This window comes from Myotis nattereri (assembly GCF_964212035.1).
Source record: "Myotis nattereri genome assembly, chromosome: 11".
NCBI lineage: Eukaryota > Metazoa > Chordata > Mammalia > Chiroptera > Vespertilionidae > Myotis > Myotis nattereri.
The window spans coordinates 78,127,497-78,248,569 of record NC_138086.1 but is presented as its reverse complement, the minus strand read 5'-3'; the positions used below and the strand labels follow the sequence as shown (position 1 = coordinate 78,248,569).

Sequence of the window (121,073 nt, the reverse complement as noted above, 5' to 3'; positions counted from 1 at the left end):
GTGGCCATGCTTGAGGATTCCTAGACAGGAAATTCCGAGCTTCTCCACCTCTGTATCATTTTCATTTTTAACTGCAAATGTATTTTATTCTTATAGCAGGAAAAAAGCAGAAAAGTTGTTTCCGCTCTGGAATGAACTCCCAGCCCACTTCAGTGAGGGCACTGCACACATTTCTGAGCAGAAACTGAGGGTACAGCCCCGTGGACGCCACAGCGGAGATTGCTACGGAATGAGAGCGCAGCAGACACCAAGACCGCCTGGGACAGACCCACCGTTCTGGGGGTGCCAGGCAGAGGCTTTTGCCTCAGGACCCCATGAGTGGCCTTTGGGGAGACGCGGGGAGTGAGAGAGGTCTGGAAGGGAGTGGGGGTGTCCCTAGTTCCCTTAGCCCTGCACTCTGTGCGGCCTTCGAGGGACTCCGGGGACAGCATCCCCAATGAGGGGTGCGGAGCGTGAAAAGGCTAAGAGGGGTAGAGTCCCCCTTACACTGTGCGCAGGAGAGCATGTTAGTGCTGGGAGGTGACGGTAGAGAAAGGCCCTTTTCTCATAGGATCGCCGATAACTGCCTGCCTGCTACTCGGGCTCCATACGGGGATGTATTTGTGCGGGGACGCTGAGCGCTTGCTCTCAGGAAGCCCGGGGAACAGCGCGATAGCTGTTTGTCAAGCTCTGGCAGACACGAACAATTTCCTCGGCTAGACCTGGAAATGCAGATGGCTGGCTCCTTCCCCCGGAACCCGCCACACCCTGGCCCTGCACCCCGTTTCCAGGAGACGGCACAGTCTCCCTGGAAGGCGCTGGGCTCTTCCCCAAGGCCTTCGGAAGAGGAGAGGAAACAGCGCAGCCAGAGCCAGAGCCAGAGCAAGCCACCGATGAGGTGGGTGTGCCCGGCATCAGTTCACAAAGTGCCTGCTGGCAGCCACGTGAAACCCTGCTCTTGCCTCCAATTCTGGTGTCCAGTCCCCTGGACACAAGGGGCTCGCGTCCACCGGAGGCCCTGAGGGAAAGGACGGAGAACAAAGAGCGCGCCGACCGAGTGCCAGGTGTTTTCACCCGGAGCGGCTCCTGGTCTCTGTCCGATGGACGGAGGCCGCAGGCTCACTCCCGGAAGCACGTGTCCGCACAGAGCCCAGCAGCGTGGACACTAACGGCCCCACGTCTGATCACCCTGCTCTCTGCGCCACTCAGGTCTGCCTGACCGAACTGCAGTGAAGGAAGGGAAGAGAGAACCTCCCACCCCTTCTCTACAAATACCCGTGGCCCTCTACGCTTTGAATGATCCAACCGTCTCTAGTCCTGTGCACGGCTCCGGGAGAGGGAGGGCTGGGCACTGTACCCCAGGCGTCCCATCTATACCCTCTTCTTCCTGCCGATACTGCTGACAGCCACAGGGGCTCGTAGTTCCCTGCTCACCGCAGCATTCCCCCCTCCGAGCCTCTGTCTGTGCTGTCCCCTCTGCTGCAATGCCCTTCTGACTTCTTGACTGGTGTTCATCAGGTTCCTTTTCTCTTCTTCCTGGCTACACAAGTAAGACTCCATTTCCCAGACCCCTTGATATTGGTCAGAACCATGTGACTGGGTCCAAACCAATAGAATGTGAGCAAAAGCATATCACTTCCAGTCCTGACCGATTAGAACCTCTTTCCCTTCTACAGAGGAATGCAGAAGACCAGGGCACCAGGAGAGCTGAGTGATAAAGGTGATGGGACCACAAGAAGGACGCAATCCAGGTCCCTTCTCTCCACTCAGAAGACAGCCAGCCACCTGCTGACAACAGGAATACCTGTTTGGAAAGTGAGAAGTGAACGTGTATTATGCTTCCAGGTCGTTTCAGCAGCCGGGTGTTACTGTAACTAACACAACTGACTTCTAATAATACTTTCCCTCTCCCTGAGGATTTTGGCACACTTGTAACCCGCATGTTAACTGCTCAGATGTCCTCTAGACAGCTGGAGACTCTGATACTTGGTATTTAATTTTAAAAGCTGCAATTCCTTCAAACTTAGGGGAAAATTCAGATGTCTTCTCCTCCCACCTTCACGTCCACCAACATCTCCCGGGTCTTCTGAAAGACATTTCTCCAGGTCACATCTTGCTCTGAGATCTCTCAAGTGAAAGAGGGCACGGGAAGGTTCTTTGGGCTTTCGTGTTTCTTAGAGCACCATTGCCTTCCTCCCGTGCTCAAAGTACGTTCTGGTTCGGGTGGAACGTGTGGCTCCATGGGGCTGTCCGTTGTAGGCAGGTTCTCACTTTGAGTCTTGCTGAATTTCCACGCCTGGGGGCAAGGGGGCAGGAATCCTGAGCGGTTGGGGTCCTGCAAATGCTGTGGGTGGGTGGGGAGGCGGGGACTCTGGATGTCCACATGACACCTATCTCTTGACATGAGCTCAAGTGTAATAACCAGATTGTATTCAGTAACTACTGACAGTAGAGGAAAGAGCTGAGTCCCGTTGTCTTTTGTGCAGATGTGACTAAGTGTTTTAAAGGAGGGAGGAAGGAGTAGGGAGGGAGGCAGGTAGCAGCTCAGTAAAGTCAGGGAAGTGGCAGTGACAAAGGGTTGGGCAGTTCAAAGTGTTGGTAATTAACCAAGTTGGGGCTCTGTCCTCCCACAGAGATGGGGACAGAGGCCCAGTCCTTCCCGATCACATTTCAAAACACTGGCTTCCAGGTCCCTGAGAAGGATGCCTGGAGTAGATCCATGGTCACGGTGTGAGGTCTTTGGGGCACATTGTCGGAAAGGTGGTCTCCTGTTGCAGTCTTCCGCGCCTGGGGCCTGGACCGTGTCCTTCCCCAGAGCTAAGGGGCCCGCACACCTGTGCAGAGCTAACCACCCGGGGAGGGCGCATCTTTCTCTTTTTAGGCTCCGTGAAGCTCCTTGGTTCTGCGTAAGCCTCCCTGTGAGATGGCAGCAGGGGGTCCATGGAACAGAAGAGGTTTTCCCTAAATTAGATTCTGGGTTTTTAATAAAAGGATAAAATTATTTTACTCCTGGAAATATTTCAGCCCTTAAAATATGCTCTGTGGCCATCCAAATCGGAGACAGACATTTTAGCATTTCCCAAGCTTATTACCCCACTCAAGAGTTGCTTAAGGAATTCCTGTTATTATATCAAAATGTTCCACACTGCACAGGTTCACCAATGCTGCTCCATAACTTTAATATCAAAAAATCGCTTCTCATCTGGAGCAAATACATCCCCCTCCTGAGTGAAGGCCCTCCACACTCACACCCCCTCCGGGCACAGGGAGTTACTGTGGGCTCCTCAGGCCGCCACCCCTCACTGCAGACACGCTCACTCTCTCACTCCCCATCTGCCGTCTCATTCCCCTTCCCACACACACCTCCCCCTCACGGACACGGGAGACAGGAATTCTCAAGATGTACGTTATAGCCCAGCAGGGGGTCATGAAATCGATTTAGGGGGTCAGTGACCAGCATTTCTTTAAAAAAAATAAAATAAAAGAGAACAAAAAATATGAGTGCTTCCCAGTAGAACTTGGTGAAAGTTTTGTCTGGGCCTGAGTCAAGGCATACCATGTATTTCTTACTTTAGGTCATGGTCAAAAGCGTTAGAAAGCCACGGTGCTGAGGCGCAAACAAAATAAAAGGGCGGCCAAAGCCCGGTAGCTAGCGTGGACTGGCAGCACTGCGGTATGCTAGTAGCTCCCCATTAATTCTTCTCCGTGTTTCCACGCCAGGGGCCCATTTTAAATGGCAAACACCAGGACTTTCTTTTGATCGACCTCTGTGTCTCCTACTCTCACTGACTGCGACCCACTTCCCCACGGAGGCTGCATAAATGTTTGATGTTGATAATGAAACGGGATTAAAAGCTAATAGAATGAGCTCTCCGGTGTCTGCCCTCTCTGCCATGTCCACCTGCGCAAGGCCTTCCTGCTCGCCACCCTGCCTGGGGACCCCGGGCAGGCCCTCTCCTTTCCTCAGCAGAAGATGCAAACACGTGGCTTCAACCCCTGCCCCAGCTGCAGCCCCTTTTTCTTCCTTTTTACTTTTTAAAAATTTAATTTTTCAATTACACATTACATTCAATATTATTTGATACTAGAGGCCCAGTGCACGAATTTGTGGACAGGTGGGGTCCCTTGGCCTGGCCAGCGATAGGGGCCGATTGGGCCTGCCTGTCAGGGGGTTGTGGGGAGGGACCGCAGAAGGTTGGCCGTGGGAGCACACTGACCACTGGGGGCAGCTCCTGCATTGAGCATCTGCCCCCTGGTGGTCAGTGTGTGTCATAGCTACCAGCCGGTCGGCTGGTCATATCACTTAGGCTTTTATAGATACAGATTAGATTCAGGTGTACGGTATAGTGGTTAGACCAGGGGTGGGCAAACTTTTTGACTCGAGGGCCACAATGGGTTCTTAAACTGGACCGGAGGGCCGGAACAAAAGCATGGATGGAGTGTTTGTGTGAACTAATATAAATTCAAAGTAAACATCATTACATAAAAGGGTACGGTCTTTTTTTTTTTAGTTTTATTCATTTCAAACGGGCCGGATCCGGCCCAAGGGCCGTAGTTTGCCCACGGCTGGGTTAGACAGTCACATACTTTACAACGTGCTCCCCCTGATATTTCCAGTACCCACCTGGCAACATGCATAGTTCTTAGAATACTATTACCTACGTTCCCTATGCTGTGCTTTATATCCTCATGACTGACTGTCTTGTAACACACTTTTAATCTACATAGGTCTTCATACTTAAAGTATATTTGTTTTAGACAATCGGTAGTTATTTGAGTGTTAATGTTTTTTTAAATCTTTATTGTTGAAGGTATTACCTATGTCCCGAAGTCAGTGCCTCTGCTCACAGCTCCTCCCTCCACGCTGCCCTCCTGCTGAAATCCCTCTCACCATCAGGTCCCCTGAGCTGCATAGACCTTCTCAGGGGGAAGCCCCAACACTCAGAGTCACTTGCAGCCATTTCCATGGCCCCGGGAGGACTTGGTTGTGCATCTGAACAGCGATAGCACCGAATGGCAAGTTTCCATGTGCCCATCGCCTCTCCCGGACGCTGGCTTCCTCAGAGCAAGGGCTGTGTTTTAGTCACCTCTGAACCGTCCATGCCTGCATGGTATGGCCCCAAGCAGGTGCCCGAGAACGTCTCAAGTGTGAGTGAAGAAGAACAGAGGATGAAATATCAGCGGGATGCAGCTTCCTCAGGGGTGGACCACACTCCCCCTCCCACCTCCAACCCCCTTCAGCGCCAGCACCAGGCTGCTTAGCAGCTGCGGTCTTCGGACCTGTCTCAGGGACAGCTGGATGGAGACAGCTGCACCCTGCACTCCAGGTACCTCAGACATGGACGCAGCTACGCCTCTGCAGGGACCGCCTCCTGGGATGCCCAGGCAGGCCCGTCCAGGCAAGCGAGATGTGTCATCGCTCCTGGAGCTCTGACGGGATCGCAGGGCCAGTCCAGCCCCCAGTGGGTGACGAATGGCTTGTAGAATGAGCCGGACTGTGAGCTTAGTAATAGCTGTGAAGTTTGTGTTCTGAATTTCATGCCAGCTTTTCTGGTCAGATGCCTCCCTCTGACACTCCCCTCTCCTCCCCCCCCCCCCCTTGTTTTCCCGGGAGCTAGAGCACAGCCCCTCTCCGGCGCCTGTGGACTCTGGAGAAGCAGACGGAGATTATTGAATTTGTAGTGAGGCTGCTGGCACCAGCACGAGGTCAAAGGGCACCGAAGACAGAACATCATCCTTGATACCGACTGACAGTGAATTCATTTCAGTGAAACTTGACCGACTGGGCCATCAATCCGCTACGCGCCAGGGCCCGTCCGGCGGTGGGCTCACCCCGTGAGGGCAGCTCCTGCAGAGGCAGCAGCTGATGTTCCTCGGCTTCTCCCAGGAGGGCTTCCTGCAGGCGGCCGCACCAGTTCCGGGCGCCGCTCTCCACCTCTCCGCCTACCCACGCCTGGGCCTTGTCCCTGTCACCTTCGTCACTCTCACTCCCCAGATGCTTTGAAATCCTCCCTCTGTGACAGAACCCCCTGGGCTCTCAGGTGAGCTGGCCAATGCCTGGGGCTCCAGCTTGGCTCTCTCGCACCCTCTTTCTGCTTTGCATCCTGTTTTGGGGGCTCTGCCGCTCGGACTTGCCATGTCCCATCAGAACTGCAACAGGAAACATAAGTGGAACAGGATCTGTAACCTGTAGGAAAGCCCAAGCGTTAATATAGAAACAGGCGTTACAGATCAATAAGAAAAACATGAACAGCCCAAAAAGAAAAAAACCCATGGAGAGAAACAGGCATGTAAAAAGAAAAATATAACACGCAGGGTGGATAAATATCACAAGATAGGGCCCGACTTCAAATAGTAACTGAAGAAATACAAGTTAAAACAACGATGACATATTTTCTGTCTTTGTCAGTGAAGAGGGAGATTCAGATCTCTCCTGGCAGCTGATGAAATACAAACTGGCAAAGAGTTTCTTGTGGGAAATCTTGCTATGTATGAAAAAAGCCTATACAAAATGTGCAGAACATTGACTAAGCAATTCCACAAAACAAATGTATCCTAAGGAAACAATTAGCAGATTGGGATTTTTTTTTTTTCCACTTTGGGGATGTATAATATAAAGTGGTTTTAAAATAGCAAATATATGGAAATAATCCAAAATCCAACAATAGGCTTTTTTTACATTCCATAAAATACACTTGCTATATCTATCTGTTTAAAAGGGAAGTCTGGAAGTATAATTGTTGACATGATTTTTATCTGTTTAAACTTTCCTGTAAGTTTTACGGGAAAACAGTTTATAAAAATGTATAACAGTGTTTTATTTTAAAATTTTATGTGCATAAAAGGCAGGGAGCGTCCATACCAAACTGCAAACGTTGGTTATATCTAGACTAGAGCTACTGATGAGGAACTATGGGGGAAGCCTTTTCACATTCTTCCATCTTTGAACAATAAAAATGATTTACCTCTATAATAAAAAGTGCTTTTAAAATAACTCAAACCAAATTGCCAAACTTGGAGTTATATATTATTGAAGGCAAGGATTTGAGCAACTTAATTTTAAAAATAGAGTTCAAATTTACTTCAATCCATTCGACATGTGAGCGTCTAAGAGCAGGCATGGTTGGCACGCAGTGGCGGGGGCGCTGTATTAAAATGGTAATTCCCACAGCACCTTAAATAAACCTCGTGAAATTCCAAATTATAAAAATTGTTAGATTTATACATCTTGCCTATCGTGCCGGAGCTATCTGAGCGCTCATTAAGTCAGGTAATGCAAGAAACTCCATTTGAAATACTGTGACAGTTACACGCGCATGCACACGTGGCAAGACTAATTGAACATTTAAGATCTGCGCGTTTTGCTGTGTGCAATCAATCACTCCTCCCAAGTGGAAAGGCAGGACAATAAAAACATCCATAAAGATGACACAAAATAGTTTACATTCTTCATCTTGAATTTTTAATGGGTCTCAATATTGAATCAATTAAAAACCAAACACAGGAGTATTTCCACTTCTGACTGGGACGGAGTCGCCGGGACCGAACAACCTCCCGCTGGAAGCATTCGAAGGCGTCAGAGGAAAGCCAGCGAGGCCAGGCGTCCTCGACAAGGCCAAGTTCTCGCGGACACAGAGGAGACCCCGTGGAGGAGGGAAACGTGTCCACGTGAGCTAGAGGTTCTGCACACGGGCACGTCTTGGGGCATCTCGGCCCTAAGGCTGTGCTTGTGCTTGCACTTGCGTGGAGCGAAGTACTGAGAAGCAACTAAGAAGGAAACTCACAGCCTGGCCGGTATGGCTCAGTGGTTGAGTGTCGACCTATGAACCAGGTCACAGTTTGATTTCCAGTCATGCCAGGGTTGCAGGCTCGATCCCCAGTGTGGGGTGATCAGGAAGCAGCCCATCAATGAGTCTCTCTCATCACTGATGTTTATATATCTCTCTCTCCCTCTCCCATACTCTCTGAAATCAATAAAAATATATATTAAAAAAAAAAAAAAACAGAAAGAAACTCATTTTCCCAGCTTCCCAGGCTAGGCCATGAATGTCTTTGGTGGGCCATTATCTGGGCTAACATATTGAAAAATAAATGTCATAAACTAATTCTGAATTGATGTCCCCATTTTACTCCCTGAGATCATACTGTGAAGACTTGGGAAAGGGAGACCTCCCACGCTGGTTTCTCTGAGTGACCGGGGGGTGTGCATCGGATTTTGTGAGAGGCAAAAGGAAGGATACAAACAGAAATAAAGGAGGTCCTTCAAATATGTAAATAGACAAAGGAACGCTGGTTTTATTGCCACAAACTGAGAAGAAGAAATGAAAGCCAATGCAGGGTGACTGGCTTGGGGCCAGCGGGCCAGCCCTTGGCCCGGGGTTCCCCGCACATCCCCTCATGACAACAGCCGGACACAGGACAACGTTCACCCCGATGCTCTTGCTCAACAGAGAGCCTGTATCACGGTGCTAATGTGGAAGTAGGTGAGCCCAAACTTTACACGATTTCTCAATCAAATTCCCTACATTTCAAGAGGAAACCACCAGTTCAGGGGACATCCACACAGATGGAGTACAGCGTAAGAAGTTGAGGATAGTAAGGCCTTCCAGACCTGTGAATAAACAAATGAGTTTCAGGGGACCACGATTTTTTTTTAAAAAATCTTTGGGCATTAAAATTGGCAAATACAAAATCCTTATTCTAGGAAGAAGATACAGAGTCTTCATCAGAATGGCCAAGGGGTCTGCGACTCTATAAAATATATTTTATATAAAGTGATCAATGAGGATCAGATAAAAAAAAAAAACCCAGGTCATCGATTTCCAGGTACAAGCAGTTGTGTCATTATGCCTATGAAATTCGCTTACCCGTCAACACAGGAGCGTTGCCATCACGTGCCGCCAGCCCTAGAGCTCAGCCTCTGCACCCACTCTCAGGGCAACACGGCGCCAAGCGGTGGGCGTGGCGGGTTCAGCACTTACCCAAGGGCGCACTTGTCACACAGCTGCCTGCTCCAATCAGGTGCCTGAAGAAGGAAGGAAGCAGGAGCCCTCTAACCACATTCAAGTAGATTTATCAGCAGGCACAGCCAGTCAGGTGTGACTCCACCGAATATAAACTCGGTGAGGGCAGGAGTCTTAACTTCCATGCCTGCCACAGTGCCTGACTGCACGGTGGTCACCAATCGTAGGTCATCAATAAACTGCATTGAATGAGTGACTTGATAAAAAGTTTTCTAGAACCTTGTGGACGACGGTGGGTCCAATTAAATGAGGCTGATTTTTAAATTTATTTGCTTTTATTTAGAAGCCAAACATTGGCATTGAATAGAAAATTTAATATTGTATTTGTAATTGTGTTCAGTTTGAAAGCTATTCAATGAAACATTTTAATGCTCATCAGTGCAGTATTTCCTTATACATATTTACTCACATTGTCTCTTTAAGCCTCACAATTTTCCTGGACCCACCATCCTACCCCTGCGTGCACACACAGATAGCGAGTTAGGAAGCCATAAAAAGATGGTTTCCAGATCCTAAGCCCAGACTCTTTTTATTTTATGGAGAAGGAGAAGGAGCAGGAGAAGAAGAAGAAAGGGAGAGGTAGAGAGAGAGAGAGAGAGAGAGAGAGAGAGAGAGAGAGAGAGAGAGAGAGAGAGAAACATCTGTGAGAGAGAAACATCAATCAGTTGCCTCTCACATGTGACCTGCCCGGGGATTGAACCTGCACCATTTTTGTATATGGGACAACACTCCAACCAACAGCGCCACCCGGGCCAGGGCAAGTCCAGAACTCTTTTAATAAGCTGACACACGCCCTTGTCATGGAGTAATTTACCGTTTTCCTGGCAGAGAACAGAGAGAGGACTGAGTGAGGGGAATAAATGAACTCTGCCTGGGGAGGAGAGGCAGGTGTGAACTGATGACCGCCGTGGAGCATCCTGGGAAGCCAGGAGCAATGAGTGAGGCTTGGTGTCGGGAATGGGGGAGAGTCAGAGAGAAGAGCGCCCGCGTGTACAACACGTCCTGCCGCCAGGACCTGCGGTTTTTCCTAAGGAACTTGCTGTGGAGGGGATGGCTGAGCCCATGCAGGTGAGAAAGTCATTGGGAAGTATACTCAGACAGAACAAGCCAGGACCTGGGGAACGCCTGGGGATTATAAACCCCAGCCCTCTGCCTGTCGGGGTTCTCTGAGCGAAGCGGGTACCAAGGTGCTTCAAGGAGGAAATCTCATTCTCAGCGCAGGTTGGGGAAAGTAGGCCTGGAGCATCTAGCAGGCAGGGGTCCTCTGGGGACCCGGGACGGGGTCCCACCAGTTTATGCGAGCCTCAGGGAGGTCAGGCCAGGCCTTTCAGCGAGTTGGGCAGAGATCCTAGGTCAGTGATGGCGAACCTATAACTCGCGTGTCCGAGGTGACACGCGAACTCATTTTTTTGGTTGATTTTTCTTTGTTAAACGGCATTTAAATATATAAAATAAATATCAAAAATATAAGTCTTTGTTTTACTATGGTTGCAAATATCAAAAAATTTCTATATGTGACACGGCACCAGAGTTAAGTTAGGGTTTTTCAAAATGCTGACACGCCGAGCTCAAAAGGTTCGCCATCACTCCCCTAGGTCATTGGCACTCAGGGCTCAGTGGGCAGAGACAGCCTGTGGGGAAGATGAGACCAGCCAGGCTGAGGGCCACTTGTGCCAACAGGGGGAGCCCTCCACCCTGGGGACAGGAAGGCGGTTCTGTGGTGTATGGGTACATGCACTGGCTTCAGCTCAGTTAGCAAAACCACTTCCTGATCTCTGGGTCCCTCTCTGACCCTGCAAAGCTAAGGGGAAATGGAAAGCCTTTCGGGGGCGGGGGGGGGGGGGGGGTGGGGGGGGGGGATGTTCTGAGGAGGGAGAGGCACTGGGTCCTCGACCTGAGGGTTTTAGCAGGGAGAGTTTAGAGAGGTCCCGGGGGAAGGTCTCAGTAGAATATTCAGCAGCTTTCCAGGTGTGTCCTTTCAGGGTCCAGGTCTCCACTGATGGACTGGCCGGCACCAGGGCAGGGTTAGTCAGTGCAGCTGGTCCTGAGGCAGCTGGGGCTGGTTTTGCTGCTTTTCTGGGCCTGGAGCTGAAATACAACTGAGGCCCAGATGTTATCTCCAGGGAGGAAAGGTCAGGGGTCCAAACGCCTGAGCAGTGATGTGCTGGGGGAGGAAAGGTCACCCTGGGGCAGGTCCCGCCCTACTATTGTGCTTTGCTAGGCCCTCAGGACTTTCCGCCCTGGTGACCTTCTGTGCCGGGCCCACCCATCGTGGGGGGGGGGGGGGCGCGGGGGGCACACCTCGACCGAGTTGGTAGCTTTCATCATATTTGATGGAGTTTATAATAAGCTTCCTCAGAGCCCACGTGCAGACTGCCAGTGGCATGCGCCAGCTTATCTAGATGGTGGCACTTTGGCCCAGCCCCTTGTCTTGTCTGAGAACGTGTATGACTTACCGTGTCCTGTTTTAGAAAACAAAGCACCTAAGATATGTCTTTTCTCTCTCAATGATCTGGTTCCATTCTGTGTGTTTGTTTTCTCCAGAAAAAAAAAAAACAAAACAAAACAAAACAAAACAAAACAAAAACAAAACAAAACAAAACAAAACAAAACAAAACAAAAACCGCATTCCGTCCTCAACTTCAAAACAGAAAATCAGTCTGTAAAAGGCAGAAATCACCGCCAGGTGGGGATTGCAAACACTGGGAAACGCCGGGAGAAGGCGGCCTGGTGCCCGCCCGCAGCAGCGTGTTGGGCGATGCGGCCCCTGTGTCCTTCTGCGGCTCAGCACCCAGCGCCACCCCTGCCCCTTTGCCTGCCCCTGGAGGCTCAGCACCAGCCGCGCCCCTGCCCCTTTGCCTGGTCCTGGAGGCTCAGCACCCAGTCGCGCCCCTGCCCCTTTGCCTGCCCCTGGAGGCTCAGCACCCAGCCGCGCCCCTGCCCCTTTGCCTGCTCCTGGAGGCTCAGCACCCAGCCGCGCCCCTGCCCCTTTGCGGGCCCCTGGAGGCTCAGCACCCAGCCGTGCCCCTGCCCCTTTGCGGGCCCCTGGAGGCTCAGCACCCAGCCGTGCCCCTGCCCCTTTGCGGGCCCCTGGAGGCTCAGCACCAGCCGCGCCCCTGCCCCTTTGCGGGCCCCTGGAGGCTCAGCACCAGCCGCGCCCCTGCCCCTTTGCGGGCCCCTGGAGGCTCAGCACCCAGCCGCGCCCCTGCCCCTTTGCGGGCCCCTGGAGGCTCAGCACCCAGCCGTGCCCCTGCCCCTTTGCGGGCCCCTGGAGGCTCAGCACCAGCCGCGCCCCTGCCCCTTTGCGGGCCCCTGGAGGCTCAGCACCCAGCCGCGCCCCTGCCCCTTTGCGGGCTCCTGGAGGCTCAGCACCCAGCCGCGCCCCTGCCCCTTTGCGGGCCCCTGGAGGCTCAGCACCCAGCCGCGCCCCTGCCCCTTTGCTGCTCCTGGAGGCTCAGCACCCAGCCGCGCCCCTGCCCCTTTGCTGCTCCTGGAGGCTCAGCACCCAGCCGCGCCCCTGCCCCTTTGCGGGCTCCTGGAGGCTCAGCACCCAGCCGCGCCCCTGCCCCTTTGCGGGCCCCTGGAGGCTCAGCACCCAGCCGCGCCCCTGCCCCTTTGCGGGCCCCTGGAGGCTCAGCACCCAGCCGTGCCCCTGCCCCTTTGCGGGCCCCTGGAGGCTCAGCACCCAGCCGTGCCCCTGCCCCTTTGCGGGCCCCTGGAGGCTCAGCACCAGCCGCGCCCCTGCCCCTTTGCCTGCTCCTGGAGGCTCAGCACCCAGCCGCGCCCCTGCCCCTTTGCCTGCTCCTGGAGGCTCAGCACCCAGCCGCGCCCCTGCCCCTTTGCGGGCCCCTGGAGGCTCAGCACCCAGCCGTGCCCCTGCCCCTTTGCGGGCCCCTGGAGGCTCAGCACCCAGCCGCGCCCCTGCCCCTTTGCCTGCTCCTGGAGGCTCAGCACCAGCCGCGCCCCTGCCCCTTTGCCTGCTCCTGGAGGCTCAGCACCCAGCCGCGCCCCTGCCCCTTTGCCTGCTCCTGGAGGCTCAGCACCCAGCCGCGCCCCTGCCCCTTTGCCTGCTCCTGGAGGCTCAGCACCAGCCGCGCCCCTGCCCCTTTGCCTGCTCCTGGAGGCTCAGCACCAGCCGCGCCCCTGCCCCTTTGCAGGCCCCTGTCCTGCGCACCACGCGGGCGGGCGGCCGGGCCCTTTGAGGACTCATCCACCTTCTTTAGAGGAAATAACTCCAGCCACAGAGTAAGGCGCCCGACCTCCCAGATAAAGCTGTTGGCAGCAAAACTAAAGGACTTCTGGGCGGACAGGCGATCGGTTCTGCAGGCTGTGAGTTTGCGGTTTAGTGGTTTCTTTCTGCAGTTTCAGTTTTCATTTCGTTTCGCAAGAAGGAAAGGGGAAGTGCCTCCTGCGCACCCCCGGGGCCATTCCGCAGTCATGGGGTTCCGGGGGTGTGGGCCCTGACCTCAGGGGAAAACACAGACATGCGTGTTCCTGCCTCGGCTGCAACTTGGGCTTTTCCTCCTGGGGCAGTTTGCAGCGCGGAAGAGCTGCAGGCCGGGCCCTCGCCGGCTCTCCCAGAGCCCGGGGCCTCTGGGGATCTGCAGTAGCGACCACTGACGTGTGAGTGTGCGCGCCTTGATTCGTCTCATATGAGTGAGCAGTGTGTGTGTGAGCGTGGCGTGTGTGTAGTGTGAGTCGGAGGACGGAAGATCAGGGCGAGACTGCTCCTTCCTGCGGCCTCGAGGTCGGCCTCACTCAGCCAGCGGCTCTGCGGCCGGGCTGGCCCCTCTGGTGCGGAGCCCCGACATGAAGTCCCCCCGGAGAGTGCTTCTGGTGCCGCCTCTGCTCCTCCTCCTGCCCTTTCACACCTCGGCCTCTGCAGCTCACGATGACCAGCCCGGCGCCAGGCCCTCCAACGGGCACACCTGTGTGGGTACGTACCTCATTTGCATATTTGTATGTGGGCATGGCACTGTGGTCGAATAACGTGGCTTGCATAGATTATCACCTATTTAATGACATCCATCGCCGTGAGATCCAAGTGAGACACCAAGAGCCTCCCCAGCAGGCAAAAGCGTTGGGTCTGAGCGGGTCGCACTGCACGCACCTGGGCCTGTAGAGGAGCCGTCCTGCGATTGCAGGTTGGTGAGGAAGCCCTCCATCCCCCGAGCTGGTGATCGGCATTGACCCTGGCTTGGCAACAGCAGAGCCGGACGCTCTGAGCCCCTTGCAGAAGGTAGCGTTGCACTTAGAAAGAGGGTTGACCTTGAACTCAGACAGACACAGCTGAGTTTAACGCCGCCCACCCCTCCCTGTCTGTGAGGCCTCGTGCACGCTGCTTAACCCTCCAGGACTCCGTGTTCTTATTGATGAGACGCAGCACCCGCCTCCCAGGGACGCTGCGAGCCTGGGGATCTCGCGTGTAAAGTGAGAGTGTTTGCACACACTGAGGACTCTAGGGTCCCCGTTTCCTCCTTTCTCCCAGGAAGCCCAGAGTTGCCGACCATGGGAGGGCCACCTGGAAACATCGAACTCCGACTGAGATATGGCTCCTTCATCTTGTATGGAAGTATTGTATTTCCACGTTGTTGTTGCGTTGTTGTTTCTGGGGGTGCTTTTGGAGAAGTGCACGTAGGGTGAGACCGTCGATATTCGTATTATCCCTGGAGCTTCCGAACGGGGGCAGGTGTTTTAATGGGTCAGTCCTTAGAGCCAAGGAGACTCGGAACTCCTCGTAGCGAGTATTAAATGAGCGACTCAGAAAAAGAGCCCACGTGCAAGCATGATGGCCACCTCTGACACATGGAGCATCCGGACACACGCTCCGACACTGACACAGTATTTCTGGAGACAGAAAAAAAAATATCGAAATTAGTCCTGTTTCTTGAAAAACCACGACCTTGGGTGGTTAGATGTGAACACACCTCTAATTGTCTCCTTTTAAATTGAAACCTCAGACCCAGGTTCCCTGTGAGTCTACGCTCCGCTCCACAGTCCTGGACGCAGAGGTGTGTCCCCCTGGGGCCATGTCTGGGGGGTCATCCTCACCCCCTATTTGGTTCTGTCAATTATTTACCACCATTTCGTTTCCTCAGAACGAGACCTACAGCCTGGCTAGTGGAAATGCACTGATGAAGGCTCAAGTGAACTACGTTCTACCACTAGGATGGTTGCAAATTAAATGTTTAGATTTAGGCAAGTTGTCTGAGGTATTGGGCCTCCGCCGCTTTCAAGCAGACACGAGCCAAGCATTCCCCTCCCTGCCCCATTCCCAGCGAGGCACTGAGAGTTCAAGGAGGTGTTGAGGGGGCCCAGGGTGGGGTTATCTGGTTGCCTATTGCTACACCACAAATTAAAACAGGACCATGCTGCTGTATCATGATGTGGTGGGTCAAGGATTTCTCTGAGCCTGGCTGGTGATTCTTCTGCTTCGTGTAGGAGTGACCGAGGTCACTAAGAGGGGTTCACATGGAAGATGGGTGGGTTTGGGATGATCCAAGACAGCTTCACTCACATGTTGGGTGCATTGTGGGAGGGAGTGGCTAGAAGGTTGGCTCAGCTGGAGGTGTCCATCAGAGCTTATGTATTTGGCCTCCCCGGCAGGGCAGTCTCAGGGAAGTTAGACTTCTTACGCAGCAGCTCAGGGACCCCAGAGAGAGAGTCCCAAGGACAGGAGCTAGGAGCTGCCAACCTGTCAAGGACTGGGTCTGGGAACTGCCCCAGCCCCACCCACTCCACCTTCTATCAATCAAAACAGCCAAAGGCTCACGGGGAGCAGACACAGACCCCTCCTTTTGATGGTGAGTGTCAAGGAATGTGTGGCCATCTCTGCTAGCCACACAAGTTCACTTTGTCCATAAAAATACTCCGTGGTTGAGCACCGATCTATGAACCAGGAGGTCACAGTTTAATTCCCAGTCAGGGCACAGGCCTGGGTTGTGGGCTGGATCCCCAGTGGGGCGCAGGCAGGAGGCAGTCGATCAATGGTTCTCCCTCATCTTTGATGTTTCTATCTCTCCTGCCCCCTTCTCTGAAATCAATAAAAATATATTTAAAAATATATACTCCATGGCCCAAGAGCTCGGAGAGTCTGTTCCTGATTCGCTTAGATGATGATGTAACACCCATCTCCCCACCAGCTCCCAGCTTCTGGCTAACTGCAGGGATGATTATTCCCCTGTCGTCATCACAACCAGAGAGGTGGGCACAAGAGGAGCCTGCAGTGTGATCAGCATTTATTGAGCTCTGACTGTGGCTGAGCCAGCTGCTGCAGGTGGTCCAAATCGGTGTCTTACTGTCTCAGAGTGGTTCCTCGAGGAACCAGACTCAGAAATTTGAGCCCATGGAGTTGACTGAGGGGTGCTGTTGGGAAAAACTCCTGGAGGGACTGAAGGCAGCGGAGTGGGCAAGAGAAGGCGGGCTGCACTGCAGCCATACAAGATGCTCTGGCCATTACGGCTCAGGTGGTTGAGCATCGTCCCATACACTGAGAAGTCACTGGTTTGATTCCCAGTGAGGGCACATGTCTGGGTTGCACTCGATCCCCAGTGAGGGGTGTGCAGGAGGCAACCAACTGATGTTTGTCTCTCTCCCGCTCCCTTCCTCTTTTCTAAAATCAATAAAAACATTAAAAAAGGGGGGGGGGGGGCGGCCTCGGCCAATCCCATGGAAAGCTCTGGAATTAAAATGGCTTTTTAGAGTTGTCCTGAAGTGGTTCCAGGCCTTGGAAGCCCCACATTGAACCATCCCAGGGTGTGAACTGACCCTAGTGGGAGGGCTCCCTTTGCTGGAGGCGATGCCTGGAGAGGGCTCCCGTGTGAGCCCTCAGCACCCACACTCCCTGCATGGATGCACCCACATTGTTTGTCTGCTCACTGTTGATGGACATTTCTGTTGTTCCCTCTCCCTGGCTATGATGAATGATTCTGCTGTGAGCATTCCTGTGCAAGGTGAGTGTGGAGATATGTTTTTACTGCTGTGGGTCTGCATACCTAGGAATGGAATTTCTGGGCCAAAATGTAACTCCACATCAACATTGTGAACAACTTCCAGACTGTTTTCTAGAGCAGTTAATAGCCATCTATCTTGGTATTATCCGTCTTTTTTATTATAGAATCCCAGGGGGATGGAGTGGTACTTTGTTTCGATTTGCATTTCTCAAAATGTTGGCTATTTGTATAGCTTCTCTGAAAAAAATGTTTATTCAAGTCCGTTGCCCATTTTGAGGTTTTGGGGGACTTTTTGTTTGTTTTTTGTCTTATTGTTGAACTAGAGTCCTGGTGCACCAAATTTATGCACAGGTATGGTCCCTAGATCTGGCCTGCGATCAGGACCATCTTCCCCAGCTGCCCACAGCCGGCCCCGCCCCCCACCACCACCCACCTCTGGTTCCCCATTCGCCATCAGGTGATCGGTGCCTGACAGCCGGGGGAAGGGACCGAAAGGTTGACTGTTCCCGCCTGCTCACTGGCCCCGCACCTGCCGTGGGTGGCCATCAGGCGATTGGAGCCTGCCAGCCCGGGAAAGGGACCAAGAGGTAGTCAGTGCACCTCATAGTGACTGGTCCAGCTGTCATTCTGGTTGTTCTGCGGTTAGGATCAATTTGCATATTACCTTTTTATTATGTAGGATTGTGAAAGTTTCTTATGTAATCTTGAGGTATTCGTGGAAATGCAAAGGTTTTAAAATTTGAAGTCCAATATATCCATTTTTTTCTTTTGTCTTTTGTGTTTTGTGTGTCATATCTAAAGCCAATATTTTAAAAAATCATTGCCTCTGTTATCTTGCTGTTGTCTTATGCCATTCTCTTACCTTGTTCCCCAGACATTGGGGCACTGGCCAATGTTGGTTAGCGAGGGTATAACCCCTAGGATCACAAGTAGCGAGAATAAACATGAGCTAGGCAGAAAAAACACGGAGTGGGAATTGTTGGGGATGGAGATACTCCAAAAGGAGCCACACAGATGTCACTGAAGGATTGGGCCGACCTCCCCATCATAAACAGCCCAGCTCCCGCCCCACAGGGACCTACACAGTACACCTGGAGGCCACGGTCTTGAACATAACCCAGTATCAGAACCAAGCCCCAGTGGGCTCTTTTTCAACTTACCATAGTGCGTGTGCACTGAACTAGACATCCCACTTGCTCACTAAGCCAACATGGCTCTACTGGGCCCCTCTCTGCCACTTATCAAATGTGATAGAATTAATAATGAACCATGTTTATTATTTTTTGCAAAACATCATTTTCTTTACATGGATGATTTAGAGGCAAAGTAATCCTTATGTTCCAAAGTCATTGACATTTAAATTAATTCATCAAGGATTTTTTTTTTTTTAGCACTATTTGGTGCTCAGGAAGTTTTATAAAAGGTCAAAGAAAAACACAGTTTTTTCTCCTCATTCATGTTTACTTAAATATATAACATGTCTTCAGATTCTGTTAAAACCCCCTCTTTCCACCCCCCTCCACACCCCACATAAAATGGTCAGAGAGGACTTCATAGTTTGAATAATTAAAAAAGGTGGTCCTATGGTTTCGAGCCAATGTGAATGGTAATATGACCGTGTGACTGGCAAAAATAAGATTTAGAAACAGCCAGCAGAGGTTGAAAATTTATGATCACAACTTATATATACAAAAAGTTCACTTTCTCTCCTCCTCTGTAGCTGAACACTTGTTCGTAAGCCACCCCTACCACTGAAAGAGAAAACATTTCGTCATCTCGCCACTTAATGTGAAGAGCCTACTTGGCCATTTATATGCCATTTATAGAGGTTTATATGAAGGACATTTTTCATAACTTAATGAACTAATTCTGCAGATCCAGCATTCGACAGAAATACACATGAAGTGTGCATGAAGATAAAAGGTTTTACTTAAAATACTGTACAGGCAAAAGTGCATTGAAAAGAGCAATGGTTCAGCTTGCCCATTTTTTCTGAGTCTGTTAGGTTTTAACAAGGTCTCTCCAAGTGAATAGACATAATTAAAAGACAAGTCTTAGCAAAACATTTCTTATATTTCCCAGAAACCGAGAGAGTGACTAGGTAACAAATGTTCTTGCGAGTCAGGTGGTTTCTCGTTCTTGGCTTTCAGCACAACTGAAGGGGGACTTAATAGAGTTGTCAAGTGACAGATCATTTGGGATAATTTTCTATGATAGATCACTCTACACGTTTTGGCATTTAACTGAGAAGGAGTTAATGCATTGAGTGACATTACTATATCAAAGTCCTTTCATTACCATTTACTTTGTTAAGTGAATGTGTTTTCTTGACACTTACTTTTTAAATGGAAAAGAGGAACAGACGTGATCCTGAACTTTGTCATTTTATATGAGTAAATCATATTTTTATGACTTATTTAGGAGTATCTCCTCTTATTAAGAGATGCAATTTCAATGAAAATTTACCTTTATGTCTGCCTGATGTGGTTCAGTGCTTGACCTATGAACCAAGAGGTCACAGTTTGATTCCCAGTTGGGGCACATGCCCGGGGTTACTGGCTTGATCCCTAATAGGAGGTATGCAGGAGGCAGCCTATCAATGAGTCCCTCTCATCATTGGAGGTTCTGTTTCTCTCTCCCTCTACTTTCCTCTCTGAAATCAATAAAATATATATATATATATATATATATATATATATATATATATTTATATTTATATTTTAAATTTACCTTTACTATTTAGGAATTGTTTATCAAGTTGGCAATATATATTATTTAGATAAGCGAATTTTATTAATAAAGGAAACTATATCCAGAAGAATTTTTAATACTTAGATGTTATATTAACAGGAAGTTAATCTTAAACTTTATACCTGTTTTTGATGTTAAGAAGTATAATAGTGTGCCCAATAAAATACTTTCAGCCATTAAAGTATATTACATTGGGATAAAATTGATAATTGAAGAAAAATGCAAAGAAGTAGACTTTTCATTGAAATATGAATTCAAAGAGAGGAATTATCCACATAAATTTCTCAATGTGAAAGAACAGTTTAATAATATATTTTAAGTGGATAAGAATACGTATAAATCACTATCATATTTAGATTTCTTTGGATATATGTAGAAGATTAATGTATTATTCCTATTGTAATATCTACAATCTGCCTGAAATTATACCCTTTGCAGCTATTTAAATTGATATATATATATATTAATAATATTTAAACATACATTAATGTGTGGAAGGGGCACATCATTTTTCAAGGGGGCACAGAGCAAAATCTCTGAAAACCATTGATCTACGCTCTGGACTCTACAGCAGGAAGCCTTGGCCAGCCCTTCTCTCTCTCACCTACAAGTTCCTTCCTGAAGGCCTTTCCTGCCTTTTTCTGTCAAGTGCGGTCCTCCCATTCTTTACCGCTCAGCTCCGCCAGGAGACCATCACTGTTTCCCAGGGCAGAGTGAAGGTCCTTCCTCCTCTGTGATCCCACAGCTCTCATAGGTCCCTGACCCCAGCACTTATAGGTTGCAATGACCAGATGGCTCTTCTAGTCATCAGTCTTTCCTCCTGGTCTGTGACTTCTCCTATTCGCCTTTGTCTCCTCAAGCTTCTGGGCACATAGTAGGTGCTCATAAGTAGGTGTTGAATGCGTAACAGGATGGAATGGCTCCTGGTGTCCTCACCCTTGTTTCTTTATTATTAATGTTTAATGTATTTCTAAACCAGCCAAGCCAACCATCCTGTACCTCTCAGCACAGCCTGTGCATGATCTCTCCCTGCCCTGGCTTGGGCCCTGCTCTCCTTGGCATGCCCTCAGCCCTGTTCTCACCAGCAACCATCTAATATGGTGCCACCATCATTGCCAGTATTCTTGGGAAAGTTAGCAGTTTGGAACCCAGTGAGCATTTTCTCATAAAAATGATATTTCAGGGGGTGGTTATGAAAGGCCACAGAGCCTAATCTTCCCAAATGTAGTGAAAACACTAAATACCTGCAATTCAAAAAAATAAATAAATAAATAAAAGCAACCATAGGAAAGCTAAAACATTGTTGATATTACAGTGTTTTTTTAAAGATAAGTTCATGAGCTTCTATTTTAAAGGGTTTATGGAGAACATACCTTTGCCCCATGATGGACTCAGCAGGTGAGATAGAAACTAGCAATTGTTAGGCACCTACTCTGCGCCCAGAAGGAAGGACGGAGGTGCAGTGTTCACGCTGGGCTGTGTGCTGCCGTCTCTGGTGCAGTAACCAACATCTCAGGGGGCGAGGCAGGCAGTTGGGTCACTCTCGGTGATGATTTTCATACCTTGCGTTCTTATTTCCTTTTTTCTTCTCACCAACATGAGAAAGGCCTGGGATGACGGTTGTTGATTAAAATTACTAAATATAAAATCATATCCCCTGTTCCCATCCAACCAGGGAAATCTGAGGCGAACAGAATTCAGGTGCTTGTGAAGGAATTGGGGAGGGGACACCCTTGACAAACTCATGTTGGCCCAACAGGGATGCAGGAACCCAAATCCGGGCATGGTGTGGCTCCACTACACCTCCCAGGGCCCAAAGCAGAAGCAAAGAAGTCATTCTGATTGTCACTTGTCTTCACACGTCTTCCCATCAACTCATGGATAAATCCTATCAGGCCAACCTCCACAGTCCATCCCAAGTCTGTCCATTTTCCTCTGTCCCTACCGCCACACATTGCTCTAGCCAACCCACCATCTTTCTCCAGGACCAAAATAGTCTCCTAATTCATCTCTCTGCTCCCACCTCTGCCCCACCCCCACCCCTAAGCTCTTTCCTCCATGATAGCCAGCATGAGATTCCAAAGGCACAGATCAGATCTAGCAGCCCCTCCACCAAACCATCCTTGACTTCCCATTGTTCTCAGGATAAATCCCTACCTCTTTTGCCGTCTCTGACGCCCACGTCCTGACCTCCACCTAGCCCCGCACCTCATCTCCCACCAGTGGTTCTGGCACCAGGTTCATTACTTTGAAGTGGGTACCAACGCTCCCTGCCTACAAGGACAGCCCAGTTCCCACTCTGCTTTCTCCTTTCCATTACATTAGCCACTTTTTTATGTATTCTTCCAAGAAGCGTTCTCTATCGGCTCTACCTAAGAAGGTTCGACCACCTCTTCATCACTCCCCTCTGTTACTCCACCCTGCTCCTTCTCTTCAGAGAACCTAAAATTATCTATAATTGTGTTTGCTTACGTATGATCCCTTTTCCCTCAACATAACCTGAAAGAGGGCAGGAACCATACCAGTGTGTGTTCAGCCTGAGCTCAGAGCCCAGCACAGCGCTGGCACCTGGAAGGGACTCACTCAATACCCACTGGGTTCCAGCCCCTGCTCCCACGCACCTAACCTCGTGGAGCAGTGGTGCCTCCATCTTGGCGGAGCTTGAATGAGATGCTAATGTATGCAGTCCACTTTGGAAGCTGTAAAGTCCACTCTAACCATGTAATGAATCACTCATGCTCTTCCTCGGGGGAACGAGGAAGTGCAGTCACAGGGAGCCAGGCTCTTACAACTGCCAGGTGCTTTCAAGGCTTTTCCGTGAAGTGTGGCCTTCAGACAAACGGGGACTCTAGCAGGCCGCTCTCTGCAGTCGGCTGCCTCTCCAGCCAGCGCAGATATGAGAATAATTAGTGTTCCAAGAGTTCCCTTTCACGTCTAAAGGATGATGCGGTGCAGTCTGCTGCAGTCTCCCTGCACTGCGCCCGGAAGCAGATCTCTGTGGCAGGTGTTTCTATTCAGGCCCCTTCGCTGCTGCTCCTACAATACCCGGCGTGTCGGTTTCCATCAGACTCATTATTTTCAGGTGCCAGGTGAGAAGGGCCTTCCCATCCTGCGATTGCAGCCGGTGACCACGGAGCCAATGCATAGCGCTCACCCGCTGTCATCGCTCCCTTAATGAACAGCCGCTAGGACAAATTCGAGTTAGCAGAGCCAGACCTTTTATTAGCAGCCGGAGAATAGTCTGTAATGGAGCAATCACTCTGCCCATGCCTCTCTCCAAAGGAAAACATTCTTTAACTTGTCAGGGCAGTGCAACCTCTTATTAGAGGCAATAGCAAAGCCAATTTCTCCGTTCTTGCCGCTAAGGGATTCGGGACATGCCTCACTGTAGACCCTAAATGAACAATCCGCTGGGAAGGGGAGCTGAGCCCACAGGAAACGGGCGGAACCGTGCAGGGAGCAGAACTCATATCAAAGCCGGGCCCGACCTGGGCGCTCACATATTTCAAGCCCCATTGCCTGCCTTCCTCCCGGGCACCCGTGATCATCACGCTCTTCGCTAGGCAGAGTGACGATGGTGCCAGGATCCACCGATCTTCAGAGACACCGACTTTTCTTCTCTGGGCTCCTTTTTATTGATCTCATGATTTCCAACTTTAGCCTGTAGTGACAAGGAGTCAGGGGAGTCCTGGGAACCCTTGGTGGCCCCTGGTGGCATGGCTCAGTGGTTGAGTGTGGTCCCATGCTCCAAGAAGTCACGGCTGGATTCCTGGTCAGGGCACATGCCTGGTTGCAGGCTCAATCCCCAGTAGGGGGCGTGCAGGAGGCAGCCAATTAATGTTTCTCTCTCTTCCTCTCCCTTCCACTCTCTCTAAAAACTATATATATATATATAAAAATGAGCCCTTGGAGTGATCCTTCTGAGTATAAGAAAAGCCTAAATCTTTAAGTACAAAGTACAGTTGGTCCTGAGCAGTCCATGCCCATTAGGGGAAGGGAATGGTGTGCAAGGTTAGTGATCACTGGGACTCCCGATTATGGAGCCTCCTGGAGGAAGATGCCAAGAGGAGTCCCCTGATGCTCCCCTTCATCCAATACTCCTGCTCCGCTGAACTCATCAAGTCCACCCATTGTAAGGCATTGTGACTTTAGGTACCAAAGAGAGAGAACACTCCCACTAATTGTGGAAAATACGGAGAAAGAGGCCATGCTCTTGCGGGCCACCTGCCTTGTTTCTCTCCTGGGATGCCCTCCCCCCACTTGCTCTGCCTTAGATTTTCTGAAAGTCCCATCTCTGGTGCCCAGCTCGCAGCTCTGTGATGAGACGCCGTATGAGGCAGTGGCTGTGCAAGATCTCCACCCGCCCCCACCGCGTTCTTCTTCGGTCCTGAGCCGCACGCCGGGATGTTTGCTGTAGAATCTGCTGTTTGACTCAGGCAGGGCACTGGCTGTTTCACACCAGATGAGCGGGGGAGCCACATCCTGTAATGAGACCAGAACAAAGATAAACAACGCGCCGGGGAGATGCCTGAGCCAGAGCAACAGCAGGTGCGCCCATGAGATGACTGAGCCAGGCACAATGGCAGGTGCACCGTGAGCCCCCCCACCCCGTGGCGACCCCCAGCAACCGCCAAGGGCAATGTCGCTCAGGTGGCCGCATCTCCCATTAGCCACATCAAGTCAGCAAACATCTCTAGTCCCCTGGCTGTAAAGCAGGCCCTCCGTCAGGCACTCAGAGCGAGAGGAAGACCGGAGCCCCCATCACGGTGGGTACGGCCTAACTCAGCGCTTACACCTGAATTCCAGGGTAGTAACGCGTTCACAGTCGCTCCATTTGTAAGTGACAGAGCCAGGATTGGAACCCAAGTTCGTTTTTCTTATTTCAAACCCTCCCCCTTTTTCAGCTGTACCCCACTGCCAACTCTTATCACATTGCAACATAATTATTTGTAATTGATTTTCAACTGCTGTTAAAATTCATTTAGCTCCACCTAACTTAACTGGCAGGGCAGAGACAGGTCAGGCTGTAAAAGCGTATTATACGTGGTGAAAATATGAGCATCAATTAAACATATTTTATGCATTTAAAATAAAAGTGAAATTGGTTTATCTCTGGGTGATTTGAGTGACGGTCATCTTTTTTATGCTGTTTTATATATTTTTTAAATTTTCTAAAATGAGATTGCATGGCATCTATCTTTTTAAAAATGTATTTTTAAAGTAAAATAAAATATATAGGAAAGTGCTTCTTGACCATAAAGGGCTAATACGTATCAGCTACTAAGTTCATTGCAAGGTGATATAGCCCTCGGTGCATGGACTAGGTTAAAGCACATCTACTCGACCTTGATAGTTGGCGTGGAGAAAGGCCCCTGCAAGGAGTTGCTCTCTGGGGAGTGAGGCTGTGGCTCTCAAGATCACACTACCTTGGATCTGCTACGCCCAGCTCTGCCCAGCTTCACCTGAGGGCACAGAGCAGTGGATGCCAGCGCCGCGTCCGGTGCTGCGGTGTCTCTGCTGGCAAGCCCTCATCTTACAGGTCTCACTTCTTTCTGTGGAGCATTGCCCAATAGTGCTCTTCATGCCTGTTCCCCGCCACCTTCCTGCAAGGAGTCCTGTGGAAACTGGGCTCTACTGATGCCTTGCAGGTGAATGTGGGCCCAGCTCCTGGAGCAGAGGGTAGCAGTGAGCTTGCTGCTGAGCCAGATCTGGAACTCCATCTCGGGTGGAAGGAAGCTTTCTTTTGTCTCCTTGGAAACAGCTCTGCTAATAAGGGCCGTCCCTCCCATCTCAGGGAGGCCTAGCAGTCTCCTTGCACAGACCTACTGACCTTGGACCCTCCTACCTCTTCCCTAGGCCCCTCCCCAGCAGTTCAGGAGAGCAAGGAACCTTCTAGGAGTTTCAGTCTCACAATTCTGGGACTTTACATTTATCATACATCAAGGTAGCCAAAGGCATATATTTCTGTCCTTTTTTTTAATCTTTGCTGTTGAAAGTATTACATATGTCCCCTTTTAGCTCCCATTGACCTCTTCCAGCCCACCCCTGCCCCCCACCCCAGGCCTTCACCACACTATTGTCTATGTCCATGGGTTATGCATATATGCACACAAGTTCTTTGGTTGATCTCTTCCTACCCTCCCTCGCCTTCCCTCTGAGATCCACCTGTCTGTACTATGTTTCTATGTCTCTGGATCTATTTTGTTCACCAGTGTATTTTGTTCATTAGGTTCCACAGATGAGTGAGATCATGTGATACTTGTCTTTCTCTCACTGGCTTATTTCACTTACCATGATACTCTCAGATTTCTATAGTATCTTAATCCAAGGTTCCTTCTGACACATTATATGAGCACACGCCTTCAAGCCATGTGCTTGTAGCTGTGAGGTGAAATAATATTTTACAATAGTGTTATTATTTTAAAGGCACGTTCTGTTGCACTGTTATCTGCCGGGGCTGACCAGCAGACCCTGAGCAACGGATGAATGATTACTCTGACACGTTTGCTGTGAAAGAGAGGGCTAAGGGACTGCCTGGCCAAAGGAATCAGACAGCCTCGATCATAAAGATTCCAGTAAATGCCCCAGGGTCTGCACGTGCACAGACTTGTTTGGAAAGGTCAAGGAACAGTTAGGGGCAGCCGCCTTCGGCCAAACTCCCCTAAGTCAGAATTCCGATAACCAGGGCAGGCCGCCTTTAGCCCAACCCTTTTTTCAGAATTTTCCTTCTTACAAACTTTCCAACCAAGTCTCCTGTGCTCCCCCACAGTCATCTCATTTAATCTTCACAGCAGCCCCATTGGGAAACGTGTTATGACCTACTTTGCAGTGAGGAAACCAAAGCTTAGGCTGGATGGTAAGCCAAGATTTAGGTGCAAGACTCAACCCTGGCACGATCTCCTTTCAATGACACCTTCCTCCCATGTGACCAAAAGAAACAGGGAAAAAAAGCAAGATTCATTGGCTCCCCCAAGGTCACGTGGGTTACAAACGGCAAAGCTGGCTGACAACCAGTCTGTCTAACCCCAAACCCACCATCTTCTTACCACACATCACGTTTCACTTCAAGTCACAGTGAATTCTGCCCCTGGTAGGTTGTCGAAGGTGAATGGCAAACAGGAGTTCTCTGCTCTGGAAAGAGCTGGTGTTCTTGACGACATACACATTCCCCCTTCCTTCCCTGGACTCCCCGGCACAGGCTCTGTGCGGCCTTGCTGACATGGTCTTCTCTCCTACAGGCTGTGTGCTGGTGGTGTCTGTGATCAAACAACTGGCTCAAGTCCACAACTCCACGGTCCAGGCCTCCATGGAGAGACTGTGCAGCTACCTGCCGGGTAAATATGGAAACGGGCCTGCGGCTGAGGGCCCCCTCTTTTTTCTTACTCGTGGGTCATCATGGTTCATCATGGGTCGTCATGGGCCATCTTTAATGAATTTATACCCTACACATGCCTGCAGAGGAGAAGCTGATTGTGTTACTTCTGTCTATTGATATTCTTATGGGGCTCATGGAAATGAAAACAAACACAAGAAAATCACTCCAGGAAGTTTTATCCTCTGACATTCTTTTCCCATCGTGGCAGAATAATGGTGGTCAATCATGGTCAAAATAATGAACAGTTCTCAATAATGTTTGTTCATTTGACCACATACACATACCCGGATGCATGCGCAGACCCAACATGAAGCATTAGGCTGAGAAGACAACTGATCTCAAAGCCACAAAGGGGAAAGTATCCTGGGAACATTCCATCCATTTGAACTGGATCCCAATAAAATCCCTTATGCATCCTGCAAAAGAAGGAGCTGATTGGTGGTTTAATCAAGTCACATATTTGTTTTTCAATCTCAGCAGAAAGAAAATATTCTTTTATCTCTTAAAGATACTGTTAGGTGAATAGTCACAATGTATAAACTTCCTTGACAGTCAAGTTTTCATTCATTTAATGTTAAGGAACTAATTCATCATGGATGCCTACATTATTTTCCCTAAGTAAAAGTAGTTGGACTGAAGGTGATTATATCCTTGATTTATGCAGCATGCGGTGCCAATTGCACCAAAGTGTTTCCAGAGACTTTCTTGCTTGCAGTCACAATATGCATTCACAAGCTCAACTTTCAAAATTCAAAACTAAAGACTGGGAGAGGATACTATACAAACACAAGTGTTTGCCATGTCCCAGATTGGCCATGGCTAAGATGTTGACATACATCAGGTCTTTCTTCTGTTGAATTGGGATAACCTTGAAACACCCTTTGGTCTCCCCAGCCACCAATTCTATCTGCCTACCTCTCTGGAGGGAGCCATACACATGAACTTAACGGGTCTTGTTCTTGTCAAGCCGTATGCTTTCACATTCTTTTGTATGAATCTATACCCAATGAATAGTATTGTTCTATGGGTGATTTTTTTAACTTTTTCTTGGTAAACCAAATATAGAAAATTACACAAAATAAATGTATACTTGCACACATAGCTGAGGTCAAGAAGGAGCAGATAGATAGCCACTCTGGAATCCCCATCCACATAACCCATGCCATCATAAATCCCTCCTTCTCCCTAAAAGAATTTTACTGTAATCATTTCCTTGCATTGCTTTATAGTGTTATCACCCAAGTGGGCATTCCCAGATACTGTCGTCTTGACCAGTTTTAAAATTTGTGTTGTGTCTTTCAAGTCTATTTTAATCTACTAGCTTCCTTCTCATCCCTCCCTTTTCCTTATAATTTAGCTGTGGAATATGCCTTGAAGAGTTTCCCATAGTCTGGATGTTGCTGATTGCACCCCTGCAGTATAATTGAGTGCGTCCCTCTGTGCTCTGTATTTCCTGAAAATTGGCAGCTGTGTCCAGACACTTGATCAGACTCCAGTGTGATTTCTTGGGCGAGACTATAAGTGTGTGTTCTTTCATCGGGAGGCCAGCAGACGTGGTTTTCTCTTTTTGCTTTTTGGGATGTTAGCAGCTGTTGACGCTCAATGACCAGACCTTTTAGTTCATAGGGGGTTGCAAAATGGTGCTATTTTAATCTCTCATTTATACATGTCATTTAGTAACTGAAGTTTATTAGAGACAATTTCCCTCCTCTTCAGAAATATTTTAAAGGCATGTTGCCCAGAGTCCCTAATGATACCATTCATGCCAGGGAAGGAGGATAAATACTTAACTGTTTTGCTTTATTTGCCAGTTTTCAAACAATTCGCTGCCTTTTTAGTATCATCCCAAAGCGGTCAATTGACTTTCTTTAAAATGTCATTATAAACTCATGAATTTATGCATATCTGATGAGTTTGAGTCTCTTTCACTTATTATCCTTTTGGAGCCCAAATTGTCCCAACTTTGAACAATGGGACCCTCTTTAGTTGGCTCCTGAGGCCTGTGACATGGGCCTAGGTCACCTCACTAGCTGGTATGACAGGTGTCCCAGCCCTGCCCTGTACATTGCCAGCCACAGGCTTGACATCAGTCATTTCCCTTAGAAGCCCTGGTTTCTTTAGGTGGAAAATAATATTTTAAGACCACAATCTGTGGCCTAGAAATGCTCATTGCTATTGAGTTAATCATTCTTCTCTTCGGTAGACACTGATAGAAATATACATAGATAAAATATGTACTTTAAAATAATTTACATATTTCTGTTGCCTTCATACTGACACTTGGAATTCAAATTCAGGACTACAGAAAATTTTTCTCAATCTGTGCTCTACATAGCTGTAACCTGCTTCTTCCCGCACTCTGAGTCCTAATTCTCAAGGTCAAAGGGATTGATAGAATTAAAATAGTCCATAATTATTCACTTACCTATCCCTCACTGCACACAGAACAGCCTCAGAATATCAATCCTCATACGACTACCATTAATATGTTTTATAATCATTGAGAGCAGTTAAAATTGTTTTCTGCCCATGCTTTTCCCATTTCTTATTTAATCATCACACTGTGTTATCTGAGCATATAGCCATTCCATCCAATACCCATTCCCTTTCACCCTCATTTCTTATTAGTGTCATCAGCCGCTCTGTGATGGATGGTCACCATCAGCCCTTCTGAGGATGTCTGTCTAGTTGAGTTGTGGCCTCGAGCTCATGCCTCAGGAAGGGCTCATGGGAAATATTCCTTGAATCTCTTGCATGTTTGATAACAAGCTGTCTGTGCCCTTTATCTTCTGGAAATAAAAATCATTGGCACACAATTTTTTTCCCATTAGTATCTTAAATATGTTATTAAAAGGCATAATGATAATCTAATTTTCTCTTTCTTATACGTCTATTTTTGCCTAGAAGTTCAAAGGATTATTTTTCTTTCTTCTATACAATCCAGCCTTCTGACCAGAATATGTCGTGGTGTTAGCTGCTGTGCATTGATGTTTTGAGGCATGCAGGTGCTCTCGCAGTCGGGGGTTTCAGATACATTTCTTATAATCTCAGGAAAGTTGTATTTGTTCAGTTGCCTTATTTTGTTTTGTTTTTTTTTCTTCAGGGATTCCTATTATCCCTATTTTGAATCTTCTTTGCCTACCTTCAATATTCTGCCTATCTCTTAAATACTTTTTATCTCTTCATTTGTTTTATATCACATTTTTCCTCCCTTTCACCTTTCCATTTCTCCTAAGACATCAGCATTGCCTTCCCTTCTTCTGATCATTCTAGTTCAGACTTCATTTATTTTATAATCTTGTACTCCTCCCTGAATTCTTTTTTCCATGTCTGAGTTTTTCTAATTCTCATTTCTGTTGTTCTTTCATGTCTATATCATTTTATTAATGCTTCTTAGCTCATTTTGGAATATTATGTTTTAATCCCTTTTCGGAATGACTTTCTGGCATGCTTTTGCTATCTGTGGGGATTTGGTTCTGTTCCTTATTCTTTTTTTTCTTATAATAACTTTGTATGGGTGTTGACCTAGATGCATTTCTGTTGCTCATTTTTATATGAAATTGGTTTTCCAAAACTCTTAGAAAAAGAAATGGTTTGGGGTAGCTTTTCTAAATGCACAGAACTCTTGCTTCCGCTGTTTCTGTGTGTGTGTGCGTGCGTGTGCGTGCGTGTGTGTGTGTGTGTGTGTGTGTGTGTGTAGCGGGGCGGGGAGCGGGTGAGAGGGGAGACACCTTGCTTTCTGAGATTTCCTGACTCTGTTCCCCTGCCTACTTTTTTCTGGTTTTCTCTTTACATGGCTTCTGTCCTGCTCAGTGCTGGCTCCAGGCCCAGCAGCTCCTCCTCACTGTGCTTCTGTCCTAGAGGGCTCCGCTGGGTCAGGTTCTTGACTGTAGGTGCCCGACCCCTCCCGCTCTTCAGTGCTTCCTGCCTGGAGCCTCTGCGTGCACCTGGGCTGCAGCGGGCACAGCCCTCCCAGGCCCACCACGCTTCCCAGCCCACACCTCTGGGTTATTCGGGGATTCTCCTGTTCTTGGGTTTATCTGACATCCCATTGCTTCCCTCTACTTTCTCCCACATAGACGTTGCTAACCCACAAGGCATGTGGCTCTGTATGGTTTTACCTTGTCTAATTGTATGTCAGGGTACTTGGGGATACCTAGTTTTGTTGTAACTATTGTCTATGGTTTTTGGTTTTCCTATCCAGTTTCTTTCTTTCTCTCTCTCTCTCTCTCTCTCTCTCTCTCGCTCTCGCTCTCTCTCTCTCTCTCTCTCTCTCTCTCTCTCTCCCCTCTCATCGTACCGCAACAGCCTCTGAAATTTCCCATTATGAGTCAGAAGGAGCCAAGATGGTGCCCTGAATATCACCAATCTTGGTTTGAGTTGTTTTATGTCAGAGAGAGAGAGAAATTGTTCGAGATTCAAGGAAATTCCAAATCTGCTGCCTCAACCATCATCTTTCCAGAATCCTCCCTCGTGGGGGCTTTAAGTTTACATCAGTGCCCACTGTGCGCACTGCTCTGCAGCTTCTCTTTTCCACAGGATGCCTGAGAGCTGCGCACACTAAGACGCACAGCGCTAGGTCACGCCTCCTAATCTCCCTATAGTTCTCCATATCAATGGCCTCGATCTTATTTATCCACCCTCCTATTATCAGACATTCACAACCTCTTAGAAACCTTCCTTTATATTCCCACACCTGTGAATGAAAGAACACACACACTCACACTAACATGCACGCACACTTACACTCTCACACACACACTCACACACATACCCACACATGCACACTCACACACATACACGTACTCTCACACGTACAAACTCATACACACGCACATACACACATGCACACTCACACACATGCACACTTACACACACACATATACACACTCATACACACGCACACTCTCATACACACACATACACGTGCGCACACATACACACGCGCGCACACATTTCTAGTTTCACCAGAAAGAAAGCGAATTTTCTCTGCCTCCCAGGCAGTCCTGCAAGTTTATCAAAGAACAGCCTAATGTCAGTTTTAAATCAGTCTGCTCTTGGCCAAGCTCTCTCCCCATTAGCAACACCTGAAATGTGCTTTCGGTGTGCTTTCCCGGGGATTCTGACTGTCACATAAAGCTCCCAACTCTCAGCATGGCGCACACTGAGACTGCACCCCGCCCCCGCCCCTGCAGACAGGGAGACTGCACCCCCCCCCCTGCAGACAGGGAGACTGCACCCCCCCCCTGCAGACAGGGGGACTGCACCCCCCGCCCCCCCCCTCGCCCCTGCAGACAGGGAGACTGCAGCCCCGCGAGGGCAGGAGCCTGAGCGGGTGCCGACTGGGGCCTGAGGTCTGATGGGCAGAGCTTCTGGTCGCCCTTCACTGCAGCGCCCCAGGGAGGAGCACCTGGGAAGAGCATATGTTGTTTTTTAAAAATATGTTTTTACTGGTTTCAGAGAGGAAGGGTGGGGAGAGGGATAGAAACATCGATGATGAGAGAGAAGCATCAGTCAGCTGCCTCCTGCACACCCCCTACTGGGGATTGAGCCCGCAATCAGCCATGTGCCCTGACCCGGAATCGAACCGTGACCTCTTGGTTCCTGGGTTGAGACTCAACCACTGAGCCACACTGGCCAGGCACATATGTCCTTTTTAAGCAGTTGTACTGAGAGTCACATACTTGACACTTTGCCCCCTTAAAGCGTATAATTCGATGGTTTTATTCACAGAACAGAGCTTCCATCAGCACAGTCCACTTTAGAATATTTTCATTGGACCCTCAAGGGACCTGCTCCCCTTCTCTATACCCCCCAAACTTGCAACCTTTCTACTCCCTGAGCAGCCACTAACCTACTTTCTATCTCTGAATTTGCCTATTCTGGGCTTTCCTTCACCATGGTGCAGTCGGAGACTGAAATATAAAAGGAATTATACTAGTACCATACAGGGTCTTTTGAATTGCTTCCTGCATTCAGCATGAGGTTTTCGTGGTCATCTGTGTAGTGCGTGTCAGAACGTCATTGCTCTGTATGCTGAGTAATAAATGCTTATTCCATTGTCTGGACTGTGCCCATTTCGTCCATTCAATCATTAGTTAATGGATATTTGGGTTGACTTGTTTCCACTTCTTGGCTATTTTGAATCATGCTGCTCTGATTGTCCCTGTACATGTTTTTATGTGGGTGTGTGCACCTTTTAATTCTCTTGACGATATACCTAGAATTGTTGGGCCCTATGGTAACCCTATGTTGAGTCATTTGAGGCACTTCCGGACTGTTTACCAAAGTGGCTGCCCCATTTTCCATCCTCTGCCCCTCCCAGCAGTGTATGAGGGTTTGGTCTCTCCACATCCTCCATGCATGTTATTAGTTGTCATTCTTATTATAGCATCACCACGTGGGCGTGAAGTGGTATCTCCTTGTGGTTTTGAGTTGCATTTTCTTAATAGCTACGGATGTTGAGCATCTTTTCATGTGCTTCTTGGCCATTTGCATATCTTCTTTGGAGAAATGTCTATTCAGATGCTTTTTTAAAAGAGTTGGTACAATTCACCAGTGAAGCCATCTGGTCCTGGCTTATTTATGGAAACTCTAGATAACTAATTCAATCTCCTGTTATATGTCTACGCAGATTGTCTGTTTATTCTTGACTCCATTTGGGCAGTTGGTCTTTCTAGGAGTTTTTCCATTTCATCTAAGTGATCTATTATGCTGTCAGGCAGATGTTCATAGTATTCCCTCATCATTTTTTATTATTTTTATTTCTGTAAGGTTAAAAGTAATGTGGGGAAGTTTCAAGTTCCTACCTCAAAAGCACACTGTGGCCTGGCCAATGGGGCTCAGTGGTTGAGCATCAACCCATAACCAGGAAGTCAGGGTCTGATTCCTGGTCAGAGCACATGCCTGGGTTGTGAACTCGATCCCCGGTGTGGGGCCTGCGGGAGGCAGCCAACCGATGATTCTCTCTCAGCGTGGATGTTTCTATCCCTCTCTCCCTCTCTCTGAAATCAATAAAAATATATGTTTTAAAAAGCACACTAGTGTGTTTGAAGTCTTATACCTTATTGTAAAAAAGAAAAAGTCCTATGACTGTATCTAATTTAACATGCAATGTTGACGTTATTTACCGCTGAGTAAAAATGGAGAACCAGAGAAAGCTCCCTGAATTGATGGTGTGTTTTCACTCTCCTACCCGCCAACCAAGGGCAGCCCAGCTGAGATGAGCATGACCAGATCAGTTCTCCTCCGGGAGGGTTCCCGTCCTTCCCAGGACAGCCCATCTGGCCCTGACTATGCCGAGGGCCTCCATGGGATTTCCAGGATCCACAAGAGCCCACAAACTGGAGAACAGGGCAGGGGGTTAACACATCTCACCGTGCAGGCAGATCAACCCACAAAGCACTCCTGTGCTCTCAGAACAGGGGAGGAGGCGGGAGAGAAGACTGCCTAGGTGTGTGTGTGTGTGTGTGTGTGTGTGTGTGTGTGTGTGTTCTCTGGTGTAGGTGGCAGGGCAGGGACACCTCTGACAGTTGGTCTCCTTTTATCTCGGAAATACCAGCTGCAAAAACTAAATAGCCAAGGCAAGGTCTTTTTTCCCCAAACCTAAAAAGGAAGAATATTTTTAACAAAGCAGTGTTTCAGATTATGTACTTTAAAACGAGCCCTGTTTCTTTCAACTTCAGCAAACGGGATCACCCCCATTCAGATGTTCACTGCTATAAAAATAAAATAAAAGCTCAGAATTTAACTGCATTCTAAAAATAAGCAAGTGCTCTTTAGCGTGTACAGTAAGCACATGGCATGCCCGTGAACCTGAGAGGGAAATGATATTTTAATGGCTACATTAACTGTAACATTCCACCAACCCTTACAATTAATGATTTGCATTAATGATGAGTTAATCACTCAGCTTAGTTCCTAGGAAAGATGATCATTATCAACTCGTGTGTTATATTCATCATCATAATAAATATTCCCTTTCCCCTCTTTGTTTTTCTTAGAAAAACTGTTCTTAAAAGCCACCTGCTACCTAATGGTTCGCACGTTTGGACCAGATATCATAAAACTGTGAGTACACCGGCATGTTGACCCCATTTCTCTCTGGACAGAGGGGAGCGGAAACACTGGGAGGAGCCGCTACTGAGCAAGGCCTGGAGCTGCAGTGTTCCCATTCTTTCCAATAGTGAGTGGGCAAGCCAGATGGGCACAAAGGTCGGAGAGAGACAGACAGACCCTGTTCCAGGTACTGCAGGTGGGGGCTATGTAAGTCCCCATCTCCCACAACCACAAGTACACACAGGTGTTAAGAAAGAATAGGCCCAGCAAGCCACCAACAGAGGGTCACTCCCAGTAGGTGGTGGGAAGGGGAGGAAACGGTTTTGAGATGATTCAAGGTCATGAGATGACTAATTCTCCATGTATGGCAGGGGGGCACTTTGAAGAAGACGATGCAATAAATGATTCCCCCTTGGGTGTCATACCTGTTAGAAACCCCATTTTTCATTTTTCTTCTAAAAAATTTAGTAGTTGAGGCCTCTCCTGATCTCTGAGAGCTCCTAGGTTTGGAATACAAAATGTCATGATTTAGTGGGAAGTATAAATAGATACCAGGAAGGGAGGTAAGACAAACGGAAGACCAGGATCAGGTTTGCTATGACACCTGTGTCACATGGAGGTCAAGACCAGGCCTAGGAGGACCCAGCCTGAGGTCACTGGCTGGGATTGGCTGCTCTTAGAAGGAGCCCTCCCTGCATCACCCAAGTTCTTGGGGGAATAAACCTGAACACTCAGGCGTCCCACTTCCTAACAACATCCTGTGACTTGCCTGTGGGTAGGGCATGTAATTGCTGGATAATAGTCCATTAATCTCTGAGAATTGACTGGTGTGAAATAATGAAGAGGCATGATGCCTTCTGGGTTAGGAACCACATTTAATATCGGAACCTGAAATTCAGGTAAAACTAAATCATGAGGTTGTCAGTGTCAGGGCCCACCTCACCCCAGAACTGCAGCTCGTTGATTAAAATGAGCTGTCAGAGGAGCGCACCATGAGAGGAGAAACTCCCATCAGCAAGCAACTAATATGGGTACCGGGAAAAAAACAACTATCTTCTAGAATCTATAACTGTCCTTCCAAGATTAGCCTTTGGATAGTACCAAGCTGTTTCTGGTTTCTTTGTTTTTGTGGCTTTGGTGTAGTGTGGTTTGGGTTGGGCTTGAATGAATAATTTACTTGGAAAAGTTACTCAAAGTCCATGCTTTCCTGTCCCTTCATTTGAAGCAGCACATGGTGCTCATTCTTCTTGGTAAGAAGAGGTAGAAAATGGCTATGGAAGGTTTGTTTTAGTCCCTTCAAACCTAGACATAAACCAAAATATTTGAAGAATACAATTCTTACCCCATCCCCAGGGGGAAAAGTCAACCTGACTGTATTTTCTTCCATAAAGTAAAGAAATATTTACATTAAAGGGAAGCGATGATTTGGATTATGTCTAAGAAAGTAATTTTAGGAGTTTAAGGCTATATCATAAATGATTTTTTTTTTTTTTGCTATAATCCCTAGGAAACTTTGAAATAGTGTTTCCATCAAATTACACCCCCTGTCCATCTTTCCTTTCCCAATTTTATTTGTGGCTTCTGCCTAAAAGAATATCATGCTCTGGTGAAGCTGTCACATAGCTCAGGGTTGCTTGCACCCCCTCTCCGCCCCCAGGACCTCATTCTAAATTGAGGTGAGAGCAGCGGGGAGGGGGCAGGAAATCGCTGTGAGCCAGCACACCCAGGACGGACTCCAGGCCACACTGCCCTGCGTGGAGGCCCATAGAATCCATTCTGGGGATTTTGCTTTCTTTGAAATCGATTCTGCTTTCTAATGCCTGAGAGATCTTAATCGTCTTTGTTTGGCCCATCTCCCTGCAGGCTCAGTGCTGATATGAATGCTGATGTTGTGTGTCACACACTAGAGTTCTGTCACCAGGGCCCGGGCCAGGCACTGTGTCATCTCTACCCACTTCCCAAGGTGAGTGAGTGGCTTTCACTCAGATGTCAGGTGGCAGTGACATGCCCTTTGGATGTGTAAAGGCAAGCTCAGCTGTACTCACTCCGCAATCTGGGGACAGAAAGAGGCAAGATGACATTTTCAATTACGTGTGAAAGAATATTCTCAAGTTCCAAAAAAATGTCTTCCCTGTTGAGCTATTATGCGGGGCTGGCAGTTGGTAGAAAATCAGACCAGCTGAGGACAGAAGAGGTTTAAATCCCTCTCTTGATATGTACTTGCTTAAATATCAAGCAAGTCACTTTTAGAAGGTGACCAATTCACCCCAATTTGCCCAAGTCTTTTCTGGTACAAGCAATGCAATTCCCACAGCTGGGGAAATGTGGGCCATTGGTCACCCCAGTCTGACCTTTATTGTTCTCCCCCATCAAATGGGTGTAATGAAATACCCCAAATCCTTCCTTCAAGATTAATTATGGGAAGTAGGTGAGCTAAGACATTTAAAATGCTTAGCACAACGCCTACCACATTTTTTAAAAAGTGTTAATAAAAATGGTGGCTACTATAATTATTATCAATATCATTATTATTCAGAGATAGTTGTTTGCAATACCCTGTGTGTATTACATGAGGCTGGATAGTCTGTAATTAGAATGCAGGCCGCGGAAGGCTGCAGTGTTGACACAATGCCCTTCCCAGACTCTGAGTGACAGTATGATATTAAATCCAGTTAGGCCTCACACTAGTGACTTTCAGAAGCTTCCTGTAAAAATAAAAGACAAAATAAAATTCTATGCCTCCTTTCCCAGAATTGTAGCTTTTCCATATACAACCCAGCAGGCTGCTGTTCTATTTATAATGCCCTTTTTATTCCTGGAATGAAGTCTATTTATCACCCTGGGGCCTAACCAATGAACATGATTTTGCTGACTGACAATTGTAAGTAATGAAGAAAGAGATACAGATGCCTGGGGTGTGTGTGTATGCATGTCATGCTTCCTTGGTCATTGACTACAGTGCCCGTTCAGTGTCCCCTAATTCCACCCTAGTAACTGTGGGCTCCATTGGTTTCTAGAAGAGATAGTTCATTTTAATTAAAAAAAAAAACAAACACAACTTTTCGTGTGTTTAAGTAGCATGTGAGGACTGATGGCAATGCTTGCGTTTTGATAACATTGGAAACATGTATGCACCAAGACAAGTGGCATGGTGTCTGTGATTTCCTTAAAGAACATCGTGTTGTGTATACATCACACCCACAGCTATACACAGTCACAAAATGTTCAACTTTTTAAAAAATGTATTTTTATACTCTATGCTGTTTATACTCGAAATCTCGTCTTCATGGCACACAAACTACACCTACACAACAGGTGTGCCCTAGTAGGTAGAGTTACCTGCTAGGAAAGGTGGGTAAAATCATAGGTGGAAATCACCCTCTGCCTGCCCAAAGCCTTCCTCATGACCCTCCCAGTCAAAACCCATTCCTGTGTAACCACCACTCTGTAATCTGTCACCCCAGGCAAGTGCATTAGGCACAATTCCATCTTGAACTTCACACAGAGGAGTGCTTTTAGACACAGTTCCATCTTGAACTTCCCATAAATGGAATCACACAGTTTGTTGTCCTTGGTGTATGGCTTCTGTTGTCTGTGAAATTCATCTGTGTTTTGCATGTAACAGTCTTGTTGCAGGAAGTATTCACACAATCATCTCTTTTTTTTTTTTTTTTGGAGGTGTGAACTATATATTAAATTGACATTTTCTAATTAAATGGATTGGGGTGACATTGGTTAATAAGATTATGTAGGTTTCAAGTGTATGTTTCTATGACACTTGGTCTGAATGTGTGCCCACCACCCAAAGTCAACATCAACTGCGGCGAGGGGCCTGCTGCCTTGGGAAAGCAGCCCAGCCTTTGGAAGGGTTTCCCCCCCGTGAACCGATCTCTGAAGGAGCCAGAAGCAGCCAACACTGAGTGGGCGGGAGCTGTGCACGCACAGGGAATCCACGTTTCCTTGATCCAGGGCCCAGGAAGCTGCGGGCATAGGTTTGGGAAGGAGTGAATTTGTGTGTGACAAAGTAGCACAGGACAAATTCTTGTTCAACTGAGAAATCAACAAGCTGACATCAGGAATTTCTCAAACATAGTTTGCAGTTGAGGCTGAAGGTCTTGACCCAGGTCCCAGACCTGCTAAGGAAACCTGAACTCAGCCCGGGCTCTGGACATGAGCCCTCTGGCTCTGCCCATCAGAACCAGGGGGGGATTGTGGCACACATCCGAGTGACTGGTCTGTGTCAGAGGGAAGTGAAGGCAGTGTGGGTGTTAGTGTTAATGAACTGTTCTGAAGAACTGAATCTCCAAAAATCTTGCACACGTGCCCCCACTTTCTCATTACCAGTTAGACCAGAGGTATTCACTCCCTTGTCCATTATACTCAGCATGTTTCTTCAGCGTGCACAAATTCTCTCTTTTAACCATCACAAGTATGCAAGACAGACATGGTCCCCCCACCTCATAGATAAGTCTACTGAGCCCCGAGAATTGCAAGGCTCACCTGATATACATTTATTAAGTTCTTATTATATGACTAGAGGCCCCGTGCATGAAATTCATGCATAGGGGCAGTGGGTTCCCTCAGCCCAGCCTCACCCTCTCCAATCTGGGACCTCTCAAAGGATGTCCTACTGCCGGTTTACAGGGATCGGGCCTAAACCGGCAGTCAGACATCCCTCTCACAATCCAGGATCGCTGGCTCCTAACTGCTCATCTGCCTGCCTGCTTGCCTGGTCGCCCCCAACTGCCCCCCCCCCCCGGCCTGGTTGCCCCCAACTGCCCCCCCTGCCGGCCTGGTCGCCCCACACAGTCTGCTATTCAGTCGTTTGATCATCCCTCACTAACCCCCCTGCTGGCCTGGTTGCTCAAGGCAGCCTTCTGGTCATTACTGTTACTGTGATAGTGTCCCAGACAATTTGCATATTCCTCTATTATTAGATACATAGGTACACACTAGAGGCCAGGAAATAGAAGACAGTGACAACTGCAATTTGGGTGGCTACGTGTTAGGAACTCAGTTCCTTCATACTTCTTCACTATGCCAACTGTCAGGTCTGAGACCCTCTGCCAGGGGTTGGACCTTCTTGAATACTGGGTGATAGACAGAGAAGCCATGAGAAGTTGTGGGTGTATAAGAGAATCTTTATTATAGGAGCCAGTGGCCAAATAGCCATCTATATATATAAAAGCTAATATGCCAAGTGTCCCTGAGGCGTTCGACCAACCAGGAGTTCAATCGCTCACTATAACATGCGCTGACCATCAGTGGGCGGTGCAGAATGAAGGGAGGCCCTGGCTGGCAGCCAGCAGCCGCTAGGGATCCTACCAGTGCATGAATTTCATGCACTGGGCCTCTAGTTACTAATAAGGAGCCACTATACAAAGCAGTTCTTCAAAGCAAAGTCCCATAAAGCAGGTAGCCGCACACCAGCCAGGTAACAATGCATCTTTCAGCCTCTGTACCCCCAGCCATTATCTGAGCAGCCTGCCTTATGTAGGAGCTAGTTATATAGAAGCCATCCTCAGAGCCACAGCCTCACCAAGCAGCCTCACGCTGGTCAGTGATGCATCTACCCTATTAGTGCAGCCCCATACTGGATATTCAGTAAAACTTTATACAAACTCAGACAAAAGAGGCTTTATGCCAAATACTGACCTCAGTCTTTTGGGTTATAGAAGGGCACGCTTGCACAGTGCATAGACTGCTTCGTCCCTGCATCTGCGTATAGCATCTTAGCCTTGAACATTCTGATTAAGATTCCCATGCTCAGAGTGGCCTTGAGCATCCGGTGTACTCTGAATAGAGTCCCTACACTATGACATACCCAAAGCCAGACTAACTACCTGTCATCTAAAATCCTCCCACACCACTGTAAGGTCACCCCATTATCCCAATTTTACAGATGAAAAAGCAAAGTTCAAGCAAATTGCTGGTTGTGGAGTTGTTGGGTTTTTAAAGTTTCTCTTTAACCACCTCAGGACATTGTGAGCAGTGAGGTAAATGACAAGAGAATGTAGCCTTTTAGATGCAGCAAAGTCAGCTTAAAATGGAACAGAATAGAGTACCTAAAAGTGAACTCCAATGCATTTGAGATTCGTGTTTTTTATTTAAAAAACTAGAGGCTTGGTGCAAGAATTCGTGCACAGGTAGGGTCCCTAGACCTGGCTGGCGATCAGACCAATCTATGGGGTAACCAATGGAGTGATTGGGGCCTCCGCTCGCACCCACCTTGGCTGGCCTGGCGCCGCCTGCTTGCCGCCCCACCCCCGCCACCACTGCCAGTCGGGGCCTGCCGGGGTCCAACCCCAGCGGGTCCAGGAGTCCCCAAAGGTGTGGACGGAGTCGGCGAAGAAGGAAGGACACAGAAGCAGCATTCAGTTGATCAGCAGCCTAGCCAGGATCTCTAGCCAAGTTCTGGTCAGGATCTCCAGCGAAGTTCTGGTTAGGATCTCCAGCCAGGTTCTGTGTCCATGTTCTCTTGCTAGGTTCTCCAGCCAGATTCTGTAGCCAAGTTCCCTCGCTAGGTTCTCCAGCCAGGTTCTGTCCAGGTTCTCAAGCCAGGTTCAGTCACCAGGTTCTAGTCAGGTTCTCTTGCCAATTTCTGTAGTCAGGTTCAGTCCAGGATCTTTTGCCATGTTCTCTCGCTAGGTTCTGTCTCTAGGTTCTGAGGCCAGTTTCTGTCCAGGATCTTTTGCCATGTTTTCTCCAGTGAAGTTCTTCTGTCTCTAGAGAACGTTCTGTGTAGGTTCTGTGCCTCCTGGTTCTGTCTTCTAAATTCTGTGTCTTGCTGTCTTATTACATCTGTATTTATACCAGTTGATTCAATCCTATCAATCTCTATTACAAAGGTTAGGGCGTTTCTTATCTCCATTCCAGGGAGTAAAGATTATGTGGCTTAAGCATGATTGTTCATAGTTAAAGTGATTAATTACCCGCCTGGCACTTAGTTGAGGGGTTTTATTCCCTCCCTAACTTCAGGGGAAAATCCCTACCTGGAGAAACAACCTTTCTCAGAGAGGAGACCTTGGTTAAAACACATAGTGCCAAGAAGGTGAGCAAACATTTTAAGAACAGTATGCCATATATGCCAGGTCCCTTGAAACAGCAAGCATGGACCGGCTCCCGGCAGGGGCCTGCGGGCTAGGGGCAGCTCCTGCGTTGAACATCTTCCCCCCTAGTGGTCAGTGTGTGTCATAGCAACTAGTTGATCCACCAGTCATTCTGCTGTTCAGTCAATTTGCATATTAGAGTTTTATATAGATAGATAGAGTTTCAAAGCAGCGGTAAATGATGGAACAAAATACTAGTTATTTGAACGTGAAATTTAAGCTAGATAAACCCTAAATGAATGAAAGGTTGACTCAATCATAAAGAATGAAAGGAGAAACCAAGATGGCGGCATCGGTTAACTCCGGAGATTGCTGCCTCGAACAACCAATTCAAGGGTACACCTAAAAGACGGAACGAACATCATCCAGAACCACAGGAAGGCTGGCTGAGTGGAAATTCTACAACTAGGAGGAAAGAGAATATCATACCCAGACTCAGAGGAGGCGCAGTGCGGAAAATACAAAGGTGCGGAGTGTGCACCGGAGCGGGCTGGCGGCGGAGGGCGCGGTTGTTGTTTTCAATCGGGAGGGAGTTTCAGACTATGAGCTCCAGATCCGGGCGAGTCTCTAGGGACCCAGACTCAAACGGGAGAAGCGGGACTGTCTGGCTTCGGTCGGAACTCGAAGGCAGCTTTCTCTCCGAGGTTTGCAGCGGTTACTGGGACTCTGTGAGGCAGAGCACCTAGGGATGGAATTGAGAGCAGCCATAACTGCTCGCTCCGCCCGCCCTGTTTGATCCAGTGCGACCCACCCCGCCCAAGCCCTGCGCAGAGCCATTTGCCAGATAGCCTCAGGCAAAGGCTAGATTAGCACCTCCCCAGAGGACAGAAGTTTTCCCACTGCAGACACAGCTGACTCTCATAGCCAGTTGGCCTGGAGGTCAAATCCCCCCAGTATTAACTACAACAATCAAGGCTTAACTACAACAAGACTCTGCACAAAGACCACTAGGGGGTGCACCAAGAAAGCATAAAAAAAAATGCGGAGACAAAGAAACAGGACAAAATTGTCAATGGAAGATATAGAGTTCAGAACCACATTTTTAAGGTCTCTCAAGAACTGTCTAGAAGCTGCCAATAAACTTAATGAGATCGACAAGAAATCTAATGAGACCCTCGATGTTATGATAAAGAACCAACTAGAAATTAAGCATACATTGACTGAAACAAAGAATACTATACAGACTCCCAACAGCAGACCAGAGGAGCGCAAGAATAAAGTCAAAGATTTGAAATGCGAAGAAGCAAAAAACACCCAACCAGAAAAGCAAAATGAAAAAAGAATCCGAAAATACGAAGATAGTGTAAGGAGCCTCTGGGACAGCTTCAAGCGTACCAACATCAGAATTATAGGGGTGCCAGAAGATGAGAGAGAGCAAGATATTGAAAACCTATTTGAAGAAATAATGACAGAAAACTTCCCCCACCTGGTGAAAGAAATAGACTTACAGGTCCAGGAAGCGCAGAGAACCCCAAACAAAAGGAATCCAAAGAGGACCACACCAAGACACATCAAAATGCCAAGAGCAAAAGACAAAGAGAAAATCCTAAAAGCAGCAAGAGAAAGAAACTCAGTTACCTACAAGGGAATACCCATACGACTGTCAGCTGATTTCTCAACAGAAACTTTGCAGGCCAGAAGGGAATGGCAAGAAATATTCAAAGTGATGAATGCCAAGAACCTACAACCAAGATTACTTTATCCAGCAAAGCTATCATTCAGAACTGAAGGTCAGATAAAGAGCTTCACAGATAAGGAAAAGCTAAAGGAGTTCATCACCACCAAACCAGTATTATATGAAATGCTGAAAGGTATCCTTTAAGAAGAGGAAGAAGAAGAAAAAGGTAAAGATACAAATTATGAACAACAAATATGCATCTATCAACAAGTGAATCTAAGAATCAAGTGAATAAATAATCTGGTGATCATAATAGAATCAGGGACATAGAAAGGGAATGGACTGACTATTCTTGGGGGGGGGGGGGGCGAAGGGGTGTGGGAGATGCGGGAAGAGACTGGACAAAAATCGTGCACCTATGGATGAGGACAGTGGGTGGGAGGGTGGGGTGGGAACTGGGAGGAGGGGAGTTATGGGGGGGAAAAAGAGGAACAAATGTAATAATCTGAACAATAAAGATTTAATTAAAAAAAAAAAAGAATGAAAGGCATCTGACTATAAAAACCTGCCATACCCAAAGTCAAAAGACAAATGGCAGCTCTGGCCGGGTGGCTCAGGTGGTCAGATATGTATAAACCTGTGGACACAACTCTCTTCCCTTTGCTTGGATTCCCATTGGGCTCATGCTTGGCTGAGGCCAAACCCTAGCAGGGCACCCCCTTTGCCCATGGAACGGGTGGCAATGTGTGCTGGGGCCTGTTCTGCTATCACCCATGCTTCTCAGAGCCCAGGACCGAGCACCATGCCCTCTGCAGGGCAAGAGCTGTCGTCATCAAGCCCTTGCCCTTGCCTGGAGACCTCAGACTGGCTCTGTATTGGAGAAACACTGAAGTCATTCTAGGCCAAAGGACTTTGCCAGCCACCACAGCAGATGCTGCTGTGCACTCTGATGGTCAAGCAGAGGGCTGGCCGGTCCCCTCTTAGACTGCCAGGGCCCCATGCCATGTTGTCCTTGGGATTTTCCAAGTTCTCAATCAGAGAAATCCGATCTACGTCTCCATGGTCCTCTGAACCACAAGCCCCCAGGCTGAGCGCTTGTATCTCCATGAGCCTCTGTGATAACATCCTGGGCCATCCATTCATGAGCGTTAAATAGACTCCAAAGGGGTTTGAGGCTGGAAGAAGGGCGCACTATCATTAAAGGGAGAGAGCAATGAGAAGCTGAAGAGATTGACCATCACAGACCTCACGGTTGATGGGGAGTCTGCTTATGGCCTGGCTGAGTTGTAAGCATCATTATGGCTTCCAGCCCTCAGGGTTTTCTGTCCCGCTCCCAGTCTCTTCCCAAACTTTCTCTTCAGCCTCTGATGGCAGTTGCTCCCTCCGTTCTAAAGATTTAACTGTAAAGAAGGTGAAAGCATGACCCTCACACTTTAGAAACGAGTGCTTAGACACGAGATTGGCAACAGTGAAAGGTTCCCAAGGCAGGATCATTATCTTCATTTTCACTCGAGTACCATTTGCCCCCTTTGCTGCCATTAAGACAGGCAAACTAATTAGCTTCCCAAGTGCTGTGGAGTCCTTCCTCCTTTTTCTTCTGGGGAGAAAAGACCACCCCGTTATCTAGACTCCCCTCTGCGTGTTGGTATCAGCGCACTTGCACCACGGGAGAGGATGGAGCCCTGGTCGGCCAGGTCCAGACCAACCTGTCCTTGGCATTTCAGCCAGGACCACGGAGGCAGCGGCCAAACCCAGCACACAGGGTGCCAGAGGCATGTGGGGCAGCCCTTGTCACTTTATGTCACTTGTCTCTCATCCCTCACTGCACATTGACCCCCCGGAGGCCTGAGCTGAGTTACAGTCACCCCGTCCTCTCAAGGGGATCCCAGTGCCCACGCCTAGGAAGGGGCTGCCAAGGCCCCTCGGCTTCATCTCACTTCTGTTTCCTGCACGTGTGCCCGTTCCGTCTGTCTGCCCACCCGCCAGAGACTCTGGGAGGGCAGGTGTGTGCTCACCCCGCCTCCAGAGCCCTCCCCGCATGCTGTGGCATTTGCGGGTGCTGTGGGTTCTGTGGAAAGCACTATTGCTGAATTTTTTCTCCTTATTGAAGATGTAGAAAACGCAGAAAGGAACCAACAGCAAAGAGCTATCCCCCACAATTATCGGGGCCTATTTCTTTGCAGGGTTTCCTCTGTGTCTGTGAACGCTGGTGGCCTGTTTCCCGTGCTCGATAGAATGTCGACAATGTCTCTCTCACTGTTTATTTCCCTCTGTATTGAGCACCTGCCATGTAGCGAGGACCATGTGAGGCCCCGTGGGCCCTGAGCTGGGCCTTGGATGCAAAGGGGTGTTCCGAGCAGAGAGGCAGGGGCACCACCTTCACGGTTCATATTGAGGAGGATGAGCGTTAGGCTCACAAGGGCCGTGGAAAAGGGCCCGTCACAGAAATCTGCGCCTGGATCCAATGTCTGGTCATGACCCTGCCCAGGCGGCTGAGGGAGAGCCGGGCCGGGAGCACAGAGACTTCCAGCCTGTGAGAAGTGCTGAGTGGCAGTTACAAAGCCGTCCCGGGATGTCAGGTCCCGCGCAGGGAATATAATCAGTAACTTCGTAATAACTGCGGGTGGTGCCGGGTGGGCACTGGAAATGCCAGGGGGATCACTGTGTAAAGTCTTTCCTTGTCTAACCACTTTGCTGTACCCTGAAACCAATACAAAATAATATTGAATGTCAACTGTCATTGAAAAGACATTTTCAAAAGCATATCCGTTGTTGAGCAGGGGATTATCAGGGCAGGCCCGGGGCTGGGGCTGAATGAGCGATGCCCTGTAACCGCGCAGCACCCTTGGAGGCAGGTCGCTGTAATCCCCCGGTTACACGTGATAAAAATGGGGCTTTTTCTCGCGCTCAGGAATTCTGTGGATTCTCAAGGGCTCCGAGCAGAACTTGCTCAAGGACACACAGCCAGTGAACAGTGGAGCTGGGGCTCGAACCCACCACCCAGGGTCCATTAGGGCCATACCAGGGGCAAACCGAGGGGGAACGGGGCGGGGCCAGGACACACAGGGGCACAAAGGCTCTGGGAAGCAAATACTGGGGGCAAATGCTCTCCACCACCCCCAACCCTACAGGTTACTTTTCTCCCAACTCTCCCCAAATCATAGGCATGGAATCCCATAGCAACCGTCGCTGGATTAATCAGCTCACTTGATTCTTGCCGTGTAAACTCGAGATGTGCTCACGTCCCCAGAAACGGTTGAAAGGCTCGGGGAGGTGAAGGGGGTGTAGAGCAAGCATGTCAAACTCAAAGGCTAACACAGGCTAAATAAACAAGGTTTCAACAGTTTATGTGGGCCAAAAAAATAAACACAAAAGCTTCAAATTTCATAGAAACGTAGGTTTATTTCGATAGAGACATGCTGAATAATAGGGCTGAAATAAATGAGTCATCGTTAATTAGTGTTTGTTGTTGGCTATGGGACAGGCACTGGGGTTGGCGGGGGCCGCCCCGCGCTGGGGCTTTCAGACACAAGGGCACCTGGGTCCTTGGGGAGATTGGGAGCCTCTCGGGCAGGAAGGCAGGGTTCAGACTGAGTCTCCGCCAGACACTGGCTCTGTGCCCTTCAGCCAGCTCCTTAGCTTCCCTGCGTCTCCATTTCCTCGTCTGCGGAAAGGTCAGCTCCCTCGGAGCTGGTGGGAAGATTAAACAAGGACATGTTTGCAAAGGACTCTGAGTGGCGCCCACACAGAGGTCGTCCCCTCCTCAAGATCGTTACCACCATGAACTCGCCTCCGTGTGAATCGCATTATCACTAATTTATGGACTCATCTCTCTGTTTCCAATTCGCAGACTTGAAAACGTCCTAACTTTAGAAAAGACGTCGAAAGAAGAGATAAGACGCAAGGGGTAATGTGTCTAACTTTGTTTTTCTAGGAGGCGTGGAAAGTCACCCTGGAGAAGGCAAGACAGATCGTCAAGAAACCCCCAACTCTGGTAAGCGGTCCGCGGGGAGAATGCCAGCCCCTCCCGGGCACGCTGACCGCCCCCTGGCCCTGCTCTCACCCCGCAGGCCAGCGACTGCTCTGGGTACCAGCCCACAGGGCACCCTAGTTGACTTGGGATTGAAGTGGGAATAGGCGCGTCCTCTCCCCTCCCTCCCAATCTCAACAACACTCACATTTGGGGCAGATTAGTCCTTAGTCCTGGGCGCTGTCCTGTGCACTGTAGGATGTTGGCTGCATCCCTGTCCTCCACCCACAAGTTGGCAGCATCGTTATCCACCCCTTCCCAGTCCTGACGACCAAAAATGTCTCCTGATGTTCGCAAGTGTCTTCTGAGTGCCCTTGAGACCTGCTGCTCTGCAGTAGACCATTTTGGAGGCTGTGTATCCTCCCACTACTCCCCTTCCTACATATGAGACTTGGGACTGTTCCTGTCAGTGAGATGGGGCAGTAACATGTTCCTGTCAGTGAGATGGGGCAGTAACATGTTCCTGTCAGTGAGATGGGGCAGTAACATGTTCCTGTCAGTGAGATGGGATAGTAACGTGTTCCTGTCAGTGAGATGGGATAGTAACATGTTCCTGTCAGTGAGATGGGGCAGTAACATGTTCCTGTCAGTGAGATGGGGCAGTAACATGTTCCTGTCAGTGAGATGGGGCAGTAACATGTTCCTGTCTTGCAGCATGGATGTGAGGACTAGCGGAGTGGATGTGTGCAGAGCACGTGGTAGCAGGCCTGGGACTTACCGAGCCTCCGTCAATGCCAGTGAAATCATCACATGATCCTGCTCCCTAATTTGCCCTGTTTGTAATAATACTTTGATTCAACAGATAGAATGTTTAGTTCAAACTAGTTGTCCTTAGCCGAGTGTTTGAGTTATGCTCTGGTTACAAACCAGCCCTAGCTGAAAAGGAAGCAAGAGAGTAGACCTTTAAAAATGTGTCTCCGGCCCTGGCCGGTTTGGCTCAGTGGATAGAGCATCTGCCTGTGGACTGAGGGTCCCAGATTCAATTCCAGTCAAGGGCACGTGCCTCGGTTGCAGGTTCCCGGCCCTGGTCGGGGTGTGTGCAGGAGGCAACCAATCAATGTGTTTCTCTCACATCGATGTTTCTCTCTGTCCTTCCCTCTCCCTTCTACTCTCTCTAAAAATCCATGGAAAAATATTATTGGGTAAAGATTAACCAAAAGAAAAAAAAAATGTGTCTCCCTTGATGCTAGAGCCCTGGCAGGAGGACGTGGCCATCGGGAAGATGAGGGCAGGGCCCGCCCTGCTGGCCAGGTCACCGCTCACCCCAATGCACTACCAGGAAGGCAGTATTGACTTGGCAACTTGAAAGTGAAGGGGAGGTTCCCAGAGCTCTCAGCTCGCCGGATCTGGCAGACACAAATAGAGGATGCCCCGTTCCATTTGAATTTCAGATAAGTGATGAAGAGTTTTGTAGTGCGAGTATGTCCAGGGCACTATCTTCTCTGGCAACATTACTCGTGGGGGCATCTGGGTTTTGATGTCCAAGGTTGACACACGTCTCATGGCAATACGCAGGCATTTCTACAGGATCTATTAGTCAGTCACCATGTCCTCATCGCCGATCATTATTTAATTCAGTGAATCACGGAAGTCCAATTGGAGCTACTTTAGCTCATCTGCTTAAGTCACTGAACAAGAAATTGAAACACGGCTCGAAGCCCTTGACCAGCAGTTCCGCATTCTAAACAGAACTGAAGATGAGACAGTTCTCCCTTTATCCTTCTCAGCGCGCATCTGAAAACTTATTCTCAGGGCATGGTTTCCACACTCGCACAAGCTGCCTTGGCATGAACTCAAGGGCTAATTAGGATTTCACAGTTTTCTATTTCCGTCATCAGAATTGCGAGCGTACTTCCTAGGGCCGGATTCCAATAATTCCTTGCATGAAGCCAGAAAACAGAAACCTACTGAACAATCCAACAATAATAGACTTCTCCAAAACCTCCTCCAACATATTTACTCTCCAGATTAAAGCTCTCAGGGAAAAAAATAATCAGAAAATGCAAATAAGCGTTTTGGAAAAAATGCTCAGAGGGTATCGGCGGCAGTGAATTTCAGGGTGGCGCCGACAAAGTCATAGACCCAGCCAGGATGCTGCCTGCCGTTTCAGCGAGCCCGTCAGATGCCAGGACCCAGGCTGGGGAAGTTCTGCGTCGTTGAAAGGAATCAAATGTTCCAGAGAAGGTCCGCACCGCCAGGAGGCCCAGAGAGGCTCCTGAGGGCACTGTGCAGGGATGGGGCAGACACCGGGTGTGTGAGGTTTGGAGTACCCGAGTTGTGGAATCACTGAATCTAATTTTCACAAAAACTCCTGTGGAGTAGACAGCCTACCTTCGTGACCAACCCCACAAGGTCAGACAGGTGAAGTGCTTGGCTCACTCCACACAACTGGTGAGTGAGAAACGCATCATTTAAATAGATGTACTTACTTCCCACTTCCTGCTCTTTGTAATGTCAATGGCTCTCAACCAGCCCTCCTGGTACTAAATTTCAGGTAGATTCACATCACAGGCTCTGGAGATGTTAGGACCTTGCGGTGCACAGCCTGGGGCGGGGGAGGTGGGCTGTACGTGATGCCCCTGATCCTACACCCACCCACTCAATGAAATCTTCTGGGAAGCCTTTAAACATGGCTGCTGTTCAAACTCCACCCCAGACTGTGTGAATCCAAGTAAAATCATACACAAGAGTGGAACGGCCTTTCACCGAGCGGAAACTCCGCTGCGGGCCAGCTGGGGACAGGGTGGCTCCGCTTGCCCTTTGACCTTCTATTTGTCCCATTCACCAGGGGTTCCCTCCATTCAACCCCTGTTTTTTCTGTTTTCATATAACATCCTGGTGTGGGGGAAACCCAGATGCAAGCAGAAGCTGGTGAAATAAATTGCAAAATGAAGGTGTGCCCAGGGACAGCCCCGATTTAAGACTGTCATTTAGGTGGGATTGCATGCTGCCAGAGGAATGTTGTAAACTCATAGCTGAGCTGAGAACACATTTGGCCTCTGTCCAGCACAGTTCAGATCGAAAGAGGGGCTGGCAGACACGCCCTCGAGGCCTTCTGCAGTGTTGCTCTGTGTACGTCTCAGTTCCTTTTGCAAGTAAATGAGAAGAGGCGGGTCGTTCCCACCCTGTGTGATGAAAAGATAGCACAGTCAGAACTTCTGTCTGACCTGGAGTTCTGGGGCCTCTGGACAAGCTCCGTCATCTGTCACCCACATCCCAGCCCCAGTTTCTGCACCAGGCCTGTCAGAGACAGCTGCGGCCTGCAGGCTCAACTCCGACAGTGGACAGCTGTGCAATTATAATTTTATTCTATCCTAGCTTCTGTGTGGCAATGTCCATATAAATTTGTTGGTGTATTGATTATTATCAGTGTTAAAATCTACATGGCCATTGGGTTAGTTAGACCCAGGCCTTCAGACTAAAGCAATAGCTTGGATGATCCAGTGCACCCTGACTTTGAACTTGGGTCTCAGAATCAGAATGTGTCTAGATCGCCACACTGCCCACAGGGAGGTGGCGTCATCTCATGCTGGTGCTCGTCCGCTTTACAGTGTGTCTCCAATCCTGGTCCCACTTGGTCCCAGGGGCTGGACCCAGCCTTCCAGTCCCCCTCCTTTTCCCCACCCCCTCCTGCCGTACATCCGTGGTTCCCCGCCAGCCCAGTGTTGTCCTCCAGAGGGGACATTTGGCAATGTGTCTGGGGACTCTTTCTGGCTGCCAGCATTCAGTGACTAGATGCCAGATACATCCTATGGTGCACAAGACAGCCCACAGCTAAGAGGTTTATAGCCCCAGTGGCAGTAATGCTGAGGTTAGAGAACCTGGGAGGGGCCTCAGGGTCTCCACCTGCCCACAGCGCTGTGCCCATCCCACCTCCTCCGGGCCGCCCTCTCACCTCCAGGGATATCTTCCTGAAATACAGATGTGCCCCCCCCGCTTACCACCTTCCCAGAGTCCCTGCCTTCCCCGGGATAACGTGTAGAAGCAGCCTAGGCCTGTAGTAAAGTCTCCTTCCCGCCAAGGTCTCCTGCTTCCGCAGGCTCCGCCAGGCTGAGATGTGTGGCGGCCCTCCGATACCTCCGCTCCCACTGCACTGCATGGGGCATGGGGTGCTCCCTGCACCCACAGCCATGCTACTCAGACACCCCAGGACCTTTGTAAAAGGCCGTTTGTGATGCAGCCGGTCTGCAGTGGGGCCTGAGACCCTGCGTTTGGGAAGGCTCCCTGGGGGCCTGTTCCTCGTTTGCAATCACACTGTCAGCAGCGAGGACCTGGCACAGCGGTTCTCAAACCTTAGTGGGCATCGCGTGACTGGAGCCCAGGAAAACCCAGATGACTGTGCCCGCCCCAGGCTCTCTGACTCAGTAGGCAGGGTGGGGCTCACGAATTGCATGTGTAGCAAGTCTGCAGGCTGCACTTGGAGTCGCGAAGCCCGGAACGTATGTCTGCCTCCGCATCCGCCTCCCGGGGTCCTGAGAGCCGTGTTCCTGCCTGGACCACTGCAGGCCTGGCAGCGTGCTAAGAGCTGGGATGGCCCCCTGCGCTCCACTGGGCAGTGAGCTCCGTGAGGACAAGGACAGACCTGTCTGCACGTCTCACAGGGAGCTGGAGGCGCTGGTCAGGGCTGTGGTTCTAACCCTGGAACGTTGGGGAAACACGACCTTCCTAGAGACCTCGTGTATAGCCTGAGAGGTTGCGGGTTCTCCTTGGCCAGCCTCACCACCTCACCAGCTCTGTTGAGACGGCCCCCAGCCACCTGCAGGGCCCTGGGGCTGGCTGGACCCTCTGTACCTCTCCCTTCAGTGATAGATGGCGATTCCCAGCTTTTCCCACTGTTTTCTCCTCTCGCCGGCCGATGGCAGCATGGAAGCCACGCTCTTTCTAAAACTGCAAAGGCCTGGGCTTCCCTGCATCACAGAGCGTGGAGCCTGGTGGAGCCCACATGCCCTTTGCTCGCCTCGCCTGGGGACTCCATGGGCACTGCCTTCCTCCTTCCTCCCAAGCTCGGGCATGTCTCTCCCACTAGTCTTGATTTTGCCTCCTAAGAGGATGGAAGCATTTTATTTGAAAAGGTTCTGCATTTTTGAATCCTTTTCCAAGCACTGGAGTACATGGAGGGAGAGGAGTTCTGTTTTTCTGAGTAGATCGGCCCCAGGTGGGCCAGACCCTGGGGGAAGGATGGGGAAAGGTGGACAGGTGGAGGTAGACAGGTAGAGGTGGACAGATGAACACGGACAGGTGATGGAGGACAGGTGGAGGGGGACAGGTGGAGGTGGACAGGTGGGAGTAGACAGGTGGAGGTGGACAGGTGGAGGGGGACAGGTGGGAGTAGACAGGTGGAGGGGGACAGGTGGAGGGGGACAGGTGGAGGTGGACAGGTGGAGGGAGACAGGTGGAGGGAGACAGGTGGAGGGGGACAGGTGGAGGGGGACAGGTGGGAGTAGACAGGTGGAGGTGGACAGGTGGAGGGGGACAGGTGGAGGGAGACAGGTGGAGGGGGACAAGTGGAGGTTGGCAGGTGGAGGGGGACAGATGGAGGGGGACAGGTGGAGGTGGACAGGTGGAGGTGGGCAGGTGGAGGGGGACAGGTGGAGGTGGGCAGGTGGAGGTGGACAGGTGGAGGGGGACAGGTGGAGGTGGACAGGTGGAGGGGGACAGGTGGGAGTGGACAGGTGGAGGGGGACAGGTGGAGGGGGACAGGTGGAGGTGGGCAGGTGGAGGTGGACAGGTGGAGGTGGGCAGGTGGAGGGGGACAGGTGGAGGGAGACAGGTGGAGGGGGACAGGTGGAGGGGGACAGGTGGAGGGGGACAGGTGGAGGTGGGCAGGTGGAGGTGGACAGGTGGAGGGGGACAGGTGGAGGGGGACAGGTGGAGGGGGACAGGTGGAGGTGGACAGGTGGAGGTGGGCAGGTGGAGGGGGACAGGTGGGAGTGGACAGGTGGAGGGGGACAGGTGGAGGGGGACAGGTGGAGGTGGGCAGGTGGAGGTGGACAGGTGGAGGGGGACAGGTGGGAGTGGACAGGTGGAGGGGGACAGGTGGAGGGGGACAGGTGGAGGTGGGCAGGTGGAGGTAGACAGGTGGAGGGGGACAGGTGGAGGGGGACAGGTGGAGGGGGACAGGTGGGAGTGGACAGGTGGAGGGGGACAGGTGGAGGGGGACAGGTGGAGGTGGGCAGGTGGAGGTGGACAGGTGGAGGGGGACAGGTGGAGGGGGACAGGTGGAGGGGGACAGGTGGGAGTGGACAGGTGGAGGGGGACAGGTGGAGGTAGGCAGGTGGAGGTGGACAGGTGGAGGGGGACAGGTGGAGGGGTACAGGTGGAGGTGGACAGGTGGAGGGGGACAGGTGGAGGTGGGCAGGTGGAGGTGGACAGGTGGAGGGGGACAGGTGGAGGGGGACAGGTGGGAGTGGACAGGTGGAGGGGGACAGGTGGAGGTGGGCAGGTGGAGGTGGACAGGTGGAGGGGGACAGGTGGGAGTGGACAGGTGGAGGGGGACAGGTGGAGGGGGACAGGTGGAGGTGGGCAGGTGGAGGGGGACAGGTGGAGGGGGACAGGTGGAGGGGGACAGGTGGAGGGGGACAGGTGGAGGGGGACAGGTGGGAATAGACAGGTGGAAGGGGACAGGTGGAGGTGGACAGGTCGGGGGGGACAGGTGGAGGTGGGAACTCTCTCGGGCTGGACAGAAAGGAGCAGCCTTGAGGTTGAGGAAGGAGCCTGAACACATGCTCCAACGTGGAATGAATGTGGAGCGTGGGGACAGGAACAAGTGGTTCCTATCAGTCAAATAGTTCAGTCAAATGCCCTGGGCTCTGGAGAAGGGAGAGTTCAGGAATCCCGACCATGGAGCCAATGGAGAAGGGCCTCTAGGAGTTGGGGAACCATTCCCTGAACTAAACAGCGTTTTTCTTTATAATTTCTCTCTCCAGAAACACCCAAGAGGTGGTGCTGATATCTGCGCCCTCCCATTCCTGGCGAAGATCTGTCAGAAGATTAAGCGGTGTGTACGCTGTGCTGCCCTCCGCCACTGCACGGGGGCATCTGTCCCTCTTCCCGTGGGCTGAAAGGGCCTCAGATGTCAACGCATCTTCCTGAAAGGGAACGTGTTTCTTTCTCATCACTCGTCTAGAACCTAGAAGACAGAGCCTGAGCTTTGAGCAACGCAGGCTCAAAGGGGGGGGGGGGTGCAGGCTGCTGGTGAAGTCGTGCCTCCCAGCCGCCAAGGACCCTACCCCCAGGGGGTATTGGACCCCGCGTGATCTTTGGGGACATCCACGTTCTTGGCTCGTGGGCAATGCCGTCTCCTGAGCTGGCTTTGAAAATAAGCACTTAATGTGTCTGGGCCTCAGTTTCCCTAAACCTTCATGTAAGGCATATGCTAAGTTATGGCTGCTCCTCAGGGTTGATTGGGGATGATTACATGCCGGCTCCTTGGCCTGAGACCTGGCAGGAGAGCAGTGTGTTTCCCAGGCTCTGGGAGCCTCTGTCCTCCCCAAAGCTCACCTTCTATGCAGGTGCCGGATGGTAGACGCTACATGATCAGGTGATGCTTCCAGGACCCCAAATACTGCCCTTTACCTGTGAGGTGCACATGGGGCCACACCGTCCCATCAGCCCCTGCTGCTCTCATCCTGGCTCCTGCCAGTCCTGTACTCGAGCCCATTTTAGGCTGGCCTAGTTCTCATTGCGAGGGCCTTCAGGTGAGATCGCAGAGGTGCGAGGCAGGCTGCAGGACTGTATTATAGAGTCGCTCTAACATCCACACACTGGGTGGCTTAGAACAACAGAAATGTATTCACCCCGTACTGGAGGCTGCAGGTCTGAAAGCAGGGTGTTTGCAGGGTCCCTCTGAGACTCTGCTCGCTCTGAGCTGCCCCTGAGACTCCAGGTCGGACCCTTGCTTGCCTCTCAGCTTCTGGACCTGGCTGGTGATCCTCGGTGTCCTGGATCCCTTCAGTCTCTGCCCCCATCTTCGTGGGCCCTCTTCCCTGGGCGTCTATGCATAAACCCACACATGCATCACCTCACGTAAATGCATACAGACTGTTGTATCTTATGCCTCAAGGTTCTCAGCATAAGTTGTTCAAGAGGAAAGTTTTAAGAAAAGACTTCCATCACCGAATGCCGTGTAAAATGGCACAAATTCAACCTGTAAGTGCCTATCGCACTGACTGAACCGAAAACACAATCTCCTTTCCAGGGGACTCAGCATCCATGCGCACACCCTCTGAGGCCTCAGTTCAGTGACTGCACTTCCCACGGGGGGCAAGTGAAGCATCAGAGGAAACAGCTCTGCTGGTGCGGAGAGACTGGCTGAGTTGGCCTGGTGCTCTTACTATGACCTTACCTAATAACAGACAAACATGTAAATTGACCGTCCCTCCACTACGCTCACCAGCCAATCTGGAGAGTATGCAAATTAACCCAACAAAGATGGCGGTTAATTTGCATACGTAGGCGCAAAGCGGAGGAGCGAAGACTGAAGGCTCCGGCCGGAGCAGCAGAGACTGAAGGCTCTGGCCAGAGCGAAGGCCTGGGTCCCGGGTGCCAGAGGAAAACCGGTGCCGGCAGCCAGGGGAAGGGAAGACCTATTGCAAGAATCTGTTCATGCAACAGGCCTCTAGTATTATTAGAATGGGCTTCTATCACATAAACCCAGCTCAGCCACGTCTGAAAATGTCTCTCTGCTTTCACAAACAGTTTCTTCTCTCTTAGTTCACCGGCGTTGTGTTTTCTTTCTTCCAGAACTATCACGAATTCGGTGCCATTCAGAGATGTCGATTCAGACAATTACAGCGTTTCCCCAGTAAGTATGGTGCAGGGTAACCAGAGGGAGGTTCCCTGGCTTCCGCATCACTTCCTACAAACGTCTTTAATAAGACAAGACGGGCTTCCCCTTGTGCGTATTATTAATTTGATAACACACCATTTCACAGTTTTTACGGACTTTCTGGCATCTGAAAAATGCATGAATCATCGAAGGGGGTCGTAGGCCTGGGTTTTGTTTCCTGGAGCCATTCCCAGCTGGAAGTCTCCGCAGGGATGGAAATGATCTTGAAGGTTGTTGGGAATTATTTTGGAAATTCTTAAGCCTACTTCAACTTACTTTTCTAAGTGTGTGCGAGTGTGCGCATGAGGCTGTGCGAGTGTGCATGTTTGATTTAGAGCGGTGAGGGTGGCAGGTGCTCTATGAGAAAGAAACAAGCAGGTAACAAGCCACAAAGTCCCCCCCTTAGTGAGACTCAGCTCTCCCACCTGGGAATGGGGAAATCAAACCAGTGTTCTACCTTATCATGACTCTTCAAGTCAGGCGGGTCCAACACATTATAAATCCATGTAATCAACTTGATTAGCTAGAGACTTTTTAATTATCCAGGGAAATGATTGATCATTTGACCAAATAAACCAAATGATTGGAGCCTGACAAGACTGCTGATTAATAGAAAAAGTTCAGGGAGTTGGATAGTTCTGCAGTTGATAAAGGTGCACATAGACACACACAGAAACACACACATACATATGTGTGCATGCACACACATGTGTACATACAACTGCATATGCCACGTGCATATACATTCACACACATGCACCCCCATACAACCTCATACAGGCACACACCCAATAGCATGTATACACACACACACACACACACACACATTCACATCCACACACCCCACCTGTTGTTGGCCCTGGGACCAGGTTACATTGCACCTCACACAGTGTATGTTATCATCTTAATCTTCATGATCGATAGTGTTCCTAGCCTATTGGAGTTAAAAACTGCAGATGGCATCCCCCCTCCCCGCCCCCACCCGGCTCTTCCGACTGCCCCTCCTCGTTTCACATCAACACAGAACTGACCCTTCCCACGTTGCCCTCGGATTGCAGACGCTGCGCGGCTACCACTGGCGAGGGAGAGACTGCAATGACAGCGACGAGATGGCCTACCCCGGCAGAAGGTAACTCTCCGCTGGTCTCTGATTCTGAAAATTACCTTCCGAAAGGGAGGCAGGAAGCGTCGTTCGTTTCCCCAGCCCCGGCGGTTCATGCCCGCAGAGGGAAGGGCCCCCCATCTCCTGATGGAAGTGAAGCTCAGGGAAACCAGAGCATCATCTGTGCAAGAAAGGCTCAGGGAGCACCTGCTAATGGCCAAGCACTCTGCGCCCACTGGGTGGTAAACGAGATAAAAATGTTCTTTTTCCCGTCGGGGCTCACGGCCCAGTAGAAGAAACAGCCGCATGAGCTGTGCCTGTGGACATCACCCAGCCTCCTGCATGCGTCCTACACGCAGGGCTGGGCCCAGACAGCCCCTCTCCCACCAGGACTGAGGGGAAGGTATAGGGCGTGACCAACATGTCCCATGTTAGCCCTGGGCTGGTGTTCAGCCCATCACATCTCTCACTTCCAGAAATGGATGTGTCGCCTTAGCTGTGACTGCGGTGCCAAAGCATCCAGTTAGCCAGGTGTCAGGGATTGGAGAGGCATCACTTGAACGGCCTCACCTGTCTAAATCCAGTGGCCTACAGGCTCGTTTAGGACGCCCATCAGCCCTGTTCCACAGCCACACAGTTCAGGAACCGGGTCAACCACAAAAAGCCTGGATTTGGTCCACCGCTCCCAGCAAACATCCCAAACCAAGATAACGGCCGAGCAGAGGCTTCTGTTCGTCACAGCACAGGGCGGAGGCTGTCTCCCGTGAGCGGCCTGCTGTCTGTCCCTGACACTGTGGGTGGCATTCACGTGTGCATCATTCATGACGCTCAGTCACTGGGTGACAAGTGAATGCCCAGACCAATGCTCACGTTCTCCTCGCAGGCCAGACCGCTGGGATGAACATCGGGATTCCAACTGCAACGGCATCTGGGTGAGCAACTAGAGGCGAACTCCACCTGCCTCCCGACCCCCCTTCCTTCCTTGCGTTCGTCATGCCTGAGGAAGAAGACGGGCCGGAGCCAGGCGTTCTGCTGCATGAAGAGGGGTGTGGGGCTCCGGTCACACACGAGGGGGTCCACACTCTAACGGGAGGTGGGGCTCTCTCATCACAGCCCCTTTTAAAAAATATATATATTTTTTTTATTGATTTCAGAGAGGAAGGGAGAGGGAGGGAGAGAGAGAGAGAAACATCAATGATGAGAATCATTGATCAGCTGCCTCCTGCATGCCCCCTACTGGGGATCGAGCCCACAACCTGGGCATATGCCCTTGACCAGGAATTGAACCGTGACCTCCTGGTTCATAGGTCGATGCTCAACCACTGAGCCACGCTGGCCGGTCACCATCACAGTCCCTATAAGTCTCGCTGAAGGTCACCCACACCTGACCGCTGAGTTCTCCCCTGAACAGTGTGAAATTAGCTGGAGGGTGGTGTTAGCCAAGTTTTGCAGCAGCCCAACCATCCCCTGGGGCAAGCGGGGCTGTCCCTTGTCATGGCAGCCATTTCCTTCTGTTTCCTAAGGCTAGTCGGAGGCAGGGTCACCCCACCTGCCAGGCACCTGTCTTGTCACGAGGAGGAGGAGACATCCCCCCTAGATCTTAAGGTGTCAAGACCCCCAAGGCCACTCTTGTTCTGATAAACTCAAGCTACATGGTCAAGTTGGGGGACAAGGAGGGGTGATCAGTGTGTGAGACCGTCCTGTTCCACGGCCCCTTCCCTGCCTCCGGGGTGTGCCACCCGTGAGGAAGGCCAGTAAGACACTGTGCTCTGCCCCGTCCGGGTCGCTGGTGGGGCCTCGGTGCTCCCTCAGGGGGACACCCTGCACTCCAGCACCCTGCCGGCAGCCTCTGGGACAAGGTAGTCCAGGGTCTGGACCTCTCCCCACCCCCACCCCCCGTTCCTTAAAGCCCAGCTCCCTCGCATGGAACGTGGCTGTGTCCGATTAAGGACTCGAGAGACCTACAGGGTTTGATCTACTGATTTGCCTTTTCCACTTTTTTTTTTAATTTAAATTCTTTATTGTTTTTTCTACTTTTAAAGCCATTTGGGAAGGATTTGGTGTATGTGTCTCATGAATTTAAAGACAAACGGCTAATCTTGTCATTTCTTTTTTAAAGGGTGTTGATCCAAAAGACGGAATCCCCTATGAGAAGAAGTTCTGTGAAGGTATGAATGTCAAAGTCTGTTTGTTCATCCCAACAGAATGTTCTTTTTCCCCATCGGAGGCAAATGGAAGGGAACAGACCACCCAAGTGAGGAAGTGCCTGACGCTAGGCCAGGGGTGGGCAAACTTTTTGACTCGAGGGCCACAATGGGTTCTTAAACTGGACCGGAGGCCCGGAACAAAAGCATGGATGGAGTGTTTGTGTGAACTAATATAAATTCAAAGTAAACATCATTACATAAAAGGGTACGGTCTTTTTTTTTTTTTTTTTTTTTTTAGTTTTATTCATTTCAAAATGGCCGAATACGGCCCACGGGTCGTAGTTTGCCCACGGCTGCGCTAGGCCTTACACTTGGTCAATTTACATTTATTTTCATGACAAATCCGAACGGGACATGAGAAGGATTCTAATAAAAGGAGGCAGAATCTAGAGAAAGCAAAACTGAATTTGTGTAATCCACTCCTTTCCCTGAGGATTGGAAACCTGAATGATAACGTTAGAAAAAGCCGCAGCGTAGAGAACAGGGTAACTGAACCCAGCACTTCCCCAGATGAGAAAATCAGTGCAGGTGACCCTTTCTCGTCTTCTCCGTGTCCTCAACACACAGGCTCAGGGACCTGGGCTTGTACTGACGGGGTCCCTGTCAATCGGGGTGAAGGCTCACACCTGGTGACTCAGGGAACCCTCCAGGCTGCAGCCATTGGATTCCCCAAAGTAGCTGAGCTCTGTATTCTAAATCCTAAATGCCTCGGACATCTGGGCTACCAGTACCGTTAGGAGGAACTATCACCACCCACAACTTACTGAAAACACTCCCGGTGATGCCCAACGAGACCCTGTGGTAGCATCTCTGTTTTATGCCTAAGCAATGGCTTTCCCCAACATTTAGAAGCATTTCTTTCTTTCATTCATTCATTCATTCATTCATTCAACAGATATTCCCTGAATGTCTATTCTTTTAAGTGCCAAGAGCTATACTTGGCTCTGAGTTTTCATGGGCAGACATAATGCAGTCCTTGCCCTCAGTCAACTTAAATATAATTAATTATAGTTCCGTTCTCAGAGGGGCAGGAAGGGGGCAGAACAGGCAAAGACCCGATGCCTCAATACACAATTTAAAAATGCTTGTGGGGTGAATAAAAGAATGAATGAAATAAAATACACTCATAAATAAATAGACTCAGATCTAGTGAAATCCTGGCATAGGGCTTTAGGTCACTGTGGGAAGCCCCTTTAATTCCCAAAGTCCCAACCCCTCCCAGGTGTCCTGGGCCTTCCCCGTCACCATTTGTGTGGCCAAGTACTAGCTGTCGCAGTCCCAAGACAGGAAGCCACTGGAGTGAAGCTGATTTAGGGGTGAGGGTGGGAGTGGGGGAAGGCGGCTGTCCTCTCTGACTGGGAGGCATCAATGACTTCTCCCAGGATCTGAAGGGGTTTGGGAGTGTATGTGCATCACCCATGGGTGGCTGATTTGTGTAGATGGGCCCAGGATCAGATTCAGTGATTCTTTACCCCACACCCTCGGGCTGCCCAGAGACCTTCGCTTGGCTGTCGCTCCATCAATCCGCCAGAATCGCCCATCCAGTGCTTTTGCCTATGTGGATTAGAGCTTTCAGGGTCCATCACATCTTCAATAAATCAAAATTGCTCCATGAGATCAGTAATTCTTAAAGTGAATTATGTCAGAAATCGGTGCGTTTTCCACAAAGCAATTTCCAGAACCAAAATTGAGGGCATATTGCTGAGTCCAGATAAAGTTTTGATCCATTTATTCATCCGCCCTCACTCAGGGTGTCTCACGGCAGTTTGCTTCATGCTGAGCTGGGAAACACACCCTCCTCCGGACCGCTCAGCTCGCGGTTTCGATGGCCTGGAATCTCATCGAGCTCCTGAAGGCTATGTCCCTCACAAACAGCGGCCATGCATCACTGCTACGGTGCTCTGTGTGTGGGATACACACCAGGGCATCTGATGCCCTGACCACGCCGTCTGGAGGCTTGCCACCGCGAGAGCATAAATAACACAAATGCATTGTGCCGCCTAGGGTCAGAGCCCAGGGGAATCGTGCTGCTGGGAGACTCGGCCGGGGCTCATTTCCACATCCCTCCGGAATGGATCACGGCTTCGCAGATGTCCTTGGTAAGTAATGTTGGCAGCAATCTCCCGGCTGTGCTGGCCTTGTGCCTGTTTCCCCGCTCTCTCTAAATGTGATGCCAACTCCAAACAGGTGCACGTTTTCCTGCTCAGCAAAATCTGCCATAAAAGGCGCACCCGCTCCAGTTCAGTTCATTTCCAACGATGCGAGGGCCTTGTCACAATAGACTCAAAACAAGAGCCAGCACATCTTATTGGAAAACAAATTAAAGTGACAGTGTAGTATCACTTGTAGTATCCCTTATCATCTATCAAGTAGACAAAGGTTAAGTGATGAAGGCCCAGTATTAGCAAGCTTATGGTACCATGGGCGTGTTGGAACTTCTCTGTAAGGCAAGCATGCCAAACTCACAGCCTGAGGGCCGCATGCCTCGTTTATTTGGCCTGTGTTCGCCTTTGGGTTTGACATGCTTGCTGTAAGGCAATTGGACAATATGTACAAAGTGACAGTAAAATGTTTGTGGGTTTAACCAGTAATTCCACATCTGGAAATTTACCTTTAAACCTGACTAGTCACTTGCTCAAGAATCTATGTCCATGAATATTCATCCAAGAGATATTTATAATAGTAAAAACGAGAAAAGAAATTAAAAATAGGGGATTAGATGCCCTGGTCAATTTGTCTCAGTGGTTAGAGCATTAGCCAGTGGATGGAAGGGTCAAGGGTTCGATTCCTGGTCAAGGGCACATACTTCAGTTTTAGGTTCTATCCTCAGTGTTTCTCTGTCTCTCCCTCCCTCCCTTTCACTCTCTCTAAAAAAAAAAATCAATGGAAAAAATATTCTTGGGTGAGGATTAAAAAAATAAAAATAGGGGATTGGATATGTAAAATTATATTTCATCCATAAAATGACATATGCAATCATTGGTACCACTGTTATAGACACATTTATTGGCAAGAAACTGTATTTATGATCATTTGTTAGGGGCCAAAGCATGTTACAAAGTGGTATGTATGGTGTTTTGTGAATATATAATATGTGTGCGTATGTACGAAGAAAAGCATTGGAAGGCTGCAGATCAGTGTAACCCTGGTACCTCTGGACGGGAGAATTCTGGGTAACTTTTCTTCTTTGTTTTCAAGGAACTTACTAGTGTATCATATATGTGCCAAGTATTATAATATAAGATTAGGTGATTACTTGGTTTTATTTCCAGCAAATAGCTAAGGAAACCTGCTAAGGAAACCAAGGCACTGCTTTATTGAATCTCTGCAGAAGGTCTGTCATGTAGATGTTATTACAGCATGGCCTGGCTTTATAGACACCCAGGGAGCAGGTGGCAGAATCATTTCCTGTCGGTGTCACCTTAAACAAGCCACCTAACCAGAAACGCTGGAGATGAGGATAGGAACAATCTCAAGCAAGGCCATTTGCTTCAGTGAGCTAATGGCTATGAAAATGCTGTAGAGCCATGGGTTGGATTCAAACCAGACACAAGTAAATTCACACACAACTCACGCAGGGCCATCAACCCATCAGCCAAAGCAAGTCACAGGGCCATGGCCCAGATCCACGGGGAAGGAAGTCTGTCTGCCCCAAGTGAGAGAAGGGAGAGAGCGCATATTTGCTACATTGCTTTTATCTCCTTGTAAATGTTAAATATTCAATAGAGAAAAATAAGCAAATACAGAAATTATTAACAAATCGTTAAAATTCCACTTAATACTACCACCCAGAGAGAATTGTTTTAACATTTTGGGGTATAAGATTGGTTTTGAAATATTCTTTTAATATTTTTCTTAGAAAAAAATGAATACATAAAGTCAACACTAGAACTTATTTTGAGAAGTAAAAAAAAGAAAAAAATTCCCCCATCATCTCAAACTTTTCTCAGTATTTTTCCATTCTTTCCTAGCATTCCACCCCCATTGTAATTCCACCCACAAGGCAGTCACATGAATAGCAAGTATGCAACTGGTGACCCACCCTTTTTACAATTAGTACAAATCATAATCGTTTTCCACATTGCGTAGTCTTTTTCTTTAATATATTTTATTGATTTCAGAGAAGGGAGAGGGAGAAAGAGATCGAAAGATCAATGATGAGAATCATTGATCAGCTGCCTCCTACAACCCCCCTACTGGGAACCAAGCCCGCAACTGGAATCGAACCATGACCTCCTGATTCATGGGTCGATGCTCAACCACCGAGCCACGCCAGCTGGGCACAACTTAGTCTTTAGGTTATTATCTTCTTCCCTGTTCCATGGAATCTCCTTCAGTGTACAAGCCATAAACTACTAAATCATTCCCCCGAGACTAAATATGAAGCTGATTTATGGCTTCTTTATTTTGGCTACTATGGCTCATGCTCCCCCTTTTTTTAAAGCTTCCAGTTTTTTAAAATGTGTTACCTATGGAACCTCTTCATGTGCACAGGGGGTCAGCCTAGGGAGGGGGCCATGCCTCGCAGACAGCCATGAGGTACATTGAGCTCAGAGCACACCTCATGTTTTGGTTGTTTGGCTTTTAAAGCTTGTTGCAAGGACAAACAACCTATCACCAAATACTAGCCCGGGGCCTACTGTGCACCAAGGCCTACTGTGCCCCGAACCCTGTGACAGGGGCTGATGACACAGTGGAGACGAGCGGAAAGAACCCAGTCCTCGGAGAGCCTCAGGCGTGTGGGACACACAAAGAACAAATAGGCAACTCCTTTGTGAGACCACCCGACACGCGCTTGCCTCTGTCTCCCTGTAAAGCAGAAGACACCCCTGCAAACGCATCACCCGTCCCAACTGCACCCCCGCAAAGAAGGCACAGCCGGGGACCTTCCCTAGAGCAGCCCCTTCTCTCCGGCTCATGCCATCCATCGGTTAAGCAGTGTGGCACCCAGGAGGCCTGTTTACCGCTAATTAGATTAGGAGTGAGCTCAATTGGAAAGATACTTGTAGTTCAATAAAGAGAGTGTGAAGAATCGCCCTGTGGCTCCACAGAAGCAGGGCTCTGAGCCTCACCCCGCTGGGGGCCTGGGTGGTCCTGCCTTCCCCTTAAACAGCTTCCTTCCCTCCCAGATGCCCCCAGGAGTCAGGTGAGCAATGAGCTTCCTTGTCACACCGAAGGCCTCAACTTTGAAAGATTTTAAAGGAACAGATCTGAAAACACTTGCAGGCTCTTTCTTGTCTCCTTTCATTGGGAAAGCAGTCCCTGCTGGAGTTGTTTTGTTGCCAAAGAAAGGAAGGTGGCCAGATCACCAAGGCTCACAATAGCTGCCACCCTCCTGCCTCGACCCCATCTGCTCGAAGATCATCTCCAAAACATAAAAATGCCCGCCCTGTTTCCAAACCGGATGGGATGGTGGGTGGGGGCGGGTGAGCAGAAGGGGAGGCGAATAGGAAACACAAATTCCCGAATGTTTCTCTCGCCAGCGGAGACTGATGCCTGCGCTTTATAAAATCCTGGCACGACCCTGGCCGGCTGCTGTCGGTGGGGGAAGCGGCAGGGATTGAGTTGCTGTGCCAAGGGCGAAAGGGACCTTCCATCCGGCTGCAGAAAATGCATATTCACCGAGAGCAAGGCGGCTCCTGGCTGTCAAGCCCTCTGCACGTCATTCCTCTCGAGCTGACTTGTGGATCCTGTTTGGAGACTCTACTGACTGCAGACAGCACCGCCATCAGCCTCAAACCCCTGGGCGACTGCCCCCTCCCCGCACTGTGAACGCCCCAGTGAGCATAATGCTCCCATTAGGCAGAAATCGCTGCCTGATTTCCACGGTGCATATAAAATATGGAACTGCTACCTCACCTCCTTCCATGTTGACTCCAGAAGTATTTAAGGGGTAGAGTGCTGTCTTTGATTGCTATGTTTTTTAAGATGAGGAAAGGCTGTTGGTTGGGACACGTGGGCACAATGCCACGTCCTGCTCCTCAAACACCTCGAGGGCTGGCAGGTGAAAGATGCTCAGTGGGCAGAAGGGAGGCCTCGATCCGAGGCCCACTCACTCTGTCAGGAGGGAGAGTGTGTTCGCCACGCTGGTGCCTTTCTCCTCTGTTCCCGGCCGCTGCTCGGGAGCAGAAGCCAGACGGGCTGTCTGTCGCCTGGAGCCCCGATCCATTCAAGGCCCGTTGTTCCTGCCCAAGGTGAGCATCTGGGCCTCCCACCTTCCAGCAGCGTGGGGCGCTCTCACAGGCTCATCCTGCCAAAACATCCGTGCTCTCAGCTCTCACCACCACGTGCGAGAATTAAAAGGACAGACATTCGGTGTGAGGAAAGACTGCAAGAGGAAAGTACTTGGAGCTCCATGCTTCTGAGGGGCATTTATAGGCGCTCAGCCCCCACGCCGGCTCTCCAGCACATTAGCTGGCGGTGCCCACACAGGGAGGCAGCGTGAGTCACCCAACACCTGCGCTGAGATGGGAGCGCGGTCTCCTGCCCCCGATTAATTAGATCCCCGCTTGGCATCCCTCTCCCTCAAGCTCCTCAGCCATAAAATGGGCCTCGTGGAACTAACTGATCGCGGGAGAAACAATTAGAATCTCAAACCCACTGGAATGTGGAAAGGGGACATTTTGGCACTTGAAGATAATTTGGGATGGCTGGAATGTCAGTTGCTACACACCATTCAGTCATTGGTTCATTCAACTGCCCGCTTCCCTCCAGGCCACTTCCTGGGGGGGATGAAGGGGACCGAGAACACCCATCTCAACCCTTGCCAAGTGCTTAGGGGTCCAGACTGGCGTCTGCATGATTTCCTAGAGATTTCCTACTTGAGGCGACGGCTGCGAGATTGGTCAGATGGGTGAGTTAACCCTCATTCCTAAAGGAAAATCCAGGGAGCATTATGAAATACACAAAGTCCAAAGATTCCAGAGGCAGGAATTGAAGGTTTGTATCAGCATTGAAAGCCTGGCGGATACAAAGCCCAAAGGAGAGAAGGCTGGGAAAGAGCAAAGAGGTCATGGTCCCACGTCGGAAATATTCCAGAGCCAGCAGGAAGGCTGAGTGTGTCAGTCCTTAGAAGATTCGTTATGAAGCAAGCAGGGTATAGGCTCGGCTGCTGTAACAAAGAATCCCCAAAACTCAATGACTTACGATGGCAGCGTGTTTTTCTCTCATAATTACCAGGAGGCCAGCAGGCAGGGCTGGCCAGACAGGCAGACATCCTCAACACGCAGCTGCCGCCTGGGTCCAAGGTGGCTGCTCCCCACTCTTACCGCCTCCCACCTATAGGGAAGAAGAAGGGAGAACTTAACACAGAGGTGGCACACGTCACTCGCACACCCCCCATCCTTCAGAACCCAGTCACAGGGCCACCCCCACGCTGCACCGGAGCTGCCAAGAGCATGCCCTGGCTGGACAGCCACGTGCCACCTAACACTGTGGCAGCTCTCGTATTAGAAACAGAGGAAAGAGAGAAGGTGGACAACTGGGCTCCAGATGTGGAAAGCAGTCTCTAACCTCAAGGAGCTTCAAGTCTCATTGGAAAGACAGACACAGAAACTCATAATGATAACATTAAGCAGATGTGTTTACCAAACGCCAGGCATTGTACTCAGTATCCTCTCATTTAATACTAAATGACCCTGTTGCATTTCATAAAGAAACGGAGACTTAGCCTGGGTGGTGTTTCTCAGAGGTTAGACGAGCATCAGCCTGTGTACCGAAGGGTCACGGGTTCGATTCCCGGTCCAGGGCATGTACCTGGGTTATGGGTTCACTCCCCACTTCCTGTTGGGGCAGGTGCAAAAGGCAACCAGTCAATGTGTCTATCTCACATCAATGTTTCTCTCCCCCCCCCTCCCTGCTTCCCTTTCACTCTGAAAAGCAATGGAAAAAATAGCCTTTGGTGAGGATTTTTAAAACTGTAAAAGAAAAAAAATGGAGACTTTGAGAACTTAGCTAATTTACCCAAGTTAATGCAGTTTTACATGGAGCCCAGCTAGAACCAGTCTGGCAGACCCTGGAGCAGAGGTCAGCAAACAACGGCCCTCAGGCCAAATGCGGCCCTTCGCCTGTTTCTGTAGATAAAGTTTTATTGGCATGCAGCAGGCTCATTTATTTGCATATTGTCTATCACCATTTTCACAGGCCAGTGGCAGAACTGAATAGTCACAACAATGAGGAGACGGGGACTCTGGCCAGAGGCTGCGCCAGGGCCATCGGGCGCCAGTCAGAGGAACAGAAGCAGCCAGGTTCTGTGACAGCTTCTTGGGCGGAGATGAAAAAGGGGGGGAGGGAGGAAATGAGATCATTTCATACAAGTGAATAAGAGCCCAGTCAGGCCTGGTCATTGGCTGCCCTCCTCACAGCGTCCCATGTCCTTCCCTCTGGGGCTTGACTGCGGACTTTGGGCTTCTGCCAGAGCCAAATCCCAGACATCACCTCTCAGAAAATGGAGAATGCCCTCACCCCAGAAAAATGACAGCCTGATTGACACCTTAGAAATGACCCCACTTTACAAAACCAAACGAGGGTGTGCGTCACCCTCTCTGAGGGGCACCCTACTGGCCTGGTTGCAGAAGAATTTCTTTCCCGGGGCCCAGGAAAGAATTGGCGTGTGATATTCTCCGTAAGAGCAGGACATTTTAAACTCCTGTTTTCCTCACGGTTATGAATTTTGCTGCAGTTCTCCAGTCGCTCTGCAAGTGATGATGGAAGGAATTGAATTCAGTCAAGTCCAACTGCGCTATGCGTTTTCATTTACTGGGGGGACAGTTAGATAGATGCGGCCGTCAGTTCACTGAATCAACAGATCACGGGGTTGGCGCGGAAATCATAAATAATAGAAAAGGGGAAGGAAGGGGCTAAGAAGAGCCAGCAAGGTAACAAAGTAATAAAAAGAGCTATTTTCAGGCGAAATGATGAAAGATTATTGCCTGCCATTCTGTCTTCTACATGTTTACGGGTCCTATTTTGCTAGAATTCTTTATTTGACTATTTCTTCGCTGCCTTGTAAGTTTTTGAACTGGCCTAGGGTCATGGATGAAATGCAATACCTTTCCCCTGAGAGTTATTGATTTAGCTCCAGTTGAAGTTTGTGCATTGAATAGGCATCATCCCCAGACTGAGCAGCTATTGTTATTGGTCAGTGTGTATGTCGTGTGTGTGTGTGTGTTTCATTTACATTATTAATTGTTTAAAATATTACATATGTCTCCTTTTTCCCCCATTGACCTCTCCCCAGCCACTCCCACTCCCCATCACATGCCCTCACCTCCCTACTGTCTGTGTCCATTGGTTATGCTTATATGCATGCATACAAGTCCTATGGTTGATCTCTTACCTTCCCCTGCCTTCCCTCTGAGGTTAGACGGTCTATTCAATGCTTCTATGACTCTGACTCTATTTTTGCTCATCAGTTTACATTGTTCATTATATTCCACAAATGAGTGAGATCATGTGGTATTTATCTTCCTCCGACCGGCTTATTTCACTTAGCATAATGATCTCCAGGTCCATCCATGCTGTTGCAAATGGTAAGAACTCCTTTTTTACAGCAGCATAGTATTCCATCGTGTAGATGTATCACAGGTTTTTAATTCACTCATCTGCTGATGGGCACTTAGGCTGTTTCTAAATCTTAGCTATGGTGAATTGTGCTGCTATGAATATAGGGGTACATATATCCTTTCTGATTGATGTTTCTGATTCCTTGGGATATATTCCTAGAAGTGGGATCAATGGGTCAAATGAGAGTTCCATTTTTAGTTTTTTGGGAAAAGTCCATACTGTCTTCCATAGTGGCTGCACCAGTCTGCATTCCCACCAGCAGTGCACGAGGGTTTCTTTTTCTCCACATCCTCTCCAGCACTTGTCGTTTGTTGATTTGTTGATGACAGTCATTCTGACAGGTACAAGGTGGTACCTCATTGTTGTTTTGATTTTCATCTCTTGGATGATTAGTGACTTTGAGCATGCTTTCATATGTCTCTTGGCCTTCTGTATGTCCTCTTTCAAAAAGTGCCTATATAGGTCCTTTGCCCATTTTTTGATTGGATTGTTTATCTTCCTTTTGTTAAGTTGTATGAGTTCCATATAAATGTTGGAGATTAAACCCTTATCGGTGATAACATTGGCAATTATGTCCTCCCATGCAGTGGGCTCTCTTATTGTTTTGTTGCTAAACTCGGAGTAATTTATTACATAGCTATAGATAACTGGTAGACTTGATATTTGGGGTGTTCATTTGGAGGGGGTATTGTTGGTGTTCCCTATACATCATATTATGAATTTAGCCTTGGGTTTTTGTACTTGGCATTTCCAATGCTTAAACTCCTTGCCTGGCTCCCTCTTACTAACCTTACAGGACTCACATGAGATCATTTCTTTTTTTCTTTTTGTTTTTGCTTAATCACTTCGCCTTTTTTTTACCCAGGCCCCAACACCCTCCCTCTGACAGCTATCAGTCTGCTCTCTGTACCAATGAGTCTGTTTCTCTTCTGTTTTTTAGTTTATTTTGTTCATTAGATTCCACACATAAGTGGAATCATATGGTATTTGTCTTTCTCTCCCTGGCTTATTTCACTTAGCATAATAATGATGGTAATGATGGTATTTTTCATATCTTTTTTCCATCAGCAGTTGGCTGCAGGTTCCTCCAAGTGACTCTGTACTCTTTGAAAATAATCCATTTAGTTCTAACTCAGTTAAGAGTATTAGAGAAGGGAATACTCTGTGCAAATTGTCCACAGGCACTGCTGGGCCAGGAGGGCTCAAATGTAAACAGTGAAATAAAGGCACCAAAAAGATTCCCTGTCATCGGGAAATTGGCAGAGCCAGATGAATGTGTGATAGATGCTATTACTCTTTCTCTCACTTAAGATGTCTTTGAAAAAACCAAAATATAAGTTTCTTGTCGAAACTAAGGCTTAAAACACCCCCAAATCCAAAGGATTTGTCTCTACTAAATATTCATTAAAAATGAGAACCAGTGGACTTTCTCGATGCGTAGACATACACACACAGAGTACTAGTATATAAAAATATTGCACCAAAACAGTATACACATGGCCATTAGGACATGCAAACAATTTTATGTCACTGAGAATATCAGAAGGAATTTTGAAGCAAAATTGACTTCATTTTGACTTAATAATCATCAAGCTTCTGATGCTCTTTACAGACTTGGAACATTTCTCCTGATAAATAGCAAGTCCTCCCACATATGTACATTTAAGGCACATTTAAGACAAGTTTCCTGAGAACATAAATGCTCAAGAGGCCTAAGCAGGAATTAATGAGGGAGATCTTAATTTGCATACTTCCTGCCTTAAATGCCTGAACGATCTTGGGTATAATGTTGCGTGAGTAAGGCGTTTAGTGTTTAATATGATATGACTTAAACACTCTTTTTGCTAGGGTCTATAAAGCCATCGCTATTAGGGGCTGTTACTTCTCATTTTTATCTACCAAATTCACTAAGGAAGGAAAATATGTGGAGGCTTCCACTTGTCAGCTCCAGTCTCTCTCATTGGCTGGTAATAAAATGCCCTCCTCTCACAACTGGGACAGTCCACTTGGAAAGGGACACTCGGTGATCCACCCTGAACCAGTGCACGGCTTCTACTTGTCAACTTGCCTCCCTCGCTGACCTCCCATCCTCCCAACAGCCCTGTTGAGGTCCAGAGGGGAACAATCTAGAGCCATAGGAGATGCTGAACCTGAGACACTGGCAAAGCCACATCTTCTCTGATTTTGCACAGCGAGGAGTATTAAGACCTCACCGTAACACCTCACCATGACACCATAAGGGAAGTCTAAATGTGTCACCGGGAAAACACAGATTTGTGTTGTTTCAAGGTTTGTCAACCAGGAAAAACCTATGCAGCTGACTGACTGACCTTCCTGGGCTCTGGCTGCGGGATGCAAATCCGCCTTCTTCCTGGCTGTGATTCAGCACCGGGCGCTGTCCACTCCCGAGGAAATCCTGATGGGAGGATTCCAGGGCTGGTTGGGGCATCCTCTCCCAGCTGAGAGAATACCAGGGACATGGACACTCCACTTCCCAAGACAGGTGTCTGACCATGGCCTCACCTGTCCTACTCCCTCAACATCTCCTCTTCCCCACTGTGGAGCTAAGAGTCGTATCTGAGAAACCCACCCCTGGCTGAGCATGGGGCTGCATGGAGAATGGACCCCAGTTCTAATGTGTCAGGTCCGAACCATGGAGCTTTACTGCATTTGTAGAGCCAGATATAAAAGTCAGATCCCCTGATTCCTAGAGGACAATCTTTGCCCGGCGCCCAGCAACTTCCTGTGAAAGCCCAGTCCCTACCCACTGTCCCAGACATGGGGTTGTCCCTATGCACATGACTAAGGAGGTGGGAGAGCGGTGTGGGGCGCGTCGCATTGTTCTTTCAACTTTTCACACCTTCTACGTTTGAAAGCTCTCACGTAACACAGCTCGTAAGTTCTGCCCACGTCTCACAAGCCACCTACCTGTTTATCCACTATCTCGGCTTAACACGTCTTATGGGCTTCACCCATTCTGTTTGCTTTTCCCAACTCTGTAGCAGAACTGAATATTCTTAGTTCCTACAGCAAACACATAAACAGACAAACCTAGGGGGGAACAATAAGATTAAAAACACACACAGAGAGAGAAAACATTTGATTATAGTGGCAGGAGAAATGGAAACCAAAACAGAGAGTAGCTGAGTCACCGCCTTTGGGGGAATTTTGAGCAGAACGCGGTGGGTGCTTCCTGCTGAGGGGTGAGGATGAAGTGCCAATCCCTGGCATCTCCTCTTCAGTATTGAAAACCCATGGCCCCTTCAGAGGCACGTAAAGAGTCCTTCTTTAACGTTCTTTTAGAATTAAAAATAAAGCTAATATCTCAAAGCCAATCACATCAAAGCAATCATAGCATTGAATGCAATTTTTCAAGTGGCATATGGCCCAGCCTCCTGCTCACTTCCTCTCCCTGAGGCTCCCCACCTTGGCTCCTACAGAAAATTGGAATCTCAGGCTGTTGGGGAAGGAAAAGCCACACTTCTGTCTCATTAAAGATTTGAAAATCTATATTTTTAAAATTTTATTTGTCAGTTACAGGTGAATATCAAGGGGTCACTTTATAAAGTATGTGATTAAAAATGTATCTTCATTGTGTGTGTTTTCCTGATTACAAAGAAGTACGTTTATGATAAAAATTCAATGTAAATTCCTATAAGGAAACTCCCCAAAGGGCACATGGAGGCAATGACATTACGATAAACTGCTTCCTGTAGCCAGACATTGAGGTTTCCTGTCAGTCAAGGCAAAAAGGGGACACTGGCTTTCAGAGTGTTTATCCAAACTAGGATTCCCAGGTGAAATACAGGACACCCAGTTCAATTTGAATTTCTGAAGTAAAAGTATATCCCAAACACTTTATGAGATATACTTTACTACAAATTATTCCTTGTGTACCTGAGATTAAAAATTTTGCATATTCGCTTCTTTTAATTGTGCTAAAATACATATAACATCAAACTATTTTAACAAATTTTAAATATACAATTAAGTATGTTTACATTATCATGGGACCAAACTCTAGAACTCTTTCATCTTACAAAACTAACCCTTTCCTGAAAAAAAATCAACTCTCCTTTCCCCCTCTGGCACTCATCTTTCTACTTCCTGTTTCTATGAGTTTGACAACTCTAAAAACTTTACATGAGTGGAATCATACAGTATTTATCTCATTGTAAAACTGGCTTACCTCACTTAGAATAATGTCCTTGAGCTTCATCCATGTTGTCACATGTGTCAGAACTTCCTTTTTTAAGGCCGAATAGTATTCCATTGTGTGTCTACATCACATTTTGTTTCTTTTTAAAAAATATTTTACTGATTTTTACAGAGAGGAAGGGAGAGGAATAGAGATCTAGAAACATCGATAAGAGAGAAACACCGATCAGCTGCCTCCTGCACACCTCCTACTGGGGATGTGCCCGCAACCAAGGTACATGCCCTTGACCAGAATCAAACCTGGGACCCTTGAGTCCGCAGGTCAATGCTCTGTCCACTGAGCCAAACCGGTTATGGCCACATTTTGTTTCTTGAAACCCAAATTTAGCAGGACATTTATGTGCTACATCTGGCAACCCTATTCTGAAAACATCAGTCTAGGGCAGTGATGGCGAACCTATGACACGTGTGTCAGAGGTGACATGAGAACTCATTTTTTTGGTTGATTATTCTTTGTTAAGTGTCACTTAAATATATAAAATAAATATCAAAAATATAAGTCTTTGTTTTACTATGGTTGCAAATATCAAAAAATTTCTATATGTGACACGGCACCAGAGTTAAGTTAGGGTTTTTCAAAATGCTGACACGCCGAGCTCAAAAGGTTCGCCATCACTGGTCTAGGTAATCTTTCTCTAGAAATTAGAGCAGAAGGGCGTTCATTCCCAAGGACATGTATCACAGAAACACAAAGGGGACACAGCCGAGAGCATTCTCTTCTCCGAGTTCGCACAAGCCATAGAAACGTGGTCAATGAATCCTAATTCCGTCAGCACCGTGTCAGGAGTCCTTGAACTCATCGAACACGTTGAGCACACGTGCACCTTGTGGGAAAGGAACCATAAGTAGATTCTCAAAGTTGTCTGACACCCCCAAGGAGGGCAGGAGGCACCCTCTTCTTGACTGAGGGCATAGCTTTGAACTCAAGGAGGCATTTTTGCTGGGGGCTTGGGTCTTATTACTTTCCAGGCAGTCGATTTCCTGAATGTCTAAACTCAAATGCGGAGAAAATCTCAGCAAGTTTAAAAGAGTGGGAAGTGTACCCATCTGCTGAAACATCCCTTTCAAGTGAGGGATGAGTCAGTGCTGCCATGCGCTCTGCATCTTTCCCAGCCGCTGACGGGGAGCGAGTTCAGGAGGGATGAGCATGTTTGTGAATGTCCTGATGCTGGTTAAAGTTAAGAGGCAAATGCCTTAAATGCCCAAGTCCCTTAAAGAGAGGGATTAAGAGACAGAGTGAGAGACAGAGAGAGAGAGAGCAATGCCTAGGCAATGAATAACCTTACTACTTATAGAAAACAAATGACCATTTTGACGATCACCTCTTTATTTTTTCTTTAGAAATCCTTCTTCAATTTACCCACAGCACTTACTGATGAGCTTGACTGGCCCCAACTTTCTGGTGCTACTGGATTTCTGAACACCACTAGCGGGTATGTATGTTTACAAGCCTTCAAATATTTCAGTGTATCTATGTAAAAATAGAGCAGAAGATGGGGCTTTCTTCTAAAATGTTGAGATGTGAATTGTTAGGAATGGCTTCTAGAATATGAGTGACACACAACAAACCCACCCCTGACCTAGTCCACCACCCAGTGGGATGTAATGCAAATTCTATTTATCAGTGCAGGCGAGAAGGGAGTATTCCCACCGAGGGGGCTGTAGAGTTGACCTCTGACAGAAAATATTCAACACATGGCTAAAGTTTTCTGAGTCAAGGGACCAAGAAGTTTACTTGATTATTTACCTGCATAAATTAATATTCATAAAATTAAAAGGCAGGGCTCAAGGTCCTGGAATCATGCTGGCATCAATGCTCTAAATAGGAAGGTACAGATGATGCGTGGACAGTCTGAGTAGCACAGACCACTTTGCTATGTGCAATTGGGTGTTGACTCAGGGCCTGGGAACAGCCATTCACAGCTTACGCACCCCATTTGTATTTAATGGAGGACATTGCATATGGTGAATAATTTATTTGATTATATCTTTACTCATTTATTTTAAAAATAGTTAAGTACTTGCTACCTAATCGGGTGCAGATGGTATAAATGTCTTAAAGTTTAATAAGGCTTGTCCCATCTCTGTAGTCAAATCTCATTCAAGTAGGACATATGAGATAAAAGTATAAGTAACAAGAATGCAAGATAAATGTGCCAAAACACAACTTTGTGAATCTTTACATCCTTCGACACATTAACAGAATCTGTTCTCTTGACTCTCTGGTTTCAGAGAATTCAAACAGCAATAAGCCTTCAAATCATGTGTTTTGCTTTGTTTTCTCCCAGTGTGATTCAGAAAGCAACTGAGTTGGTCGAAGACAAAAGAAAAAGAGAAAACCCTGTATGAGGTGGTTCTTTGGGGGCAAGAAACCTGACATTAGGAAGGAAATGATGAGAAGCCAAAAATATATTTTTAAGATTGAAAACAGTGCTTGGTGTTCAGATTGCCTCCAAAAGCAGTTAACTCACAGGAAAATCCTATTTAAGTTAAAGAAGCCACGGCCCAGAAGGATAGGAAACAATACCCAAACTTCAGGAAGAGAGGACTTCTCCTTTAAAAGCGATATCTACCATCCCCCGGAGTCGGTGTGGCAGATTAGGAGGTAAACTGCATTTACGGGTACAGGGGTCTGGTCTGTGTGGACTTAGGTGGGACATTTAGCATCCCTGGGCCTCGTGTACATGATGCAGTTGAGTTGCACCTGGTCTCTGAAGTTCTCGCCGGTATGCAAGCTTAGCGGTTGTAGAACAACATGATGTTCAAGTCAGCATCCTACTTGAGGACGCTTCTTGATTTAGAAGCGTTGGAGGAAACTCCTGGGGAGAGATGTCTCGCTTCTCCCCAGGAAATATGCTTTTCCCCACCCCTTGGCCAGCTGTGCCTGAGACAGTACCTGCCATTGTATGGGCCAGAGCTAGAAAAGGTCTAGGAGCCATGTCTTAGGGCCAGGGTTACTGCGCTCGAAGAGTCGGGCTCATGCCTGTAAGCCCCGCCTGTGGGATAGTGGGTGCTTGACCAGCTGTTAGTTGCAGTGGTACTCCATTAATGCCCTACAGGTGTGCTCTTTCCTCCGAACAAACTCCAGAGAGGGAGCCAGGTGACTCCAAATCCTTAACAAAAATAACCACATTTGTGGTTGTTCAAATCACCTCCTTCTGAAAGTGGGGCCAGGAGCCGGTCCAATCCGTGGAGTTCTACAGGCCAGGGCTAAACGATAAAGAGGTTCCTTAAATGTGGGGAGCAGAAGCGGCTGGGAGGAGAAATAGGGCAGCACTCGTAGATGAAGGAAGGGAGGAAGGAAGGAAGGAAGGAAGGAAGGAAGGAAGGAAGGAAGGAAGGAAGGAAGGAAGGAAGGAGAAAGAAGCTGATGTTACCCATCAGAAGTTACGAAAGCCAAAACAACCAAAAGCAATTACCAAGTTACCATATCCAGCTGGCGAGCCTAGAGCGAGACCAGGGAGCCCACATAAGTGGGTGTGAACTAGATGGAATTGTCTAGAGTACAATTTGCCCCCTCTGCCTCTGCATTAAATTTGCTCTCTGGGCCAGAAACATAGCAAATGCTTAGAAGGAAATGGACAAAGCCATTGTCACAAGTGTCCCAGTACTGCCGTTCAAGGCCATTTAAACACACATCTTGATGAGAGGTGTCCTAGAATCTGACAGTTAGAGGTTACCTATTCTCTCTGACCCAATAGACATCACATGAGAGAACAGTTTTGAAAGCAGTGTATGACTGCAAACCAAGACACTTGGGGCATTAGACATAGAAAATGGGAGAGAAGGGATTTGCCGCTAAGATTTGCTAACCTAATTTCATGGTTTTTTAAAAAAGACATGTAAGTACTAAACACTAATGAGCTTAATAACCTTATTAAATCCATTATTCAAAAATTACATGTGCTATAATTGTCCATGATTAGCGGTCCTATAATTATACTTTGCAAAACAAATAATTAGCATTGGCCTTTTGCAGATGGGTGAGGCTGATTGTAGAGGATACAGTCTACATTAGTGATTCTCCAAGTGTGGTCCATGGACCCCTGGGGGGTGTCTAAGGAGGTCCACAAGGTAAAAACTACTCTCACAAAAATATTAAGACAGTATTTGCCTTTTGCACTACCAACGGTGCAAAAGCAATGGCGGGTAAAATCGCTGCCATCTGAGCATGGGTCAAAGCAGTAGCACCCAACTATATTAGGTGTCCTATGGTCTCCACCTGCACACACTCCTGGTTTAATAGGGCAGGGGAGATATTCCCTTCAAAACGTTGCCTATGAAGCAGAAAAAAGTCACTAATTCTATTAAAATAAGTGCAGGTCTTATTAATAATTTCAGCTCACAAGCCCTAGCCAGTTTGGCTCAGTGGATAGAACGTTGGCCTGCGGACCAAAGGATCCCAGGTTCAATTCTGATCAAGGGCATGTACCTTAGTTGCAGGCTCCATCCCCAGTAGGGGGCGTGCAGGACGCAGATGATCAATATTTCGCTCTCATCGATGTTTCTAACTCTCTATCCCTCTCCCTTCCTCTCTGTAAAAATCAACATATATATATATATATATATATATATATATATATATATATATGTATTTAAATCTCATCTCATGAAATGGGAAGGCTGCATGAAGCACTTTTGCTGCAAATAAAATGTGATGGTTGTCTTAAGGTCAAGCACCTGCGTGTTGACTTGCGAGCAGAATCAGTAAGTTTTTCACAGAACACCCTTTTTATTGAAGAAAAAAAAAAGCTTGGAAAGCAAACTATGGTTACTCAGTCTTGGATACAGCAGATATTTTATCCAAAATGAATCAGATGAACGTGTCACTTCGAGGAAAACAAATAACAGCATTGACTGCTATCAGCACATTTGAGCTTTCAAAGAAAAATGTGAATTTTGGAAAACTTGGCTCTTCTGTGGCCTGTACAGCTACCGAGGATTCCGAGGCCTTGCTAAGGAGGCAGGCGGTGCTGGCAACGGACGTGGGTTTGAATGTCGTGTCATAAATGCATCAGCATCTGGCGTGCCCGCATCGCTCCATGAGCCAGCGTTCCTCCGCGACCCGCGTGCGATGCATAGAATCCTGCGTGAGAAACAGCCCACTCAGAGCACAAGGTAGACCAGCCCACGTCCATGCAACCAGGCGCAGAGAGTTCACGGATATCACTTCCGATTCCACAATACACCTGGTCAGTCTCTAAGAAACTACCATTTGACAAGTTTTGGTATAACATCCAAGCAGCTTATCCAAAGTTCTATAAAGAGGACGTTAAAATGCTACTCCCTCTCCCAACAACGTGTGTGTTTAAGACCAGGTTTCCTTCCCATGCTCCCACCAAAACAACCGCTCACAGCCAACGGAACGCCGAGGCAGACGTGAGCAGCCAGCGGGCTTCTGTTCACACAGACGTCGGAGATTTGAAAAATGGTAAAAGGATCCTAACCTTCTCGCTCATTGGGGGTACGCATTGGAAAACATTTTTACAGGAAAAAATGTTATTTATGTTAACATGTAATGGACATCATTATTTTAAAAATTAAATGTTCCTTTAGTTTTCTAAGTTTTAATTTCTAATATATAAATATTGACAGCTGCAGCTCTCCTAAACAGAAGCTCCCTGGGTTTCTCAGTCACTTTAAGAGTGTAAAGCAGACTGAAAGCCAAAAATAGAGAACTGCTGTTCCGGGGAGTGGGCGAGAAAAAGGCTGAGGACAGAGACCGGGGCCCCAGCACGGAGAGGCTGGGGGAGAGAAGACGAGGAAGAACAGCCCTCGCAGTGGAAAGAAACCTGGAAGGTTTGGTGTCCTGGAGGCCAAGGGAGGAACGTGTTTCCAAAGGAGACAGGACTTCAGCCAAATGCTGCTCGAGGCAGAGGAGACGGGAGCTGAGCAGGGCCCTGGGGTGTGGACAGTGATGGCGGGCGGCTCTCAGGGGCGTCTCAGTGGGCGGAGACGGAGCCTGATGGGAGAGAAGAGGTTCGGGAGGCGGCGAAGTAAATGCAGCTGAGCACCCACAACTCAAGAAATGTTTCTTTTAGCCCTGGCCGGCGTGGCTCAGTTGGTTGGGTGTCATCCATGCACTGAAAGGTTGCTGGTTCGATTCCTGGTCAGGGCACACGCCCAGGGTAAAAGCTCAATCCCTGGTAGGGGGCGTGCAGGAGGCAGCCAACCAATATTTGTCTCTCACATCAATGTTTCTCTCTCCCTCTCCCTTCCTCTCTCTCTCTAAAAATCAATATACTAGTCTTTAAAAAAAAATAAGTTTTACTATCAAAAGGAGCAGAGGAGTGGGGTGATAGCTGCTTGGGAACAAAAGATCAGGGAGACATCTTTAGACAGGAAAGCCTGCAGCCTGCCTAGTGGTAGGAAGATGCAAAAGAGAGAGGGTAGTGGGCGAAGGGAGGAACACAGCCCCAGAGAAGACAGGAAGGGATGGTGTAGGAGGCGTCGCTGCCCTGGGGCGCGGAGGACCAGCCGGGCTCTGTGGCTCTGCCCAGAGGACTCTCCCCGCCGTAGACGGACAGGTCTCTCCACTGCGATGTCTCCCCGTTGACTCTACTTATGTTTGAATTTTCCTTTTTTAAATGTATTTACTCAAATCGTGAATATATTTGCATTTTAAAAAATGACTCAGGTACATAAAGTAAAAAGCTGGAACCCTCCCCCAATTTCACCCCTTTTCCCAGAAGAAAGCTCTGTCCTCAGCTTCATGTGACTTCACCCAGAGCCTTCCCGCATGATTACATGCAGATATTTTCACGTAACGAAATAAATGCTTGGCTGGAGTTCTGCCACAAGTGACATCATACTGTGCAGAAACACTCCATAAACCACTGCTTCGCCCCAGCAACTCCTCCCGGAGCGCTTTGCATTCCTGTGCGGTTCTGTGTGGCCTCTCACGGTACAGGTTGCTGCATTCTCCTGTTGACGGACAGCCCCCTTAATTCCAGTCCTCACTCTTCTCATTACGCCGCCAAGAGCAGGCTGTAGCGCTCTCTGTGAATGCTGTGGGGCTTTCTTGCGAGGGATATCATTTTGCCATCTAAACTGGTCAAAGTAAATACAAGACCTCCACATTTCCCTGGCAGAAGTCTTGTAACCTCCTGAACCTGAGATTTTGGGGCCATCTCCAACCCCAGTGCCCAAATCCAGGTCACAGAGAACACGCAGCCGTACTCTTCAAATACTGTCTGTGAGACACGAGTCCCACGAGATGGTAAAGGGCATTAAACACATTTTAAAGGAGATTCCTCGGTCAAATATTTTTTCTAACTGCTGTTTAAATAAAGGAAAACAAGTTCATTCCCTGTGGGGCTTAGCAGAGCCTTTATAAGCCGAAACCCTTTGTGGATCTCCAAGATATTATGTGAAATATTTCCTAAACTTATTTGACCACAGAACGAGATATAATCTGTTTTAGGATAAAGGTACCCCTCAAGAAACTCGTGTTTCAGAGCCTCCTTTGAGAAATGCTGTTTAGATGATCAACACCGTCTTCTGTGCGAAGTGGGCTTTGCAGATTTAGATGCAGCCACAGCCGTCAGGTCTCTGCTTTGTCACAGGTGAATGTTTACCCTGAGACAGGGACCTAGAACCAGAGCTGAGGCTGAGAAAAGCCAGGGTGGAAAGAGCTACAACTGCTCCGAGCTCAGAGCCGGAATCTTAGCGGGAGGTTCCCAGGTTGGGAGGCTGTCTGGGCGGCTCATGAATTATTGAACACGATGCCAAGGAAGTCTATTCCTTTGTACTACTTTGCTGCTCCAAATTCAAAATCCGTCACGCAGTCTTGATCATCTTTTCATGTCTGAACTCCCAGAACTTCCTCTGCAGCCGTCCTCCCCTGCACACACCCTTGCATCATTAGCCTTTGCCAAACTCCCTGAATACACAGCAAACCGTCTTCTGCCTGCTTCTCTCTCCCTGAGGCTGAAACCACAGTTGTTCTGTGCTGCAGCGACCTAGCGGTTCCACGGGGCCCTGGGATGTGGCCCTGGGACTGGAAGGAACTTTTAAAGGTCTGTAACCCATCCCCAGGCTGGCCTGACCTCCACCCACACCAGAAAGGAAACTCTCTACCCTTTTCTTAACACTTCCTCGTAGAGGTCCCCGGAGAAAGCCTGTCTGGTCTCGGTGTTACCCAGTTTTACCCTAACCACTCCCCTGCCCTAACCCTTCACAGCAAATATCACCATTTTTCTCTCTCTGGCCCTGCTGCTAGCCTTCTGAGCCCCTGTCAGTTCTGTGACGGATTCCCTGAGATTCAACTTCATAGCACCTCAGAATTTATACCCAAACTAGCCGTGCCCCGGCCTCAGAAAAGTCACCAGCACCTGGTACATCACTGTCGCTTGAACAGCATCCCACTTGGTTTGTCCCAAACCTCCGCGCTGCTACGCCTTCTGGGAAGCTACTGAGTTGCCTCTCCAAGTAGGCTCTGCTGTGAGTCAGCGCAGGAGGAGATCATGTTTTCCCTTCCAAGTCAACCACTTCATTTGTCTGCTTTATTCTCGAGGCTCATCCTTGATTTTATTCTTTCTTTATTTTGTCTTTCTTTCCGTCATAGTGACATGGAAGGGGAGTGGGATTAGATGTCTCTCAGAGAAAGGGGTTTTTTGTGTTACCTGAGCCCACGTTGGGAAAAGCAACTAAGAAACTAGTAGACACGGTGTCTGAGACTTACCTATTTTGAGTATTTAGTCGGATATACTAGTACTTGCAGTTCCACTCCCTGTGCTGACGTCACCAGCACCTTAGTCATCGGGGGAGGTGTGAGGACGAGAACTTTCTATACTCCTCATCTGCCCCCCTCAGATTACAGACTGAAGCCATCGCCTCGCCTACTAGCCCATGGGACTGGGCTTTGAAGCACAACAGAGGAAAAAGAGAGAAACAAAAAAAAAAATCAGACTGGGACCCTGAGTTCAACTAAGGATAGGGGAGCAAGCGGAGGGGGATTCAAAACCAGAAAGGTGGTCACAGTAGGCCTTCCTGCGCACACTGTTTATCCTGTTAATTCAAGGTCAGCTGACCCTGTCTACAGGTAATGTTCTAGTAAGCAATCTTCTCAATTTGTAGGCATCTCAAAATATTGTGTTATAAGCTTCTCAAAATATTGTATCGATCCCTCTATCTTCTCCTGAGCACTCCCTGACAAATTCAATTCCTAGAATTTACAGGAGAGATTATGTATTTGAGGTGGAGATAAAAGAAAACAATGTCTTTGATTATATGAAATACTTTCTAGTGCCTCATACAAAACCTTAATCCCAACATTTTAGATGCTGTTTCTGATCAGAATGTTCATTCACCTATGGTAAAGATTTCTATGTTCTTGTAATAAGAAGATACGGTGCAACGAACCGAATCCATAATTCAGTATCCACACGATTTACTCTCCATGAGCAGGGCATGAGCAAAACAGTATTTCAGTCCATAAATTTTGTTTTTAGAATTATCAAAAATATAGGTATGGTAACAATTATTTTCCCAAAGGAAAATAGCCCCTCTTTATTGACCGTGAAATTATTTTAGTATTGAATTCGGATCTGATGTCCCTTTCCCATCTTTTTTTTTCATACTAGAATAAAATAAGCAAGGCAGAGGTCATAAACCATGCAGTTTGTAGAGTTCGGGCTTCTGGGTAATGACGCAGACTTCTCTCCCCTGGGAAGCCCATCTAAAATGGCGGCAAATGAGTTTGTCCACAAGGACAAAGAGCCACAACCTGTTGGGAGCCAGAAAGCAGAAGGCCAGTGGTCCCTGACTGCACCCACTCAGGCACGGGCATCCTAAGCTGGCAGGAGGGAACGGGGAGAAGCAACCCGCTTACGTGGCAGGACCTCCAGAAGACTTGGGAATCAGCTACCTATGGTACGCCAGAAGTGGGGGTGCTGCTACACACGGAAGTATTGGTTGAAAGGTTGCAGCTAGAACCTCAGATCTCTTCCCAACTCCACCCAGGATAGGGGGTGGGGGTGGGGGGCGGAGAAGCCCTCACTGGATCTGGGATAAGCCTAGAGGTTTCTTCTCTGGAGAGGCTGAGATGAAGGGCTTCTGGACTGGGAGACACTGGACATGAGTCGGGAGAGGGACACCCTAGTAAATCACATGCGTGCTGACCGCTGAGGCCCACACACCTCCCAAACCAGAGTGTGGGCAACCTGGCTGGAGACAGGAAGATCCTTTCCTGAGGAATCTGCACACCCCAAGAGGAAAGCCCCCAAAAGACACGGACAGCAGGGGCTCCCCAAGAAAGGCCCGGCCAGCCGCTGGTGAGGACCAGAGTAGCAAGCCCCCCCACCCAGGGGCTCTCTTTCCAACCAGCTTTTCATTTCCATCCAGTTTCCACTTTTAACTCTAAGCCAACAAACAACCCAAGACCATAGATATCTGAGGGAAGCCTTGAATGTGAAGGACAGTACAAAAGCAAAGAGAAAAATCAACCTTAAGGAAACAGACTATAACTTTGTATACTAGGGATTTAAAAAACAACACCACCACTAGTTAATATACTACTTATAAAAGTAACTAAAAATTAATATCTTCAAAAAGATGAGCTATTTCAACAATGTAACAAGAACATTATGCTAAAGTTAAAGAAACATTCAAAAAACAAAAAAGATCCCTTGGAAATGACACTAGTGACATAAGATGACTTTCCTAGAATGAGAACATTGAGACTATCACCCAGAAAATAGAGTAAAAGACAAAGATATGGGAGATAGGGCAGAAAAGAAAAGTAGGAAAATTAGAGACCAGTCTAGGTGACTCTATATCCTAATAAGAGGGATTCTAAGGGGGGGGAAAAGGAAGAAGACAACAGCAATGAAGTAATCGAAGAACACCTCTCAGAACTGCGTGACGTGAATTTCCAGGTTAAAAGTGTCTCACACTGTGAATGAAGATAGAGCCATCCCAGCCTGTCACCGTGGCTTTTTAGAACACTGGGAATGAGATGTTGCCGCAGATTCTCAAAGGATCAAGGAGCAGAACAGCTCAGACAACAGCACCAGGAGACCAGGCGCCAATGGATCCCTTCAAACATCTGAGGGAAAGTGCTTCTTCCCTAGAATTCTGTAACCCTCCGCCTGGTTGTCTGTCTATACTAATAAAAGGGTAATATGCTAATTAGACCGGACATCTTCTGGATGTCCTTCTGAATAAAGCCATGGTAGCAGGGGCTGAGGCAGAGGTGGTTAGGAGCAATCAGGCCAGCAGGGGGGAGCATTTAGGGGGCAATCAGGCTGGCAGGGGAGGGCAGTTAGGGGAGATCAGGCTGGAAGGCAGAGGTGGTTAGGGGCAATCAGGCAGGCAGGCAGGCAGGCAAGCAGTTAGGAGCCAGCAGTCCCAGGTTACAAGAGGGATGTCCAACTGCTGGCAGTCGGACATCCCCGAGGGGTCCCGGATTGGAGAGGGTGCAGGCCAGCCTGAGGGACCCCCTTCCCATGCACAAATTTTGTGCACTGAGCCTCTAGTCCAGCCGTGGGCAAACTACGGCCCGCGGGCCGGATCCAGCCCGTTTGAAATGAATAAAACTATTGAAATAAAAGACCGTACCCTTTTATGTAATGATGTTTACTTTGAATTTATATTAGTTCACACAAACACTCCATCCATGCTTTTGTTCCGGCCCTCCGGTCCAGTTTAAGAACCCATTGTGGCCCTAGAGTCAAAAAGTTTGCCCACCCCTGCTCTAGTCATTATATAACAAGGCGCTACCAACATTAGTGGCTTATAACAACAATTATTTTTATTACATCTCCCCGTGTGGGTGTCAGGGTTGACCAAGTACTTCTGAGTTTAATTACTATTCATTAGTTTATACCTGGTCTGTTTCAAGAAGGAGTTTAGGAAGCCGATAACACTATAGTTATTATAACATTAAATTGCATTTAAATTAAAGCGTAGCAAAAGAACATAGAAAAATCAAAGATGGGACAAAGAGGAACCAATAAAATGATTTAAAATAGGTGTAATTATAGCCTGATGCTGGTCACACATTTGTCTCTAAACTCTGTGTCCATTGGTTTTAGATTCAGCTACAGGTAACAGAGAGACTCAACATAGGGTGGTTTAAATAAGATAATATATGAGTTTATTTCTCTCAAACATGGAAGTTCGGGGATGTGCAATCCAGGTCAGGTATGGGAGCTCAAGTTCACTGCTCCTTGGGGTCCAGGGTCCTTCCAGCTCACCCCCTACCTTCCCAGGGTAGAATTTACCCCTACAGCCTAAAATGGCAGCATTCCTATTCTGGGCAGCAGAATGACTAAACAGGACAAAGAAAGAGCAAAGAAACCTGCCAATTGTGTCCTAAGAAATACTAGTATCCCCAGAAACTGCTGCTAAACATTTCCACTTTCACCTCATTGCCCAGAACTTAGTAGTGAAGTGACCACACCACCTGCAAGGGCAGCTGGGAAAGCAGCCATCGTTCTGGGCAGACCTGTGTCCTACTAACATGTCCACGAAAACGGGCAAAGGGGAGACACGGATCTGAAAGACAGGAGTGTCTGCCACAGCTTCATAGCAACTGAGAGAAGAAAGGAACATGGCCACGTTTAAAATGCAGAGATGGTAAAGACAGCCAATTGTTCGAGAGACTTAGAGCAGCTTTGGGTAAAAAGGTTACAAAGGTCTCTATAAGAGAAAAGTTCGATCTTTCCACATCCGTGCAATTGTTTATAGGACTCTTTCCTGTGACAACCTAGGCAGTGACAGTTTGGAGAAAAACCCAGCGATAGAGATGTGATTGTCTGAGTTCATTCTCACCCCATTTTAAAAACTCATAATAAAAACATGTGTGTTTGTACTTGATCATGTGAATGTCCCAACATTAAGCAGACGTGTATGTATTTGTTTCAGCATTAAAGAAAACTCTATCTACCTTCACCTACGGAAAAGGAACCGCTGCAATCACCGGGACTACCAGAATATTTCAAAAAACGGTAGGTGGCCACACTCGGCCTTCACCTGTGTGCCCTGGCTGACGGACTTTATTTCACCAGCACCAAACGCTGAGAATTAGTGACAAGGCCACGGGATGAAACAAACATCTCCCTTTCTGACAGAGGGGCCCGGGGCTTAAAGCCTTTTCCCCGCAGTGAAAGGAGCAAGGTGCAGTTAAGATATAGACCAGGGGTCCTCAAACTTTTTAAACAGGGGGCCAGTTCACTGTCCCTCAGACCGTTGGAGGGCCGGACTATAGTTTAAAAAAAAACTATGAACAAATTCCTATGCACACTGCACGTATCTTATTTTGAAGTAAAAAAACAAAATGGGAACAACTACAATATTTGTATTTGCATGTGGCCCGCGGGCTGTCGTTTGAGGACCTCTGATATAGACGAAGGGGCAGACAGATACCAAACAAAACAAGATGCAGTCAAGACAGACAGTCACCCAACAGCAACGCTCCAGGGAGGCCCGGGGGCAGGGCGTCCGAGGCTCAGGAGGCAAGACCTCACTGAGCATCAGCAGGAGAACTAAACACAGTCAAGGTCATTGCAAAGACTCTGCCCTCCCCTCTGGTGCAAAGGCTCCCACATTTTAACTGGGTGGGAGTTTGACGAAAAACAGCTTAGTGTTTATGGTTGAAACCCCCAAAGCCATTACTCAAAGGAACGTGTCCTCAGAACGATGGGGGGACTCGCAGCCTCCGCCAGCTCCCCCTGTGTCCCAGCACATCCTTCCCCCTGTGTGGTCCTCGCCTCCCGCCTCAGCCCCAGGCCAGTCCACTGCCCCAAGCCTCGGTGAAACTCCTCGCTGATAAGCCATGGCCTGGCCAGAGCCTAGGGAGTTGCCAAGGAATGTCTGGTGACACCAGGATGCAGAGATGGCAGACCCAGTGCCCAGGGAAGATGTTGCTCATCACCCATGGCTCTCTGGTGGGCTCCACCCAGATTCCGCCTCCCAGCTCTCACAGCACGCAGCTCTGACCATCGTCATCCGCACAGCAGACTTGGCACATGAAGGGGAACCTTCTTGCCATGCCTGTGCCGTCTCTAAGTAACAGCAGTGGTAAGGAATGTTCCAAGCAGTACGACGTCTAATGGAATACGTGACCTACAAATAATTTCTTACATCTTCTACATGGAATAAATGTTCCATTCCAAGAACCACGTCGTAGCATCACCACTAATAAAATGCTAGCTGACCGTTATTGCTCTCTTGCCACGTGCTGAGAACACTCTCTGTATAATATTTCAGCTAATCCTTTCAACAAGCGCTAAGGCAAGGATTGTTCGATTTCTTCAGGATGAGGACAACCGCTGATTGGAATAGCTCCGGGGAGTGGCGAGGGCGGGAGAACTACAGTGCACACATGGCCTGCAGCACTCAGCCCAGTAGTCAGTGTGATAAGATATGTTTCTCAGAATTGAGGGCGTAAAATGATCTCCACACTGTGATCATCGAGGACCCAGAGGCCCGGGGGGACCAAGAACCCTGTCCCAGAACAGAGAGAGCAAGGGGCGAGAGCTGGGGTTTGTCGCCCGGCTGTCTCCCTGCGCTCAGATCCCCGCGGCGGTCTCTGATTGGAGAGTCCGGCTACAGCGATGGGCCTCGCCTCTCCGGGTGTGTTCACAGCCCACAGCCAGTCTGTGGAACAGGAAGCACCGCCGGGGATGTGAGTCACAGGCACAGGACTGTCGGCCTCGTGCTGCGTTTTCTCTTTTGCTTTTTAAACCGTCCCCATGCCGCCCAAGGCCCCTGCCCATGGAGACCGGAAAAAACAACGAGCACATGCCCGCGTGCGGTGTCACGCAGCCCTGCAAAAGGATGCCTGCACGTTCACGTGTTTTTGTTTAGAAAGGCACGACGCTGCCGAAAGAAAAACCAGGATGGAAAATTGGATCGAATATTTATTTTCTACTGCATTTTTTTAAATGAAAGAGAGAAACAGCTGGACACAGATGGGTAGAAAATACACCTAAATTGTTGTGTTTCATAAATTATGGGTGATAGCTTTTTTTTTATTTTTCTATTTCCCAAATATTTTATTTTTCTATACCAAATAACAAAACAACAACAAAAACACACAAAAAATAGAAAGAAACTGAGTCTAGGAAGAGTAAAGGGCCTGCTAAGCCCATAGCTGAGGGAGTCGAGGTAAGGACAAAAAAGCGCAGTAGGTTCTACCCAGACGCAGGCTCCGTGCGCCCGGGACACAGCCTCGCTCTCCCCCAGACCCCCCCCCACCCCCCACCCCCCACCCCCTCACCCTGAGCACAGCGCTCCTTTGTGAACCCCACACGGCGGGGGGAGGCTGCAGAGCACTCGGCACCCTGCCGCAGGCCTTCCCCTTCCGTGGTCGGCCACCTCACAGCCTCCTTGAAGGTGCAGATGGTGGAGCGGAAGGGGGAAGGAGTGGGCAGAGAGCCTAACCGGGAGAACACACGCGTGTTCACACGTGATCCCAACCCGTGGCTCCCGTCAGGCTCCCGTCTGGTGAACAGATCCCCGGAGGTCAGGAGAGATTGTGTCCTTTCTTCGTGTTTGCAGTCCTCCGAGGTGCGGAGAGGAGACTGTCTAGGGCAGGGGTGGGCAAACCTTTTGACTCGAGGGCCACAACGGGTTCTTAAACTGGACCGGAGGCCGGAACAAAAGCATGGATGGAGTGTTTGTGTGAACTAATATAAATTCAAAGTACACATCATTACATAAAAGGGTACGGTCTTTTTTTTTTTTTTTAGTTTTATTCATTTCAAACGGGCCGGATCCAGCCCGCGGGCCGTAGTTTGCCCACGGCTGGTCAAGTGCCACTTCCTTGCGGGCTACTCGACTATTGCTGGACGGATGTAATTCTAAGAGGCCTTTTTTTTTTTTTCCAGTTCCTCCGAGTTACTCATTATTTAATGCTCGGGTTTCTTCTCCAGCCCCTCGGCCTGGTTTCGGGGCTCCTCCTCACTACGGACTTTCTTTCTTTCATCCCCGCGCCCAGCGGCATCCATCCCTCCCCCAGGCTTCCGTGGCCATAGGGAGAGTCGGCTCTCTGCACCTGCATCTTCATGGCTACACTGAGTTGTCATTGCCAGCGAGAAGAGGCGAGAGGGCAGGAAGAGTTGAGCGGAATATGAAAGTGTTTCTGGAAAACCACGCAGTCAGAAGTGAAGAGACAGCTCTTATTCTAGTCTTGATGTTTAGGCACGAGATCCCAACAATGTCTGTAGCTATCTCTACCAGGAACCGCTGCCGGTGGTTAGAGAGCATTTAAAAATGTCAGATGTCGAAGTCGCCTTTCATCTGGGCGCCAGTTCTCTGGCCGGGGCTCGGGCACAGCAAGGCCCCTGCTCACTCCTTACAACCAGCAAAGCCGGGGGTTCTTACAACTTCCAGGGCACCAAAGGCCGGTGGGTGGGTGGGAGGCGGCCCTGACACTAACCAGGCAGGCGGGGGCCTCTGGAGGTGAGGGACAAGCACCTCTGCCTGGAGAAGGGGCGGAAAACGCCACAGGGAGGCACCTGTGAGCAGAGAGCCCTGCAGGAGGAACACGGGAGTCCAGAAAGCCCAGGGAGATGGTGGCTCAGGGCATAGAGGCTCCCGGGGCAAAACCACCTTTGGGAAGAGAAGCCGGGCGTGGCCGAAGGATGCTTGCGAAGCTACGTCTCGTTTTAGGAGTAGGAGGCAGATGAGAGTGACACGGGGAAGCTATTACATTCTTTTAAAAGTGAGTGTTTGGGACAATCATTTATCTGCTTTGTCACAGAAATTCAGAACCACGCTTACGAATTTGAAAGAATTTGCAGTAGTGGAAGCATCATCAGAAAGTGTCACAACAAACAGTTATTAAGGGCCCACTATTTTGAGCTCATGGTCAATATATTAGTCTGAATGTGTCTGCTTATTGCAAGCAAACATTTTTAGAGAAAGGACGGAATTCAAGTTTCTCGTGGCTAATTCTTTAACTTGATTCCATCAATCGTGCTCTTCAAAATGCTTCAGAAATGCTGAAAAAATGAGCAAAATCTGCATTAATTTAAATCTAATCAGAGTTAAGTAACAGTATTGGATTTGAGGTCAATGCATGACACCACATTTTCTTTTCTTTTTTAAATATACATTTTATTGATTTTTTACAGAAAGGAAGGGAGAGGGATAGAGAGTTAGAAACATCAATGAGAGAGAAACATTTACCAGCTGCCTCCTGCACACCCCCCACTGGGGATGTACCCGCAACCAAGGTACATGCCCTTGACCGGAATCAAACCTGGGACCTTTCAGTCCGCAGGCCAACACTCTATCCACTGAGCCAGACCAGTTAGGGCACACACACATTTTCATTTTTAAAAATATATGTTTTTATTGAGAGGACAGGAGAGGGAGGACAGGAGAGGGAGAGAGCGATAGAAACATCAATGATGAGAGAGAATCATTGATTGGCTGCCTCCTGCATACCCGCTACTGGGGATCAAGCCCGCAACCCAGGCATGTGCCCTTGACCTGAATTGAACCAGGGACCCTTCAGTCCGACGCTCTATCCACTGAGACAAACCAGCTAGGACACACTATTCCTCATTTAAAAGGGACAGGATGAAGCAGAATCCAGACTTTAGTGGCCAATAAGGTCCCTCTTCTTTCTCTAATTATGGACAGGTAATTCCCCATTGGACCACTGTGCCCCTGTTTCATAGTCAATCTATTCCATTGTAGAGACCAGAGAATGAGCCTATTGAGGATAGTGCCAGTTCTTCAAATGCTCGCCTCGCTTTCCCACCTCCACAGGCTGGGGCGCCCTCCTGCTTGCACCTCGGCCCAGCTGTTTCCGGACGTCTTCTCTGTAACAGTAGCAGCAGCCACAGCACAGTCAGCACTGGGGGGAAGACTGTAGAGAGGGGAGCAGACAGATATGTTGACAGGCTGGCAAAGGGATAGCAGCACCGCAGGAAAGGGGAATGGAGAGGAGAAAGGGAGGTGGGAATTACATAAACGAATGACATGATCTCAACAACTGAGTTGTGCAAGAGGAGATGGAAATCCTGAAAGATGCAACAACTTTGGAGCAAAGAAAATTCGGTGCTTGCATTATAAAGACCTACCAGAAATAAACACACCACAAAAAACATTGGGTAAAGACGAGTAGGCAAGTCCTCTCCCCTGAGTGGATGTTTGTGACTGCTGGTTTTTTTGTTGTAGTTGTTAATCCTCACCTGAGGATATCTTTCCATTGATTTTAGAGAGAGTGGAAGGGAGGGAGGGCAGGAAAACATTGATGTGTCATATTGATTGGTTGCCTCCTACACACACCCCAACCAGGGCCAGGGATTGAACCTGCAACCCAGGTACATGCCCTTGACCAAGAATCAAACCCATGACCCTTCGGTACATGGGCCGACATCCCAACCACTGAGCCACACCAGCCAGGGCTGTGACTGCTGTTTTTAAATCCATGGCGACAGGTGCCCTGGGCCGGCCATCCTGTCCTGAGTGGCAGAGGAACAGGTGGTGTGGACACGGGGAGAGGCTGGCCCCGAGGCACGCCATGGCAGGTTTTCATTTCCGTCCCCTCAAGCTCCGTGGGCGACCGCACCTCAAATCCCAGCCGTCCTCCCGATAATGAGGAAGATTATTGGCCTGACCTGGTCCTTTAATGTTTCCCACTCGTGCCTTGAGCTTTCATTAGTTTTCGTGTCTCATTAACACACAAATCAAAGAGTGAGAATGAAACACCTCTTGATGTGTAATCTTACTAAAAGTGGAAAGTTGAGATCATGGGACTGCAGGGCCAGCTGAGCAGATGAGTGAGCCATGGTGGATGCCATGCCAGCCCGCAGGGGCCGCCCTCTGTCTCTTCACTGGTGAGGACAACGGGGAGCAGCCTCACACCCAGAAACACTCCGAGTCTCCACGTTTAGGACCCGACGTGGCACCCTCTCTGAGCAGAGACAGGCTCGAGTCACACTGGGTTTCCCTCTTTCCAAGCACTGGGGTGAGATTTGCGTTAAACCTCACACCAGTTCTCAGTTGTGTGTCTACCCCAGAGACGCTGCTGTCTGGGGATAAAGGCCAGGTCCCACTGCTCCGTAAATTCCCTCCTTGGGTTCACTCTTTCTAGCCCCCCAGCCTAGAGAAGCAATGCCATGCAGGGAGCCAGCGCTCAGCATTGCGGGCGGAAGGGGCAGGGCTTGGATTGCGGTTCTCCAGATTCATAGCTGTGGGCTTTGGGCAAGTCGCTTAAGTGAGCTTCAGTGTTCTCATCTACAAAATGGGGCTCCTAGCGCGCCTACCTCACACAGGTGTGCTAAGGCCTAAATGAACTAATAAATACAGCGCTTAACAGCGTGTCTGAAATAATATGAGAACCCAATAACCATAACTTTCCTATAAGAGATACGTTATAGGGCGTCACAGAGATGAGGGGGGAGGGTGGTCACGCATGTCATTACTGGAGTTGACATATGTCAGCTCTACAATCTGAACCTTGCACAGCCCAGCCAGCAGGGGGAGCCTCAGGAGTGAGCAGAAATGCCAGCTGGCTCTTCACAGGGCTCTCTGGGAAGATGGGTAGTTCTCAGAGAATCCTTCCTACTGTTCCTCTCCTCCCGCAGCTCATTCCTGAATCTTTGGGTAGTTTCTCTCTCTGGTGGTAGATATATCCCCTTTCCTTAGACCCACTAGCAAGCTCACTCATTCACTCTAGGAAATGTCTGGAGAGGATTTGGGGTTCTGTCAATAGAAACATGAAAGCTATTAAGGGGAGTCCCAGGGGGAACTCATCAGTACGACAGTGTGGACGACCTCTGAACTCTTCCGTGATGCTTCTCCCGTGACCTCAGACAATCACACCCTCATCCTGACAGTGTTGAACTGAGCTCCCTAACTTTAACTATTTTCTTATTCAGGCGCATCTTCCCAAAACCTGGAGACATTCATAGAAAGGTACGTGGAAGAAGTTGTTTCTCATTTAGGAAAATGAACGAGAGCTCTGTTGTTACCCATCATCATGTGCCCTGGGCACCAGCTAGTCACTCTGCAAACCCTGGGAGATTATTACCCCTTCCCAGGCCAGTGAGCATTAGAAGTGTCCATTTCCATATGTCCTGAGAGACAGACCATAAGAATACATACAAGCTTAGATCTGGCCAAAAAGACAAAAAGGATTTCATATTCCTGTTTACGAAGGAGAACACAATTTTGTGCTCATTTGGGGCTTAATACTCAGAATCGGGGCCCTGGGTGCCCAGAATGGAAACTTTGGGCCACGATGTCTCAGGGATCTGGACATAAGTAACCCAGGTAACTCATCTGTGATCATTGGCCACAAAGGCTGTGAATGATGGTAAGAAGATAGTAGCGTGTCCCCTGCTGGAGTCTTCACTCCACTCCTCCACTCCACACATTGATGTGGTCTTTCCCTAATGGAAGATTAAAGATTATAGAGAAGAAAGGGGGAGATGGGGATGGTGACACTAAATGAAAGAAAAATAGCAAAGTTACCCAGAGGGTGGTCACATAGACTCTTCCACAGGCCCAGCCTGTGACCTCGGTTACAGAGCAGGGTTTCCGCGTGTTTGACATTCAGCTTCCAGTTTGTCTAGGAACCCACTGTTGGACCACCCAGCCATCGTCATATATGCCATGATTGGAAACGACGTCTGCAACGGGTGAGTTACTACCAAAGAAAGTTTTTGGTTTTTTTAATCTATTTTTATTGATTTCAGAGAGGGAGAGAGGGATAGAAACACCAGTGATGAGAGAGAATCATTGATCAGCTGCCTCCTGCACACCTCCCACTGGGGATCGAGCCTGCAACACGAGCATGTGCCCTGACTGGAAATCGAACCCTGACCTCCCAGTTCATAGGTTGACACTCAACCACTGAGCCAAACCAGCTAGGGCAGTGACAGTGATTCTTGAACAAATATTCAGGTTATTTGAATATCCTTAAAATCAAGATGTTGGGATTAGTTAGACTTGAGTTCAAGCCCTGGTTTGTAGGTTGACGCTCAACCACTGAGCCGCACCAGCCAAGTGCAAAGAAGGTTTTGAGAATGAATTCTTTGCCTCTGGGTTCCTCCTTCACTCCACGATAGCAGCCTGCTGTCGGATCAAATTTCTCTGTCTTCACAAGTCCTAGGCACACGTGGAATCAAGAGAACCAGCCTGGAAAGCGAGAGACCCTTTCTACAAACATCTCCCTTTCATCCTTTGCTCTGATTCACAACAAATGTGTGTGTCACGATCAGGCCTGAGTTGTGTCGCAAGAAATAGGCTCCTACTGGCCAACAATCTGAGATTGAGAACCATGACTTCCTCCAGAAAATAAGGCAGGATCACAGCCACCCCATAAGAACAGCTTCTTCACTCACATCCTCAGACGCCAACTCAGGTGGCAGAGACACCATAGGCAACATTGCGTAGACTACGCACAGTTCCAGCCAATCCTATTCCCGCCATGACTCACGGGAGAAAGCAGCTTTGCTCACCTGCTGATCTCAGCAGTGATTTCAGAATGTTGACTGCCTTCGTTCCCCCACAACATTTTGGAAGATTTCTCAAAATCTGTGTGTTCCCCTGAGGATATGCTGCGTATGTGAATGCCATCTGTCCTGTGGTTGTGGCCAGAAAGAAAAAGGTGACACAGATCTGGAACAACTCCCCAGTAGCCACCCACCCTCCGTTTTAGAAAACAGAAAAATAAAGCCCGGGTCACATGATTTGCCTAATTAATTAAGGCCAGTGCCAGACTCCCCTCTAGGTGGTGCTAGAAGCAGGGATTCCTGCCCACTGCCCCACCTTCGCTTTCCTGAACTTCACGGCTCAATGTCGTCCCAGTGTGCTTGCCCTCGCGGACACCTCCGTGAGAGCCTAGACCTCTCCCAGTGAGGACGGTGTGGACCTCATTCGTGGAGTGAACTCAGGGCAGGAGATGCCAGGCTGGGATCCAGAATGCTCCCGTGCCAGACCCGGCCTTGGCCCCCCCTAAGCTAGTTTACCACTCTCCCAGAACCCCACGTCTGTCAAATGCTGGGGACCCAGGTCTCAACCCTTGACAAACCACCTGGGACTCTCCACTAAATAGCAAAGAACCCCAAAATCTTCCATGATCCCAGAGCCATGCCACTTGCTACATCATCTCACCACACAGCGGCCCTAAGAGGCAAGTATGATCATCCCCATTTCACAGATGAGGAAACTGAGGTTCCGAAAGGTTATCCTCCATGGAGCGTTGAGCAGCCAAGCTGAGAGCCCACCCAGTGCTCTGACGAAGTTCCATGCCCTTTCCACCGGCCACACATGCCTTACTTGCTTTCTCTTACGCATTCGCTTCCAGAAGTATGTAGCGAGCACCTGCGATGTGCCGGGCGCTGGGTCCAGTGGCAAACGGGCCCCAGGCCAGGACCTCAGGCGGCTTGTAGAAGGAGAAGCGTGGAGCTTCAGCCTCCAGCCCCATCACAAAACAGAGCAAACGGGTGGCCAGACCAGCCCGCACCTCCCAGCCTCCGGACCATGCTCCCTGGAGGGCACGGAGAGGACGAGTGACACGGCGTGAAGGACACCTGCAGGAGAAGGCAGGGACTCCAAGCGCCCAGACCCCCGAAACGTCCCTTGTTCAGCCGAACCTGATCACTACAAATGATTTTCCTTTTCCAAAGAGCCAGGGGGCAGGCGGCCATGAGCTGGGACCCGTGCCAGCCCGCCCCCCCCCCCCCACCACCACCACCCCGGGATCTGGGCAGAGAAGCAGCCAGCACTGGGAGAAAGCGGGGCTGGCCGCTGGGAGGTCCCCACGGTGCCCGCTTTGCAGCGTCCTGTGGAGGGTTAGAAACATGAAGACAGATGGCAGTGACACCTCCCCATCTGCCTGGCCGTCAAGGTGGAGCAGATAACCAGAGAGCCAAGTGAGCTCATTAAAGCTCCTAAGTCCGGTGCTTCTTTCTCAACCTCTAAACCAGCGGTTCTCAACCTGTGGGTCGCGACCCCTTTGGGGGTCGAATGACCCTTTCACAGGGGTCGCCTAAGACCATCGGAAAACACATCTATCATTACATATTGTTTTTGTGATTAATCACTAGTCTTTAATTATGTTCAATTTGTAACAATGCAAATACATCATGCATATCAGATATTTACATTATGATTCATAACAGTAACAAAATTACAGTTATGAAGTAGCCATGAAAATAATTTTATGGTTGGGGGTCACCACCACATGAGGAACTGTATTAAAGGGTCGCGGCATTAGGAAGGTTGAGAACCACTGCTCTAAACTCACGAAGCCACTTCGTAAACACTTGCTACGTGCATGAAGGTCGCGATTGGAAGGTAGCTTTTCCTGTCCGGAACTCAAGAAACAACGTTCCACAGAGGAACCTACATTTCTCATGGTGGCGCTGCTCAAGGTGGCCTCGGCTAGCCCAGCTTCCCGGGCTTTTCCAATCACTGCTCAACCTACGAAAGCTACAGAATATGCTGGAAAGTCAACTGTGCAAAAAGACGAACAGTTTATATCTTCAAGCCAAAAAGTATTCTAGCGTCCTTATTTACACTTTGCCTTCCAAACCTAACTTGGAAAAAAGAAATGAATTTAAATATAACTTTCCATGATATATTTCTAGAATACATTCACACACTCCTTATTTCTGCTTTTTTCCTAAACCAAATCAAAGTCAACGAGCTTAAATTCAAAAAATGTCTGAAGGCACAATTTTGTTACTTTCAGTTTACTTTGTCCTTCTTTGTCTTAAAGTCTGACCTTAGGTCAATGCTCTGATAAGTACGTTCCAAAACTTCCTTTTTCTATTTTCACTAACGCTTATGAAGCAAGAAGAAAAAATACAAATTAAAATTTCCAATAATCTCTATAGAGCACAAGCACTGCTGTGAAGAGGAAGGCAGATATGCGACATGGAATGCCCTTCGGCGGGCAGCGTGGCAGGGGGGTCGCCGGAAAGAGCAGCCTATCAGGAAAGTCATGAGAGTTCAACTGGAAAGAGATATTGTGGACACATAGTGTGACTTGATTGCTCAGCCACATTCCGTTTCCCTACCTGCAATGCAGGTGGGAAGTTTTAGAGACCAAGTTGCAGACCTTGAAGTGTCAAGCAAATCATAATCAGTCCCGGACTCCTTTGATTCCACGAACTGTGTGTATCAGTTAGGATAGGTGAGGCGATGCTGCAGGAACAAACAGCTCCTAAAACCTTAGGAATATAAAGCAACAAACATTCACACGCCATTCACACTACATGTCCGTCAAGGATCATCACGTGAATCTGTTCCAGGACTCAGATGGGTGAAGTCACTGCTTCTAGAACATTGCCAAGACCCATGGCAAAGGAATGGAGCTTTTAGAGGCTCTCATACCACCAACCATGACATACGTCTCTCCTCACAACTCAGATACCAAACCAGCGACATGGCCAACCCGACTGCGCGGGAATCGGGAAGCCAGAAACGTTTTTGCAAATAGCACCCATAACCGCCTCATGGTGTGGCCTTCAAGGGGCGGGTATTTGGAATGTGTATGCATCTGTGCTGGTAAGCTGGTAAGATCTTTTCTGTTCCTTTTAACCAACAGGAAGAGTGACCCAGTCCCAGAAATGACCACTCCTGAGCAATTCTATTCTAAGGTCATGGAGACCCTGAAGTACCTCAATGCCCGCCTGCCCAACGGCAGCCACGTGATTCTGTACGGCTTGCCGGACGGGACCTTCCTCTGGGATCATTTGCACAGCAGACACCATCCTCTCGGTATTGTTCTGAAGACCCTTTTACGCTTTAACGATGTCAGTGTACATACAGTTCCAGTGCAGAGAGTTCACAGCACGTAGGAACACACCTAACATGCCACTGCAGTGCATGCATCAGCACGGATGCAGGCAAGTGCCCCAGCTGCAGGGTCTAGAGGTCAGGATCCAACCGTGGGCAGAACCAGGTCCAAAGCCGGGAGGGGCAGAAGTAGTGGACGAAGAATTAGGACAAATCGAAAGGTAAGCGTTTCAGTCAGGAAACTCCTTTCACTGAAGGTGAGATCTAAAAACGAGCTGATGAAGCCCAAACAAGAGACAGAAAGCCTGAGTCGGAGGGAGGATTTCTCCGAATCTGGGTGGGGAGTGCCCCCTGGTGGCCAGATGGCATTCCGTCGCCCGCAGCCCTGGGAGGGCTGGTTCTGGCTTCCACACGCTCACCGTCTGCGGAGAAGAGATAATGTTCCTCCTCTCTGACAAGAAAATTGAATCTACCGTTCAGCCTAACTGATGTGAGGCGCAAGTGAGAAATAAGGCTGTTCCGTCACCTTCAATCTCTCTCTTCGCTCCCAGATAGGGCCTCTTATTTCTCTTTACTTTTTGGAGCGTGAGAGAGTGCTAATGAGTCAGACACCAGCCATTGCCCTTGAGAGTGTGTGTTTGGGGGGTGGGGGGAGGCGGGGGGGGGGGGGGGACCTGGGTTCTGTGTCTGAGCCACAGCTCGGAAGTGGGGGTGCCTCGGGGGCGGGGATGCTGTAAGGGGGGAGGGGAGACGTGGGAGAAGAAACAGCCCCCACGGATTCTGCCCCTGCAGCTGACCTTTACAGGTGACCTCCCGCACCGTCTGTCATCTTCACTCTTGGTGCCTCTCTCACTTGCACCAAATAATCAGTGTGGAGCATAGCTACGCTTCGGGGCTCAGATAACCTCCCTGGGCCGTGCAGGGATGTGGTGGCTGCCTCCCCCTTCCGTGGCCGCCCATGCACTTGGGGAGGCCTTCAGCCCCCCACGCAGGGTGGCGCATGGCAGCCTTCAGACACGCGCACCAGGGGTCACTGGTCAGACCTGGGGTTTCATGAACTTGCTCAGGAGGATTTGTCAGCTGCCCCCTAAGAGCTCCCGTGCCCCCTGGGGACTTGGCACTTCATTGCCAGGAGAAAGCCATGCGGGACCAAGTCCACTGTTGGTGATGCTCTGGTCCCTCCAGGGCCCTGGCGTCCCTCCACCTGCGTCCAGATGTGGCCAGGCCCCTCGGGCCCGCCCTGCTGTGCCAACAGCTCACGGAGGAAGCAAACTCCTTAGCCCCTCCCCACTCCAGCTCTGAATGTCTAGGGCATCCAGAAAGAAAGGAAGCATGGGTGTTCCTCAGAGCCATGCCAACTGGACGTCAGGGCTGGTCCCTGGGCTTGCCAGCCTTCTGCAGGGGGGGGCAGGGCCACCCTAAGTGTCCCATTGGTTGCCACATCCGGGCTTGCTCTTTTCCAGGCCAGCTGAATGGGGACGTGACCTACGGGCAGTTGTACGCCTTCCTGAGCTGCCTTCAGGTGAGCTTCCCTGCCTGTCCCGAGGCCCTGCCCTGACCATCTGTGCTCCCGGTAATCACAGTCCTCCCGCCCCCAGGTCAGCCCCTGCCACGGCTGGATGACGGCCAACGAGACCCTCCGGACGCTCACCTCGCAGGTAGGCCTGGCGCGGGCCCTCGGCGGCATGTTGGGTCATTCTTGCTCTGCGGTTGCTGCAGTGTTTGCACCGGGGATGGGGTTTGGGCAGCGTGCTGGCCCCCAAGCTGGAGAACAGAAACATCAAACTTCTGGGGGGCTTGACGGGGCCAGGGAATGTGGGGTGCCCTGCCTCTCCCCTTCCACCTCCTCTGGGCCTGTCACTCTTACCGTGTCTGACAGTCACTGTATATGTGTGACTGTCTCTCTCCTATGTGCATAAGCGTGTACACACACACACACACACACACACACACACACACACACCTTTGAGAGCCCGTTGTAGGCGTGTTTGTAGAGGCGGAGAGAAGTGAGCGAGGTGAGGCCCTGGTCTGAGTCCCCCCAAGTTCAGGGAGGACCGGCGCCCCAGAGCCTTCCTCTCCTCTCTGCAGGAGCCGGGAGCCCCCGCAGCTCTTCCGCAGAAAATGAGCCTCCTCCTTGTAAGAGACTCATTGATCTCCTTGTACAAATATACTTCCATCTTTAAACACCTTGGAGAATGTTAAGAAAAGCACCAAGAACAGTAGCAAAGTTTACCCCAAGTCCCACCACCCAAAGCTAGTGTGTGCCTGTCTTTCCAGTATCACTTCCATAGGTGTCGGGGTTGTGCCCACACCAGTGATGGCGAACCTCTGACACGCGAACTCATGTTTTTGGTTGAGTTTTCTTTGTTAAATGGCATTTAAATACATAAAATAAATATCAAAAATATAAGTCTTTGTTTTACTATGGTTGCAAAGATCAAAAAATTTCTATATGTGACACAGCACCAGTGTTAAGTTAGGGTTTTTCAAAATGCTGACATGCCGAGCTCAAAAGGTTCACCATCACTGGCCTACACAGTCTCAGAATACACACGTGTTGTATGCCGTCTGACGTTCATCCGTTATCCCACCACATCCTGAGCTTGCGATCATTTTAGAGTGTACAACATAGGAATGTACCGTGATTTATTTCATCCCTTGGAGCTGGGCCTACAGGTCACAGAGGTTTCCTATTGTTCAATGTGATCTACAGCATTGGGATGGACATGTGTGTGTGTGTGTGTGTGTGTGTGTGTATGCATGTGTCTTTGTGTGCCATGTCTATTTCCTTAAGACAAATTTCTAGAAAAATGCCTGGGTCTAAGAGTGAGCTGTGCTTGAGGAGGTGACCCTCAAACTGCTGAACTGCTCTTAGAAAGGTTAAACAGATTGGCATTCTGAGTCTCCGATCCCCGGGCGCTTGTCTCCATTATCACGACTGTTCATCTTCCCCTCGCCGATCCCATCGGGGAGAGTGGTATCTTATTGCTTTCATTTGCGCCGATTTGGTTCCTAATGAAGTTTAACCATTTGCATGCGCATTGGCCATGGGCAGGAGAGAAGTCAGGGTACGGAGCTGCTGAGTGGCTCTGTGAGGACAGCTGCAGGGTGGGGGGTGGGGGAGGGGACCGTCCATTTCTTTGTTCTGCCTGAATCACCCGCTCACTCCAATCAAGGCCTAGGTTTCACTGAGCTCTCCCGTTTCTCTTGCATTCAGAGAGCAGCACTACTCTCGAATACACTGAAGAAGATTGCCACCAGCCAGGAATTTACCAGCTTCCGTCTTTACTACATGGATTTTGACTTCCAAGAAAGTAAGTGTTGCTTGGCTAAGGTGATGACACCTTATCTTCACTGACACAGACAAGAGCTAGGGAGAGCCTGCCCCGGGCAGGTATAAACCCACAGGCAGCAGGTTGGACGGGGTCTCCCGTGACATCCTCACACACTAATAGCTCCAGCGCTGAAGGAAGGCAGAGTGCGGCCCTCTGCCTGGAAATGACGGACCATTTCTCCTCAGCTCAGCATCACGCCTGAGTTCACCGTCATCTTAGAAACCCTCAAACAGCAGAGCCAGCGGCCAGGTGGAAAACGCTTCAGCAGGGGGCCAGCAGGTCGATGGAATCCCCTCTGTTCTGGCCAGTATCGCAGCATCTGCTTACCAGTGGGCTACAGATGAGTGTGACGGGGATGAGGGCTAAGGCAGTGCCTCTCACAGTGGGCACTGGATTGCCTACTTAGTCACGATGCAGATTCCCAGGCCCTGCACAAAAAGAAATGCATCCAAGTCTCTATGGGATGACCTCAGATTTGCCTGTGGCAGGATGGACAGCCCGGGTCTCAGCTTCCTGGAAAGAACATTAGTATTTCTCTGCTGCCATTCTGTCCAGACACAGGGGCCACTGAGGCGTGGCCACGGCAGTGGGCATGGTCCCAGAGCTACCATTTCTCCTTCGCACCTTGACTCTGAAAATTATTATTATTTTTAAACATATTTTTATTGATTTCAGAGAGGAAGGGAGAGGGAGAGGGAGAGAGAGAGAGAGAAAGAGAGAGAGAGGGAGAGAGAGGAACATCAATGATGAGAGAGAATCATTGATCAGTTGCCTCCTGCACACGCCCCATTGGGGACCGAGCCTGCAACCCAGGCATGTGCCCTGACCGGGAATTGAACCCATGACCTCCTGATTCATAAGTCAACACTCAACCACTGAGCCATGCCAGCCTGGCTGGAAAAAAAAATTATTTTTGATGGGCTTTAATCCTTCCAGTCTCGTATTTATTGCTAAGCAGTTGTTGTACAAGAGACACGCCTCCTGTTGATGGACTGACCTCTGGGGTGGCGCTAATGAAAAGCTTTGCCGTGCATGCACAGGACGGACCATTTCTCCTCCAGAGGTTATCATCTCTGTCTCCCCACCCGCCCTCCCAGCCCGAGCAGCCAGGGGGAAGCAGATGGCCTGCGTGAATCATCGCAGATTACATTAGCTGACACGGCTGCATTGCAGAGTCTAGTACTTCAGCTCTGAACATCTTCTCAACAAGACTGATGGCCCTTAACTAGATTTCCTGCCTAGGTGAGACAATTTCTCTCATGGCGAGAGACATTTTGATGGATAGCCTCGCACTAAAATGCAGAGCTAACGACTCACTAATGAATTCCTGCTGTAAACAAATATACCACCAAGGGATCTCTGATCATCGTCAACCTTGAACATAGATGAAGTTATTAGAAATATAATAACGTCTAACATGCGCAGGGAACGTCCTCACTTTCCGAGGGAGCCCCCAGCTCTGTGCTTTGTTACCTTTGGGATTGCAGGCAGGTCCCTGCACATTTCTGAATGCTCTGGCCCAGGCCTGAAAAGGGGGCAGCCATATCTGCAGAACACATCTCAGCCATGGTTACAGGAACATGTGACCCTCCTCAATGCCATGCCTGGGACACTGCCCGTCCCCAGGAAAGAGTACCATTGCCATCACACCCTTGCTACCCAGCGTGTGGTTTGGGGCGAGCTGCATCCACTCCACCTGGGAGCTACTTATAAATGCCGAACCCTGGCCCCGCTCCTCACTGAGGCCTAGGAATCTGCATTTTAGCACAGTCCACAGACAATCCCATGCACATTAAAATTTAATAAATGAGGCTCTACAATGCTGCCAGGTTAAAATTCTTAGTCGGTTAGGCATCAGGTTTTTGCTATGTCTGTCCTACCATGTGCTGTATAGGTGCTGGGGATCTAGCGCTCAACGAAACAGAACAGTCCTTATGTTCACCAAGGGTCTAGAACAGTGGTTCTCAACCTTCCTAATGCTGCGACCCTTTGATACAGTTCCTCATGCTGTGGTGACCCCCAATTTCAATGTTACAAATTGAATATAATTAAAGCATAGTGATTAATCACAAAGACAATATGTCATTATATATGTGTTTTCCAATGGTCTTAGGCGACCCCTGTGAAAGGGTCATTCGACCCCCAAAGGGGTCGCGACTCACAGGTTGAGAACCGCTGGTCTGGACTCAGACAGAAGACCTTGACCCTTGGCCCAGTCCCGGCCAGCATTCCATTGATGACCTTGATGCTTGTGAGGAGAAGTCATCAGCCCGTTCCTGTCCTCGGAACAGCAATAAATGCAGTAACAAAGCAAAAGAATAAATTTAAAAAGTCCAGTTAGACCAAACTGAACGTCTAACCACATGGCGGTCGGCACTTCGCTGGGAAGCCTCCCTCTGTCTCTCGTGCTTAGCGATCCTCATCGACAGTCCAGGACCTTCCTGAGGTTTTGTAATTTTCTGACAAAAACAAATAGGACGATCCTGCTGGGTACAGGGCCTCCCTCGCCTTCTCCACGAGAAGACCATGCACACTGCCCTGGGGAGGACAGACGGACGGGTGGGAGGGAGAGTGGAGGCAGAGGGACCGGTGCCGGGATCCACCCTGGGATCAGCCGATGCAGCACCTCACATTTAACATCCAGGCGCCCAGTGCCTGCCTGAAAGAGCTGGAAGTTTATCTAGTTTCCAGGAACTGTATTGAGAACTTGACGTATGCCCCAAGTTCCGCTACTGCAAAGGGAATTTTGACCTTGAAAGCTTAGCATTTTCCAGAGCAGGCAGAGGGACCATCCACTCCTAGACCCGTCTCTGTGGGGAACACCCACGCCTGGCAATCTGGTCTGCCCCGTGGGGGTGCATGTGCCCTTCCAGGAAAAGGCCAGAATTTACCACTGGATAGAACTGTGTGCCCATCCCGACTCAGACCTGAGTAACCAACCTCGAGCACATGAAACAGCCACACAGCTTTTGTCTCCTTTTGAGCAACATGGCAATAACGGCAACAGGGCTCATGTAAGGATGGAGGCACCTTGCAACAGAGTAGGGACTCAGCAATGGCACAGGGACATCCCCTCCCCACCACCCGCCACGGTCACCTGTGCGTGTGGAGCACCTGCTACCATCTCCCAGGACTCATGAGACCTGGAAAACAAATGTTTATTGTCTTTCTTTATTTTTTTAATGTATTTCTTTCATTATTGATTTCAGAGAGGAAGAGAGGGAGAGAGAAAGATAGGCACATCAATGATGAGAGAGAATCACTGATTGATCGGCTGCCTCCTGCACGCCCCCACTGGGGATGGAGCCCGCAACACGGGCATGTGCCCCGGCCGGGAATCGAACTGTGACCTCCTGGTTCCTAGGTCGACAACCACTGAGCCACACCAGCCAGGCTATTCTCTTTCCATGTCCGACTCAGCTCCATCACCAATCACACCTGTGGACCACGCTGAGTTCCTTAGAGGAAGCTGTGGTAGAAATGCATCTCTCACTGTGGTCTCCTTTCATGAGAAATGAAGACCCACTTATCAAACCTGCAGTCTTCACAGTCCCACGAAAATCTCTCCTTTCTGTGCTGCATTTGAACTGTGGCATCATCGATAGCCTCTTTTTTAATGTGAAATTCACCATTTCACACCCCGCGACAGAGCAAATCTCAGTTGAGGGCCTGTCCCCTGAGGGTGGGTACAAGAGCGATCTGCTCTCCACTAGGACACCCTGCCCAGCCCTGAAAGATGGTTGTTGTCTCCAGAGGCTCTCTGTTGCTCGCTGACTCACAACCCCCCCCCCCAAACTGGCCATGAGCCACACAGAGCAGCGATTTCCCCCCTTTGGGACAGGGCAGCTGAGCGGGCAAGGGCCTTATCCTCGTCTGCGCCACACCTCCCACAGAGGAAGGAAAGTGCCACTGGGCTGGCAAGGCCATTTCCACACTGACCGCTGGAACACACTGCCGGCTCACTCCGCTTCCGTGGCAATGCCTCTGGAGCACACCCGTGTCTCAGATCCTGCCATGTACCTGCAAAAACAACCAGTGACCTCATGGCGCAGACCAGCATGTGGATTTCCCTTCTTAAATACCTGAGAGTGTTACTGGCCATTAAAGAGCCACACGTGGTCTATGAATCTCCGCCCAGGACGTCTATTGCTGCTCTGAACAGCAGGTCATTAGCCGAGTCTCTCTGACTTCCCAGGTAAAGAAAATACACCATGTGACACATCCCAAGAGGTCATTCATGATCGGTCATGAAGAGCAAAGAGGGCCTGGCAGGCGTGGCTCAGTGGTTGAGCCTTGACCTGTGAACCAGGAGGTCACAGTTTGATTCCCAGTCAGGGCACAGGCCCAGGTTGTGGGCTCGATCACCAGTGGGGGGCGTACAGGAAGCAGCCGATCAATGATTCTCTCTCATCATTGATGTTTCTCTCTCTCTCCCTCACCCTTCTTCTCTCTCTAAATATCAATTTAAAAAAACATTTTTAAAAAATGAGAGGGGGAGAAACAAAGAGGGCATGGGTCGCTGCCCTTGAGTTTTCTGCAGGCGGAAGAGGGAAGAACTGGAGAACTGTAGCTATGCCTGCGCCCCTCTCTGGATGTCGGGGAGTGAGCACCCGGGCCACTCTGGGGCAGCAGGTTCCAGGCTTTTCTCCTGGGAGGCTCTCTAAGGAGGTGCGTTTCCCTCAGGCGTTCTCACAGACGAGGCTACTACCATGTAGGGTTCACATACTGTTGCCTCGAGCAACAGACACTCCTGGCCTGTCACCCCTGGTGAAGGGCGGCTGTATGCTTTTCATCACTCGGGTTGTGATGTTGAGATCATCAGCATGTTGTACGTAATCATATTTCCGACGCCCTGTAGGATTTTTGATGATGACAGGTTGCCACAGGCAGGCAGGTATGGAATTGGCAGCCGTGAAAGGTGATGTTAACACGTCTGCTCCCCCTCCTGCCTCTGCGATGCTGCCCCACTGGCCACTGGAAAAGGAGATGGACTGGAACGGGTGCCGAATAGTCCAGAGCTCACCTGGCCCCGCCACACAACCACATCCACTCGCACACGTGTTCCTCCCGAGTTAGGAAAACAACAAGCACACAGTGGGGAGAGCATCTCTGTTCAGAAAGTTCCCCCAACACGAGATAACGTCTCATGGGCAGCCCGGGTGGTGAGCCCGGCTCGGGAGGCAGCGGGCAGCTCTGGCGACAGTCCCTGCTCTAACCCTCTGGCTGTGTGTGTGCCCTGCAGTCATAAAGAAGTGGCAGAAGAGAGGCGGGCAGCCCTGGCAGCTCCTCGAACCCGTCGATGGATTCCACCCCAATGAGGTGAGCCGTCGTATCTTGGTGGTTGACAACTACCTGTTAGCTTATTTTTTAAAATAATTATGCATTCCATACATGGGTTAGATAGAAGAGTCAATAAAAGTAAAGGGAAAACCAGAGGAAGGGGAAAACAAGGTGGAAATGATACCTGGCCTCTTGACTTAATGTCTATAGTTCGCACTCATGTAACGTGTGGGGGAAGTTCTGAGAGATGCCTATAACTTCGTTCTGTGCTTTCCAGGGGTCAGTGCAGAGAGGGGCATAGTCGTGGCCTCCATAACATAACACAGGTCAGGTACACACACAAATCCCAAGGATTCCTGAAAGCGAGACCTGTGAGAAAGCTCTTCTGTGGATCCTTCTAGAAAGAACACTGTGAGAGGAAAGCAGGGGGAGCAGGAAGGCAGGACTCTGTCCCTTCTTGCCCCACCCCGTCTATCATCCTGGCTTCAACCCAGGAAGCTCCATGTTTATCTGTCACTCATCTGGACTGACACATGATACTTCTTTATTTAAAAACTAGAGGCTCGGTGCATGAATTTGTGCACAGGTGAGTCCATCCAGCCTGCCCCAATCAGGGTGGGGGGGCCGATTGGGGGCAGGGCTGGCTGAGGAGAGGGGCCACAGCTAGCTGGGGGGGGGAGGGGTAGGAGCTGCGGGTGGTTGGTTGGCTGGCCCCGCCCCCTGGTCAAACTCCCAGTTAAACTCCTGGTAGGTCAAGGGGACAATTTGCATATTAGCCTTTTTTTATATGGGATAACGATAAATGAAGTAGTAGAGAAGTCGCTCTGCCACTTTCAAAATTTTGAAAGCTGAGAGTCCTCCACCACACTAGTCTTTCTGACTCAGTCTAGGTGAGGATGTCTAGGGGTCTAGGGGTGGCAGTGACCAGGGTCCAACCTGAGAAGCGCTTTTGGCGTCCTCTTCTGTGGCTGTGGCCTTGATGGTCAGCCAGGCCACGGTGAGGGCTGGCCATCCCCTCAGGAGTGTGAGTGGAGCGTACCTCACCTTGCCCAGGCTCTGGGAGGAACCCACGGCAGGGCTAACAGAAAAAGGAGAGGGCCCCTCCATCCACAGATGCGTGCACAGTGGAGTCCCACAAGCGCTGGGTAGATTTACAGTGAGTAATCAATGCCCATCTCACTAATAACCAAAAATAAATAAATCCAAAGCGCCTCAGAACATCTAATGTTCCTGTGGATCTTGTGATCCAAGAGAACTGCGGGCTAGAAGCTGGTTAGATATAGAGTCTGCCCCTTTCCAAAAAAAAAAAAAAAAAATGTCTTTGGTTTTGTAATAATGTGGAGACCTTCTGTCCGGCAATATTTAGGTAGTAGTGCTTGTCATTCTTTGTGCATCATAGCGTTGTACCTCTACTCTTCTGATTTGATAGAGAGAAGGGATATGAAGAAATGGTCAGAGGGAATTAGTTAAGAACAAACTAGCCCGGCCAGTGTGGCTCAGTGGTTGAGCATCAACTTATGAACCAGGAGGTCATGGTTCAATTCCTGCCCATCAGGGCACATGCCAGGGTTGCGGGCTCTATCCCCAGTAGGGGGCGTGCACGAGGCAGCTCATAAATGATTCTCTCTCATCATTGATGTTTCTCTCTCTCTCCCTCTCCCTTCTTCTCTGAAATCAATGCAAATATAATTTTTAAAAGAATCATTAAATTAAAAAGGGCAAACTAAATAGAAGAGGGTTGACGACAGCTTTGTTTTATCCCTTGGGACGAACCTGCCTGACCCATTACAAAAGCCGCTGTCCCTCGAGCATTAGGGCTCAGGGCCTGTCGCACGGGACCTTATCTCACACTCGGACGGCTTTGCCTGCAACCGATTATTGAAAATGGAGTCAAAGCTGACACCCGGCCTGTGCCGTCATCTTGTTAATCGGGAGATCTGCGCACGTGCTGGTGGTGGGTGGGGAGCGGACACCAGTGGGCAGCCCCCCTACGCCAGGTGCCCGTGGGCAGCAGTGCCCGAAGCCTGCCTATCTATCATGTATATTAAGCTGCACAGCCCAGATTGCAACTTGTCATCTAAAATGTGCGAGTGCCGACCGGACATCCAACGCTGTGAGAATCCGAGAGCGAACCGGAAGCCTTCCCTGCCGCTTGGGGAGGTCCTAGTGTAGAGTGACAGGGTGACAAGGAAGCAGATAATGACACATGAAGTGGAAAATGCCTCCGCTGCGCACGCGCAGACGCCGTGGGGCATCGTGGGGGATGGGAGGCAGGGAGGGGCGTCAGAGGGACCGTGAACTAGGCAGGGCAGGACAGAGGGGAGGGGTGATCGCCGCGGCTGTGCTCGGCAGAGACCTGGATGTGAACGAAAGCGTGGCACGTGGGAGGCGGTGAGAGCGTTGGTGCCCCTGGAACACGGCACCAGAGTTGGGGGGAGGAATAGGAGGAGCATCCAGGGCCAGGCCACCTAAGTTCTGGATGGGCTTTGGCCTTCCTCCTGTGGGGAACTGAGAGCCACTGAAGGTTTTAAGCAAGAAAGATACCTGGCCCTACCAGGTCTGGCTCAGTGGATAGAGTGTCGGCCTGTGGACCAAGGGTTCCTGGGTTCGATTCCGGTCAAGGGCACATATCTTGGTTGCAGGCTCCTCCCCAGCCTGGTTGGGGCATGGACAGGAGGCAACCAATCGATGTGTTTCTCTCACATCGGTGTTTCTCTCTCTCTTTCCCCCTCCCTTCCACTCTCCCTAAAAATCAATGGAAAAATATTCTCAGTTGATGATTAACAACAACAAAAAGATACCTGTGGTAGCGGCGTGGAAAATGGTTTAGTGGGGGCCAGTCCACAGGGAGGGAAACTATGTGAGAGAGAGGGAGAGAGGGAGAGAGAGAGAGAGAGAGAGAGAGAGAGAGAGAGAGAGAGAGAGAGCCTGAACAAAGGTAGTGGAGGGGAAGGAATGGTTTGCATTGGAGAGAGACAGACAGCTCAATCAACAGGGCACCGTCACTCCTTGGATGTGCGGGTAGAGGGGAGAGATGCTAAGCAGGCACTCGCTGGGAAGGTGGAGAGATGATCCACTGCCCACTGAGGTGTCTAAGAGCACAGGGATGCAGTACATTGGGGAGGGCTTTGGCACGTGTTGGGCTTAAGGAGCCCCCGGGAAGTCCACACGGGATGCCCTTTCAGCAGGTAACAGACAAGCGCTGAGCTCAGGGAAAGACAGAAGCGAGGGGGGCCTTGAAGAGGAGCCTCCGGAACCCCCTGCATACTCCCTCCCTCCGGCAGAGGCGGTGCTCATGAATCCGCTAGACGACAGGCAGCTATGGGAGTCCACATTTTTCCATCTTTTTAAAACATTTTTATTGATTTCAGAGAGGAAGGGAGAGAGAAGGAGAAACATCAGTAATGAGGGAGAATCAATGATCAACTGCCTCCTGCACGCCCCCTGCTGGGGATCAAGCCCACAACTGGGCATGTGCCCTTGACTGGAATCGAACCCAGGACCCTTCCGTCTGCAGGCCAACGCTCTATCCACTGGGCCAAACGGGCTAGGGCTCCGTCGTGAAAGAGCCAAGCAAACACGTTTGGCCTCAGGACCCCCTCCTACGTCATGGACATCATGCAAACCAAGGCGCTCACTCCGACCTTTCCAAGTGCCCCTCACCCGCTCCTGTGCCTCGGAGCAAGCAGGGGCTGGGATGCACCCTCCGCCGCCCCCCCTTCCCGCCAACCACCCCCCTGCCCCCCAGCAGGGGAGCGGGCTTTATTGTGACATCGTATGTTTGTTTGGAGAACCAGGCTCTCTCCTAGGAAAGACCCGCCATCGTGTGGCTGAAAAAGGGGTCCTCCGGGAAGTCACCTCACAGCGTAATCAGATCAAAAATTCCTGCGGGAGGTCCCGTGGGTGGCCACCAGGCACATAACTTCCTAGGGAAAGGCCTGCCTTTCCTGTCAGCAAGCCCTGTCCGCCGTTTCTGTGCACATGTTAACGCACCTTTGATAGCAGTGCAGCCATCCTCGAGAGAGCACATGATCTCAACTGCCCTGTAATCCGTCCCCACCTGCTCTCTCCCACCCTCGTGTAACCTTCCGTAATCCCAAACGCATAAAAGCAACTGCAGAGCTGTCATTCCCTGGAGCATCTGAGAGCTTGCTCCTGGCAAGTGTCGTCAGCTTGACACAAATAAAATCTCCTACAGAATTCTCCACAGGTTTGGACACTTCTTACATCCAAAATAAGGACAAATGTGGTTGAGCAAGAAAACGTGGCTCAATTTAAGTTCTTATCAGAGGGAGGGAAGTCCTGGAGGCTGCCTAGAGGCGTCACCAAGGGCCCAAGCAGACACTGCACCAGGCCCCTCCCTCCCATGACTCAGGCCTCCATCCTGGAGGCATCGGCCGGACCAAAACCTCCTCTCAGACAAGGGGTGTCGGGTCGCCTGCTCTGTCACCGCTCCTATGAGAAGGTCAAGGAGGAGCCTCCGCAGTGGGCCAAGGACCACCCCGTGGCCTGGCACCGAGCAGCAGCAGCAGGCAGACAGGGGTGGCGATGCCCCCAGACGCACCCAGACACCACGGGTGCCTGCAGACACGCCAGTGACCGTCAGATGCGGACGCGCCCGACCAAGGGCCACGCGGGCTGGAAATGGCAGTCACGTCTGACACAGGCAGCACCGCCCAGTGCCCTGCAGCCGGGCCCCGCAAGGGTCAACTACCAAGGAAGAGACCCAAAGGGCCTCGCTCAGCTGACCAGAAGGTCCCACTGAGCCAGAACCCCTCCGTTCCGCACGTCCTGGGGCCAAAGTTCATCACGGCCAGGTTAGGGAGCCGGTGGCCATGAGCCCCTCCTGCGCAGCTGTCTCCCCACCAGGAAGCTGTCTCCATCCGCCCGGGGGACAGGTGGAGGGAGCAGGTGGCCAACGTCTCCGTGGAAGAGTAAACCAGCTCGCACCCACCTGATGGAATGCAGCACACTGAATAAATAGTGACACCGATCTACCTTTCGTAACAGAAACGTGCTCGTGATTCGAGCAAAGCACACAGCAGCAGGTGAGAGGCCTGGGGATGACTGTTCAACTCTGCGCATTTGTCAACACCCATGGCACTGCTTGCCAAAGAGCCCGTTTACTGCGGAGATCATACAATCGTCTTTACAGAGTGATCCCGTGTGTGTGTGTGTGTGTGTGTGTGTATGTGTGTACACATCAGAAAGACTCCACGCCCGATGGCAATAGTGTCTGAATCTATTGTGATTGCAGATGACTTTTATTTTTCTCTTCTTGCTTCAGTTTTAAATTTTCCTCAGGTGACTAGGTATTGCTTCACTATTGTCAAGTCTGAATGAGGAAGCCCAAACGCTACTTGTGCTGGAGGAACGGCTCATTGGAATAAGGAGAGGAAGGAGGGCAGCCCTCCCCACGCCCTGTGCCCGCATCATGGGAGCTACAGGCAGAGGCTGGCGCTAAGACCCCCAGGAGGTGCTCAGCAGTGGTTCTGAAGTGAAGGACTGAGTATCGTGGGTCTTCTTAGCACAGACCTCTAGTCTAGTAATAACAGTGCCACTCTCGTTGGAGACGCATGTAATAGCAGTGCACACGCATGAATATTTTCATCTCCACGAGAGGGACTGCCCACTAATTGCTTTCAGACCAAGCAGCGACCACATGCCCAAATCTGGGCTCCGTCACTTTAACGTCTCCTGCTCCTCACCCTGTCTCCTCCCTGTTAATGTAGACGGGAAGTAGATGATCCCGGAGGCGTGGCGCCACGTAACCGTTAGGAAGACAGCTGACGCGCATCAGGTCCACAGGCAATAAAGAAAAGAACAGGCAGTGACCTCCGGCAGACCTGGCGGCGGCCTCTGTGCTGAGAAACCGCAGGAAAACAGCCACAGGCCAGTCCGTCTTCAAAGACACTGATGCTCCATTGAGCTGATCCCCCCCCCAAACGCTGCCAGCTACACAGTCAGCCTGTGCGTGTGTGCACGTGTGCGTGTGGTGTATGCCATGTGTATGGGAGGGTATGTGGTATATGTGGTGTGTGTGTATGTGTCTGTGGTATATATGTGTGGTGTTTGTGTGCATGTGATACATGTCATGTGGGGGTATATGTGGTACATGTATGTGTGTGGTGTGTGTGGTGTATGTAGTGCATGTTGTGTGTGTGATGTGTGTAGTGTGTGTGGCATGTGGCATTTGTGGTGTGTGTGTAATGTGTGTGTGGTATGTGGTGTGTGTGGTGTTGGGGGGGGGGGTTGGGTAGTGTGTTGGACACCGCATGGATCTGACCAAGATCACAGAGCCGGTGGCTGGGATTTGGGGGCCACCTCCGCAGGCTCAGGAGCATATTAATACCCTGGGGATATCTAATGCAGCGACTCAGTTCTCGTTTCTCCTAACAATTGCTAAGCTCTGTAACACAGTTTAGACAGAGCGGTCTTCAGATCATTTTCTCTGCCCCCGCCCCCCCCTCCCCCCCCCCCCCCCCGCCTTTGCCAGTGAGAGAAGCTGCCGGCACCGCGCAGGCAGCTGGCGGCTCTGGCTCTGTCATTGGAACGGGGTGGGGGGGGAGGACCCGAGCTTCCTCCTGAGCAGCGTGCCCGCCTCCGAGACCTCGGCAACCGCATCCCTGCCCTCCGGCACGAAGCGCCGGCGCGGACCCGGCCACCAGGGCGCAGGCTGGCTGCTGGGCTGCCGCGTGCACGAGGTGTGATCTGCGGGGAGGCTGCTCCTCAGAGGCTCGCTAAGGAGGAGCCAGAGGCCGGGACACCAGCTGGATCCTGCTGGCGTCGCGAACACGGAGCACCCTGATGGGCAGCGAGGCACGGAGACAGGCCCCCCCCCCCCCCCCCGGCCTCCAGCCCCGCACTCGCAGGACCCCACTGCCTCTCACCTGTCCGGCCTCACGGCCCCGCACCATCGTCCCCACGCCAGGCCCGCCCACCTCTGCGCCTGTGCACGTGCTGTCCTCCACCACCGCACCGCTCCCACGGGATCCCCCTGGGGAACCCCTCCTTGAGAATTCAGCTCTGCCCCTCCCCCAGCAGAGTCTGCACCTCTTCCCCTTCCGGGCGAGGGCATCCCCCTCCCTGTGGCTTTGCCGGTGCCCGTTTGCACATCGGGTTTTCTCACTAGACTGGGAGCTCCTTAAGGAAAGGATCCGATGGGCTCAGCTCCAAAACTCAAGCTCTAGGCCCGCAGTAAGTGTTACCTGTCCACGGAGAAATGGACAAATGGCTTCTGAGGAAGTGTGTTTGTTTTCTTTTTTGTCTTTATTGATTTCAGAGAGGAAGAGAGAGATAGAAACATCAATGATGAGAGAGAATCATTGATTGGCTGCTTCCTGCGTGTCCCCCACTGGGGGTCAAGCCCACAACCCAGGCATGTGCCCTTGAACGGAATCAAACCTGGGACCCTTCAGTCCGCAGGCTGACGCTCTATCCACTGAGCCACACCAGCCAGGGTCTGTTTGTTTTCTATTACTAAATCACAGATCAGCACAAGTTCAGCAGCGAAACAATATCCATCTCTTATCTCACAGTCGCTGTGTGTGAGGAGGGTGTCACAGGCTAAAGTCCAGGTGTGTCCCCCGGGCCGCGTGCTCATCCAGAGACCCAACCGGGGCAGAGCTGCTTTCAGATTCACGTGGGTTGTGGGCAGAATTCATTTCCCTGCGAGGTAGGACTGAGGACCAGCTCCGGCTGGATGTCAGCAGGAGGCACCCTCCACCCCCTGCCAGGTGGCTTCCTGCTTCACCAGGGCCACAGGGAGGGTCGCTGGTGGCAGAGTGGTTTTACATACTGTTCCGTCCTCACTGAAGTGAGAACCAAGCGATAGGTCCCACCCTCTCCAGGGAAGGGGTCATACAAAGAATGATGGTGGCAATCACGGACCATCCAGAGTGTGTCCCCACACGAAGAAGAGAGGGCGTCTTGCCGGTGAAGTCTTTACTGGGTTGTCATTTCTGTTTTGCTTCTCCTCACAGGTGGCGTCGCTGCTGCTGGCAGATGACTTGTGGGACAAGGTGCGGCTGCAGTGGCCCCAGGTCCTGGGGAAGGAGAATCCGTTCAACGCCCAGATTGAACAGGTGTTTGGAGACCAAGGCGGACACTGAGCCCCCCGGGGACATGGGCTCCTGGGGGGCTTAGGGGAACGGAAACTTGGGTAACTCATCCGGCGCGCAGTTCCAGGGCTGCTGTGCCAGACTCGCAGGCCTCTCCCTGCAGCCCCTTTGCAGTGCTTTTCTCTCCTCAAGGAGCACATCGGAACGACAGGGTGACTCAGAGCTTCTGGGTTCAGGTCCCCGCCCACTGGCCCTCCTACCACATTCAATAAAGAGCTTTGGGCCCGGCCAGTGTGGCCTGTGAACCAGGAGGTCACAGTTCCATTCCCGGTCAGGGCACAGGCCCAGATTGCGGGCTCCATCCCTAGCAGGGGACGTGCAGGAGGCAGCCAGCGATGGGTGTTTCTCTCTCACAGATGTTTCTATCTCTCTATCCCTCTCCCTTCCTCTCTCTCTAAAATCAAGAAAAACATATTTTTTAAATTTTTTTAATTAAAAAGAAAAAGAGAGCTTTGGGTGCCATTCCCAGCAAGAGAGCATCTGCGCCCTTGAATGGCTAATTGTGGTGAAAAACAAATAAGAATGCCAGCACATGGGCAGCTTCCCCGGGCCGTAGGGCGCCGGGACTGACCCCCTCGCTGGCTATGAACGTAGGACACAAAACGCAAGGCCTTTTTCACTGCCTTTGTCAGAAATGTTTCCTGTCACATCGCGTTGGTCGCAGGTACAATGGATTCTTACTACTCAGGGCAGTCATTGTTCTACGGTGTAGAACCGTGGTCAGCAAACTGCGGCTCGCGAGCCACATGCGGCTCTTTGGCCCCTTGAGTGTGGCTCTTCCACAAAATACCATGTGCGGGCGCGCATGTACAGTGCGATTGAAACTTCGTGGCCCATGCGCAGAAGTCGGTATTTTGTGGAAGAGCCACACTCAAGGGGCCAAAGAGCCACATGTGGCTCGCGAGCCGCAGTTTGCCGACCACTGGTGTAGAACAACTCTACTCAGTCGCCTGGACACTCAATTAGCAAGCACTGAACCTCTGCTTCCAGGTTGATCTAGAATCACAGGTGACATCTTTGCCAGCCTTGGGTCACAGCAAGGTCACCAGGCGATCAATGCACAGCCTTGTTTTGTGGGTGCTGCTATTGAAAGACACCTTATGCCTGCACAGCTGATAGATTAACCCTGAACTCAGGGCCAACAGCAGGGTGACGCACATGAGAGAACCCTGTCCGCTCACCTGTCTTCTCCCCGAGGCGCCCACCACCGACCGGCACTTAGAAACTCGGGCGGCCCTTTGGCATAGCCCCTGGGTGACACTGTCACCGGGAAATCACCAACAAAAAGCATAAAGGTGCCCACAACGCGGCAGTAAATCTGCCGTGAAAAGGACACTTGTTCGTAAAGGCAGAGCTCTGCCTCCTTCCACCCCAACGGGGATGCGGGTCAGGGGACTGAGCACGTTTGCCACTCAGATGACAAGAGTGCCGGGGTGCTGACATGGGGTGACGGATAAATTCACCGATACAGAACTCGCCGGCAGCGGGGGTTGCCTGTGTCTTGAGATATCATTTGTGGCCACAGGACTGTGAAACAGCTGCCGGTATTAGAGCCCATAGAAGAGGCACACGTATGAACATGTGCCCGGGCTTACATACTAGTATTTCAAAATCCTCGCACCAGGGGGATATTTGATTTCATCACAACGGGTTTCTTCATAATCCTGTTTTATTTTTGTAGTTAAACTGTCCAGCCTGCCAGGGGTACCTGACGCAGGAAGGCCACGTGGGCTGGGTGGGGGCTTGGAGAGGAACTCGGGCTAATCGTGGGGAAGACAGCCGAGTCCCTGCTTCCCGGAGAGTCCCGGGGGGAAGTTCTGCTGAGAGACGTCTGTCCCGCTCACCATCCGCCCTACGTCGCTGACCGGGGCCTCCTCTTCCCTCGATGGCTGTTAGCAGCCCTGGACCGTGTGCTCTGCGGACCCGCCTGGGACAATGCAGGTTAGAGAATTGGCCTTGGGCACACCCAGTGGCAGCGTCAGGAGAGGAGCTGCCAGGCACATGGAGACTAGACTCCCCCTCCTCGTCCTGCATGTGAGCTGGGGTCTCCGGAATCCTGGTTCCAACACGGCTTTCCTGGTGGGACCGCCTGGCAAAGGCGGCGCCTGGCCTGGGCCGGCCGCGTGCACGCTCACCGATCTGTGTGGTTTCCTGGCGAACTCGCATCAATAAGCTACTAGCGTGGGTTTCTCCTCAGGTCTGAGCGCAGGCTCCGTGCTTGCCCGGCAGGACAACACCCTCATCTGGCGTGGCCGAGGCTCCAGCACAAACAGGCCCACAAACAAGGGCTCTTTCAGTCTGCTCCTTTGCTGGGTGACGGGGGGAGGGCGGCTTTGGGAGCCTGCTCCTGGGTCACTTCCTAAAACCGCATTATGGGGACCTACTGGTCTCTACAGGCCCGCAGCCTGTGGGTGGGCGGATGCGCAGCGACGTGAAGAGCACACACGGGGCGTGCAAGGATCTGGGTGGGGGGCGTTGTGCTCCTGGCTGCCGCTTTGTTTATAGTGAATTGCGGGGAGCATTTCCAGGAACCCTTGCCGCCTCAGAGCTCTGCAAATGGAGCTCACCGGTTCACAAAGCTCAATCATTAAACTGCACACCCAGTGGCAGGGGCAGGAGGGCGCCCCCAGGGCCGGAGGAGGCACCCAGGGTGGGAGGAGGCACCCAGGGTGGGAGGAGGCACCCAGGGTGGGAGGAGGCACCCAGGGAGGGAGGGCGCCCCAGGGTGGGAGGGTGCCCCTAGGGCTTGCCTGCAGCCCGAAGTCAAGGTGGCTTCAGACCTGCAGGTCCTGGTCTCACCGAGGACTGCGCCCCCCCTCGGAGAGGCACCCTTAGCGCAGGCTCCGCAGAGCCGCAGGCGCTGATGTTCTGAATCTACAGTGACCTCCACGCTGAAGTTCTGCAAATGTCCGCTGAGCCCAGACACGGAGGGAGGCTGCTCGGGGGCAGCGGGATTGGAGGGAGTAAGTGGCGACTCCACACTCATCATTCCTGGGAGAACAGCTCTGCCCGCTGCCTCCTGGCGCTGGGGCCCGTCGGGGCCCAGGCGGCGGGGATTCCACGCTCTGGGATCTTGTGAAGCTTCTGTTCCAGGTGACTGTCTCTCTAAGGTGGGAGCCATCACGCCTGTGTCCCAGCACCACTGGAGGTTACGGTGCTCAGAGAGGCTGGACATAGATTATGGCACTTAACCCTTACAACTCCCTGAGGCCGGTCGGCCCTGAGTATCTGCTGTCCCGGGAAGGGAACGAGGGCAGAGAGCGACCCGGTGACCTGCTGGAGGCACAGCTGACGCGCAAGGAATCAGGAGTTCGAAGCCGGGCTGTCTGGCGCCAGGCGCCACGCTGCTAGACAGGAGGCCACCGCTTTATGAAGTAAGATCATGTTTGCGCATGGCGAGCGCCAAGCCAGGCCTGCTCTCACGCCCGCTCCCCACGCGGCTGGAGTCCGCTTTGTCTGCAGAATAAGACCAGGCCCCTCATAAAACTGAACATACTCTTACCATGGGATCGAGCCATCCCTCTCCTGGGTATTTACCCAGAAGAGCCTGCACAGGGCCCTGACCGGTTTGGCTCAGTGGATAGAGCATCGGCCTGCAGACTGAAAGGTCCCAGGTTCAATTCCAATCAGGGGCATGTACCTTGGTGCAGGCACATCCCCAGTAGGGAGTGTGTAGGAGGCAGCTGATCGATGTTTCTCCCTCATCGATGTTTCTAACTCTCTATCCCAGCGGTTCTCAACCTGTGGGTCGTGACCCTTTTGGGGGTCGAACGACCCTTTCACGGGGGTCGCCTAAGACCATCGGAAAACACATACATAATTACATACTGTTTTTGTGATGAATCACTATGCTTTAATTATGTTCAATTTGTAACAATGAAAATACATATCAGATATTTACATGACGATTCATAACAGTAGCAACTTGACAGTTATGAAGTAGCCATGAAAATAATTTTATGGTTGGGGGTCACCACCACATGAGGAACTGTATTAAAGGGTCGCAGCATTAGGAAGGTTGAGAACCACTGCTCTATCCCTTTCCCTTCCTCTCTGCAAAAAATCAATAAAATATATATTTTTTTAAAAAGAAGCCTGCACAGCGATGTTTACAGCATCTTTGTAATCGCCCAAACATGGAAGCAACCAAGATGCTGTCGGGATGTCCATCCACAGGAGAACAGGCACACACATGAAATTCGACTCGGCAATTATATACAAGACACTACCGCCACACACAAGAGTGGGTCTCAGAATCATGTTCAATAAAAGCAGTTCGCACAAAAGAGCCTAGACCAGGGGTCCTCAAACTTTTTAAACAGGGGCCCATTTCACTGTCCCTCAGACGGTTGGAGGGCCGGACTATAGTTTGAAAAAAAACTATGAACAAATTCCTATGCACACTGCACATATCTTATTTTGAAGTAAAAAAACAAAACGGGAACAAATACAATATTTGTATTTGCATGTGGCCCGCGGGCCGTAGTTTGAGGACCCCTGGCATAGACTGTATAATTATATGTAATTTTACAAGTAAAACTGATCTATGATGAAAAAAAGTTGTTAAGTGTTTGCCTGGAGGGCAGGAACCTGGGGAGGACTGTGAAAGAACTTTCTGGAGTGATGGAGCTATCCTGATAAAGGTTTGACTTACACAGGTGTGCACGCTTATGGAAATTCATGGAAGGACCCTGGCCGGTGTGGCTCAATGGGTTGGGCGGCATCCCATGCACCCGAAGGTGGTTGGTTCGATTCCCGGTCAGGGCCCATGCCTGGGTTGCGGGCTTGATCCCCAGTGGGGAGCATGTAGGAAGCAGCTTGTCAATATTTTTTTTTTCTCTCTCTCTCCCTCTCCCTTCCTCTCTCTAAAACCAATAAAAAATAAAAACATTTAAGATATTTTTTTTAAAAGCTGATGGAATGGAACACTTAAGATTTGTGCACTTCATTGTAAATTTTATGGACAGGTGGGCAGCTAGGTGTGTAAATGCATGAATGCCTGTATATGCTATTTATTTTTTAAAAAATAAGTTGGAGGGGGGCTGAAGAGAGGGGTAGAGTACCTTAAGCATGACATATACGCACAGGCACGCCTATGATGAATCATTTTTCTAGCAAATCTTGAAAGTCTATAAAAGGTCACTGGAAGAATCCAGTAAAATGTTTCCCCGTGTCTTGTGGCTTATAATCTTTTTACAGGCATATAAAAAGAGTTTTATGTCCATGCAATTGCTAAGCCACTGGTTTCACTACAAGAAAGAAACATCAGGGTAAAAAAACAACCTGTGAGCTCCTAAACTTTGGGGTACAAATAACATTATAATCTGGAACGGGGAAAAACATAAGGGAAAAGAGAAAACGGATAAAAAAGATCATTAGGATGCAAAATAGGCACCTGGCTCACGAATTACCTTGAAAGCACAATTTTAAAATATAATTATCTTGATTCATTCCCATCCTGAGGAAATGTACATGTAAAGCCAGTGGTTTCTCCCCAGCCCACTGACAACCTTAAGCCAAGTGGCTTCTGGTGACCCCATTCGAAGAGGCACAATCCCTTTGAGGGAGGCCAGGCTGGAGAAAAATTTGCAAAGGAAGGGAGAGACATCAAGTAGATGTCGGGTCTTATTGCAGACAACATCAAGGCTGATTAGCTGTGTGGACCAAGTGCCCAACAGGAATCTCTCACCACTAGAAAGTCGGACATTCAGGGTGCTGGCTGCTTGCTTTTCAGCCCCGCCCCCTCTGCAGCCAGGGTGCCGGGGCCGGGGCAGGGGATGTGCAAGTCCGCCTGTGAAGGTGCCAGGGAGGAGC

The 121,073-nt window shown here is 49.7% G+C and overlaps 1 protein-coding gene across 2 annotated transcripts; it reads left to right on the top strand.

Moving 5' to 3' along the window:
* Nucleotides 1-13,528: 13,528 nt before the first annotated feature.
* Nucleotides 13,529-115,737, top strand: AOAH (acyloxyacyl hydrolase). 2 transcript variants are annotated; one of them, XM_081102180.1, is made up of 21 exons: nt 13,529-13,938; nt 26,944-27,039; nt 35,084-35,150; nt 37,002-37,101; nt 47,800-47,859; nt 54,822-54,892; nt 56,638-56,698; nt 57,781-57,851; nt 58,708-58,756; nt 59,944-59,992; nt 62,036-62,130; nt 75,155-75,246; nt 86,681-86,763; nt 93,655-93,691; nt 94,342-94,416; nt 98,334-98,506; nt 99,988-100,046; nt 100,123-100,182; nt 101,742-101,838; nt 107,102-107,178; nt 115,122-115,737. In XM_081102180.1, exons 1-21 carry the CDS (start codon nt 13,812-13,814, stop codon nt 115,248-115,250), a joined length of 1,728 nt encoding a protein of 575 aa, XP_080958306.1. In that variant the 5' UTR covers nt 13,529-13,811; the 3' UTR covers nt 115,251-115,737. The 2 variants fall into 2 exon arrangements, with proteins under 2 accessions (XP_080958306.1, XP_080958307.1); XM_081102181.1 differs by having other exon boundaries at nt 13,539-13,938; nt 94,351-94,416.
* The last annotated feature ends 5,336 nt before the right edge of the window (nt 115,738-121,073 follow it).

What these genes read in the sequence shown, in the direction of transcription:
- AOAH (XM_081102180.1), top strand. Translation starts at nt 13,812, where the DNA reads ATGAAGTCCCCCCGGAGAGTGCTTCTGGTGCCGCCTCTGCTCCTCCTC. An exon ending in GGATTTTGACTTCCAAGAAA is followed by an intron (nt 101,839 to 107,101) that starts GTAAGTGTTGCT and finishes TGTGCCCTGCAG; the next exon opens with TCATAAAGAAGTGGCAGAAG. An exon ending in ATGGATTCCACCCCAATGAG is followed by an intron (nt 107,179 to 115,121) that starts GTGAGCCGTCGT and finishes TTCTCCTCACAG; the next exon opens with GTGGCGTCGCTGCTGCTGGC.